This window comes from Notamacropus eugenii, chromosome 2, assembly GCF_028372415.1.
Source record: "Notamacropus eugenii isolate mMacEug1 chromosome 2, mMacEug1.pri_v2, whole genome shotgun sequence".
NCBI classification, from domain to species: domain Eukaryota; kingdom Metazoa; phylum Chordata; class Mammalia; order Diprotodontia; family Macropodidae; genus Notamacropus; species Notamacropus eugenii.
In genome coordinates this window covers 358,935,613-359,051,659 of record NC_092873.1, presented here as the reverse complement: position 1 = coordinate 359,051,659, position 116,047 = coordinate 358,935,613, and the positions used below count along the sequence as shown (strand labels likewise).

The window sequence follows — 116,047 nt, the reverse complement described above, 5'->3', positions numbered from 1 at the left end:
GCATTTGGAACTGTGCCCAAAGGGATACAAAATTGTGCATACCCTTTGACCCAGCAATATCGCTTCTAGGACATCCTAAAGAGATCAGAAAAATGGGAAAGGGTCCCACGTGTCCAAAGATATTTATAGCAGCTCCCTTGGTGGTGGCCAAAAACCGGAAAGCAAGGGGATGCCCATCAGTTGGGGAATGGGTGGACAAGTTGTAGTATATGAATGTAATGGAATACTATTGTGCTATAAGAAATGATGAACAGGCAGACTTCAGAGAGGCTGAGTGAAAGGAGCAGAACCAGGAGAATTTTGTACGCATAACAACCACAGTGTGTGAAGAATTTTTCTGGTAGACAACAATGCAAGGACCTAAAAAAATTCCCAGTGGACTCGAAGCAAAATGCCTTTCACATCCAGAGAAAGAACTATGGAATTGGATCGCAGAATGAAGCAGACCATTTTCTGTTGTATTATGTTTTGTTTTGTTTTCATGGTTTCTGTCATTCATTTTAATTCTTCTATGCAACATGACTAAAGTGAAAATATATTTAATAAAAATGTATGTGTAGAACCTATATAAGATTGCATGCTGTCTCAGGGAGGGAGAGGGGAGGGAGAGGGGAAGGTAGAGGAGGGAGGGGGAAAAAATCCAAGATATATGGAAGTGATTGTAGAAAACTGAAAACAAATAAAGTATTTTTTAAGTGACCCTTACAGATCCTTAGTGTACTATTTGTATCCATATCAGTTGGAGAATCACTTTGAAAGAATTCAAGGTGTCCTGGGGAGCAGAGACGCTCTCCAGAGAAATATAAAGTGAAGGGAGGGAGAAAGCAACTTGAAGGAGTGAGAACTTTGCCAACAAAGAGCTAGGTACAGACTCCCAAGCTCCTCTGCAGAGAGGAGCAGACCCACAAGCCCATTGAAGCAATTGCCTCCCCAACAGATGCTGCTACGCTCAAGGGGTAAGGTTCCCCAGTCTTCCATAATAATACCTACATGATGATACCTTCAGTATCACAGTTCTCAGTTTTGCCTCAGGTGTGTGCCTTACCACCATCATACTCTTAAGCCCATTCTTCCTACAGCTGTTGTGTGTGTTTGTAGGAGAGTGTGTCTCAGGATTTGCAGGGCTTGTTTTGTAACTTCTGTTCTTGCCAAGCCATCTTAGTGAATGTCTTTGCTTTGAGCTAATTATGTCTACTGGCTTTCTGTCAATAGGAGAAAAACCGGTGGAGGTTTGGGAACTCTAGTGTTAAAATCCTGGCCCCACAAGGTACCCTATAACCCTGTCAGTAGTAGTGGCCCTCTGAGGAGGTACGCAAAAGAGGATACATTTGGGAGAGAAGGTATATGTATATCTATATATGTATTCATATATACATGTGTATGTATACACACACATATATTCCATATTATATATGTCTCTGTCTCTGTCTCCCCCTAGAATGTAAGCTGAGTCCATCTTGTCTTTCTATCCTCAGGGCCTGCTGAGTCTTTTATAGATGTTTACTGAGCAGTTGCCTACTGGAACACAATCCAAGTCAGTGGCCCCTCTCCAAAGGTCTTCACAATCCATCACCCCAGGCCACAGGGATAAAGACCAGCCTTGGCCCTTCCATATGATTTCAGGGTCCTGGACTGCTTTATTGGAACAAATCTCAACCTGAGCAGGCCCCAGGAAGAGGCATAGGAGCAGCAGGATCCTGCAAAGAAGCGCAGCCGCTTTCTCTGCCCTCCAGCCACTGGAGGCTTTCCTTCTGTCCCTGTCTTCTTTCACTCTGCTTTTTAGTCCTCTGCTCAACCTTAATTCTGCTCTGCTTTCTCTATCCCGCTTTTCTCCTCCTTAAATCCATTCCTTGTGCCTCTCTTTCTCTGCCAGTCATTGGTTTGATACCTTATCCCTAACTAAGGGTCACAGCCCCCTATATCCTTTTAGTGATCCTTTCCCTGGGATCTCATCCTTTGTCTTCTGTCCTTTATGTGGCAGTGTCCACTTACCCTTCAGTAGTTCCCCTCAGACGTAGGCTCTGGTTGCAAGGGTCAAAGTCCATTACCGAATATAAATAGTCCTCCCCTATTCAGCCATCTGCCTTGAATGGAAGGGCACGTATCCAGAGAAAGTCCTGACCTTCCCTTCCACTTTGCTCTACAGAGTAGGGAGGCAGCCAGCCAGATAGATGCCTTCTTAAGGTTACATGTAGCTTCCCTCCCAAGCTTGCCCAAACAGCTTTTCTGGAAAGAAAGTTGTAGTAGGGGATTAGAGGGGCCCTCCTCTAGCAGCTGGGCAGGCAGTGGTGGGAGGGTGGAGAACGAGAACTGGATGGATTGGCTCTAGTCAGTGCTTGTCCCCACTCCTCTCCTGGTAATGATTGCTCCCATTTTCAGGGGCTCTGCACTTTTAATATCTTTTTACACCATTACCTCAATGATTGGCCACAAGAGCCAGTGAGAGAGGCAGGGCTGGTTTCTCTACTTTTCACATGAGAAAACTGAGACTCAAATAGATGCAATACCAAAGCTGACATTCTTAAGTGACTTAAAGCCAAGGACTGTTAGTGCTGGAAGGAATCATCTGTACCTGATGTCAGATTCAAAAAGTGGAGCCATTAAATTACACATAGGGATCCTTTTGGTTGCATATTGACTTAGAAAACTACATTAACATTACCTATGTTGTATTGTATTATTATTTATTAAAACATTTCCAAATTACATTTTAATCTAGGTTCAGGCCAAACAGTGAGCCCCCTTAATGCTGGACACTGCTAATCTCTACCACCCAATCTAATTTCCTAATTTTTGCCCAAGGACTTGGACATGATAGTTGCTTCAAAAATGCTTGTTTGATGAATTAGTTTTACACAGGAAAAATGGAGAAATAACTTGCCTCGAGTCACACGCTAAAAAAGTTAAGTAGCAAGACCTGATCTAACCTGCTACCCAGTCAAAAGTTTTTGTTTTCCCAATACCCCGCAAATTCTAATTTCTCAATGTTTGTTTGAAGAAGGCAAACAGCTCTCTCCTACCAGCCCCCACCTCTGCTTCCCTTTGGAAAACTTGTTTCGAAAAAAAGTAATCAGTGACCCGTTAAGATATACGAGGAAGGTCCTTTATTGAGGGTCCGTGTCAGGGTGAAAAGAAGGGCCCTTCTAACTCAGGGACTCTCGAGGCCTTCGGCCCCACTAGCTGCCTCCCCTTCCTCGGGCTCGGAGAAGACAGCTCGGTGCATGGCATCTACATATTGAGAGCCCCCAGGATCGGAGAGTCGGAGCCGGGCCAGTGGCAGGAAGCGCTCAGTGCTGAAATAGCGCAGGACAGGGCTGGAGGCACGGAGCGCTCGGAGGAACACCTGAGGTTGGGAAAGGAAAAAGAACCTGGGGCTGAAGTGCGGCCAGGACCCCAAACCCTGTCGCCTTTGCTCCACGCCCCAGATAACTGTTTCAGGGCCTCCTCAGATCCTCCCTGTGCCCCACCTCCGGAAAAGTGTCCCCACTACACCCCACCTCCACCACGTCCTCTGGGTCCTGTGCCTCCTCGCGGAAGACCCGCTCACAGTGGCGCTGGTAGCGGGAAAAGAGAGCCCGAGTTTCCAGGTCGGCGCTTCCCAGTACTCCGCCAGGACCCCCCTCCAGCTTCTCCTGGAAAGCGGTGCGTACAGGGCCGCACTCTATGAGGCTGATGCTGGGAGCGCAGAAACAGCGGCTGGGGAAGGGGGCCGTCATCCTTGCTCCACGCTCTGGCCTCCTATGCCCCAGAACCCTCCCCCTACCTTACTCTCCCCCTCCAGAATTAGACGATGACTAGGTGCCTAAGTGCGGTGCGTCCATGAATAACAGAACGTTTGTGCTGGAAGGGACCTTAGAGATGCAACTTGTTTGTTTTGTGTTTGAGGAAACCGAGCCCTGAGAAATTGTTGCATAGTTAGGAAGAGGCAGAGTTCAAGACCTCGGATACTGGAAACAGAGTTACTCCCACTCTACACTTTGTAGCAAGGGGAAATGGGACAAGGGGCTCAGTCTTAAGCAGAGCTTCTAGCGAGACAGGACTCCTGGGGCTGCCTCTGACGGGGAAGGAATTGGTGTGCCCCGGGGTATCCTGGTTACTCACTGGACTCCGAAGGGTAGCAGCAGCACAGCCAGACTCTCACATAGACCCTCCAGCGCAAACTTGCTAGCGCAGTAAACTGCGTTAAAGGGCATGCCTTTGGGGGCCACGAGAGAACAGGAGGGAAGGTAACTGAACTAAAACCTGAATGCCCCAATCCCCACGCCCGATCAGTGCCCACAGTAGTCTCGTGTGCCCCTATAGTCATCAACACCCAGCCTCCCCAACTCACCCATCAGCCCGCCAACGCTCCCAGTGACTAGCACCCGGCCGGCGCGACGCCGCTTCATATCCGGAAGGAAAGCCTGGAGCATACGGACTGTCCCCGCCACGTTCACGTCCAGCACGGAGCCCACAGACTCTGCTGCGTGGGCCTCCAGTGGTCCGAGCAGGCCACGGCCGGCATTACATACTGAAGAGAGGAGCCCGTGCCTCGTCCCGACCCTTCTGCTTCCCCTCCACCCCAGCTGCGTTACAATGCGTCAGAAACACCCCGCGTCAAACCTCCCCAATCCAACCAGGCTCCGGCATCCTCAGACTTCCAAGAGTTCCAGATCAGTTTCTTTCAGGCAGAAAACCACTCAGCAACAATGTTCAGAACACTTTTTTAAGTGTTTAGTGGTGGGACAGAACAAAGTGAAGATCAGACAAGATAAAGGAAACTCCAAAGCGTCCCCAGATCCCTAAGTACTTCCACCTTCTTAGTGGCTGAGAAAGAAGGTAAGGAATGAGGGGTGGGGGGGAGAGAAACCTACACCTCCCTACGTAGGGAAGACGACCCAAGCAAACCCTGCAATCTCACCCAGAATGTCCACGCGGCCCTCGGTCACGTGGTCTCTGGCAGCAGCCACTGAGTTGGAGTCGGTCACATCGAGCTGTAGCATCTCCAAGGAGCCTGGAGGGCAGCCTCGAGCCCGTGCGCCCTCCCACAGTGGGCCCTGAGACCTGAGGTCCCGAAGAGTGGCATACACTGAGTGGGAGGGTGGATTGCCTGGCATTAGGACCTGCCTCGAGGAAACAAATCTTCCCTTCCCTCCTCACCTGAAACCAGGGACCCGTCCCCCACCTCCACAGCTGGTCTTTGGCCCCTGCTCTCTTCCTACCTTTAAAGCTGCATGAAGGATCAGCTGCCAGGCGAAGTGCCAGATGCAGACCGATGCCTGAGGAACAGCCTGTAATGAGAACTACCTTCCGCTCCATAGAGAAAGGTAGGGCAAACAGACCAGGCAGAGACAGATTTGGGAGACAGGCAAAGGACTGGATGGAAGCAGAGGCAAAGGGCTAGCAGACAGAGGCTTAGCCCTTGAGCCCCAAGGGCACCTCCTTTTTCTCAAGCCCCTAGTCTCCTTTGTTGTGTCTACTTCATTATCTCAAGGCCAGTGAGCTTTCACTGCCCCTTTATTCATACTTTCCCCCCTCCCTCCCCAAGCCTAATCTGTTGGCAGGCATCAGAGGGAAAAGTTTCACCTTTTCTGAAAGCCGGGTGGGGGAAACTGAGGCAACAGACAGAAGCCTGGAGCCAAACCTAGCTACTTTCCATGCTGGGTGGAGGGAGTGGATGGACTTTGCCAGTCATATCCACTTCATTATTTTATCCATACACATTGCTGCTTGGCTCCTCTCGAGGACAGGCCTAGAGAGACATGCTCAAGTAGTGATTTACTGATTCATTGACACAGAAAACAATGGTTTAATTTCCAGTTCTGGAGTAGAGGAGACAATGGCATGGATAGCCCACTGCGTTACTCTCAATTCACAGGACCAACTTTCTATCCCAGATAAAAGGATCTCTTCAGTGAGCCCAGTCCTGATCTAGGAACCAGCCACAGCTCAGCCGTAAGCAAGGGAGAGAGACTAGCTCCAAAAACTATGCATGGTTTTATAACCTATCCCCTCCCAAGTTAGGCCACTGATAGGATTTAGGATCCTAGCAGGGAGCTTAAAAGTACAAGGAATTACTGGAGGTCCCAGGTGGTACAGGTGAGGGGGTGGGTCACATAGCTCCTGATTGATACCTTGGGTAATACTTGAGGAAAAATTTCTTGGCTAAGTCCACAGTGTCACCCTGAGGTTGGGTGGGGAACTTCTCCCTCCACCCATGCCCAAGACAAAAGTTCTGCCTCAACAGCAAGGCTTCATTCTCAAACTGGCTCTGGTGGAAGAGAGTGCCCTCAGCCAGGCTCTTCACCAGCATCTCTACAAAGAGGTTCCATCGTGGAGCATAGTAGCCAGTCACCAGTCCTGCCAGTTGCTTGTTGGCATAGTCAAGGATGATCCCTGTGGGCCCCTACAGGGTCATCTAGTAGAGGGCATTCTGCTCATAACACCAAGCCTAAGCCTCACTGACTGCCATCTATTGGACCTACTCCACCCAGCCACCTAGAAGGAATCTCTCATCACTGGCCAGCAGGTTATCTAAGGAAAGCTGCTGGTCAAAGACAAGCAGGTCACCAACAGTGAGCAAGACTGGCATTTCTCCTACTTCAAAGGCTACCAACTCCTGGGCCACCTGCCTCGTGACATCCAGCAGGTCATAGCGCAAGGCAGGGCTGGTTGCCAGCACTGGAGCTGCTTCCAGCAGCAACCTCCAGGCCTCAAAGACATCACTTTGGTTATACCAAACAGAGAAGTCCAGGGGAAGGGATGGGCGTTTCACCAGTGGGCTGCGGTTGTGGCCAGTGCACAAATCACCAAAACAGTTGTAGATACTTTATAGCAGCAGCCTCCAGGCAGCTTCTGCATGGGAGTGGGAAGTCCCATACCGCTGGGCTGCAAAGCCTGCTACCCAAGCCCCTAGGTCAGGCAAGGGGTCCTTCCGCCAGCCCAGCTCACCCATCAAGGAATAAACTACTTCATTCTGGTTGATGCCTTCTGGGACCATGCCTGTTCCCACAAGGGTGGAATTGGGAAAGAGACGAGCATTTGAGGGTCCCTTGTTCATGGCATCTAATGCCCCCAAAAGTCCATGGTTTCCCCCCAAAATTGTGCAGCATGCATCAGATGAATGGCTGGCCATAGAAGGAGTCAGTGCAGGAGTTAGACAGGCTGGTACTTGGCAGAGAGGTCCAGGATGAGAAGGCGGCCAAGGGGCACAGCCTTCAGCACAGCCTTCACCTGGGGGGGGTTTCCAGAAGTTTGGTTGGTGTTGAAAAAGCCAGCCCTGGAGAAGCCACACAGCATCAAAATCCACTGTAGAAATAAGGGGTGGTAGAAGGGATTGCTGGTGAGAGGAGGGAAACACCTGGGTCTCTCCCAAAGGGGACCCCAAGCCTAGAAAAGAAGTTACAGCCTCATGACCCCTGACCCTGGATCCTCTGGACCCATTCTACACGGGATCAACATACATCCAAGCCCCACTTCTGTCTCACCTCTGTTGGGGGTGTAAGCTCAGTTCCATGTGGACAGTCTCGGGGCGGGTAAAGGTGAGGACTTCTAAACCTTAGAGTTCTCATGAGGCCCCCCAGGGAACAGCAGGGAATTGAGGTGTGAGACCAAGCTATCTCGTGCATTTCCGCCTCTTCCCGTGAGAAAAGTGCTGGGAGAGAACATCCCCGCCCTCGAGATTGGCCCAGATCTGAGCACACCTATTGTTATCTAACAGGCACGGTATTCAGGTGCAAACTATGCGGCTGGAGAGCTTAAGTAGGGTCAGGAAAGCCTGAAGGCACTCTTAGCGCTGAGGGACCCTTACAGGACAGAAGGCCCCTCTCCCCTCTCTCCCCACTTCCACTTCTGCTTTCATTCTCTTACTGTAAGATCTTTACCTCCTTGGGAGATTTCTCTCTCTCCTAAGGAAGAGTTCCCCCTGCACATGTAACCAAGACCCTGAATAAAGCCTAACCCTTGTTCGACTCTGGAAAGTCTCTTCTCTCATACGTTTATCCGGTTTGGCCAGCCGAAGACCTGCGATAGGTAAGGTAAGACTCGGGTAGCCCTCAGGCCTCTAGGCCTGGCACACCTCCACTGATAGGGAATCCTGGGATCTCTGTACCTAGTCAGCCAGGTAGCAAGCCTTTATGAAACACCTACTGTGTGCAAGGTCTATGCTAAGTAGTAAAGACACACATAAAGGGAAAAAAAGAGTCTTTGTTCCCCAGGAGCTCACAGTCTATGTACAAACAAGACACAGACAGGATATACAGGAGATAATCAGCTGAGGGAAGGCACTGGTATGAAGGGAATTCAGGAGGACTTCCTGTAGGAGGTGAGATATCAGCTGGGAGTCAGGAAGGGCAGAACTGAGGAAGAACATGTCAGGCAGGAGTGACAGCACAGAGTCAGCAGAGGGAGGATCTTGTTAGAGAAGTAGCAGGAAGGTCAATGTCACTGGAACACAGAGTAAAGGGGATGAAAGGGCGTGTGATTAGGCTTGAAAGGTGCTGGAGGGGAGATATATGAGGCAAAGAGAGTACTTATATCAGTACCAATTATATTTGATTCTGGAGGTGATGAGCTCCACTGGCACTGGTGGTTATGGGAGGTTAACAGGGTCAGACTTGGATGTTAAGCAGATCAGTGTGGCAGCTGAAAGTAGGAGGGGAAGGCACTGAAGGCCAGCAGGCTACTGAAATAGTGCAAGTGTGGAGTGAAGAGGGCAGTGGCAGAGGGGAGAGACTGGTATGTGCAGATGTTATAAAGTGATAGGATTCTGACATTTGAAAGTAAGGAGTTGAGGATTACACTGAAGTTCTAAACCTAGGATGGTAATACTCTTAAAAGTAATAGGGAAATTAGGAAGATGGGAGGATTTGGGAATGAAAGACAAGGAGTTCAGCTTTGGACATAATGTGTTAAGACATTCATATGGCTGAAGATCTCCAACAGGCAGCTGGATGTGTAAAAATGGAGGTCAGCAGAGATGATAAGACAGGATACACAGATCTGAGAATGATCAACAGGGAACAGATGATAGTCCAATTCATGGGGGCTAATGAGATCACCCAAGTGAAATCAGTATAGGGGAGAAGAAAAGAGGGGCCAGGACAGAGGCTTGTGGGACACCCACGGTTAGTGGGTGGGCCTTGGACAAAGTCCCAGTAAAGGAGACTGAGGAGCAATCAGCTAGGTAAGTAAGAGGAGATCCACAGAAGAGCAGTGTTACAAAATCCTAGAGAGAGGGAGTGTCCAGAGAAAGGAGAGGATGAAAATGTAAAAGACTGCAGAGGGTTAGGGGGGAGGAGAATGGAGAAGAGACCATTGGATCTGGCTGTTATGAGATCACTGGTGAGGAGAAAGGAGCAATTTCAACTGAAGGTTAGAAGCCAGACTGCAGAGTGGAGAAGAGGCAAGCAGAGGCACTTACTGCAGGCAGCTTCTCACAGAGGTCAGCCAGGACAGACAAGAGAGACAGTAAAGTGACCAGGGGCTAGGGATGGTTTGTAGGCAGGAGGAAAGCAGCCATTAGCTGAAGAGGCTGATACCTCCCGAGTGAACAGAATGATGGAGAGTGGAGAGAAAATGGCTGTGTGGGAAGGAGCAAAGCAGTTCTGAATGATGGGGCTTGGAGTCCTAAAGAAGGGGCAAAGACCATGAGCAGAGGAAGTTAGGGAACTTGAGTTCCAAAGGAGCCACATCACTCATAGCTGTGGGACCTCAGCAGTCACCTCCCTATATACAAAATAAAAGGGTGAGATTAGGGAACCAGAGCTGGAGGGTCCTCACAGACCCTTAGTCTGACTCCTGTACTTGTGACGTGAGGAGACATACCTCTTGGGATTGCTATAGTGAAGAAAGTCTTTATGATTTAAATTGCTTTGTCATTTTAATCAGGCCCCAAACACTTCTTAAGCATCTGCTCTGTGACAGATAGTGGGATACAAAGTTCAATGAAACATGTCTGCCCCCAAGGAGCTTACATCCTAACAGATGAGACTGAGGGCACTTACATTCAGATGCAGATACCAGGACACCTTGGTGCGAAGGCACTAACAGCTGGCCATTTGGTATGGGGGCAACCAGGGAAGATCTCAAGCTGGAAAGGTAAGCTCAGAAGTCCCTCCCAGTTCCCAATCTATGAACATTGCTGGAAACGAGGCAGGTCTTATCTCCCACCATTTTGCAGATGACAAAATGAATGCTCAGAGAGAGGAAGTGACTTGTGACTTGCCAAGGTGACTAACAAATGTCTGATCTGAAAACCAAACCTAGGTTTCCTCCTTCTATCACATTACACTTTTTCTAGAAAAATACAGTCGGATGTGTTATCCTCTGAAGTGAGCTTTCTAAGGTCATGAGTTGAGGACTGGAAAGGATGGTCTTTAGAGCTGTCTGTCTAGTCTAACCCCCTGATTCTATAGATGAGGAAATGAGGGGTGGAAAAATTAATGGATCTGTCCAAGGTCACACAGATGAGCAGGATTCAAACCCAGGTTCTCTGACACCAGATTTAGCATGCTTTTTACTGCCTCTCCCAGATAGGGCCTTTGAATCATACAGAGGCTCGCCTTCTATGGTCCGGCCTTGTTCTGACTTAGTAAACTCACCTAGTAAATGCCTTGGGCACATGTCCAGCAAATGCAGGAAGCACTGGTTTCATCCCAAAGGATCTCATCCTGTCCAGAATCCGGTACTAGGGAGGAAAAGGGAGGGACAGCTGGGTCAGGATCATCAGGAACCCCTTCACTCAGCCTCTTCTCCACTCTCCACTGCCCTATTACCTGCAGGTAAGACTGCTTAAGATGCCAGGAGGAAGGTAGGGGCCCACCCCAGGTGTGCAGGTTGCCCATTCTCCCCCATGCCAGGAAGGCTGGACCAGTGAAGTAGTCATCTATCTCTGTCTCATTCAGGCCCAAAGTCAAGTACACCTGGGGAAAAAAGAGATAATAACAATAAGAACCCCTTGTTCACTTTATGAAGTCACCACAAAACATATTTTTTTCATTCCCATAGTTCCATGAGATTAAGACAGAGCAGGTAGTGTTATCCCCATCTGCCTGAAAACTGAGGTCTGGGTCTGGTGGGCAATCTTCTGATTCCGAGTCTCCTTCCTTTTCAAATATACCAGACTATCTCTCACTTGACCTCTCCCAAGGTAAATTTGGATAAGGGAGTAAGGCATCAACCAGGACAAGTTAGAATTACACTCATGGAATGACAGGGCTGGAAGGGATCATTCTTGTCCAACCCTTCCTTTTACAGAGAAAGAAACTGAGGCCCAGGGAAGGGAATTAATTTGTTTTCCTCCAAACAGAGAGAGGAGGAATAAAGGAAGAAAGGAAGGGGGAGAAAAAGAGTGGGAGAGGGACGAAGAGAAGAAGCGAAACTGGGAGGGAGGAGAAGAAAACAGAAGGAAAAGGAAATAGAGTGAGTGGAGGAAGGGGAGAGGGAAGGAAAGAGACACACAGAGAGACAGAGAGTTAGAGAGAGTAGGGGAGGGTTAAAAGAGGGAAAGGGAAAAGGGAGATAGAAGAAGAGGAATTAACAGAGGGAGAGAAAGGAAGAAGGACAGGTGGACGAGAAAGAGGAGAGGGAAGGAGGTACAGGAAGAAAGAGGAGAGAATGGAAGGAAGAGGAGGGGGGAGATGGGGAAGGAAAGAGGAAGGGAGTGTGAAGGAGAAAAGCAGGGAGAAGAAAAGAGTAGATAAAGAGCGAGGGGAAAAGGGAAGGAAGAAAATGAGGGAGGAGGACAAAGAGGAGAGATAAGAGAGGGAGGGAAGAGAAGGAAAAAGGGAAGGTTGAGATACAGGTAAAGAAGGGGGACAGCTGAGGGGGATGGAGGGAGGAGAGAGAGAAGGAAAGAGGGGAGGGTGAGGCACAGATAAAGGAGGGGGACAGGAGAGAGAGATGGATGGAGAGAGGAGGGAGAGAAGGAAAGAGGGAAGGTTGAGATACAGGTAAAGAAGCAGGGCAGTTGAGGGGGATGGAGGGAGGAGGGAGAGAAGGAAAGAGGGGAGGGTGAGGCACAGGTAGAGAAGGGGGACAGGTGAGGGGGATGGAGGGAGGAAGGAGAGAAGGAAAGAGGGGAGGGTGAGGCACAGGTAAAGAAGGGGGACACGTGAGGGGGATGGAGGGAGGAGGGAGAGAAGGAAAGAGGGGAGGGTGAGGCACAGATAAAGGAGGGGGACAGGAGAAGGGGATGGAGGGAGAGAAGGAAAGAGGGGAGGGTGAGGCACAGGTAAAGAAGGGGGACAGGTGAGGGGGATGGAGGGAGGAGGGAGAGAAGGAAGAGGGGAGGGTGAGGCACAGGTAAAGAAGGGGGACAGGTGAGGGGGATGGAGGGAGAGAAGGAAAGAGGGGAGGGTGCAGGTAAAGAAGGCGGACAGCTGAGTGGGATGGAGGGAGGAGGGAGAGGAGGAAAGAGGGGAGGGTGAGGCAGAGATAAAGGAGGGGGACAGGAGAAGGGGATGGAGGGAGAGAAGGAAAGAGGGGAGGGTGCAGGTAAAGAAGGCGGACAGCTGAGGGGGATGGAGGGAGGAGGGAGAGGAGGAAAGAGGGGAGGGTGAGGCACAGGTAAAGAAGGCGGACAGCTGAGGGGGATGGAGGGAGAGAAGGAAAGAGGGGAGGGTGCAGGTAAAGAAGGCGGACAGCTGAGGGGGATGGAGGGAGGAGGGAGAGGAGGAAAGAGGGGAGGGTGAAGCACAGATAAAGGAGGGGGACAGGAGAAGGGGATGGAGGGAGAGAAGGAAAGAGGGGAGGGTGCAGGTAAAGAAGGCGGACAGCTGAGGGGGATGGAGGGAGGAGGGAGAGGAGGAAAGAGGGGAGGGTGAGGCACAGGTAAAGAAGGCGGACAGCTGAGGCGGATGGAGGGAGAGAAGGAAAGAGGGGAGGGTGCAGGTAAAGAAGGCGGACAGCTGAGGGGGATGGAGGGAGGAGGGAGAGGAGGAAAGAGGGGAGGGTGAGGCACAGGTAAAGAAGGGGGACAGCTGAGGGGGATGGAGGGAGGAGGGAGAGGAGGAAAGAGGGGAGGGTGAGGCACAGGTAAAGAAGGGGGACAGGTGAGGGGGATGGAGGGAGGAGGGAGAGAAGGAAAGAGGGGAGGGTGAGGCACAGGTAAAGAAGGCGGACAGCTGAGGGGGATGGAGGGAGGAGGGAGAGGAGGAAAGAGGGGAGGGTGAGGCACAGGTAAAGAAGGCGGACAGCTGAGGGGGATGGAGGAGAGAAGAGAGGGACGGGAGGGGACAGAGGGGAGGGCGCGGAGCCCAGGGCCGACCCACCCTCCGCCAGACCGCCTCCTGCCCGACGGGGGCCAGCGCCAGGTTGATGCCGTTCAGCGCCATCCAGTCGATCTCTCGCTCCCAGCGCTCCCAGCCCCACCACACGAACGAGTAGCTCTGCGTGCACACGTTCTGGTAGAAGCGGTACCTGCACCGAGAGAGGGATGAGGCTCGGCCCGGGCTCTCCCTGCCCCCTCCCCCGCTGCCCGTTACCTGTTGGGCGTGGTCACGGTGAGCGGCTCGGGCACGGCGGGCAGCGGCTCGGGCAGGCGGAGCTGCGCGCCCGACCAGGCCACGTGGCAGCCGCAGAAGTCGCGCAGGTAGCGGTGCAGCCCGGCCGCCGCAGCCACGCCGCTGGAGCCGGCCACCCGCACGGGGCTCCCGCCGCCGCCGCCGCCGCCGCCGCTCAGGCGGAACGTGTCCGCGCCCGGGGCCGGCGCCAGGGAGCGCTCTACCGCCACCGAGAAGCCCGCGGCCGCCCGGGGCCCCAGCAGCCGCGACAGCAAACCCCGCACGGCCGCAGCCTCGCGGGCCTCGTCCCCCGCCGTGTCGGCCCCGGCTCCGGCCCCGCTCAGGAGCAGCCAGGCCAGGACGGCCGCCGCAGCCACCGCCATCGCTCTCGGCTCCCGCGCCCTGGAGCCCAACTTTTAAGTGCGTCATCCAATCGCCTGAGGCTCTGGAGGGGGCGGGACCGCTGCTGCCCAATCAGCGGCCGCTGGTGCGTGCACCTGTCCTCCAAGGTGTTCCATGACCCGCAGGTAAGTCAGGTGGGGCACTGGTTACTGGGTCTTAGGCTACTTTAACCTCGCGGCCGTCATCTCCGAGAGCTGCATCTCCCGGGCCCTTAGCAAGTTTTGTTCAGCCTAATGGATCTCTGTGGGAATGCGGTGAGGAGATGGAGTGGAGGATTTGAGGTCAGAAACACCTCTGACGTTTGCAACCCTGGTCAAGGAATTTCACCGCAATCAGCCTCAGTATCCCGTGACAAAATTGGCCTGAGGTACACGGTGATTCCGATAACCGCAGACCTCCATGCAGGAAGGAAACTGAAGTGTGATACATTGGCAGAAGTCGATGGATGTATGTCCTGTCATTATTCAGCTGGCAACGATTATGCCATAAAGAAAGAGGGATGCTTGGGTTGGACACAGAAAAATGGGATACTTATTAGTACCTAGTTACAAATGAAGAAATGTATCCCTATTTTCTGTACTTTCGCAATAGGTCAAAAGGGAATCCTCTTCCTTAAAAGGTAAGATTAAGAGGCAAGGCAAACTCCCTTGGGCTATCAAAGTCCTCTAGACTGCCTCCAGCGATTGCAAAGCTGCTAGAGGCAGAAGGCAGCCCCTGGAGGAAAGCAGCCCAGTGCAGACTGGCCTTGAGCTTAGTCACCCCAACAAAATGGCCAACAGAACACCAGTCAAATCCTAACTGAATCAGAAGTCAATAAACATTTATTAAGCGCCTAGTAGGTGGAAGGCACTGGGCTAAGCATAGGAGATACAAAGAAAAGTACAAGACAGTCTGTCTTCAAGGAGCTTACGATCTAATCGGGGGGCAGGAAATTGGGGGTAGGAGGGCAGGGTACATCAAACAAGGTACGTACTGGATAAATAGGAAACGACAGAGAGGAGGTACTGGAATTAAAAGGGATTGGGGAAGTCTTCGTATAGAAGCAGGGATTTTAGCTGGAGCTTAAAGGAAGTCAGGTAGGTCATAATTTGATTGGAGGAGGAGAGAAAATGTCCACAGCAGAGAGTGTCTTGTTCCTGGAACAGCTGTCACTGGATGGTTGAGTATGTGTCAGGAAAGTATAAGAAAACTAGATAGGGAGGGCTTTGAATTTCAAACAACATTTTGCATTTGCTCCTGGAGGGAGAAGGAGCCCCTGAAGTTTATTGGGAGACAGTGGACCTATGTTTTAGTAAAATCACTTTATTGCCTGAATGGAGAATAATTTGGAGTAGGGAAACTTGAGACAGGCAGAACCACCAGCAGGACATTGCAATAACCAAGGCATGAGGGGATGAGGGCCTGCACAAGAGTGGGGGCAGTGTCAGGAGGGAAGGGAGAGTATTTGAGAGGTGTTGCAAAGGTGAAATCAACAGACCTTGGCAACAGCTTGGATATGGGGAGGCAGGGGTCCAGGATGACTCCCTAGGTTTCTAGCCTGAGACACTTGGAGGATGGGATTGCCAGCTAGAGTAATAGGGAAGGTAGGGGGTGGTGGAGGGAGGGTTTAGGAAGGAAAGATTATAGTAAGTTTTCTTTTAGGCATATTGAATTTAAGATGTTTCCTGGATGTAGAGTTCAAGATACATGAAAGGCAGTTGAAGATGCAAGATTGGAGGTCAGCAGATTTGAGAATTATCAGCAGAGAGAAGGTAATTAAATCTATGGGAGCTGATGAAATTGCTGTGGGAAGTAATATAGAGGGAGAGGGCCTAGAACAGGACTCTGAGGGGCACCTATGCTTAGAGGCCAATCTGGGTGTTCTGGAAAGAGGATCCAGCAAAGAAAGCAGAAAAGGAGATAGGTAGGAGAGAGTGGTGTCTCCAAAACCTAGAGGAAAGAGATTATCAAGGAGGAGAGAATCAACAGTTTCAAAGGCCCCAGAGAGTTCAAGGAGAATAAGGATTGAGAAAAGACCATTAGATTTGCCAATTAGGAGATCATTGATAACTTTGGAAAGAGCAGTTTTGGTGGAATGATAAGGTCAGAAGCCAAATTGTAGGGGGGTTAAAAAGAGAGTGAGTAGAGAGAAAGTGGAGGTACCTATTTTGAGCCTTTTTGAGGAGTTTAGCCACGAAGGGCAGAAGAGATAAAGGACAGTAGCAGGGATGGAAAAGCCAAGTGAAGACTTTTTTCAGGATGGAGGAGATGAGGGCATATTTTTTGTTTAGTCATCTCAGTCATGTCTGACTCTTGGTGACCCCATTAGGAGTTTTCTTGGCAGAGATCCTGGAGAAGTGTGCCATTTCCTTCTCCAGCTCATTTTATTGACAAAGAAACTGAGGCAAACAGGGGTAAGTAATTGCTCAGGGTCACAGCACTAGTAAATGTCTGAGGATGGATCTGAGGTCTTTGTGACTTCAGACCTGGCACTCTATCCACTGCACTATCTAGCTGCCCAGACATATTTGTTGTCTGTAGGAAATGAGCCAGTAGAGAGGGAAAGATTGAAAACAAGTGAAGGAGTGGGGATGACAGGAGGAAGAGATGGAATAGGATCACTTGAACAAGGAGAGGGGTTAACCTTGGTAAGGAGTAAGACTATTCCATTATGTGAGACAGGGGTGAAGGAGGACATAGTGGCAGAAGACACCTGAATGATAGGAGATGAGGAAGAGGGAGTTCATGGCAAATGGCCTCAATTTTTTTTTTGTAAACTATGAGGCAAAGTTCTCAGCTGAGAGAGTAGGAAAAGGGAGATCCATGGGAGGTTTGAGGATGAATGAAATGGTTTGGAAAAACTTCTGTGAAGAGGAGGGCAATGTATTGATAAGGGAGGTATAGCAGGATTAGTAGCAACAGGGAGGGCCCAGTTGAGGTTGTATAACATAAATTTGTAGTGATACGGTCACAACAATTGTGTGATTTTCTCCACCATCATTCAGCAACTTGTTCGTTGGAGCAAAGGTGACAAATGGTGGGAATGATCCAAGGATGAGCATAATCAGCAACCAATCCTCAAACACTCTTTAAACATCTTCCATGTGTCAGTTACTGCCAAATGAGAATGCAAAAATTAAAAATAAAAATCTCTTTACTTGTTCTACCCCTGTAAGTGCTTTGAGACCAGAACGGAAGGCCTTCAACAAATGCTTGTTAAATGTTATTAGAGGGCCATACTTAGGGCTGTGCAGCAGCTTTGAGTAGGGGAGAAAACACTTCATGTGAGGCAGGGAGACCAGCCATGCCACTGATTTGCTTGTGTCCTTGAATAAGACCCTCAACCTCTCTGAGCTTTAGTGACCTCACCTCTGATATTGGAACTAACATTAACACTGAGAACTGGAAGAGCCTAGAGACCATGTAAGCCAACCCCATATTTTACAGAGGATGAAACTGAGAGTCAGAGAGTAAGGGACATTGCCCAAAGTCAGGCATGGAGCAAAGAGCAGGGCTAGATTTGAAACACACACTCACACCCACGAAATCTCAGAGTGGGAAGTTTCCTCTCACCATCTAGTCCAACCTGTATTGGAATAAGGATCCCCTCTAATGATAAGTAGTCATCCAGGACTCCTTTGAAGACCTGTGAGATTATTTCCAATTTATCCTGTGTACATCTTGTTGGTACATATTTGTTTGCATGTTGTCTCACCTTTTAGAATGGGAGCTCCTTGACACCAGGGACTGTTTTCTCCCTTTCTTTTTTTTTTAATTAGTTATTTTTAACACAGTTTATAACAGATAAAGCAATTCAAACTTTTGGTCAGGTGATACTTCTTTTTAAAGCATTTACAATATGGACCACAAAAGAATTTTTAAAAAAAAATATTAACCAACTGAGACACAGATAATATTTATGTTGCTAACTTCACAAGCTCTTGACCTAATTGTCTCCACAGTATTACTAAGAATTAAAGGACCCTAACTTAATGTTGTTGGTCTAAAGTCCTATGTCTAATAGCTTAATTTTAGACAACCTCGGCTGTTCCCCTACCCATAATCTATCATTGAATAGATCTGGTATTAAACTTACAAACCTTTTGACTGTAGGAAATTGCCACCAAGGGTAGGGACATTGCAGGGATACAATATCTCCCCATCTTCATGTCAGTTCCAGGCAGGATTAGATTATTCACTTGCATTCAGTCAGGCTTAAAGTCTACTAGGTGTCAGTGGGGAAACTGAGTCAGGAGAATCCCACCTCAGCCCATGCTGAACAGCCGCTCTCCCACCCTTCCCTTGAGATCACCTGTGCAGTTCATACCAGCATCTCATCAGCTTACTGGAATCGTGGATTGGAGGCTCAGATCGCCTTTCTTGCTACCCATACCTGGAGTTAGACTCAGAAGAACAGTCACTTAATAGTCCCATATCCCCCTTTCTTTATATATCATCAATGCCTAGCACAGTGCCTTCTTCATAGTAGATACTTAATAAATGCTTGTTGACTTTACTTGACTCTGGACTCATCAATTCACATGGGTTCATTAAGGAAGGAATCTGGGTCCTTCGGGTGGGTAGGTGAGGTCAAAGGTGAATTTTCCCAATATGTCCTGGCCAGGAGAAATAGATTGGAGGTCTCAGGCAGGAGAGCAGTGCAAAGGCCACTGTCCAGCTGAGCAAAGAGATTCTCTTGCAAATCAAGGACCCAGGTCTTCCATGGAAATCACTCTACCCTGACCTACTACTGTTTGCTGCTTCTACTAAACCACATGGTTCTGGAATGACTGGAGTAAACCAGGTTCTTTAGGCAAGTCCTGGATCCAGAATTCCCAAATCCCAAGATTCTCCCCCACCAAGATTCTTATAGGGCTCTGACCTGCCCTCCACAAAATAGCCCTCTGTCATATCTGCCCTGTGTGCCTTTCCATTGTATTAACCCCATTCACAAAACTGGAATGGAAAAACAGAGGCTTCAGGGAATAGAATAGAAACATAGGAGCCTAGAAGTGGTGGTGGATGTAAACAAAGAGTCTGTGCAGATTCCTCTCCACACCCCAATTCCTGGATCCTTAGCATTCCCCTGGGGACACTGAGCTGGTACTTTAGAACCGTCTCAATGGTACACATTAATGTACAGCAGTACATTGTCCCATTTGACCCTCCCAGCCCTACAAGTTGAAGTGTGCAAGCATTATTCCCATTCTACAGATGAGGAAACACGTTCAGACAAACCATGGTCACTCTGTTATTAAAAAACAAAGTTGATTGTTGAACTGAGGTCTTTTGATTACAAGTCTAAAGCTTTGCTCAAGATACCAACACCCCTCTCACTCACACAGTCCCCTGGTCTCTGAAAACAGATTCCACCGCCCCATTTCTTTCACTCCCTATTTTCAAACTCCCAATTCAGCTTCCATAGCCCCATCTTTCTTGAGGGAAACATTTCTTAGTTTGGCCACCAGAGAGCAGTGCAACCCTATTGTATAGATTCAATTAGGTAAGACCAGCAGAATCCAGAGGGCTCAGGGAACCAATGCTCCTCCCTGAAAGTCCACCAGCAGTGGGGAACCTGTGGCCTCAAGGCCACATGTGGCCCTCCAGGTCCTCAAGTACAGCCCTTTGATTGAATACAAACTTCACAGAACAAATCACCTTAATAAAAGGATTTGTTCTTTAAAACTTGGATTCAATCCAAAGGCCACACTTGAGGACCTAGAAGGCCACATGTGGCCCTGAGGCTGCAGATTCACCCACCCCCACCCCTGGTCCAGTCCCACCCTGAAAGGCAGAAGTGGCCAGTACAATCATTGGGGTTTTTCTTCCCTCCTGTGACACAGGGACTTATAGGGGCACTGAGTAGGGTACACTCTGCAGGTTTGTAAAAACTTAGTTGATAAGCACTGATTAAGCACTGGTTATGTGCCAGGCATTGTGCTAAGATTATATATTATACACACATGCACACACACACACGCACACACACACACATGAAAAGAGGCAAGATGGTTCTTGACGTCAAAGAGCTTAAACCTGACAGGGGAGAGTAAATGTTTATAGACAGTTTATATACAGGATAAATATGAAATAATGGAGAGGGAAGGTACTAGAATTATGAGTGGTTGGGAAAGTCAGCAGAAGAATAGTGTTCTGAGACAGAGGAACTTGAAGCAAGTGCCAGAGAAGCCTCGATCCTTATGAGAATCCACTCCCCAACCAATCAACCTGAACTTTCTATGTGCCAGGCACAGTGCTAAGTGCTGGGGATATAGAGGCAAAAGTAGGGGGGGCAGAGTACCCTGTGAACAGAGCACTGGCTTTGGAGTCAGGAGGACCTGAGTTCAAATCGAGCCTCAGACACTTATTAGCTGTGTGACCCTGGGCACTTAAGTCACTTAGCCCTGATTGCCTCCAAAAAAGGAGGGTGGGGCAAAAACAGCTCTCAAGGAGTTCACAGTCTGATGATGGAGACTTGTAAATAATTAGGGACATAAAAGTTAAAGGCAGGGTTGAGGGGAAGGCCCTAGTTAGCTGGAAGGACCAGAAAGAGGGGGATTTGATGTGTCTAGAAGGGAGCTTGGGAACCTAAGAGATGGAGGTAAGGAGGGAGATTCATTCTGGACACTGAGGACAGCCAATGGGGAGGTGCTGCAGTGTCACTGAGAGCACACAGAGGCCTAGTGAGAGACTACAAAAGTAACACTAGACCATGTTACAAAGAGCTTCAGGTGCCAACTGGAGGAATTCGTAGCTGACCCTGGTAGTGACAGGGGCCTGACTGGGTGTGCCTGTGCTTTAGGAGACTCCCCTGGGCAGCAGCTAGCCGGCGCTCCACTCCCACCTCCTTCTCAGAACCAGCCCGGCGCCTCAGGTTCCCAACTTTGGCTCAGTCTGCAAACAAGCCAAATCTTCTGTCTCAACCAGCTCCCTTGCTGTCAGGCTCTCCAAACAGGCCGAACTCCAGATCCTCTTCTTTGAGACAAGTGCAGAGCTGTCTTCTTAGTGGACCCCTGGGGGAGTGGTGGGTGGTCATCAGGGACCGGGGGACATGGAAAGGTCTGTTTTTCTCCCCTCCATGAATATAGGCTGCTTCAACCCTGCATTTCTTCTATTGATTGGCTTCTGGAAAGAGAAATGCAAGGGCAAGAACAGCAAGGAGTTTGAGGAAAAACATGATCTCCTTAAATCTCTCCCTTCTGCCTGCCTACCAGAGAGCCCCACGTATTGCCTAACTGCCTCAGAAATGGAACTGAACTTTTACTCCATCACAGAGGCTGGGGCAACAGAGCCAGAAATAGCCTGGCTGCCTAGTCCCTGGCCCCTGGAGAAGGGGGGAAAGGAGAGTGAGTGCCAAGTCCATAGACAAGACACTTCTCTTCCCACGACTGTTTGGGTGTGGGGAAGATGAGGGTTGGTCCTTGCCAGGCCCCTATGGGTGGAGTTTGCAATGCTGCCCTTGGCTGCCTAGAAAAGGAAGGTGCCAGGGAAATGAGAGATAAGGTGAGAATTTCACAAATAGCTCTGGCCAGGGTCACTCCAGCTGCAGCCTTTGGTCAGAATGAGAACAATAATAGAGCAATGGGTAGAACTGGTCATAAGCAGGGGAGAGGGAGCCAAGGTGATCTGACCTGAGGCGATGAGAAAGAGGACAGGGACAGAAGCAGCTTTCTGAGTGAAGCTAAACACACTTTATTCAGCACAGGCATGCTTGTAGAGGGCCCTTGCCCGGGGTTTCCTCTTAGGTGACTCATTTTAAACAAACTCTACTGTAAACACACAGCAAAGGTCACATAAACAAGGGCCAGGGTGGGCAAGGGGCACCATGCACAAGGAATCAAGGTAGGTCACAGCAGTCAATGCACAAGGAACCAAGCTTCCCCTGACCCTTATTCTCCAATACCAGCCTCTTTGGCTCATGCATTTTCCTTTGGGGAAGTAGAACCATCTTCCTTCAGAGGAGTTGTGCTCACATATCCCAGACAGATTTAAACACCCTCTCACTGCCTAAAAGGGTGTGATCAGAGGAATTCCTTTATATTGATTAATTTGTAAAGGCCAGTAGTGATAATAAGGATATGGCCGGCTAATTTAGGGAACGTGTGGGGACAGATGCCAATCTCGCTATAACTGTCATGGTTATTGGGGCTACTCTGCCAACACATGATTAAAGGGTGGGTCATGGTGAAGCATATCCTTCAGAAGTACAGTTCACTGATCTCCATTTAGCAACCTGTGTGGAGATGAAGCTGCTATTCCCTGCACTACTTCTTATGCCCAACTATATATTTCTGAAAACGAAGTTCGAGGGTGGGGACACGGAAGGGACACAAGAGCTCTCAAAAACAGGCTCACCAAGAGAATCACTATGGGTGGCCAGTCCATACCAAAACAGCATGATTGTGGAGGAGGGAAGGGCTCAGGATCTTTGGGACTCTCCTGTTCTGTTCCAAATAGGATGTCTCAGTGCAAAATAATGTTCAGCTGTCCTCACTTCCCCTCAAATCAGTAAAGAGATGGGGGACAGAGGAGTTGTGAATGCCTGGAGTGGGGAAGAGAGGATAAATGTCAGCTAAGAGAACAGGGAAATCCCAATGGGTTAAGGAGAAAGTAAGGACTCTTGTTCTGGGTAACTCCTCTGCACTTCTGATATATGGGAGGGATTAATGAGTCAGAAATCTCAAATAAAGAATCCTCTTTAGAACACATGGATTTTGAGGAGTAAAGAGGGAGAAGTTCCAGACCATTTCCACCTTCTTTCTGTTCCAACTGAGCTCCAGATTGCAACAAAACTCAGAGGTTCATGACTGACAGGCACAGAGAAGGAGGTACAAATCTCCACCCTCCAAGATCTGTTGTTGAGTTTAAGTGAAATTCCTCCTTACTGAGCAGAGAGATTTGGGAATTGTATAGGACACACACTTCAGGAGTGGGGAGATATTGTTTCCCTTGTCTAACAAGAGGAGAACTCCCCCAAACACCTGTTGCTGATTTGGTGGAAATGTGAGAAGGTTGGTGAACCGTAGACTGGGGAAAAGAGAGGGAGAGGTCTCCCCCTGGCCTCTATAATGTTCAATGGGCAGGCAGCTGGGAAGGTAACTTGGCTCTCTGGTCAGTGGCTACATCAGAATCATGGCTGTGCTGCTCAAGCTCAGCCACAAAGCTGTGGGGAACAGGGACAGAAGAGGGGAGCAATCACAGTCTACATCACTTCCACAGATGGCTAGACAGGCCTCAGGGATCACAACAGGCTGAAGAGAAGAGGAAATCATCACAGTAGGGGTATTGGGTGTATCGGGAGAGCCTGGACCACTGGTCATTCTTCAAACTTTCCTTCACGAATGTAGTCAAAGGAGAAGGGGAGGAACTGGAAGCCAGTCCCACTGTAGAACTTATTCTGGAACTCAACCCTGGGGAAAGGAGGATAGAGAACAAAATTTATCATTACATGGTAGTCCATACTTTGAGAGAAATGGGTTGCCTTGGGAGGTAGCGTAGCCCCATCACTGCGGGTTTTCAGACAGAGGCTAGATAACCATTTGTCAAAGATGCTATAGTTATGAGTTAGGCTGGGCCTCTAAGAACCCTTGCCACTCAAATTCTGCTAAACCCCAGCCCAAGAAACAGTCTCTTGGGATCAGTTTCACAGTCTTCTCCCCAAGGAATCCTTCCCAGCTTAATCAGTTAACATCTCACTTTCCTGGCCTTCGGACTCCCAGAACCACAGAATGTCCTGAGAGTTGGGAGGACCTCCAAGCCGTTGTTGAACTTCCTCATTTCACAGAGGAAGAAATTAAAGCCTACAGGGAAGAAAGCAACTTGTCCACGGTTGTACACTACCAACTATTAAAGCTACCACTTGTATCCAGTCTAGTGCTCTTTGTCCCACACCATGCTGTTTTTTCCTTTGGCTATGCCCTCCTCTCTCACCTTACTCAAGGACAGACTGTTACTTGTCCATATCCCACATACCCTGGCATACATTTGTGGTTAATATTTTATTTCTTAGCCTGATATTGCCTTGCCACTGGAGTCAGCCACTCTGGATCTTGGTTTCCTTATCTATAAAATGAGGGGGCGAGGGGGATTGGGCTGGATTACTTGTCAAACTCCAGGGCAGTCTGAACCAGATGAAAATGCAGCTGGAAATGTTTTACAAAATAAAAGAAACAACTAAGATAATGTGAATTTGTTGTTTTCTGCGTCAACATGCAGCCTCCAGGGATCAGTTTCTCCTTGAGTTTGATACAACTGGGCTAGATGCCTTCTCAGGTCTCTTTCTGACAGCAGTAGTGCACCTAATTTAGACCACACACTCCCTGAGGGCTGGATTTATGTCCATACAGTTCTCTTTGTATAGCTCCATATGTAAAAGATGCTTTATTAAAGGTTACTTTTTTTAAAAAGTGAAATGTTTCGGTTGAGGTTTTTTTAAAAGGTCCCATGGACACACCCTGTACCCTGGTCCCCCGAATTGGGCTTAACACTACAGCCAGGATCCAGGAGCCTCACTGACTGACACCTCATGGAGCCTTCTTGGGACAAATGGTGCTTGGGGGGAGAGAGAGGCTTCTGCCTTCCGGAATAAAGGCAGGGGCTTGCCAATAACACATTTGAGCCATCACAGGGGAGCACTCAACAAATGCCACTGAGTAGTGGTGGTTTTTTTGGTAGAGCGACAATGGAGATTTTCTATTGAAATATGACTATTCCCAGGAAATGGGGGAGGTGAGGAGGGGAAGTATTCTTAAAGCAATGGCAAAAACATTCTCAGCCCACAAAAACATCTTGTGAGTAGGAATTCTTCTCTTGGGGACTGAGGGGAAAAACAGAACTTCAAGTCCCTTCCCAAGCTGCTTGGTATCTCTGTTCGTGGTGGTGTCCCTGAAGCTAGTTGGAAACTCAAAGGGAGGTGAAGAGGGAGGCCCTTCGCTTTTCTTCTGTAGCCAGAGTGATGTTTGGCTGTTCCTGCTCCTTATAAACTCTATCTTAAGAGTATGACCCTGGACAACTGCCCAGCCACCAAACAATAGCCAAATATGGAGAGAAAAATCTGTGATTCAGAGTGAAAAAAAAGAGCAAGGCATGTGCAGCTTCTGAGGAATATTTTCCATCTGGGAATTCAAGACCCAGGGGCTCAGGAACCCATGGGTTGGGGTTTGGGAATGACTCTGAGGAGATGAATTCCTTTATAGGAACTCATTTGAGACCCTGTCAAACACAGGGGTTCCTTTGCTCCACCATCCTCCAACCCTAACTCAGGGATTCTCCCACTGAAATCCCAGAAAAGCTGTGAGAAAATGAGGCTGGGTGAAGAGATGGAGAGAGGTTTTTCTTTGGTTGTACTTTCTTTGTACCTTATGAGGCTCCTGGGGTTGCTGGGCAACGAGGCCAGGCCTCCCGGGTGGAAGAGTAGAATTTTCCATGTGAGAGAGTATGTGTGTGTGTTGCCTTCCCCCCACATTCCACAAAGGCTCTGCCAGGGTCCCAGATACTCCCAGGAAGCTAGAATTTTCCTATAAGCAGCTTGAACTGAGTGTCTCTTCACTTGATTAGGCATTGGACTAGTCATATCACTGCCTTTGAAGGCAAACATCCATCTTCAGGAGGTGCCACTATCCCCAGTGAACTAACATGAAGTTTGACTTAATCAATACAAATACTTCTAAAGCTGTAATACATAAGTGAAGGAAGGGCTTGGCTGTAGCATATCTTCCTTCCTCCCTATCCTGGTACCTCTTCCGTATGCCACCCTCCAAAGGCCTTCATGTTGTTCTTTCACCCACAAACCAAGGTAAAATCTTTCTTTTTGACTCAGCAAAGATAAAGAATAGGAGGGAAAGGGTCAGAAGCTAAAAGGCCTGGACTACATAGAAAGTATTCATATATACACACAATAGTGAGAGATGATGGACGAGTAGCCATACTGGTGGTACAGAAGAACCCCAATTCACCCACCAGCCCCCAACCCAACACTGGTCCAACCCCACAAACTGCTCCAGGCTACAAACAAGGTGGGAAGCAGCCTAAAGGCAGCTTGGTGTCTGCAGTGCCACCTTCCAATGCCAAGAGAAAAGGTAGGCTGGACACCCAGTTTACATGTATGCATTAGTGGTTGATTGGAATAAAGGAGCCCCCAGACCAAGGGCCTAATTCTGGCCTCAGGAAGCTGGGAGAATATTTCCCTTAGCCCAGAAATCATAATGAAGATCTTAAAGGGAATCAGCTGGGCCTGGGGCCAGCCTGACTTCACCCTCCTGCCCACCACCCTGTGCTCCACAGCACAGAGCTGGAAAGCTCTCTCCTTCTGCTGTGAGGGAAACGTGCACTTCCTGAGAAAGAACAAACACAAAGTCCTCTGGGACTGGGTGGGGTAAGGCTATGGCTTGCTGCCGAGTCAGTTTTTCCACCAGCCAGGGACATGCTACAAATTGCTCTGTGGGGGCCTACTTTGACCACTCCCACCCCTCTAAATTTCTACCAGGAATTCTGAATGTGTTACAAGAGGACCTGAGGAAGTTCAACATGTCTCTCTACAGACAGTTCCCAGGCTTCAGCCCTCAATGGAGGGCTCAGAAGGACCAACTGTACTCATACTCAGAGGTCATATCTAGGATAGCACAGGAAACAGCATGTTCTTAAATAGGAGAAAAGTGGGTCCCACCTGAGGCCCCAGGTAAGATGAGTGAAAGTATTAGTTTTAGCAAGTCCTCCAATACTGTACTACTCTTTCTGGGTGTGGAACATGGGTTTTCTGTGTTTATGACCCGTATGTTCAGAAAATATCCTTCCCAGGTTAAGCTTCAATATAGTTTCCCTCTTTTTAACCCTATTCCACCCCCAACATCATGTTGGAAAACTGTTCCCACATCTATTCAACAGTCTCTTGGAGCCCAAGGGCCATCACTGACTGACAGAATAAATCAGTCTCAAACTATTCCTCTTACCCATCAACCAGAGGGGATGTGAAAGGGATAAGGGAGAAGAAAGGGGAAAAGGAGGGAGAAGGAAATGCCCGAGATGAAAAGGGCCATATATAATAACCTTTCTGGGGGAAAAAATGTCAGTTTAAGTCTCAGTACTCAGGTTTCTGAATCATATTTCAGTTTTCTCTAAGGAAACACCATCTTCACAGCAAAGAATTATTATGAATTTTGGTTAATAAGGTCACATCATTCCAAATGTTTGCTAAGAGATGTGATAACAGGCATGGGAGGCAAGGAGAAGGAAAGAGAAAAAGTACCAACTGTAGTTCAAGGGGAAGGGGCATTCATGAAATAGGAGAATAGATGGCTCTCAGAAATAGCCCCTTGAGCATCTCAGATACTGTTCCATACCAGTGCTGGCTTCTACTGCCTAGCACAGGCCTTCCTGCAACCTTCCAATTCCTGGCTTCCACTCCTCAGACCATGAACTTCACAGGACAGGGAATCAAAAGTTATCCTTTTTCCTGCTGTCACTGAACAAGCCCAGAAATTGCATAATAGGATTGTCCTGTGAGCCAAAACTGGGACATATGATCTGAACTGCAAGTGGTACAAACCCTACCCTGTAAGATGTCAGGAAACATAGCAGAAATATCTCTACAGCCGTACCCAGCAGAAGCAGCTGTTCTTTGGCCCTTCCAAGATGGCCACAAGTCAGAATTCTTCCAGCAACCCTGTCTCAACTTGGGGGATCCCAGGAATACAATGAAGTTGTTGAAACACATCCAAGCTGGGGGGAGGGAAGAGGAAAAGGGCGTGGGACCCACAACACCTATTCTTGTGGAGGGGATAGGAAGAGGATTCTCCAACCCAATCAAAGGAAATTTCCTGAAGATGGTACTAAGTGACTGGACAAAAGGAAAGAAGGGGCAGTAACTGGATTCTTAAGAAAGGTTGCAAAGGGAAGCTTTGGTTTTGCTTTCCTCTTCCCCTTATGTATGGGCTAGCCCTTTTGAAAGGCACTGAGGGGAAATCTAGGTGCTAACACCAGACCAGGGACTAGGATAGGCAAGGGAAGGGAACATATAGAGAAAGAACAAAGAAAGAGTGCCTCTGAGGACCTGGGTTCAAATTTCAGCCAATTACTAGCTTGTTCAACATTGAGCAGAATCATGAACCAATCTGAGTCTTAAGTTTCCTCAGCTGTATCCAGCTCTAATCTGGGAACCTATAACCTGGATTTGAGTCCTGACTTTCTCACTAGCTCTGTGATCATGAGCAAGTCTTTTCAAACTGATGATCTCTGTTTCAGAGCTAGCTGGTAACTATCAAAGGCTATATAATTGTGAATTACTAAAAATATCATAAATATACATCTTTAATGTCAGAAAATTCTGCTCATCATATCAGTTAGGGGTTTATGTTGGTTACAGAGAAAATGCAACACTTCCAGGAGACAGAAACAGAGAGAGAAGGCAATTTTCACATTGAGCCTGGAGGTCACAAAATACCATGTCTTGTTTTTGACTAATGAGATCTGTTTTCTCAATGAGTTGAAAATACCTGACTCCATCAATCAGGGCTTGCAACTTTTCTCAGGTTTGTTCATAAGAGAGTAAGAGAAAACCTGAAATCAAATCCCTTAGCTGGGCACAGAATAGGCACAATCATTCTGGCCAGGAAAGTCAACAACCCATCTAAAACTCAGCTCTACCCAGAGTCAGTTCTAACATACCAAAACAAAAGAATAATAATGCTACTAAAGCCAGTAAGTGTGGGCAAAGGAGCTCCTTGGCTTCACCAAGCAGAGGTTGTTTTGGCCCTGTGATGACTGAAGCAAAGGAAGCAGCCAGACGTTTAAGCTAGAATATGAAGAGAGGAGGTCTCTGAGTCCAGGAGTGGAATGAATAGGAGGGAAGGAAGCCGGGGAGGGTGAGAAAATGTGACTCATTCTGCTGTGAGTCACCACATGCTGGTTACTCAGATGTTCCTTTTACATCAAGTGCCTGAGGAAGTGTGATGGGGCAGAGCTGAGGAGCCAAGAATGGATGATGTGCCTTTAAAAAATAATTTCCCACTCTTGAACACTGTAGTTTCATTCCAAATGGAAGAGTGGTGGGATGGCAACTGGGGAGGGATAGGAGAATGAGGGAGGAGAAAGGAAAAAAATGAAGCCAAAGCAGAAAAGGGTGGGAGTCTTCTAGAGACAGCAGACCAAACTTTCTTAAAGGAATGAGTTGGCAAACCAAATCTGAGTGAGTTTCACATTTCATGCTTCATTCTCACAGCAGACAAATAAATATAGCACAACAGCTTCACCTAGGGCCAAACCAGATTAAACACACCTACCTAGAAGGGAAAAGGTCTCAGGCTAAGATTTTAAATTTTACTTCAAGTACAGAAATAGCCAGAGTCCTCTGGGGAGAGTCAGAGCCCAGATCTGGGACTCCAGGGAATGGGAGTGTCAAGAGACCGGAGAGGCCATTAAGCCCTGCAATCTCATTTCCAATAGTAGAAAGCTGTGGCCCAGGGAAGGGAAATGACAGGTCTAATCAGGGTCACTCCAAGTGGCAGAGATGAGACTAGATCTCCTAACTGACTCGTGACTTTGAACCAGCAAACATGGGACCTCCCATGCTCTGGTAGAAGTTGGACCATTCTGCCAAACAGTATTCTTTTTTGCTACACAAAGGAGGAAAGGCTAGGCTAGCAAAATCTACCAAGAGTCAGAATGTTACAAGCTCCATTCTACAAAAATAAAAGAAAACAAAACACAAAACCCTTTTTTCTTCCTAAAACCACAATAAAGCACACATACCAAACCAAGCTGCAGAGACCAAGTGAAGGCCTAGTTTCTGACAGCCATTTTTGCAACGTTTTCTCTCAATTTAACTCGGAGCTACTCCTTGGAAAGGCAACTTCTTATATTTGCAGAAGAATATATTAACAGAAAAAAAAAAGTTGGTTTATAGGGTGAAAGCTAGAGAGCCAGTCACCTACAAAATGTGAAATACTTAAAAAATCATTTATACTATGGCTTGCATTTTCTTAGGATGATAATAGCAAACACCTGAGCAAAAATCAGGCAAAATTCTTTCAAGTGAGAATTTTGAGGTACTGGAAAAACACAAAGACAAGAATGGGCAACATGGTAATCTCCACCAAAGACATTTCACTGGGAAGGCTGAGATATTTTTCCAAAGTGGGCTCAGGATTTTCTGGTTTTGGGGTAGTTTTCCTGCCAAGCCTTTCTAAATCACCTGTGAAGAGGTGAAAATTAGTCAGTTTCCCCAGGACAGACTAAGATCCCACCCTGAAGGAAGGAGAAAAGTGCTTGAAATTTCCGATGGGAAAAGGCTTTCCTTTCTCAAGGGGGTTTGAATTTTCATCTCAATGATTTCTCCCCACCTTCTCTGCCACCTTCCCAGCCTCTTACCAGTGCAGCCTCAGTGCATGGAGGAAGGCAGAAAGGCCCTCCATCACCAGGAGAATGGCAACAGTGAGCGTGGCAAATCCTGCAAAGATGAAGAATAGGCCCAGACTTCCTTCAAGACCCTTCACCTTCAGACCGATATGGATCACCATGGTCCAGAGCACCTCAGATAGCTCTGGGAGAGGAGGGAAAGAGTGAACGGTCAGTGCACCAACAGGCTCAGAGATACAGGCCTCACTCTCTTGCTTTAGGGTCCCATGTTTTACTATTACAGCCTTCCCTCTATCCTAGTTCCCATAGACTTGAGGACGTATGAGTACTGCAAAACTGTGCTGAAAACAGGAGTTGCTGATCTCCCCCTGCATTTTGCCTCAGATTCGTTTTTTTGTTTGCCCAAGCCTAAGCCTTATAACCCCCACCTAGGGTTCTGCCCAGGAATCAGGGTTGGCCAGTAGCATCTCATTGTAGGAGAACAATACTCACGTGCATGAGCAAGGCTGAGGGCCCAGAGCCGAAGGTAGGAGGCTGTGTTAGAGATGCAGCCCAGGCAATATTCAATAGTGTGGATGGCTTGATGTACCATGGTGTCACCAAAATTGAACTGTCACGGGGAAAGGAATCAGGGAGAGTATATGAGACCATACATTGCACCAAGAAGCAGCACGCATTAGAGGAATCCTTGGCAATGTGACCCTGAGCAAAGTCACTAAGTGTTGGCTGCAGTTCTCATAGCTGGACACTCACCTCTGGAGCGGATATGAGCATGTAACGTTATACCTATCTCTGAATTTCTGTTGTGGTTCCTCCTAGAAGCTACCTGGATTAACCTAGTTCCTCTCTCTAACTTAATCTGAGCCTTATTCTTTCAACACTATATATAGTACACTATAGTAATTACACATTTTTTCATCCTAAGGGAATATAGGCATAATCAAGAATTGTATTGGCTTTGAGTTGGGGATGTTCAATAAATGAAACCCTGTTGACAGACCCCTTTGTCCCAGACATTTCATGCTACTAAGATTCCAGAAAAGGAACTTGAATTGTTTAAAGTACTGACATTTATTGCTTTACCTTTGATATGCCACCAGAAGACTGACTGTTTCTATACTTAGATGATTAAAATCCTAGGCTGTTTCTGCTCAGGGGAAAGAAGACAAAAACCTAATTGGAGAGAGAGAGCCCTGCATCGATTCTAGGGCAAGGCAACCTCTCCTTTCTTTGTGACCTTTGAAAGAACACAGAGAATTTATTTTGCACAATTTTATCTGAGTACTCAGTTGAGGCCAAACATGACACTCCCTTTTACCCCTTCCACTGTCATTTTTTCCCCAGTCAATTTCCTTGCAATCAACGAAAGTCATTTTCAAAACAATGGGAAGGGAGTCAGGACTCAGAAGTTGACTCTGGCCTGCTCCCAGAGAGGTCATTAGACTGGGACTTTGAGTGAAAGCATATAATGGCCTCCAGAAGACCAGAGTGCTTATCACTCACTTCCCACTAATACAAAGCAGTGACAAAGGGGTGACAAAGCAGTACTGTAAAAAAATCACCAGAGCCCTAGATCTCTATCCTCCTAGAACAACCACTTTCCCCCAGACCAAGAGACCAGGAAAGAAAACTTCCCGTAATTCACAGGTTAAAATTTCACAAACACAACAAACACTCAGATCAGCAGCACTGGGCAAGGCAGGACCACATAGGCCTCCAAGAGAGCGCTTACCATTTCCCCCCACCCCCTGCTCAAAGTCAGAGCCTCAGGAAAGAGTTTGGGGAGAAGTGCAGCTTATTTCTTTCAATGTGAATGTGGCTGCACCCCAAGGGGCACCATTCATGCATGTGCGAAGAAGACATGTGAGGCCTGTCCATACATATGGGGATGGCTCAATCAGTTAATTCTGTGAAGGCAAAAACAGTCCTGTTATATCCCAAGAGGGACAGGCCCTGCCCTGACAGAACTCTGGACAAAGTTCATCTAATGAAAGCATGCTTCACTTTGGCCTTGGGCTATAATCATTCTGGTGTGTTTCAGTGCCTTTCCTTAGGATAGTGTTCTTAAGTCTTTTTAGCTACCTCTGAAAAAAACAACAAACAAAATAACTAACAGCTCCAATGAGTGGTAAGGAACTCAAAACAGTTTTCTAGCTCCCCCAAAACCGCAACAGAAGGGAATCATGTCCCAGCTCTGTGGAGTTAAACATTTTTAAACAGATTCACTGGTGAAGTTGATTCCTCTGCCTTGGCCCTTTGTGAACTGCCTCTTCTGTTATTTACAATCACTCTTGAAAGGGAGGAGGAAGTAACTAACAACTGGCTTCTCTATTGCAGATTAAATGGGCCATGCTCATGGCTGAGAGAACAGTATGCTACACCTTCAAGTATTTCTTCCAACAGTCAATTGTTCACATCTATTCCTAAAACACTTAATTGCCACAAATATTCCCAGTGACCAGGGAATATTGAACAGTGCCAGACAGTGTAACTCGGTTTTTATCAAAGTGAAATAGGGAAATTCAGGCAGAAGTAGATTTTTTTTTTTGACTTGGCCAGATAATTGTCCCAATTATCTGGATTTGGCTTTAGAGACCCAATTCATGGGTGCTTAATAAGTAGTAAATGTTATAACTTTTTAACCATCTCATGGAAGCTGGCCCTGAATATAAGCCAGGAGGTTAAAGATTTTGTAAAATGTAATTGGTGGTCCTCCTGAGATGGTAAATCCCAATGTAACAGTGACAAATGAAGAAATCTATACATGGAATTTTTATGCTCTTAGTGACTGGGGGAGTTATAGCCCAATTAGGAAGAATCCCAGAAGATGGGACTGAAGTTGCTAGTATTACATGAGAAAGGGTGGCCAACACACACACACACACACACACACACACACACACACACACTTCCCACATAGATGTTAGGAAATATCTGTAGAAGACTGATCAAGATATGACACAAAAACTGCTTGATGCTAGAAATAAGACCATGCAGTCTCAGGAAGAGAGAATACTTCCTGGTCTCACTCCTACTTCACTACTCATTCAGGGAAAACTGGGAAGTGATGGTAAAGGGAAACAGGGAATACAAAGTTTTTGGATTTTGCTATTTTAAGGAGAACTTCTGGGGAAAAGGCAAATGGAAGAACTTTGAAGTCCTTAAAACACACACACACACACACACACACACTCACTCATGTACATACAATATTTCTTCATCATTAAAGTTAAAGTACTGTTAAGCTACTAATTCATGGGCTACTTCAGAATTTTGCCAATTTTCTCCTCCTTCTACCACAAAAATCTGAGTATATTTGGTATAATAGTGGGCCCCTCTTCTATGAAGAATATAGTTACAGGGAATGTGGAGTAAGTCAATCTGAGGGGAGAAGCCTCCTCTCAAAAGTTTTGCTCTTTCAGCTTGCATCACAGAGGACAAAGCTGAACTTCAGGCTGAGTGAGATTCAGGAACATTAATTATGAGCAGATTGGGATTTTACCAAGCTGATGAGAGCAGCAAAAGGCTGGCTGTATCTAAGATCAGGGGGAAATGGTAGACATGGCTCGTAAGCGCTTGGTGGCAAGGAGAAAACAGTTATTCCTATTGGCATAGGAACTGCAACATCACAAGAGAGGAAGACAGAAGTCACTGTGATTCAGCCCCCAACGCAGTAACCTCAAGAATGCCAACACAGACATCACTTGCAGTTTTTTTCAAAAGCCATTCTCAGTTGACCTGTAGAGGTATTGGATCAGCAAAGTCAAAGGAAACAGAAACACAGAGGTGAATGACATGAGATGCAGTTAATGCAGATGAGCTAACTGTTCAGAACACATTTCATGAAGTGTTAGACATGGTCACGAGATGCAGGCTGCAAGGATATGTGTATGCGGCATGATCACAAGAATGGGAAGAGAAGCTCCAGATAAACATGAATGCAAAGCCAGTTTTAGTCTTACCACTTCATCCTCGGTAGGCTTGAAAACATAAATTTACACTTAGTGTGAGGCCATACCAAACACATGATTACAAGAATTGAGCACATGGTTAATGAATCTTCTCTCAGTTAGACAAACAATGCTAAATGTTGTTCATGTACTAAAGGCCTCTCCTTAGAATACAGAGAATGTATAAACAGCAGATTTTTGAAACAATAAAGAGATGTTTTTTCTAAAATGAGCCTTGATTCTTTCAAAATATTTCTTTTAAAAAATCCAACACTCAGATACATCATAAAAGTGGCTGGGTAGGCTAAAAACCTGAGATTCAGCCAGGTGATGGTTACTCTCATCACTTATCAACTTTAATAAGGACAATAAAAACAGATGAGCCATTGTCGTTAACAATTCTGATGCATTTTACTATCAGGTGTTTGGAGAGTGGTAGACTAACAATGACTATGTAAGTAGTTCCTAGCCTGATCAAATGACTTTTCAGTTTCTCTACAGGAAGGAGGAAAATCACTTCCACAAAAGCTTGCAGCCAGAGTATCTGAAATAAGAACAATGATGCCAGGACGAGGGTTGCAGAGGCTAGTTTAAAAGAATGCCACCATTTTCTGAGTGGGTGGTCTTTTTTCCCCCAAATATAAAAGGAACAGGATCATTAAAGTCAACAGGAACAGTATAAAACAGAATAATAGCTTTGATTTTACTGATACCAAATAATTATGACACTCCTTGGAATGACAGAGGCAGGAAGAAATGCATGATCCTTGGACCAGTAGCAGCACTCACGCCTAGTATCAAGAGTTCAGGAGGTAGGCTACACTCTGTCTTTGGTGTAGAGAGCATAGGGCATGCATGGAGTAGACTACCATACATATAGTGTCAAGATAGGACCCAGACTGCCAGAGGCTCTATAAGGAGCACTTGATATCTGGGTGCAAGCAGCCCATTAGAAAATGTTATGGAACTCTAAGAGTTCAGAAGGCAGGCTGAAAATTTAGAAGACCAAGAGAGAACAAGGCCTTTTGGGTGTCCAAAGTGGAGGAAGAAAAATCTCACACCACTGTCTTGCTGGTCCTAAAGGCCAAGATTCATGATCTTACCTCATCTGCGTCCTCTGAATGGGTGGAGAGTTGGTCATGCTGAATAATCTCAGCATCCTCCTCAGTCGGTCCGTTGCCCACCCTGATCCCACCAAAGTTGTGAGTTCCCTACACAGATGAACAGAAAGAGTAGAATTGCCTGGACTTTAATGTGACATTCATCGAGTGGGGAGAGGGTCTTGGTTAGTTCATACAAACCTCAGAAAAACATCACATTCTTACAACACACACAAAAAAATCCCACTTTTTTTAAAAAGCAAAGTGAAAATATAGAATATCCAACAAACCCCACTACCATTTCCAACCCAACCTAAATTTACAGCTCCATCCTGTTCTTGAAGAAATGTGTAATTCTGCCTGCTGCATCTGAAAAAAACAAACCTCATCACAATCAACACCCATCAAGAACCCTGTTTGAACGAAGTGCTTAATATAAACAGATTAGAGTTACAAATTAACCTTCAAGGTGTCAAGTTTTGCAGCACTGAAGATGATGTCTCATACAAGTTAGGTAGGCTAAGTAACAAGAGACTGTATCAATCTGATAAACTTCTGACAGGTAAATATTAAAGCCCTAGTGTTCTTTCACAGATATTTAGCTGTTCTCTGAATGGACACTCCAGAGCAAAGAGAAAAGGTCAACCTTTATCAGAGAAGAAGACACGCTCATTCCATATATAACTTTTGCTAGGAGGATATACAGTAGTTGAAAATAAATAAATAATTCTTCTTCCTTAAATGGAGGATTCTGGAGTGTTAGAACAGCTCCTTTTATAGGCATTTGGTCAGATCCTGGGCTCCTCCACATACAACGACAGCACAGAAATATCTCTAGGCTAACAATTCTTAAATTAATTTGATTAAAAGGTACTCAGGTTTAGAGAGGCAGCAGATGACCCTTGAGCACAACAAAGCAGGGGCAAAATTAGAATTATGCCTAACTACAGGTCCCCAACATTCAGCCTCAATGTGCTGTAAAGTTAAAGAGGCTGAGCTTGACTATTCTTCCAGCAAACACTTCCAGCTCTTGTATCCAGAGGACAGTTAAGAGGGACTGTTCAGCAACTACCTCAACAGCATTAACCATAATGCAGGCAGGCTGGGTTACTTATATCCTCAGATTCCCTCTCTGGGCTGCACCTTTCAGTATGTAGCTCAGAATACAGCCTACTGACCAGGATTTAGAGTAATCCTCAGCTCTGGTACCGTTTCGGGCTCTAGGCTGTGCTACTGAAAAGGTACACATCCTAGAGGGTAGCAGTGGAACAACGGTGAAAGGAGAAAATGTGATTTCATCTGGCATACAACTTTAGTTTCTGACTGGGGGGGGAGAAGGTTGTGGGATAGAGGCAGCAGAGGAGAGGAACATGTGGAAAGGGTGGGGCTCATTAAAGTGGAATGCAGAGTCTGAAGGTTTCCATGAACCAGCAGATAAAAGCAGAATCAAGACAGATGGGACATCCCAGAACAGGAACTGATAGACCTCTTTAGAACAGAGGAGAAAAAACACTGTGAGAGAGATATGGGGGACACACACACACCACTGATAAATACAAAATAACTTGTTACACAAAATACACAACGAAGATAAAACATAACAAAATCATGTTAGTGTTTGGATCTGTAGCCCATCTGTTTTCTTAACCTAGGGTTCCTAATGTATAAAACTATCATAGTTTTAAAGACCTCTCCAGCTTTCCTCCTGGAATGGATGTTTTGTCAAAAGCATCTGTTGAGAAAAGCCAGTCAATAAACAGGCTTCCAGATTCAGAGGTAAAACAACATAGTAAAAGTCACAGAAGAGGAGGCCAGACTAAAAGCATCAAGATATTCTCAAAAGTTAACCTTAATTTTACTAAGAAAAGTAAAAAGAAGAGTTTATGGAAAGAACAGACACATCAAGGCAATGTGCCTGACATTTTCTGCTTACAGGGAAGAAAAATCTCTATGCCATAATCAACAAGCATTAGTCACTGACTATGTGGCACGCACTATTCAGTACTACTGTAACATCAGCATTAAAATGACCCCTCCGAGGTAAATAATCAGCACTTTTTAGTTTAGTGCTAGGATGTTTAAGAGAAACTTAAATGTTATCAGAAACACCTGATGTAAATAACATCAAGGATATAAATAACATTTCATTTTCTTTTAAGGCTGTCCATACTACTGGTGTACAGAAATATGTTTATGAGTTATTTTTTGCACTATGTGTAATAAATATAGGTGTATATGTGTATTACCTTCCTAGAAGCATGTTAATTTGAAAATTGCCATAGGACAAGATCCTATTAAGAGATTTGTTTTAAACAAATATTTAACATTTTTATTTCAAATAACTATTGCTGAATAGGTAGGCAATGGTAGAGAATGGGGATTAAGACAGACAGCAAACTGATTTATTTTACCAGATATACAGTACACACAAAATGGCACGTGTAATACTGAAAATCTCACAGGAAAGGCTGGGAACACAGGGGCTCCCCAAATTTTCACAAAGTAGAAGAAGCATACAAAACTCTCCTCTGGAGAGAAGTTATATCATCACTTGAAGTAATGAATGACTCAACATCACTGAAAGTATAAGAAAAAGTAAATTCAAAAGTCATATAAATGTTGCCAATTCCCTATTACGTAACCAAACATGGGGACATGAAAGTGGATTAGCCCACTGCTATCATCTTGATTTAGGATCATAGGGCTATATTTAGAGTACAACTAGATCCATAGAAGTTACTTTCCTTGCATCCTGGCATATGAACTAAGCATGTCATAATTATACTGATGGCATCAGAATTTGTTTTCAAGAAGTAGAAATCTCTTCTGCCTTGGCCCCAGTAAGCAACCAGGATGTATTTCCCATATGTGCCCCACGCCCTCAGTATAGTTATTCCACATTCTAGTACACGACTAGGAAACTCTTTAAAAATACATAAAGTGAATGTTTGTTGGTTTCCAATCCACTCACTGTTGCAGCCGCTGCTGCCTCTAGTCCCTGCTCGTTCTGGGTTGGGCTGACTGGGGCCTCCACAGGCTGCCCTTCCTGATAGTAAATGGAAGAGAAAGGAGGTGGAAAGAAAAAAAAAGGGGAAGAGGGACAGATTGGTGGTGGTGAGGAAGAGAGTGATGGGAGACGAATGGAGGGTACATGAGAAGATGAAAGATGGTCAGAGAAGGGAGAGGGAGTGTCTTGTAACTGCACGGCTCTTCAACAGAGCAAAACAATCCAAAAGCTGTTTGAGAGTCATGCAATAAAAGCATTCCTGTTTCCCCAGGCACACATCCTGAGTTAAACATCGTTATATAGCCAGAAATGTAAAACAATCAGATGTACATTAGCAGTAAGTATACAAAGGTATGTATGCTGCTTTAAAAATTGAAAAAAAAAAGCTCTGCTTCAAATAAAATCTTTTTCCCGGATGTTTTGATCAGTGAAAGTATTACTGACTCATTTTAACAGACAGTGGTGCCTCAGTATTAGCCCTGTGGTTTCCCAGGCAAACCACAAAACTAAATTCACCCATTCGCCATACCGATAGCCTCACTCTAGCTGATGCTTTTAGTTTTCGTTGGCTACAAGCTGATAAGAGTAAATATAAAACAAATACTTTTTTTGAGGGGGGATAAGGGTGGTAGGGGGGTAGGAGAGAAATGGAGAGAAGATTTGGTTTCTCTATTCCAGTCATTTAAAGCTGAATACAGAGCTCTGAGAAGGAGACACATATGCTGTTGTTTTACAAGGTCATTTAGACATATCAGGACATGTTCTACAGAAGGAATTCTAAGCAATAGCCTTGAATATAATTAAACTGTTCAGTTGCTGATCTTAAAAAAACAAAAACCTAGTAGCTTTGAGAAGTACATTAAAATCAGTCACCCACCAAACGCTTCCTTCTTAGGTACTGATGTCGAAGGATGAGTGGCTTAAACAGCAGCATCCATGGAACACACAGCATTGCAACCACCACCAGAAAGCACTGAACTCCTTGCTGCAGGACGAAGGAAGAACAAAGCACATCACATGTAAATCCATGAGGTCAAACACTCAAATGTTCTCTAAGACAAATGCTACGTTTTCTCATAGAGCCACAGACAACACAGTTCAATCTCTTCGAATAACTGGAAGATGTGAAATGTGTTTTCAGTCAGCATTCAGACCTTTCCCTAGGAAAATTTAAACAAGTCCTGCGCTCTTCAGCATCTGGAGCCACCAGGACCTTCACAGACTCAGAAGACTGTCTGGATTTAGACCTGGATGAACAATCCTGGCTGGGCAGCAGCCAGCTGGTGCCACTAGTGCACACAGCACCAGGCCTGGAATCAGGAAGGCTCATTTCCCTAAGTTCGAATCTGGCCTCAGACACCCTGGGCAAGTCACTTAACCCTGTTTGTCTCTATCTCCTCATCTGTAAAATCATCTGGAGAAGCAAATGCAAACCTCTCCAATATCTCTGCCAAGAAAACATGGGGTCACAGAGTCAAACACGAATGAAACGAATGAACAACAATCACAAAGAAGAGCCAAAGACCCCAAGTCAAAACCACAGAAATTCTAGGAGCAAATTGCTACACAGGTTGAAAGTCTTTTGAACATTTCATTTGTGGGCCTGACTTATTAGGCCATTTGTGGAACAATTTGAGTTTCAGTACATAGCTAAAGTCCTAGGAGGGTAACTACTCTGAGGGGCTACTCTGAAATGCCCCAAAAACTTAATTCTTAGTATCTTTTAAAAAAAATAATCAACTTAGAGATGCTGCATCATATTTTTCTTCCACTGCACTTTAATTTTTCACTTGAAATAGACAGTGTCCTCCATAGTGAAAGAATTAATTTTTGCAAAGTATAAGGTATGGTCTCTAACTGGAAGATACAGGAAAAGGGAAAGGAAAAGAGAAGGGAATAAGCATTTATATAGCACCTACTATATACTAAGCACTTCTACTAATATTATCTCATTTACAAATATTATCTCGACCTTGTGAGATAGGTGCTATTATTAGCCCCATTTTTCAATTGAGGGAATTGATACAAACAGAGATTAAGTGACTTGTGAAGGTCACATAACCAGTAAGTGTCTGAAGCAGGATTTGAAATCAGATATTTCTGACTCCAGGTCTAGCACTCTATCCACTGTATCATCTAGCTCCCTAGCTCTGAATAATGACAACTAATGCACAAATGCTTATATCTAAAACACCAGATTTATTTACTGAATAACTGAGTATGTCAGAGTGACCTAGGTGCATCCTTGGGATGACTCACCTGCCCAGAATAAAGCATCTTATTACTGGAGTCCGAGTAGGAGAAAAGGAACATGTTTATAAAATGGATCAGGAGGCTTGGTGCATCCTTAGAAGTATGAGCATCATAGGCTGTCCATTTATAAAAAATGAGAATAACCAAGTAGCCAAACAATGAGGTCATGAAGATAATTTCAGGAATAAACTCAAGGTAGATATTCAGAGGCTTCTTGAAATAGCTGCAGAAGGACAGACAAAGGACCAAGCTGAATAGATTATCTTAAGGCAGCGTTATGCTTCTCTGGACAAAAGTACCTGTGAGGTATAACCCTGGCTCTTCCCCAATTTTGTCTTCACTACTATTAAGAAGCAGCAAAAAAAACTTTGGTATTATAAGAACATTCAGAATCAAACTTTAGCCCCATTTTCAAGGATCTTGAAAGGAATTCTAAATTATGCTCCTCTCCCCACTCCCTCATTCACATCACACAAAGGAGAAAAGGATTTTGGAGTATATACCACTGAGTCATATGAAATAATTATAATGTGTAAACACATACCATCTGCACATTAGGCAAACTAAAAGACTAATTTTTTAAAAAAGATTTAAAAATTACTACAAGTTGTAAATTCCTAGAGAAATGTAAGCTAATCTCATTCTGAAAAATGAAATCAAAGGAATAGGAAATCTGAAGAACAAATTCTCCCTAAATTCTCCCTAAAATGCTGACGTTTTTCTTATCAAGTATGCCCCTATATCAGAATCAGTAACTCACGTATGGTTGAGAAGGCTGAGAGTAACACCAAATATCATGTGGATTATTCCAAGGATGACAGACATTTTCATCTTAAAAGAGTTAAGGAAGGTCAGTTTATTGGTAGCAATGTTCCAAATCTGTCATATAAGGAAAAATTAAGAAAAAAAAAGGTCAGAGACATTAGGCACATACAAGTTTCACCAAAAAAAAGTATTGCAGATTTTTCTCTCTCTCATTCACACACACACACACCCTTAAGCCCTCATTCATGTTACTCTCTTGCTAAAAATCTTCAATGGTTTCTTTATAATATACCAATTAAGTTCAAACTTAATCTCAAATGAATTCTACAGTCCAAGGACACTCCTTTCTGGACTGTTTATGCCATTTCCTTCATCTAAAATATTCTATCTACCCTCATCTGTACCAGACTAAATTATATCCATCCACCAAAATCTAAGTCAAAATGCTACCTTCCTTATGAAGCTTCTCCAATCAACCCATCCAGAAATGACCTCTTCTTCCCCTTGACATATACTAACTTTAGTGCCATTCATACAGAACTAAAGACATTTTTTAAAACTGTAGCTATTGGGTACAGATCTTTTTTCCAATAAGCTCATTGAAAGTAGGTAGGACTGTGACTTGCAAATCCTTTTTTTTCCCCACAAAGTAAAAACAAATAGGTAGATACCCAAGAAATATCTACTGAATTAATTAAAACAACAACAAAAAAAACTCTCTCTGCAAAGGTACTCTACTTAGAACTAGAAATAAAAAGATGAAAAATGGCATGATTTCTGCCCATGAGAAGCAAAAAAATCTAGAGCGATGGTGAGAAGGGTAAGACATGTACATAAATAACGTCAGTTAAAACATAAGTGCCTGGGAGACATCAGACTAGGATAACAGAAGAGGAAGGGAAAGTTCAATTCTAGGTGAGAATGGGCTGTGTGGAGGAGGTGTCAATTAAATGGGGCTTGAAGGAAGGGAAGAATTTCAAACAGGCAAAGACATAGGGAAAATCCATTTGAGGTATAGGACAAAAGATTAAAAATGCACCAAGGTAGGCAAAGACAGGCTAAGGTCTGGCAACAGCAAGAAGTGTGATTCTCTTGGAACATGGAGAGCCTGAAGGAGAAGGATGGAAACTGAGCCTAAGAAGGTAACTTGGAGCCAGACTGACCAAGACCTTGCATGTCAGCCAAGCTATGGTATTTGTACTTTATTATTCACATAGTAGGAAGTCACTGAAAAGGTTTCTCAATGCAGTGAAGCAATTCTTTATTCCTCCCTAATTACTGTTCCACCCCATTCGTGGTTCCTGCACACCTCCCCAACCCTTCCCAGTTGAAAGCCTTCCCTTGAACATACGTAATTTTATGTTTCCTTGAACATGAATACAGAGTATTTTATGAAGAACTTACTCTTCTCCCCTTTCTACATCTCCCCTTAGAGGAAGAGGTAGCACTTCTCACCAGGGCCAACGCCTATGTGAAATGTGAATCCTATCCCCTCCTGTCTTCTCTAGCAAATTGCCCATGCCATCATCCCTTCTATCTCTCTATTAGATTCCTCCTGTGTTGCCTACAAACACCAAGTTTCCCTAATATTTAAAAAGGTCAAGCTAACCCCTATTATCCTTTCAAGCTACAGTCCTCCTATGTTCATCCAAACTCTTAAAAAGGATGTCACTTTCATTGCCTTCACATCCTTTCCTCTCACTGTTCTCAACTGTTTGTAATATGGCTTCTGATCTTACTGTTCAAATGAAACTTTGATTTGCAAAATTATCAATGATTTCTTAATTACCACATCTAATGTCCTTTTCTTAATTCTCTCCTTCATGACCTTTTGGTAGCATCTGACAATCACCCTCTCCTTGTGGATATTCTCTCATTCTCATTCTCCCCATCCCTTCTCCACCTTACCCCCAGAACAATACTCTGTATTCAGGAGGTATCTGTGTTTGATTTTTGATAAATTAAAAATAAAAAAGGATGCTCAATTCAACAAAACTAGAAAGAAGAGATCACTTTAAATTCTTTATGACAAAAGGTTTTCAATAACACATTAAATGAGTTTCTTTTCAGTCAATTATTCTTAAAAAGAAACTCTCCTTATCTAGATTATGATCTAGTAGATCATTCAGTTCATTCACCAACCATTTAGTAAGCACCTACTATATGTCAAGCATTGGAAATACAAACGTGAAAAACTAAACAGTTCCTGAGCTCAATGAGCCTTTTATTGGGGGGAAATGGCACAGAGAAGTAAACATAAAATATACACCAAGTTCACGCAAAATAATATTGGGGAGGAGAACATGAGCCACTTTGGACCTAGTGGGGGTTCAGGAGGGAGTCTCGAGGAGAAAATGGTACCTGGCCTGAACCTTGAAGAAAGCCAGCGAATGTAAGAGATAAAGGTGAGGAAGGAGTACATTCTAGGTACAAAGGACAGAATGTGCAATGCCACAAAGGGCAAGAATGGAATGGCAAGTTAACAAAACAACAAGTGGGACAGTATAAATGGAACAATGTTGTGAAGCACTGCATTATTATGTGCAATAAATCTGGAAAGGTAGGCTGGAGAGAGGCTGTAAAAGGATTTAAATGATAAGTTGAGGAATTTCTATTTAAACTTAGAGACAATAGGGAGTCACTAGAGCCACATGAGCAGGGGAGTTATGTGATCAGACTTGTGCTTTAAGAGTATTAACTTAACAGTTGCGTGAAGGATGAACTGGAGAACAGAGAAACTAAATGTAGGATGGCCAACGAGGGTAGGCGTTACTGTAATAGTCCAGGTGAGAGACAGTAAGTGCCCAAACTACAGTAGTAGCTATGTGAGGGGAGAGATGGGAATGAACACAAAAGAGATTAGAAGTAGAATCATTTGAAAGGTTAAGAATGGAAATCCCAGTTCCTCCAGAAAAGAGGCATTTTTACCCTAATTAAATTAGTTCAAAGAAGATTAAAACTTGACCATGGCTTAAGAAATGAGTTTTAAGACCTAGGCTGTGATTTCGATACCAGTTTTCCCTAGGTCACCACTGAGCCACCTCCACTAAGGGGGAAAGGATACTTCTAGGAAGAAAATTTGAGACCTTCTAGCTATATTCATTTATGGCTTTGACTACTACCAACTGAACCTCCCTGGAAAAGTTCCAGGTCTCTGAAGATTTCACAATTAATTTCACAATTAATTAACCCTTTTAACAAGGGTTCAAGTAAAACCAAAAAAGGGACAAACATATAGGAAGAAAGAGCTCTCACCGGATCAATGCCAAAAGGGTAGGGTCCCTCGAATACACCTTTGATGGCAGGGTCTAACTGGAGAACAGGATTCCCTCGAAGTGTGTCTTCTCTAATGATGTTAAAAAAAAAAACAACACATTTACTAGTTTGGCTAAGAAAAGAAGACCTGGGCTAGAAACCGGCTTTGCAACAAACAACAGAAACTTTGATTTGTTAGAAGAAAGAAAATGGTTATAGTTGGGGTGAGTAAAGAAAGAGGCAAACAGTTTAAATGAGCTGATAGGAAAAAAAAAGGAGGAAAAATACCTTCAATGAATCAAAAATAACCCAAAGGGAGAAATTTAAGAGTTCTTTTGTTGACATTTTATTACTTTATGAAAAAAAAACAGTGTTTCTGTTCCCTATTTTTGAGTCCTACCAAAATAAATTAGTTTGTTGTATATAAGAGGACACCGCATCTTTTTGCCAACTTAGTCAATTCCTAAAGAAACACTCGCTCTGGGTTTTCTGTGGTACTCTTAATCAGTGGTGTCAAACTCAAATAGAAAAGGGGTCACTAAACCATGTATACCATATACCCCTTGTGGGTAGCATGTTGACTTAGAAAACCTTATATTAACATAATCTACATTCTACTGAATGTTTATTTTGCCAAATATTTCTTAATCACATTTTGATCTGGTTTGGGCTGCACTCAGGAGTTCTAGGTCACCACCACTCTTGAAAAGCAAAGTTGAGCATAGGAAAAGAAATACTTTGATCTTTGGTTTCTCTAATCACTTACGTCCAATTAGACGTGAACATTGGCCTGACACTCCAGGATGACCCAAATATGTTAAGTGCCTTGGAAAAGCAGTCATTGTAGATAAGTCCAGTATAGATGGAGAACACGCCCATAAGCAGAATGATGTACCGGCCATTAAACACAGTGCTAAACATCTGGCATACGGAAAAAAAACAGAGTACAAGTACATATTCACAAGATTGAGTCTTGGCACAATGTTGACAAATGTCTCTGAGAATGTAGTATCTCAATCATCCCATGTGTTCCATGATTCATTTTGGGTCAAGCAACTCACAGGAAAGATCAATGCTAGCTACATGTTTACTTTCTCAAGGAGAAGCCAGTAGTGTTAATATCAACTTCTCTCTTCTTGTTTATTTTCCTGACAAAGTCTATAAGATGACCAAGAGGATTATATTACTGAAGAAAATTTAAGCATTCCCCCTCCCCCCTATCAGTGCAACTCCTGGTCTAATGAAAGGGTGACTTGGTTTTACCTCATTCTCATTCTTCTGGGAGAGGATTCGACTCTCTCGAGTCACCATCCAGATAGCAAAGAGAGTCATCAAAATCCCATGACCAAAGTCTCCAAACATGACAGCAAACAGGAAAGGGAAAGTGATGATGGTATAAGGAGCTACATAGGAACCAAAAGACAGAAAGTGAGGGAGAACAGACTAAGTGTAGAAATAGGTAACAAAGTTGATCTGTTGAATCCACCCTGATCCTCTCTATATTTTGTTAATAACATAAAAAGACCTACTACTCTAAGAAGTCTGAAATCAATTGTCAGACTAGATAGTTTTTGGGGAAAAACCCTCCTGGTGGGGTCTATAATCACAAAGTCACAAAGCATCTTTAACTGTAAATGAAGATGAAAAGTAACAGCTCAGTTTAACCCCTTTTTCTAACTTCAATGCCATCATTCCTAAGACAGGTCTGTTTTTTCTTTTTTCCCTATGGTACTGTTATTATTTTTCAATAAATGATTCTGCTAGTAAGTGAGAGATATCCCACATCCAAGACAAGGCTGGTTCTATTTTCAGGCTTGTGATTTAAGAATTTGAGGCTCTGAGAAATTCTTTCTCGAACAATTACAAGTACATCAAGTTATTTGAACAGTAAGCCATATTTTGCCTAAAATATTATCCGTTGATTTTCTACAATCTGATTTGACTAAAATTTGCTGCCATACCTAAAAAAAAGAAGAAACAGTAAGATTATCTTCAAAATATAGAATAATCATAACCAGAAATCAATATTTTACTTAGAGCTGCCTCTGCTCGTACTTTGCCAAAAGAAGGTTAAGTATTTTACAGCCATGAGTAAACATGTTAACAGTTCAATACCATAAGTTGTTCTAATTTCCTTGTAAGATGCAAACAGTCCTTTGTATGAAGTCCAAGCTTTCATACAAAAATCTAGGGGTGATAGTAGTTCCATGTGAACCAAAATGGACAAAAGCACCAGTTCAACTGCCAACAGGGATATTATCTATTATCAAGAGACTCTGTCAGTTCATCTTGGCCGCTCAACAGTGACTGAGATTTTTGTCCAGAAGTAGCTCTCAAGAAATTACCTGGAATGATTACCTCAAGGATATTACCTGGATTGATCTCCCGGTATGTTCCAATGCCATAAGCATCTACCAAGTTCTGAAAGCCAGATGTAAACTTGTTGGTTTTGTTATAAGTTGGGGGAGTCTGGTTTGTCTGCATCCTGTTGAGAATGGAAGGCACTGTAGAGCCACTGTGCTCCTGTGAAATGGCAGGCATACAATGTTAAACTACTTTTCCAAGGCTTTGGGGAAAAATGAGACTAAATGCAAAACTAACAAGGAGAGATTTAAACTAGTTATCAGATAGAATTTCTTTAAAATAAGTTACTTAATTCTAGTACTGGTGACTAAAGAAAGCTGTGGAATCAATTTCCCTGGGAAACATTCAAGTCTGACTATCTTTTCCACTCTCCCCTTGTTACTACATCCCCACCACCTCAAAATTTCTTTGATTCTTTCCTTCCTTTCCTTCAACTCTAAAGGTATTTTTCCTTTCCAAGATTAAATCTTCTACTTTTACTCTTTCTCCCATTTCCGCTTACTTCTTTTTTAAGATCTCAATCTCCTTCTCTCTATGGTATCTTCAATCTCTCCCTCTTCATCTGGTTGTTTCCCTCTCTGCTCTCTCTCCCCTGACCCTCAGATATACTTGAACTACCGCATTCTATTTCTCCTTTTACCATAAAATTTCTTAAATGAATAATTTATATTTGTTGTTTCTACTTCTTCATCATCACTCATTTTTTAATGCAGAATCACAGAATTTCAGAGTTGGAAAGGGATATTGGTGGACAACTAGTCTCACATATAAACAAAACAAATTCCCACTATAGTATACCTGATAAGTCATCATCCAGTCTCTGTCTGAAGACTTCCAAGAAGAGGCAATGCCACAACCAGCCAAGGCAGCCCATTTTACTTTCTGATAATGCTTAATTCTTAGGAAGCTTTTCCTGACACCAAGCCTAAATTTTTCTCTCTAACTTCCTCCTGGTTCAGACCTCTGGAGCCAAACAAAACAAATATGATCCTTAAACACAACTATCATGTCCTCTCCTCCTCCCCTACCCTCCAAATCTTCTCCAGATAAAACATATCCATTTCCTTCAACCAGTTTTCATATGACATGGCCTCAAGGTCCTTCATCACGCTCTCACTTAACAACTGTCTCCTTAAATTACCCAGATGGAACATGAAATGCTTTGTAATCTGGCTTCTCTTCTTACACCCATCAAATGTATATCCTTTCAAAGGTCAAAGAAATGACCAACAAATCATCAAACCCTTTTCTGTTCATGCATGTCCCTTGACTTCTCTACTCATTCTGACACCCTTCAATTGGCTTCTGTGGTGCTATACTATCCTGGTTCCTCTCCTACCTCTGTAATCACTGCTTTTCTCTCCTACTGGATGGTTTCTCTTCCATTTTTGACATCTGAAATGTAGGTTTCCTCCAAGTTTCTACCCTCAACCTTCTTCCCTTCCTATACGTTTTCCCTAGGAAACCTTTGTTGTCTCAGATTCTACTATGATCTCTATAGTATTAAGCCCCAAATGTATAGCTCTAGCTCACATCTTTTCCTGAGATTCAGCAACCTGCAGATTATTATTTTTTTTAATTTTTGGAGGTAATGGATATTAAGTGACTTGTCCAGGATCACACAGCTACTAAGTGTCTGAGGCCTCTCCTGACTCCAGGTGCTCCCAGATTATTGACTACTGTATCTTGTGTACCTAACCTATTCCACTGATCCACCACTCTATTTCTTAGCCAATACCAAATAGTTTTGATGATTGTTGCTTTATAACGCAGTTTTAAATCTGGTATAGCTAGGCTACCTTTCAATTTCTTTTCATTAATTCCACTGATATTCTGGACCTTCTGTTCTTCCAGATGAATTTTGTTATTATTTTTTCTAGCTCTATAAAATAATTTTTTTGGTAGTTTGACTGGCATGGCACTGAATAAGTAAATTAATTTAGGTATTAATTAATAAAATTAATTTATTATATTAGTTCAGCCTACCCATGAGCAACTGATATTTTTCCAATTACTTATACCTGACTTTATTTCTGTGAAAAGTATTTTGTAATTGTGTTCCTATAGTTCCTGGGATTGTCTTGGCATGTAGATTCCCAAATATTTTATATTGTCTATTTCTCTTTCTATCTATTGAAGCTGCGCTTTATTAGTAATATACAGAAATGTTGGTGATTTATTTTATATCCTTCAAGTTTGCTAAAGTTGTTAATTATTTTAAGTAGTTTTTCACATGATTCTCTAAGTATACCATCATATCATGTGCAGAGAGTGACAGTTTTGTTTCTTCATTGCCTATTCTAATTCTTTCAATTTCTGTTTCTTCTCTTAATGCTAAAGCTAACATTTCTAGTACAATATTGAATAACAATGGTGATAATGGACATCCTTGTTTCACCTCTGACCTTACTGGAAATGCTTCTAGATTATCCCTATTTTATATAATGCTTATTGATGGTTTTAGATAGATGCTACTTATCATTTTAAGGAAAACTCCATTGATTCCTATGCTTTTTAGGGCTTTTTAATAGGAATGGATGTTGTATTTTGTCAAAAGCTTTTTCTGCATCTATTGAGATAATCATATGATTTCTGTTAATTTTGTTACCAATATGGTCAGTTATGCTGATAGTTTTATTAATATTGAACCAGCCCTGCACTCCTGGTATAAATCCCACCTGGTCATAGTGTATTATCCTCATGATAAGTTGCTGTAATCTCCTTGCTAATACTTTATTTAAAATTTTTGTATCTATATTCACATATTCATTAGGGAAACTGGTCCATAATTTTTTTCTTTGTTTTGCCTCTTCCCAGTTTAGGTGTCAGTACCATATTTATATCATAAGAGGAATTCAACAGGACTCCTTCTTTGCCTGTTTTTTCAAATAGTTTATATAGTATTGGAGTTAATTGTTCTTTAAATGTTTGGTGGAATTCACTTGTGAATCCATCTAGCCCTGGAGATTTTTTCTTAGGGAGTCCACTGATGTCTTGTTCAATTTCTTTTTCTGAATTGGGGCTATTTTTATTTCCTCTTCTGTTAATCTGGGCAATTTCTATTTTTGCAAATATTCATCCATTTAACTTAGATTGTCAAATTTATTGGCATACAGGTGGGCAAAAGAGCTTCTAATTAGTGTTTTAATTTCTTTTTCATTGGTGGCGAATTCACCCTTATCATTTTTGATACTGAAAATCTGATTTTCTTTTTTCTAAATTAAATTAACCAAAGATTTATCCATTTTATTGGCTTATTACTTATTAGTTTAATAGTTCTCTTAATTTCAATTTTATTAATCTCTTCTTTGATTTTCAGAATTTCTAATTTGGTATTTAATTGAGGATTTTTAATTTGTTCTTTTTCTAGCTTTTTTAGATTCACTGATCTCTTCTTTCGCTATTTTGTTCATGCAAGCATTTAGAGATATAAAATTTCCCCTAAGAACCACTTTAGCTGCATCCTATAAGTTTTGGTATGTGGTGTCATGATTGTAATTCTCTTGGATGAAGTCATTGGTTGTTTCTATGATTTGTTGTTTGACCCACTCATTCTTTATGATCAGATTATTTAGTTTCCAATTTTTAGTCTATCTTTCCATGGCTCTTAATACATGTAATTTTTATTGCATCATGATCTGAAAAGGATGTATTTAATATTTCTGACTTTCTGCATTGGATTATGAGGTTTTTAATGCCCTAGTACATGGTCAATTTTTGTGTAGGTGCCATGTACCACTGAGAAAAAGGTATATTCCTTTCTATCCCCATTCAATTATCTCCAGAGGTCTACCACATCTTACTTTTTCTAAAATTATATTCACCTCTTTAACTTACTATTCATTTTGTGGTTAGATTTATCTAGTTATGAGAGGGGGAGCTTGAGGTCCCCTACTAGTATAGTTTTGCTGTTTATTTCTTCCTGTAACTCACTTAACTTCTCTAAGAAATTGGATGCTATACCATTTGGTACATATATGTTTAGTATTGATATTACTTCATTATCTATGGTACCTTTTAGCCCAATGTAGTTTCCTTCTTTATCTCTTTTAATTAGATCAATTTTTGCTTTTACTTTGTCTGAGATCAGGATTTCTACCCTAGCTTTTTTTACTTCAGCTGTCTCATAGCCTGCTCCAGCCTCTGACACATAACATATTCTGCTCTAGCCTCAGATTATTTTTAGTAAATTTTTATTGATATCTTTCATTTTTATTTCACCAACATTTCCCAATACCTCTCTCTCCTCTCCTTTCCTTGATAGACATCTCCTATAATGAAAATAAGATTTTTAGAAAATAGTCCAGCAAAAATCAAAACATCAAGAGTCCTGAATTTTCAATTATCAGCAAGACAAATTCTTACTGCCCCATCAGTACCTTAAACATACCTAAAAACACATCTCCTCCTAACAACCCTGCTTCTAGAAATTGTACCCTCCATTCTCCCAATAAAACAGGTTCAAATTTTCAGAACTGCCTTTGATTTCTTCATTAACTATATTCAGTCCCCAAGGAATAGATTTTTCCTTCTCAGTCCACTGTTCCTTCCTTTCTCTTCTTGCCTTCACCACACTATTTCAGGACTTTATCACTTCATGCCTGGACTACTGCAATCACTTCCAGTCCTCTTCTTGCCTTTGACCTTTCCTCCTCCACTCTGCCCTGCCCTATATACGATATCATTATGTAATCTTTCTCAAGCACCCCGTTCTGCTCTGTAAATTTTTTTATTCTGAATTTAAATACCAAAAAAAAAAAAGATTATTTCCATCTACACAGCCAAATGTAAAAAGAAGATTCTATATAAAACTATATATCACCATTTCATACCACTTGCTTTTTTAAAAAGCATATAATAAACTCTACATTTTACTTTCAAAACTGCCTTTCTTGTCTGTGCTTCCTTCTGGACTTGCTTCTGTTTTCAGCTGTGCATTTTAAAAAATGTTTCAGTGAACCTTTTTTTTTTTTGTGCATCACTATTGCAATCTTCTTCTCCCCTTACCTCTCCTAATTAAAAATTGAGAGAAAAAAATTACTCTTGTAACAATTACACTAATAACTCATAATAGCTCTCTACTGTTTATTAAACGGTCTAAAATTCTAACTTAGCATTCAACTCTCTCCATAATCTAGGCTGAACCCACTTTTCCAGCCTCTACGATTCCCCTACACAAAGCCTAGATCTCTGTTCTTCTGTATTACCTGATATTCCCTCAACACCCATTGAACTTTTCTTCCATGAACTTTGCCTTCATGGCTTTGCTCATGTTGTTCTCTTTGCCTGGAATGTTCATACCACTTATCAGACTCCTATCCTTCAAGACCCTGCTCAAATGCTATCTCCTTTCCAGCTTTGCCTAGAGCAGTTAGCTTGGAACACTCATAGTATTTATCACTTTCCACACTGTGTTGTTATTTACATATGTCTAAACTGTAAGCTCCTTGGCAACAGGTATTATGTTTTGTGGCTCTCTGTATCCTTTGCAGAATCAAGTTAAGTGCTGTGGATATGATAATTAAATTATTTTTAATTTGTGGCAGATTAAGGAAGGTCGAATTTTAGGTATATCTTAGATTGGGCATGGCAAAGCAGGAGGTTTGGAATTTTTTTAAAGAATTTTGATAAAAAAGCTAGGAGCTAATGGCAAAAGAATTTAAAAGGGAAGTAAATCCAAGAGGGATGTGGATGCTGTTGAAATTGAAGTTCTGAAGATGATTCCAGTGAAAAAAAGAAGCAGGATGTGGCTGAACAGGGAGTTCACCAAGTTCAGATTTTAAAAGGGTATTTACAAAAGATGAAAGCAAGAACAGAAAACTGAGGACACACAAAAGAAGAAGAAGATTATGTTAGAACAGTGTCAGGAAGGTTAAAGATCAATATAAACTAAGGATTATGTTAAATACTGAATATAACACAAAAGGTTTTTTTTTAATTATATTGAGGGAAGGAAGAAGAGCGACGGTGTAATATGATCATTGCTTCTGGAGGGAAGGACAGGATGATGACTGAGGCAGAATATTACCTAATACCTCCATTCCTTTTGTCTTCTCTACCAAAGAAGTAATTCACAAACAAGAGAACAAAAACTATTATTAGGAAGTTGAAACCTTAGAAAAGTGATGAGATGCTATAAGCACCTAGCTGTCCTCAGTATGTTCAAGCCACCTGGTGTGGGTAAATAATATCCTAGAGCAGAGGTCAGCAAAGTCCAGGGCCAAATCCGGCCCACTGCCTACTTTTGTACATTTGTAGAGCTAAGAATGGTTTTTACTTTCTTTTTCCTTTCTTTATTTTGAGTTCAACATTCATCTCGATAAGATTTTGAGTTTTAAAATTCCCACACATACACACTCCCTCTTCCCCATGATAGCATGCAATCTGATATAGGCTATACATGTATTAAACATATTTCCATGTTAGTCATGTTATGACTAGCCACGTTGTGAAAGAACAATCAGAGCAAAAGGGAAACACCATGAGAAAGAAAAAGCAAAAAACAACAAAAGAGAAAATAGCATGCTTCGGTCTGCATTCAGATTCTACAGTTCTTTCTCTGGATATGGATAACATTTTTCATCATGAGTCTTTTAGAACTGTTTTAGATCACTGCACTACTCAGAAGAGCTAACAAAGTCAGTCATTGCACAATGTTGCTGCTACTTTGTACAGTGTTCTGGTTCTGCTCATTTCATTCAGCATCAGCTCATGCAAGTCTTTCCAGGTTTTTCTGAAGTCTGCCTACTCACCATTTCTTGTGGAACAATGTATTCCATTACATTCATACACCACAACTTGTTCAGCCATTCCCCAATTGATGGGCATCCCCTCATTTTAATGGCTTTTATTTTCTTAGCAAAAAACAAAACTTTATTTAAAAATGTAAAAAACATTCTCAGCTCTAAGAATAATGTAGTTTGCTAACCCTTCTCCTAGAAAAAATAAACTCAGATGTAACTGATCTGTCATCAGTGATCCCTGAGAAATTCTGGAGAATTTAGAAAGATGCCATAGAACTAGAGATGAACAAATGTCCAAATGCTTTTTAAAAGTCCACCTAGAAGATGGACTCTTCATAGGTTGGTGACTTTGATTCCTGAAAAACACATCAAAATGGAATACTAGAAGAGTGGTTTGAAAGTAGATGCCCATTGATGGTGGGATGGCTAAACAAACTGTGGTACATGAACACAATGGAATTTACTGGGCTATAAGAAATGATGACCATGATGATGAATAAAAAGAAACAAAGGTTAAAACTTGGATGGAATGAAACAGTGAAATAAAGAGAATTAGGAAATCAATATACAGAATATTACAACAATGTAAATGGAAAAAACTGCAACAAAACTACTTCTTCATAGAGGTGGTGGACTATGGATGTTGAACACTGCATATGATGCCAAATTTTTTTTTACATGTTAGTTTTGCTAAATTTTTCCCCTCTCCTTTTATATTTTTTTAATAAGTGCTTTGTAAGCACTTATAAAGAGAATAAAGAAACAATATAGGTCCATTAAGAACAAGCCAGGCTAGACTAGCCCCAAACTTCACTTTTTTTTTAATTTGCTTTAAAAAATTTTTCCTTTTAATTATTATGACCTTGAATAACATCAACATGAATGAACATTTTTCTTTACAAAGCAGAAAAAAAAAGATGTGTATGAAACTGCGAATGTCCACTATGCACAGCTTGTTTTTCAGTCTATTTCAAATTTAACAAGGTAATCCCAAAATTGCCTTGCTAATTTGTGTCCCTTTTGGAACTTGCTTCTGTTCTATTCTCTTTTTTTTAATGATTCAATGAATGTCTTTTTAGTTTAATTATCATGAGCCCTCTCTTGTGCGCACTCCCCCCTTCCAATTTGTCACCTCACAGACACTCTGATGATGAGCTTAGCTTACCTGGTTTTCAGACAAGTGACATGTGCATACATACATACACACACACACAAGGTACATTGCCAGTTGGTATTTAAATACTTGAGTTTTGTATGATATGCAGGAGATAACACATTTCCTTCACTGGTGTAATCTTTGAGAACCCAAGGTCTTCTCCACTCCATGAAGATAAGATTTTAATGGAGTTGATCATTGGCTGAATTCCATTAATAGAAGTATAATGAAGAGAAGGGCAGTTTCACTGTACTCTTGTCTTGACTGACCCATATCTGGAGTAGTGTGAACCAGTTCTTGACAGTTTATTTTAGGAAAAATATAGGCAAACTGAAATGGGCTCCAAAAGAGGGCCCTGTGATGCTGAGAGAACTCTGAAATTAGTAAAAAGGAATTGGGAATGTTTAAAATGGAAAAAGAATTGAGGGGGTGAGAAAAAGCATCTGTCTTCAAATATGTGGTGAGTTATCATATAAAAGAGAAGTTGTTTATTCTGTAAGGCTCTAGAGGGCAGAACTAGACAGAAGCAAGAGATGGAAGTTACAGAAAGATGTCAGTTCAATATAAGGAAAAAAAAAATTTCCTAACAATCAGAGCTGTTTCAAAATAGAATGGGCCCTGGCTGGAGGTAACGATTCAACCCAATAAGCATTTAGTATGACACCAAAGACAAAAGCAAAAAAAATAATCGCTTCTCTCAAGGAGTTTATACTCTACTGGTGGGCTATAACATCCAATTAGACAAACATACATATGACAATCAAGGAAGAGAAAACTAACAGTTTGGGGCAGAGGGGTGGGAGAAGAGAGAAATCAGGATAGCTATCATATGAACTGTACTTTGAAATATGCTAGGAATTCCAAGAGGCTGGGGTGAGAGTGGGCACACTCCAGACTCCCTCTCTAGAGATAGGGAGTTTCTTATACCCAGACATCTTTAAGAATAGGGTGGATAGTCACTTGTCAGGGATGTGTGTAAAGAGGATTCATGTCTCAGGAGAGAGGACCAGAATTTCCTCTCTTAGGAGATAGGGCCTTCTCTGAAACCCTTCCAACTTTAAAATTCTATGATTCTAGCTTTATCTTTAAAGGGTATTTAGGGGGCAAAGATAAAATAAAAGATATTAAAATGCTTTGGAAGATCATCATGGAAAAGCAAAGAATCAGAATCACTGCCTTTATGGAGTTTGCAGAAGCGTCTCAGCCCCACAACACTCACCGTGCCTCTCCTCAGAGCAAACTGGATGGAATCTAGGTCAGCAACAGGGCACCAGACTTCAGCAATCAGACACTTCTGGGTCACATCAATGTTGCACAGGTTCAGGGTATGGTAGATAGCCTTCATCTTCCGAACTTTGATGAACCAGACACGGATGTTTTTAGCAGCTGCCTGGAGGACCCTCTGTCGGTGATCCTCTGTTTGGTTTAGAACCTTGCATGAAAAGAAAGAACAAATAAGCTTTGCAGACAAAATGCTGGTTTATATTTCATAAAGCAACTGACAGATAAACACAGCTCTGGATTTTCTTAAGGGTTGCCTAGTTTCTTTTCCTCTGACTGAAATGGTCTTCCTTACCCAAAGTGACAGATAATTATTCCCCAATTAGGCACCAGTCTATTGATTTTCATTTAATGGATTTTTTCCTCTGTGATTAAGTTGAAAATAAAATAAACTGTTCATTGATTTCCTGGGATTGACTCACATGGATTTTTAATTTGTCATCTAGGGTTTGTAACTCGGGGTTACAAAATGCCATTAAAAGTACCATAACAGTGGCACAATGACTTGAAAAATGGACAAAACCATACTTTTGAGTAGAGAATCAAAAAATTCCATGAAAAAACCTACCTATCTCACACCATTTTCAGAACATAGTAGGAAGAAGGCCTATTATGACTGTTCTACATTATAAGATCTACCTGTAAAAATCAGAGGGCTCATAGGGAGTATGTCTGGAATGCCCCACACCACTATAATCATGGGTTTATTTATAGTCATGTGTTTGCCCTGTTGTCTGGTATCATTGAAAAAAGTTCCAAATGTTACCCTTTATGAGCCAGTACAGATTTCCCTCTAAGGAATTCCATTACAAAGATAAAAGTGTGATGGGAAAGATGGCAGTTACCATTCCACCTTCCACTGCTCACCATTAAATGTTTAAAATTTCAAATAGGATCATCAAAGCCCTAACACCACTTACATGACCTTGGGCCAGTAGCTTAACTTCCCTGGGTCACCTAAAGGACTAGGTGGTCTTTAAATTCTCTTCCATCTCTGGATCTATGACAGGATGATTACCACATTTTTGCAGAATCTGAATTCCCATGTGTTTTTGGAGTAGGGAAAGACATAAAGAGGCACAGACATGCAGGCTGTCTGACCCTGATCAAGAACCTTTCACAGAGAAGCAAAATTATTCCCTAACAGATTATATATCCCAAGGAAGCCAATGATAAAAAAGGAGGGTCTCATATATACCCAAATATTTATAGCAACACTTTTTGTGTTAGCAAGATGCTATTGATTGGGGAATGGCTAAACAAACTGTGGAACACATATATAACAGATTATTATAAGAAAAAATGAATATGATGACTACAGAGAAGTAGGGAAAGACTTATACAAACCAATGCTAAGTGAAATAAGCAGAATCAGAAAAACAACATACATAATAAGTACATCAATATAAATGGAAGTAACAACAATAAAATATGTGAAATTGAATACTGTGAAATTACAATGACCAAGCTTGGCCTGAAAGATAATGGAGAATGTATCCCATTCTTTGCAGAAGTAGAGGGCACAGAAATGGAGAAGTGGAGAAAACCACATACGAATTTGTATTTGGCTGATGTGATTAGTTTTGCTAAACTGTTTTTGTTTTTATTTTTCAATTCTTTGTTATAAGGGATGGTTGGGGGGGAACATATTGGGAAACGTAGGTGATATGAAGATAAAAAATATTAACACAAAATTTTTTTTAAATTAAAAAAAAAAGAATGTCTTGGACTGGGATGGGTAACTTTTAGGGAAAACCAAAGCTTAGAAAACCTTTAGAATTCAAGAGAGTTAATTGTGATCCTTCACACTGAAGTTTGATCAAAATTATTCAACTTTTCAAGGACCCACAAAGCCCATTTTTCTAATGCATTCTTTAAACTATGGTCTCTGCATCAGAAAATGTCTCCAGTAGTGAATGACACCTGTGACCAAGTTGTAGGTTATCACCCAATTAGCATATCTGCCCACTACTTTTCCTATATAATCTTTAGCATCATTCCTGTTTGATGGCAAGTTCCTTAAGGAGCTCTGCCCGCCATATTGGCATAACAGTAAATCTTTGCCAACTTGACTTAAAGAATGCTTGAGCCCATGAATTCATTCCAGACAACCCTCTCCTGTACTTCAGTTCTTGAAAGGTCCCTGAACCTCTCAAACCGCATCAGAAAGAAGGTGATCAGTGGTCTCCAAAACTTTTATGACTCTTAGTAAAAAATTTCTGAGTCTAAAATTGCTCTTTTCCTTCCCTAACATTTCTGTAACATTCTGAACCAAAATGCAGCTCCCTGACCCACCATTCTCTATAGGTAATGTTCCCTCAATAGAGTGAAAGCTCCTTAGGGGAAGTGGCTGTTTTTATTTTTGTATTTGTATATCCAGTGTTCATCTCAGTGCTTGGCACGTAGTAAAGGCTTAACACTTCCTCTCTCCTTCCTTCCTATATTCAATGAAATAGTGGCTCCATTTTCTATATGAAGCCTTTCCTGATTTTTTGCCTATTTGCCAGTGCCTTTCTCTAAAACGTATCATGTATTTTGTACACATTTTTGTAAACACAAATTGACTCCCTTAATTCAGATTATAAACTCCTTGAAGGGAAATGTCCTTTTATCCACAGGCATGTTGCTACCTTTCACCAGCCCACTGATCACCTCACTAGAGCCTCTTTGTTCCCAGCAGTGGTCTCCTTGGCCCCTGCTATCCATTCTTTTACTGTTACTTTCCCTACTGTTGACTTTCACAGTCATCACAGCTGCCATCCTTGGAGTGGTGAGAATGCCACTCTTTACCACCACCAAAGCTTGCCTGCACAGTCCTTAGAAGAAATCAGGGAGAGAAACAGAAACCCATGGGTTCAGCCACCTCCTCTGTCACCCCTACAGCAGCTGCTACCCACTGAACCTGATGTGAGAAGTCCCCATGTTAATCTGGTCACTGTCATTCTGGCTGCCCCAGGTCTTTCACTCAGCCTGCATTAATTCCCAGTACCACTTGGATACTCTGGGCTTCTTACTTGGGCTGTATCTGTCCCTATTGCTGTCACTGGCACAGTTTAGTAAGTCATGAACTGTGGCAGTGGTAGGATGGAAGAAGGTAGTGAGAAAGGAATTAATACCCATGCCATTGCTGCACCAGCCACTCAGAATGAAGAGTCCTCTGCCAGAAACCAGCTGTGTCAAAGGTGGAGGCTTAGACCCTTAGTTTTTTTTTTTCATATGTCCTCTCCAATCCTCTTAACGGACTTTGGAGACCACTGTTTTAGGCAAAAACAAAAACAAACAAAACCCCACAGATGCCTAGTCAATGCAGTCTCTTTTGAGGGTGGCTATTTTTTTTCTGGTCCATCCCTGAAACCCTTATCCAGTTGGGAAACCATAAACATAACAGAAAGAGTTCACCCAGTAACATTTGTTAATGGGAATTTTGGATGCCAAAGGTATTCAATGAATTATTAGCATTACAAGAAGAATAATTATAGACTACTACAAACTCTGCGTTATTATACCATTTGGAGGTCATCAATCCTGGTGTTAACTCCAGAAGCCATTTCCTTCCTTTCCTGTGGTGTTTCAGGGCAGGGATAGAGTGAAGCTCGAAACCTGGAATACACAGGGACTGGATAAATAACAGTGATGTAATCAAGCTAAATCATCTGGGGATATGACTTAAGCTACTCAAAGCACCAAAAAAGGCTCAGTTTAGGTGCAAGTGGTGGATTCAGTTCAATTAGTCTGAGGTCAGAGACAGAGTTAATAAATATGTCATGGGATTCCAACTCAGGTCTCTCTGACTCTAAGGCAGGCCTCCTTCAATTCTAACATAATCCTTCTTTATCACTGTCTCTATTTTTATTTGGTGAGCAAAAAGGAATTTAATTGTAACAAAGTTATAAGAAGGAAGTCTAGATTTTAGCCTGAGTTGTCATCACTATTATGCTTTTGCAACTATAAAATTCTCTTTTGGTCAAGAAAAGAAAAAAAAAGGAAAATATGATTTAAAAAATGACAGAGTTTGGTAAATTTGAAAGAGTCTTGGTTTTGAAGTCAGAAAGATCTGAGTTCAAATCTCAATGCCAATACTTACTAGTATGAACCTGGGCAAATAATTTAACACTCCTTAGGCTCAATTTCTGTATTTGTAAAACTGAAATGGTATTTCTCTTATTTAACTTCATAGAGTTGTAAGGAAGAAAATCATACATTTTAAAGCACTATAAAATTCCAAGTTATGATTAAGTCATTTGGATGACTGAAGCAAGAATGTTATTTCAGAAAATATAAAGAAATGACACATACAGATAACTTTTGGCACATGTATATAGACTCTATTATTTCAAAACATTTATCATTTATAAAAAACTAGATGTGAAAGATTTCATTTCTTCAATAAAAGAGATTTATGACCTTGAAGTTCATTTCTAAATGAGCTTATATCAATTTATCCAATAATTAGACCAACAGTAATTTAAAACATCTCTATAGCAATACATAGTCTTATCCAAAGGAATACTCTTCGGTCCAGGCAAGTCAGAAGAATTACTACTTTACTCATCTTCAAGCTAACACTAAAGAAGTTTTAACATTTTCTCTAGGTGAGTACATTTCTCTTACCCTTCACAAATTTTCTTGACTCTGTTTTTCAGCTGATCACCTTGGAAAAAAATGATAAATACTGACTTGTGCACGTAGTCTCCCTAGAACCCAGAAACAAATCGAGATTTCACAGCTCTAAATGCTGAAGAAAACTTCTAGATAAATTAGTTTCTTTGATAGATAAGAAGCAATAAATTTCCTAGTTCCTTCATACACTATACAAGGGTAGCTACCATGTTTTTAGTCATCTCTTGCACCCTTAACTTTACTGAAAAAACATCATTCCTTCAATTTTTATTTCAGGTGAGTCCTTTTTATCTTCCTAATGGGCAAGAGGGTAGGTCCTTAGGGCAGCCTAGCCCAGAGGCTAGGATAATTACTAATCAGATCATTTACCAGTTCAGTTCGAACAATTTACCTGTCTGCATGGTGAAAAGGAAGAGAAGTTAATTTCTGTTCATGAGTTTAAACAGTCTCAGATAAGAGATATAAAGCCACTGAAAAGTTATTAAATGAATAGCCATAAAACACTCAAACTTGACTTCACAAATAAGGCACAAATAAAGCTTAAATAGTTAGGTTATACTAATTATGAATACTAGAGAAAAATCAGGAAATAAGGTGAGCAGAAGCTGAGGAAGGCCCAGGAGTGTTTTAAATCTCTGAGTTCTCCAGGGATATTGAGAGTACATTCTTTGTACAGCTGCTCTTGTATAGATATCCAGACCCTCTTCCTGTATTTGTTGATAAAATATTGTTCTTCCCTGCCAGAGGAAACTTGGCTTAATGTTCCTGAGTATAGTTATACACTAGGTGTGACCTTAAACTCAGTATGAAATGTTTCCAAAACTCTGTGGCTAGGATTGCCTTTGTGGGCCATCTATGTCACCATAACCATAACTATGATACAGAAAATAAGTTGCATAAACATCTGAGTCATTTTCAGCTCAGTGATACAGCCTGAAACCTCACTAGAGCCAACATTTCTTCTTCAGAAGAACAAAGATCAATGATTTAATAAATGTCATACTAAGTAAGAGCAGAAAAGTAACCATTTTCTCAGTCAAGTCATGGGTGTTATAAGTAGCAGCCAATTCTAGGCTATTCATCTATCTCTGATTAATGATGTAATTTTTTTTTTATGGATTTAACTTGTTTCACTTATAATACCAGAAGCACATAGTTCTGACCATCCTGAGATTTGTACTTTGAACTTATTGTTTTATCGAATGCAAAATGAAAACTATCTCAAATTAATGAAAATCACTCAAATTCCCAACCAACTTATTTGTTGAAGTGAGAGACAAAAAAAGAAGTCTTCATCAACTGAACAAAAACTTGAACTTTAAACTGCTGAAATTACTAACTTTGTCAGTTTAGAGTCATAACGGTACCCCTTTCTTTTCTTTTGTAGTTTTTTATAAAAATCAACTGAGTAGAAATAGAAGCACTTGCTTTTTGCTGATTTTTACAAAAAGGCAAATCATTTCAGGTCCCAGATCAGTAACAGAAGATGTGTGGAACTACATCTGAAGTTTCCAATAACTAGAAAAACATTTCCAATTAAAATATCTCTGTAGTCATATCCAAGCCACATAAATACCAAATACGTGATGGAAATTATAGGGAAATAGGCTGTCCTGTAGCTCATATTGAAAACAAAGAAATAAAGATCTTTTCTTTGAGATGGTCCAAGTGTTCTGTTACCATTCTGGGCCCCCTTTACAGAATCCTACTCCACAGGATACAATTTCCTTGTCTTACAGTCACAGGATCCTCCAGGGGGTTTTCAATTTCAGCTTGACGCAGGAATACATTCCCCCTGCACACTCTCCACAGCATGCGCTCAAATGTAGGGATGCGCTCCCGGCTAATCACACCAGCCACAAAACTGTGAAAAGAGGGGAAAAAAAACCCCAAACAGATTAAGGATACTATTCCATTTTATAGGATGGGTAGCTCTTATATGATTCAGCAGCTGGGATCAGAGAAGACTGGCTATGGATAGGTAAGAAAGGTGCCAAGGTCATATTCCTGGCCTTACCCACTACAGGAACCAAGAGAAGGCTGCCAATGTAGCAAATACATAAAATGGGCTACGGGCTGATTCAGGAATAATTCTCAATAGATTCATGATGGAGTACCATTCTTGCAACAAACAGACTCCCTACAATGTAAGTTTTCTAAGAAAAAAGGGGAAGAACACATCTTAAATGCAGAGCAGACAGGTGAGAATGATAATTACCCAAGCCGTAGGGGTGTGCCTCTTCCGATCTCACTTGGGTCCAAGAGGGTTGATGACTCCTCCAACAGGTCTGGATCCGCCATCTGCTGATGATGCAATTCAGCCTGAATTCACAAATCAATTAATATCTAATGAAAATAGTTAGTGGCATGCAGGGAACGAGGAACCAGGAGATGAATGTGTGAAAAGAAATATGAAAAAAAGAGAAGATACACAAAAAAAGATAAACACAACACACAGAAAAGAAGGGAAGAGAACAAAGGGAAAAACAAGAAGTAACAGCAAGGCATCTGGGGAAATGATTATAGAGATAAGGAAAGAAGAAAAAAATATCACATGATGGTGACATGTAAAAATCTTTTATTCGGCAGAAGCCATTTTCCCTCTTTTTCTATTTCCACCAAATAAATCATAAAAGCACCAGAGAACACCTTTGCAGTCTATGAAGCAGTGAAGGTACTTTTGGGGAGTGATCGGGAGTGATGTGGGAATGCTCTCAAGCTGCAGAGGTATTTCCTGCTGCTCCCATGCCTACAATTTTACCTATGGCAAGCATGGGTTACAGGGAAGCACTGCCCTTTGGAAGCATCTATTACTCTCTCAAACACTGTTATGTTAACAGAAGAAACATCACCAGTTAGTTAAACAGAGTCCAAGAGCTTCAGGACCAGTGAAGTCCTCTGCACTTGTTAGAGGGAGCTTTAGGAAGAGTCAATGAACACTGTGCTTATGCTTTTTAAAGTGTCTTTCTTCCATAGACAGCGATAGAATACAAAACAGTAAGGCAGTCCTGAAATACAGTAATAACCTTTTACTGTTAGAACATCTGCCCTAGGAGAGAAATAAGAACTAAAAACTTATAATGAAGTTTCCTACCTTATACTAAGGTATCAAGTTTTTGATACCATGATATGTTCAGAGGCTGATGGACATTTTGTAGCTTTGAAGATCCTTGGGCACACAACTTGAGAGAGGACCACTGATTCAAATCAAGTACGTGAAAGTTAAGTACGGAAGGAACCACAACATCCAGCTAACAGATTGGTACAATCAATCTCAAAATGAATTCTGTTATTACAATTTGTACAACAAAATGGAAAGATAGATGAAGACTCCCTAGACTTAGACATTCTTTCCATACAGTTGATCTTGTAGCTCTTCATTCCTATCACATAGAAGAACCTGACCTTAAAATAAAATTATGTATCTGTCTTGACTGCTCATAGTACCAAATACTAATACACATACCCACTCAAATTGTTTGACCCAAAGGCTGGCAGAGGAGAGTGAGAAGAAGGGGGTATGAGTTAAAAAAATTCACAATAGTTTGGGTTTGTTTGTTTTTTTTTTTTTAAAGAGATTTGGTTTTTCCTTTTACAATTAGCTTTATCACAAGTTTGTTGATTTTCACTCAAATTCACTAAATAAGCAGCATGGAAGCCTCAATTTTTAAATCTTATGACTATACCATAGAAAATGGATTTGACATTCTAAGAAGGAAAAAATCAAAGTCCACAAGATGATAATATTAGATGGACTAAAAGCAAAGGAAATCTTTTGAGAACTACACAGTTAAAATTAATTGGTAGGCAGAATTAATGTCTTGAGACTTAGAAAGTTAGGGCAATATAATGGTTATATAATTTGTCATTTGTACTCAAATGATAAATCTGTGAACTTTTGTGTTTTTAATTCTGATCAACTGAAGGCTATAAAATAGAAAATTTTCTTTAAAATAATTTTAAAATGAAAAAAGAATAAGAGACCTGTAATACTAGGTACTGATATTTTTTTATTTTGAAGTATCTTGTTTTTTAAACTTAAAAGTTCAACATTGTAACCATGCCTTGCAAAAGACTGTCAGCAACACCCCTTGGTCAAATCCAGTGAAACTGAATGTTGCTCATACTATTTCTACTACCACTCTCTCCGCTTCTCCACTCCCTTCAGAGAGGACCCATCCAGATCTAATCTTCTCTAGTTGAAGAAATAGAAAACATTACTCAGCAACTGTACTAATCCAACACACTATGTAGGTTGAGGAATAAAAACAACCTATCGTGGATCTAAAATGGGACAAAAAAAATCTGATTATGTTCTAGTCACTGTTTTCACCATCTCTCACTTAATAATCACAAATCTCCAAATGGCTATAAAAGTTAAAATAAAACACCATGTCCAGAAAAAAATTTGGTTGACCAATACCACTAACTGTGAGTCTTTAAATCTACATCTAAGACAATCTAAGATCTTTAATCTGGAGCCTATCTGGTTCCTTTAATTACATCTCTAATGCCATACTCATATTTGGAGGCTGAATCACCTGATTTACCACTATTCTCAAAGCCAGAAAAAGAACACAGAGACATCTGAGAATGGTAAGAGTTCAGCAGCAATGGGATGGCAGCACTTGATAATATAAGCAGCACATTCAGTTAAATTTCCTTCAATTTCCAACAACATATGCTTCCTTTGCCACCAACATTGAGAAAGAAATGAATTACATTTTATCATCTAACTTATTCACCCCATGTGATGATAGATGGGAAAGAAAAAGAAAGAAAGCAGATGGAAAGAAAAGTTAGAGGGGAAGGAAGACAGAGATCTGCATGCCATTAACCATTACTTTTCCAGTCTTCTTTAAGCTTTCATGTGCTATGGTGCTTATGGGAAAAGATTCAGAGAAATCTCTTCAGCTCTAACTCTTCTTCATAAGCAAGAAGACTGAGAAAAGGATATTATCATTAACTGATCATTTTAAATGTTCTAGACAAGAAATGGCTAAATCAAATTTGCAATCACCATAAAGCATAAAGATATTTAATATATGCTCATTCTCCCTCTTCCACAGCAACCATTGCCTACAGCAGAATAATCATTTCCTGATTTAGCCATTTCTCTTTAGCTCATTAAGGTAAAATATTGTTATACCACAAATAATTGGGAAACCAATCTGCTAGTGCTGTTGCCCATTTGCAAATATGGAGGCAATCTCAAGGTTCACTCAAAGCCCATCAACTTTTCAAGGACCCATAAAGCCCCTTTTTCTAATGCATTCTTTAAACTATGGTCTCTGCATTAGAAAATGTCTTCTCTTCAGCGAGTCTTTGTTTTTCATTAGTGTGGGATAATAGCAGGCAAAGGACCTTACTGAAAGCTTTGACTGAGCCACTACAGACCAGGTGCCACAATGGAGTTGGTTACAAATACTGGTGAGGTACTATCTGCCCAATCAGTGTGGCTTCTCACCAAAAGGATGCCTTTCATTACTCTGAAAATACTAAGAACCAAGGAGAGATTATCAAAGTGTTTGGAGAATTTTCACCATAATTAAGACATCATGCTAAATAGCACTTTCCACAAAGGACAGTTTTTTGTTTATTTTTGCTAGTTTAAGAAAAAAAAAGGGGGTCACTTTTGATAATTTATTAAGAAGACTTAAGAATCCCCTATTTCCCATGATTTATGTTTAATGCTTAGAACTCAAATCACTTAATTAAAATGATTTAATGACCTTTTTTTGCAGTGTTTCAAAGCTTTTGCCCTTATTTTATAGTGTTGGTAAGGCAGTGACCATACACTGGAAAAGCCGATGAATATTTAAGTGCTTACTATTTGCCAGGCATTAGGTAAGTCAGATTAAATGAACTAAGCATACCTGTTGCAAAAGGACTTAAACAATAGGAGAGAGGTTTGCTCACTATTCCTCACCCTTTTAAAAATGCAATGATTTGTGGGACTGGTGAGAGAAATTATCATCAACCTCAAAGGTTCATAAGTCCATGAGCAAGCTGCATGATCAAACCAAACCTTAATTAATATAAAACCAGGCTCTGCCTCACAGAAACAAGAGGCACTTAAGTTTCAGAGTCTTTTCCATGATATTAAGAAGACCCGATTTGAGCCAAAACCCTCTGCTATGCTGAGGAATGTATCACATCTTGAGCAAACTTTCTGTGCTGGAAAGGCAGTTTCTCTCTCCAAGAGAGAAGTGAAAAGCAGAACTCAAAATACATGAGCTCAAAACATGTCAGTTGCTGATGTTAAAATTCTAAATTTAAATACTTTGCCAAGTTCCTTACAGGGCACAGGTGGTCCAAAAGAGAAACATCACCTAAAGAAACTCTTTGATAAGACAAACAAACAGGGTGACTAAAATAGTTTATGTCAGGAAGACCTGCAGGGTAAGGTCAGTAAGCATGTTTCAGGTTACCAGAGAAACAGTATACATACTGGATGTGAAGACTACCCAAAGGGCAGATTAGGAGGCTAGTAATTCTTTCAAAAATTCTTATTCTGAATTCTTTCCAATTTTTTCTTCAGCAAGTTGTCACCTGGTAACCCAGTTACCTACATTTTTAACATAGGGTTTTTTCCATCTCTCCCTTAAGTTAATAAAGTTTTTGGGAGATTCTGGAGTCAGTAAATCATCAACTGAAGTTGTCACGTTAACTACAAACACACCCTTTTCAAAACTTTCAGACATTCCAAGTTCTCACACACCCTAAAGAAAAACACTTGTGAAATTCAACATATGAGTGTAATCATTGTACACTTTCCAAGGCAGCACAAAATTTAATAATTGAAGTTTTGGTGGAAGAGAGACAAGTAAAGGGTAAAAAGTTATGGATTAAGAAAAATTAACCTGTTTTACATACAAGTTGTAGCCAATCTTTCCCTATTTTCTGGTCCTAACTTTAACTGAATACTTACCTTAAAAAATATGTATGTGCATTTTTCAGGGAACAGCACCCACTACTATGCTAAATATCCCCATCCCAATTTGATATGAAAAACTGCAAAAAATTTTTTAAAAAAATCCAAAACACATGGTTGGCTATGTACTGCATGAAAAATGGAACATAATTTGAAGTTTCTCCAACTAAAAAGAGGTGTAAGAAATGGCACTGCTTTCAAGACAGCAACTGAAAATAATCATTAGAATAAAATATGGCCCACTTGTGGCAGGTAAAACATCAGCTGCTCAAAGAAACAAACAATAGTCTGACCTCATCAAAAAACTGCTGAGTTTTGCGTAGTATAAATTTTAATTCCGTCAGTTCCAGGAAGTTTCTCTTCAAAGCTTCCTGGTTTGTGTTGATTTCTTTCAGTTCATTTTCAATCTTCTCAAAGTTTGCCTAGGAAGAAAAGGGACATCTTATCACCAAAGTAAGTATGTTTGCCCTGTGTGTTCAATGGGATTCAGTCCTATATAATAATTGTCTCCATTGTCAGTTCAAAGACGTCCTACATCTACTCTCAAAATAGTAACATTTCAAATTATGTAATTCTCTCTAACTGAAGACTGATGTATAAAATCCTTTCACTTGGCCTGTATATCTTACTACAGAAAGTTCTCAATAAACATAAATGAACCTTTCCACAGACCTTCCCCTTTCCCATCCCCTCTTGGGGCTTTGTGTGGCCCTGCCCCCTCAGAAGCTCTTTGGACTCTCCTCACTGAGCAAAGGACCCCTGGGGCCTGGAGCCGCATTGTTGCCACTTCCACTGTGCTCCTGCTGAGGAGTTGGATTTTTATAATGTGAATTTATGTAAAGCAAGAACTGTGTATCTACTTAGTAAGCTACACATGTACATCATTAACACTAACTGACATTGTGGCTGTTTGTTCACAGGAAATGAGAGTTATTTAACAGGAATAAGTATTTTATACATCATTACTTCAATCAATCAATGGATATCTATTTAGCTATACCTAGATTCTGCATCAGATACCATATAGATCAAGTTAAACAGCTCAGGCCCTGGCCTCAAGGAGATTACTATCTAAATACCACACAGACAAGGAAAGACTGAGATTTCCTTTGCCCTATCCCCAATAATACCTGTGGACAGCCAAAAGAAACTTAACTAACCTTCCCAAAAGATTGTTTACCTCTAGGTCAATCATGTCCCGGGGGAAAGGCACCTCTGGGTTTTCACCTGTGTCCATGATAGGGATATTAGCTTTCCTTATCTCCTTCTCAACAAACCCTAAAATGACAAAATCAGAACATTTGTTGCCCATCTGCATATGACTGGCATAGGTAATATTTATGCACAAATCAAAAAGACTGTAAGAAGTTTCTAATGATGCTTTGACTCAGGAGAAGTAGGAAATGAAAATCAGTTTCTTCTTCACATTCTTCTCCTGCTACAAAAGCTCCACTGCAGCACAGCCAATTTTCTTTAACCACTACAGGTATTTAATCCACATGCTATAGCCTCAGATGCATTTTCTACCTATTGTGGAACAGAATCCATATAAAATACAAAATATCATAACCATCAAAAGAATCAATAAGACTGAACCTCTAAGTAGAATAAAAAGAACACTGAACATGGTGTTAGTAAACCTGTTCCCAAGTACTGTACACTTTATTGGTGGTGTAACTATAGGCAAGCCAAAGCCTCTGAATTTCAGTTTCTTCACTATAAATGAAAATAATAATACTTGTATGAACTAATTCTAAGGGCTGATATGAGGAAAGTGCTTTCCAGTGGTAAATGTAAGCTATTACTGACTTGTGTGAATCTCACCTAAATGTAAGATGTTTCCTGCAATATAGTACTTAATATATATGGCAGTAAAACAGATCCCTATGGAAAGAGTATCAATCAATTTGAAAATTAAGTTGGTCAGTTATATACATTTAAACAGCAGACCAAAAGAAAAAAAAGACTGTTAAAAAAAAACACAATTAAAAAATCAAAATAAAAGCAATGTTCATTCAGTTTTGAGAGATGCTACTGAAATTTAAGGATGGAGCATGAATAGACAGAGTAGCAGACAAGAAAAGCAATAAACTAATACTAAAACGATACCCTACTAAATTAATGGTAAACTTTGTCCAATAAATGACTGTAGAATATGGGGTTAAATTTATAGAATTCCTGACAATCTTAGACTTATCTGATACTTCTATATCATCCTCTGCACAATGGCAAAGTAGCTTAGCAGTATTTAAGTTCAGTGTTATACTCTAAGAAGCATGGTTTCTATTAAAGAACACACATACTTTCCATATATAATGGAACACAAATATATTCTAAATATGATACTCAAGAAAGTAGATAAGAATTTCTTTTTTGAGGTGGGAGGGGCTAATGTCTTCTTCTGTTATACCAAACTATTTTTTAAAGATAAAATAATTCATTTAAAGAATTGTTAAGACAAGCTAAGATGACACATACGGAGTTTACGATCCATTTCTTCACATCTCCGAACTTCATTGACAAATTTTCGTTGGAATACATTCACATCTGGATTTAACTAAAAACAAGAATATAAAACAAGAGAAGTAAACTGTCAAATATTTCACATGTTGCCCCCAACTTTTCAAGTGGTACATATCCTGGAAAAATGAAAACCTCATTTTGAGCCATGATAGTACATTTACCAATTAAGATCTTCTACTAAAACATATGAAACACTGGGGCCAGTCATAATAATTAAAGATAAAAATCATCTTTCCTCACTGCAGCAATGTGGGGAAAAAAAAACCTGATGCCATGTAATGTTTTACCTAGCCTACCATCTTCCAATTCAAAGGTCACAATGACCATAAAAATGTAGTCCACTAATTTAAACTAGGTTTCTTTTCCTTTCCTTTATTTCCTCTTGTGTAGAAACAATGGGAGGAAACCACTGATATAAAGAGAAATGCAAATGAGATTTCTCTTCACACTTATGAAATCGGCAAAGATGATTAAAGGCAGAAGGAGTCAGTTGGAGATGCAGTGGGAAGATAAGACACACTCATATACTATTAGTGGAGGTGTGAATTGGTCTAATTACTCTGGAAAATTATTTGGAATTATTTGAGAAAAATCATTAAAATGTTCATATTTTTTCAGTTTTTGTGGTAGCAAAAACCCAAAAATAAAGTAGGTACCATGGGAGATATAAGGAGAGGAAAAAAGGTTGGGAAGCAATGCTGTGCTAAGTGGGAATTCCAGTTAATTAGGGAGGTATCAGAGGATTTCCTGGCAGCAGTGAGAGCCCAGGTGAGGTTTTGTAACAAATCTGCAGGGGACCTAGTCAGCAGTTTCATGATTTTCTCCTCTCTCCTACACACTGCTGCTAAATGTGTGTAGGAGTGAAAGTGGAGGGATGGTGAGAGTGATCCAAGACTAAGGCTTAGGAGAATAAGACTGGAAATATGATAAGGAGGCAAGGGACTTAACAAGAAAAAAGGACAATGTAGAGTTGAACTGGTTCAACAAGGGGTCAAGATAGAAAAGAGAGGTGACACCCCAGGAAAACTGAGGGGTAGAGGGATTGGAGGTCATGGTATGGACAAAGAACTGGCTTTGGTTTGGAAAGGCAAAAAGAGAGGTGGTATGCCAATAGATCATGATCATATAAGGGAATTTCCAAGTTAATAAACATGGAGTAGTGCACTTGTGGGTAACAGCAAGATCAAGGGTATGATCATTTTTGTGTGTAGCTGACGTGGGGGTGGAGGGAAATGAGTAAGTTGAGGAATTTCGAAGTTAAATTATTGAAGAAATATCAGTATACATGCTGAAAACTCCTTATGTGAGGGAAGAAGTTGGTGAGGAGAGAAAGACTGTGAGTCAGGCACTAAATTCATTGAGGAAAGAAGGGAAGCATCCTGGAGGTTGACAGACAACAGGTACCAGGAGGAAAAGTTACTGTGTAATGGTAGTAGGAGGACCTGGGAATGGCAACAGGGAGCAAAGATTATTCTAACTCTCCCAACCTCAACCAATGGGGAAGAGGAGTAAAAGTGCAGCCAGTGTTGGGAAGGCATCTAGGGAGGAAATGAAACTTTAAATAGTGGGGTACCAGACTTGAAAAGCCCATTTTCTTATCCCAGTGGCTTAAAAACTTCCAAGTGGAGAGGTTATTTCATCTGACAAACATTTAAGTATCAGAAAAATTCAATCCTACAAACATGTAAGTCCTTACTATGTACTAGATACTGGGGATACTAAGATGAAAAAAAGGATAGTTTTTCCTGCCTTCAAGAAGCTTACAGTCTGAAAGGGTGAAGAGGGGATAAGACATAAATTCAAATAATTCTAAAAAAAATAGTGAAAAAAATCAGTGAAAAGGATAGGTGTAGATAATGTGCTATATAAAGAGAGGAGAGTCTGGATGGAAAACAATCTGGGGAGGTTTCATGGAAAAGTTAGCACCTAAGTTTGCCTTATAGAAGGTCAGGGATTTCAAAAGGCAGAAATTTAGTTTAATGAGGTGGAGTTAATTTTAGCCATGAACAAAGGCACATCAGTGAGAAAGAAGAGAAAGATAAGAATGGAGGATGATAATTAGTTTTGCAACAAAATGGTTTATATGAAAAGGGATAATAATGTAGCTTGTGAGAACAGGGATGTTGGAACCTTGTGGTCAGGACTGGTAACTGATTGGCCCTAGGGACTTAAGAAGTAGAAGAGTCAAAGTCAAATGACCTTCAAGTTTTTAAGTAGTTACTGGGAATTCACTGTAGAAATGGTTCAGTCAACAACTATAGGACACTAAGGTTAAGAAGCTGAAGTGGGGAGGCTCTGGGAGGGAAGATGAGTTAGTTCAGTTTTAGATAGGTTAAGTTTAAGATATTACCTGGACATCTTGAAGGAGTTAAAGATCCATGGGAGTTGGAGGTCTGAGGAAAGGTCTGAGCTGCATTTATAGATTTGGAAGTCATAGGGCTGATAATTGGAGCTATGGAAATGGATGAGATAGCCAAGGAAGAGTGTTACAAAAAAAGACAGCTAAGGAGAGAACCCCAGGAGGCCATCTATGTTATACGGGGGTGGGATGAAGAACTAGCAAAGGAGAAAGGGATGTAGGAGAAACTATGAGTATAATATCAAAGCCAAGGGAGGAAAGAATCAAAGATGAGGTCATGGTCAACGTGGTCAAATGCTGTAGAGAGGAAAAAACTGATAAATTGTTACCTGGTAGCATATAAGCTTTTCAAAAGCAAGGACTGTTTGTTTCTTTTTCCTATTTGTATCCAAAGTGAGTTTAACACAGTAATAAGTACTTAATAAATTTGTTTACTGAATTCAAATGAAAACTAAAAAAAGATCATTTCAATTATTGAGTGCTTATTATACATGCTATACTGTGTACACTAAGATAATCAGATATGAAGATATAAATAAAACATTGTCTTCCTTAGACTTTACTATGGTAAAGAAGAAAAAGACTTTTATAAAAATAACTACAATAAAAGGTAAGGAGGAAAGTGCACAATGAGAATGTGCTAAATCACTAATAATAAGAGAAATGCAAATCAAAACAACCCTAAGGTTTTCCCCCAGATCCAGAAAATTGTTCAAAGTGGCAAAAGATAAGAATAATAAAAAACAGAGGAGTTGTGCAAAGACAAGCATGCTAATGCATTATTGGTGAAGCTGCAAATTAGAACAACCTTACTGAAAGCAATTTGGATTTATACAAATAAAGGAATTAAAATGTTCGTATCCTTTGGCCCAAATATTCCACTGTCAGGCATATATGCCCAGGAAGTTAACGACAAAAAGAAAGTTTCCACGTACACCTAAATATCTATAGCAGCACTTTAGGCGGTAGCAAAGAACTGAAAACAAAGCGGATGCCCATCAACTGGAGAATGACTAAACAAACTGTGGTAGATGGATATAATAGAAAGTTACTGTACTGTAAGAAACAACAAACATGATGAATACAAAAAAGAATGGGAACACATATGAACTGATGAAAAATGAAGTAATTAGAGCCAGGAAAACAACAATGGCTACAACAATACACAAGGAAAGAACAACCACTACAGCATAAATAAATGTTGTGAAAGTAGAAAGTATAAACTTCAGCCCGAGGAAGAGCTAGAAGAAAATATCTCTTTATAGAAGTGGAGGGATTTCATGGATGTAGAACACTGAGTATGACTTCAGATTTTTTTGACACATGAATCAGTGTTGCCTGACTTTTTTCCTCTTATCTTTCTTTAATCTTTATGATAAAGGATGGCTGTCTGGGAGAGAAGGGGATATATAGAGAGAAATCTGATGTGAAAACAAAAGATATTAATAAAATTCTCTTCAAGAAAAGGAATGATACAAAGGAGTGCTAAATGTAGAGGAAGAAGAGATTTTTCTTTGATCGCAGTTATCAGGGAAGGCCTCATGTAAAATGTTACTGGCAGGCTGATTTAGGCACTTAAGGATATGTAGAATTTTGACAGGTAAAAGATGGGGTGGGGGAAGAAGAATGAGAATATTCTTGGTAGAGGGGATAGAAAAGACACAGAGATAGAAAAGCATAAGATTTAGGCAGAGAAGAGTAAATAATCTGATTTGATTGGACAGTAAGATAAATGTAGGCATGTAGGTGAAAATAATGGCTAGAGAAATTGCCATCCACATCCAGAGAAAGAACTATAGAGTCTGAATGCAGACCGAAGCAGACTATTTGCTCTCTCTCTCTTTTGTTGTTGTTGTTTTGTTTTTTTCTTTCTCATGGTTTCTCTCATGCATCTAATAACTTCTTTACAACATGACATATATGTGAAAATATGTTTGATGGGAATGCAGATGTAGAGTCTTTATCAGTACTTGGGAAGGGGGGAGAGGAGGGAAATGGAGAAAATTTTAAACTCAAAAGCTTAGGGAAGTGAATGTTGAAAACCAAAATTAAATAAATGAAATTTTTTTAAAAAGAGAAAAAAAAAATAATGACTAGAAAGGTAGATTGGAGTGAGACTGTTAAAGACTTTGAATGCCAGGACTTCTTTTGGTAGGCAAAGGGGAGTCATTCAAGATTTATGTACAAGGGAGTAACATGATCAAAGCAGTAACGCAGAAATATTAAGGATGAACTGGTAAGGGAAGAGATTGGAGGTAGACAGAGCAGTTAAGAGGCTACTGTAATCTCTCAGAGGAGGGTTAATAGTGAGAAACAAAGCTGTGATTAGGAAAGAATATGAAAGACAACTCCACAGGACCAGGAATGATGATAGGTGAGGAAATCACAGAGAGGGTGGGGCTGAAAATGGTTTGAACCTAGGTAACTGGGAGAATGGTAGCATTGTTAGCATCTATTAGAGAAGTAAGGACTATAAACTTGTTTGAGAAGGAGAAAATAGTTCAGTTTTAGATAGGCTGAGTATGAATGAGGTAAGGTGGCACTGGGACATCCAAGTAGAAATGACAATCAAACAAAAATGTAAGAATGGAACTTGGGAGTCAACCATAAATAGAAGATAGCTAAAGCCATGGGTGTCAATAAGATCACTGAGAGTATGTATAGGAAAATGAGAAAACCTGGGAAAAGTCCCCATTTAGCCTGGGAAAGAAAGGAAAAGAGTTAGTAATAGATATAGAAATACAGCCAGAGAGGTGAAAAGAAAACTTCCTGTTGTAAAAACCAAATAGAATTTTCAAATGCTATTGACAAGTCAAGAAAGATTTTACTAAATGCTATTGGCAGGTCAAAAAAAACAAAAATGAAGAGTTAAAAAAAGTGACAAGATTTACTTATTGGTTATTTAGCTCAGGTGGAATATGGGAGACTTCTTATAGCTTAAAGTCTATCATGATTAACCTTACTTCATTTTGATTATTCTTATATGCTAATGTAGCCCCAGTATTTAGCTAAATAGGTCTGTATTGTTTTGCACTGTGTAATTTTAGGTGTGTATTTCCTTTCTTTGTGACTAGGTTATAAACTTATTGGGGCATGATTTCTTGCTCTTGAGGGCATAATCATCCAATTTCTCTTATATTCTCTTGTGGCACCTACTGTAGCACTTCTAAGTGCTCAATAGTACTTACATATATCCTCTATAGCTAGCTGCCTCACCTACAAAACTGAAGTGAAAAAACATCTTGTATGGAAGAATTAAAATAATTATGGCTTGATACTTTGTTGGAGTCTGTGTCAGGTAGAAAAATAGTTAATTCTTACTTTTAATGAAGCTAAGATCAACCCTATTTGGGTCAGTTTCATTCCACAACCACAAAATATAACCTTAATACTGGGGTTTTTTTTTTTAAAAATCTATAAATGTTCATGGGGAAACCGATCAAGACTGTGGATAGATCTGGTTCTATAGGCAGTATTATTATTTTTTTTTTTTTACCCTTTGAATCTTTTCTCAACTCTGCAGACAGAGTACAAAAGTAAATGACTTGGATAGAGTTCAGGTAGTAACTGAAGAGAAAAGTTTGGATATGACAATAGCCTTGAGCACCATACCAAAGCAAAAAGGACAGTGCTTTTCTAGATACCTAGAAGGTCACAGAATCTTATAGCTAGCATGGACCTGAGAGATCATTAGGTTTAACCTCCCATTCAAATCAAGTATTTTCTCTACATTATCACTCTCAGGTTGAAGATTTCTAGAGAAAGGAGTTCACTAATTGTGTGAGTTCCAATCTGCCAAGTCTAGCAAACCTTTGAGACTTCTGCTCTACAGCATATTTTTTTTATACTTTTTATCGAGGTATCCATCCTCCCATCCTCTTAAATTTCAGTTTGAAATCCTCTTGGTAAAGTTTTCTGCCAAATATTACTCCTAGTTTTAGTAATATATCCTCTACATTCTATCTTTGATTAATTTTTTATTTATTCTGTATATATACATATATATGTATGTAAATGCATACATACAGATGTGTATATATACATACACTTCTCCCTCAAAAGAAGGGAGCAGTATTCCTTGAGAGTAGTGATTACTTCATTTTCTGTCTTTGTAATCTTAACATTTAGCACGATGGACACGTAGTTAAGTACTTAATATAACAATGTGTTGAATGATCGAAAGACCTTACATTCACTATATAAGATAAACAACAATAATCAGTCAGTTGACTGGCTATGAAATGACAAGATTGGACTACATGATCCCTGGGTTCTAGCTCAAAGGTTTGATTTAGTAAATACAGGACTTTAGTGAATACAGGACTTCAATAAACAGACTTAGTAAGCCCAGAAGTACTTACATCCCGGAACTGAACCTTCCCAAGTTCTCCCAATTCACTGACACAACAATAAGCAGCTTCAGATTGTAGGAAAAGCTGTGCCAATGTCATCTCTTCACTTCGGAAAAGCTCCCCCATATTGGCAGGGAAGTTTCAGCAACTAAGTAACTGAGTTTTGTTGACCTGAAAGAGAAAAACAGAACATTGTCCTGGAAATTACTAAAGCAAGGAGCACAAACTAGCCCAGCACAATTACTATTGCTTTGTTCCCTTCTTTCCTCCTCACTCTGTTACAACATCTGTTTTTATATCCTGTCTCAAAAGCCAGAAAAGAAGAAGGAACAGAGACAGTTATAGAAACCTGTGCTGTACAAATGTCACTTCCTGTATAGCCAACATCAGGATCAAATGGCAAAGTCTTGTGAATAATAATATAACACCAGAAGGATGCATCTAGCTTAGAGCTACTGAATGCTACCTCTACAAACTGTTCTTTAAGTACATCAATAGAAATATTATACTCTCAATCATATTGTGTCACAGTACCTAAATCTCATTTCAACTGTGGATTATAACCAAAGCAGAAAGACATCTTCATTCCAATGACCAAACGAAATTGGTAGTTTTTCCCCTATACTTTGCTAATAATGCCTACCTTGATTAACAAAGATCTTTATGTTTCCCAAAACAATGGTTGTGTTGAAGTAGAGGTTAAAGGTTCTACTCTAATAAACTCTCAAAAAAAAAAAAGAAAATTATCATCTGTACCCTCAGACATAGGGACACCTAGATAAGGCACACCTTTTTCTTTTTTTAAGGAGGTCATGTGCTTAAATCACTAACTACAAAAAAGAACCAACTTGCAGGTTCGAGAGAATCACTTTGAAGAGCCATGCCTAAACTGGAGCAGACAGATTAATGAAAATGCATCTTTATTGGAACAAATGGTTCAAGTTCCCCATACTCCCAATGGAGCAGTCTAAAGTCGTTTTATTTCTCTTTACATATTCTGCCATCTGTCAGACTACCTTACAATTCAAGGAAGGTTTTGGTTTTTTATGCAGGTTTCAGATTAGGAGGTATCAAAGACAACTGGAGCTATCAGTGGTCCTGAAATAGCTATTTTTAAAATTTCCTAACAATGACTGTAGCCACATAGTGTGGGGGTACTTCAGCCTAATATGCAACATTTTAAAATCTCATGATTACTTCCCTATTCTATTTTGAAAATAGTACTGAAGGGAGTTATACTTTCTTGAAGAAACCATTAAGAACATACCTGAATATCTTATCAGAAAAATATTTCCAGGTGTTTTGTCATTTTGATGTTGGAGACACTCTGAAATAGCCTAGACATACATTTTCTGTAAGAGTTCTCAAGAAAGTTCTTCACATTTGTCATCCCATCTCCCATTTCTGTAACTTTAGTCTGACTTATCCTCCAAGGAGAACTGGTTGTTGGTCATTTTCTCTCCTCTCTGTGCCTCCTCCCCTTCCCATACACTCTAAAGGGTCCTGGATTCTTAAACCTCTAAACACACCCGGTTGTAAAACTATCTCCGCGGCCTACCTGAAGCGGGATTGAGCTCACCAGAGGAATTGAGTCCAGGTGCCTCCCTCTCCCATTTTGACAAGTACTAGTCACCCCAGGTCGGCCCTTTCCCAATGCAGTCAGTCAGTCAACCAGACTCCAAGAAGAGTCTTGGGCGGGGACGGGGAGGGGGAGGGGAGGGAAGGAAGGTGCTAGAGGGGTGTCTCCTGAATCCATCAAGCACCTGTCAACAGGGCTTCGTTTCTCTGGGTTCTTCCCCTAGCTATTTGGAGGTTGAGAGGAAGAGGACAAGGGATTTTGTGTGAATATAGTTCGGAAAATTAATTTGCCTGCCTCGTCTTCTGTCCTTAAGGGTGGGAACAGAAATGACGTTCCCTATGACACCATCTCGGTCTCCTTAGGTTGGGGAGGGGGGGGAGGGAACCAAGGAATAAGGAGAGAGAGGGGGGAGAAAAGGGTGAAAGGGCAGAGAATGGGAAACATAGTGGGGAGAGGTTGGCAAGGTGGGGCGGCCAGTCAGAGCCCCACCATCATTCCTCGGCCTCTCCAAGCCCCTTCCGCCCTCTCGTTAGCCCTGGACCCCGAAAGACCGCAGTGGGTCCGAGGGGGTTCTCAGCCTCACTTCCTCGACCCCTCCCCCCACCCCACGGCCTGTCAGCCCCATCCCCCCGGCTGCCGAGGCGGCGAGAGGAGGGCCCCCCACTCAGCCTCACTCGGAGGCCGCCTTTCCACCGCCATTTTACCTGCAGCCACCGCTGTCCCCCGCGGTCGCTTCCTTCCAGACGCCGCAACCGCGGCCCCCGTTGCCGCAGCTACCGCAGAATCACCTAGCCGATTCAGCAGCTCTGGTTAGACAGCCCTCCCCCCTCCGCCTCCCCCGTGCGTGCGTGGGCGTGCTGCGTCACCACAGCAGACCCCGCCCCTCTCCTCGCCTCCGCCGCAGTGTCTCCTTTCCGCTGGCCAATAGGACGCGGCGAGGCTGAGGCCGAGGCTGCCGCAGTGCAGGGTCATGTGCCCGCGCTTTGCCGCAGCCCCTCGAGGCTTGCAACCATTTTGTTTACTCGCTTGAGGAGAAGGAGGAGGATGGGATAAGGGGGTCCTTGAAGGGAAAGGCTGGGTTGGGCTTTGAAGGAGCCATTGTCGAAGTCACTTCACGTGCCCCACCTCCATCTGTCTACACAGTCACGAGGCTTCCACCCGCCAGGACACAGCCTCGAGGGTCAAGCGGTCAGCTAGCACCTTGGCCCTAAGTCACCTGCCTGGGCAGGAGGGTGGCCTCTTGCGCTGGGATGGGCGCTGGAGCTGGCCTAAGGACTATGAGGCCTTGGAGGCCTTCCAGCCCAGGCCCGGGAAAACCAGGAAGCCTGGAGACGGAAGTAATCAGCCCAAGACAGGATTAGAACTCGGGTCTTCCCCTCCTGGTGAGAACAGACCCGCGCCAGGTACCTGCCTCACTTCTCTCATCCACCTCCTGGATAGTTGCTTCAGAGCAGAATCTGCTTACCTTGGGTCACAGAGAATGAAAAAGGAAAGGCCACAATATTATAAGCCGCATACAGTCAGTCATTTTCCATTTTTGAGGCGGCTGCTTACGGGACCATTTCACCGTGGATGTTGGAAAGCCTTCCAGGGTGGTTTGTCAAAACCAGAGCCACATGTGGAAAAGCGAGCAGAACTGGTTTCTTCCATCTCAGTGGGTGGCTGAAAGCAGGTGACATTTAGGTGCGGGGAGGGAGTTGTTTTCTCCCCCAGGTAGCAGCAGGATGCCTTTGAGGAACTGGAAAGCTATAAATCTCCAGTTACCCCCACAGAATAACCTTGCTTTAGTTGTCCTGACTCAAAACACCATGTCATGTGCTTCTCTGTTTCCTCAAAAATCTTCAATGGCTCCCTTTTTCCTCTAGGATAAAAGAAAAGATCCTCAGTGTGGCGTTTCAGGCTAAATTTATAATCTGGATTCCATTCCCTTAAGCCTAGCTTTCTACTTTTATTATAATATTTCCCCTTCATGTGCTCATTATTCCAGTCAAACTGGCCTGCTTGATTTTCCCTTATAGGATATTCAATCCTTCTGTACCTTTAAAGTTCAAGTGATAGTATTCTGGCTTTCCTCAGATATCACTTACTCTGAAGCCTTCCCTGATCCTATCAATTATCAATTTCTCCTTGAAATTACTTGGTATATAGTTTATGTTGTTTAACTTGTACATGTTTGAGTCCACCCAGTTAAATGTAGACTTATGAGAGGAAGGGACTATTTTTGCCTTTGTTTCCCCAGCATAGTGCCATTAAATAAGGACTTGAAACATCTTTGATCCCCAGATACAGTTATTCCACCCTTTTAGATGGCAAATCATCCATACTTTCTCATTCTTTGCAATTCTTGTTCATGGAGGAGTCCATAAACCTTTAGGAGAGAATCAATCCAATGACCTAGGTAGAGGCCATCTACTGCTTTAACTATTTCATAAAATGCCAGTGCAACCCTTGGCCTGGCCATAATTATCCTTTGTTCATTTTATATAACCAGCCTATGCCCTTCTTTAGTTACACATGTATCCTTGATAATTCAGTTCAACAAACATTAATGTTCTACTATGTTACAGGCATTCTGCTAGGTGCTAGAGTTACTAAGATAAACACAAAACCATCCCTGCCTTCAAGGAGATTATAGGATACCTGGAGTAAAACACCCTGTAGACAGACAGATAAAATAGAAAGTCATTGTATTTGCTGGTTGAGTGGAAGTTTGTTGCCTGAATGCTGTGGAGGGTGGTATAGTAAAAAGAACCTTGTATAAGGAGTAGTATCTGGTAGCAGTTGACATGGGACACTGATTGAGCAGTAAGAAACAGAGGAATCAGGAAAGGCCTCAGGAGGTGGCACCTGAATGATTCTTAAAAGGGGAGAGGGAACAGCTTATGCACAGAAGAACAGAGGTAGGAAATGTCATATTGTGTCCTGGTGTGAGAGATGATCTCTCAAAAGTCAAGCCTTCTCAAGAGGTTAATTGTTTCTTGTACTGTTGAAACATAGTCCCTTGAAAAACTACATCTGCAGCTAGCCTTGTAGAGAAGCGTGCTTTGTAATATATCTTGTACTGTGCCTGACTCTCCCTTCAACCTTACCTTGTTTCAGGCAGGTAGTAGAAAAAAAGAATAACATATGCCCTATCCCCCCAGCCTAAACTGCTTACCCCTGCAAAAGTTCCCATCAGATTTGTGTGTTCTTTGTTGCTGGGGAAGATTTCCGTGAATAGATTGTTCTCCTTAAAGCCCAGCCAAAGGGGAAGAGAATTAGGGAGGGGAGCTCCCGTTAGGGTATAAGAGACCTTGCTTTCTGTACTTCCTTGTATTCCCTGGCCGACGCTATTAGAGTGATGGGGGGGTTACCCTTTCTCATGAGAAAGCAATAAACTCCTTTTTATCTTTCTTAAGTCTCTGATCAGTTATTTTCGGGGATCTCAAGACCCGTATCACACACCGGGAAGAGTAAAAAGGGTAGTGCAGCTCTAACGTAGAACAGACTTTTCAAACTCAAAAAGAAAGGCCGTGTAGATTTAGAAAACTATGAATTAATCTGTGTACGTTGTATTTTTTATTTATTTCGTTAAACACTTCCCAATTAAATTTAATCCCTATACTTGGGAGTTTTGCCTTAAATGTTCTTTAAGTGACAAACAGAAATTGTATTTTTTCCTGAAGGCAATAGGCAATTGAAACTTCTTGAACAGAGGAATGACAAGGGTGGACCTTTGCTTTAGGAATAATGAAAGGAGAGTGTTGAGGATAGATTAGAGACCAGAGAGATGAATCAGCATCACCAAGGAGGAGAGATGTCTTTTCTCCTGTTTCTAGTATGCAGTAGCAGTTACTTGCAGTAAGAACAGTTTCAGAGCTGGAAGGGCCTCCAGAAACCACTGTGTCCAGCCCCCTCATTTTACAGAAAAACTATGGTACAGAAAGGTTAATACTCTCTAAGGTGAAGTTTGAATCCAAGTCTTTCTTAACTTCCGGTCCAGTGCCCCATTCACTACAGTTGTCTACCCTTCAATAATTGGTTTCCATTCTCATAATTTTTCAATGGAGGCAGTTTTTCTTTCTGTCCCTGATAAAATTTTCTTGAATATGTCTTCTTCCTCTGTTTTCAGACAATATTACCTTCCCCATCCTGTATACTTTTGTCTCTCTTCTCTCCCCCTCAGTTTAGAGCTTTAAATGTCTTAGAAAATTCTCTATTGCAAAATAAATGTCACTTCCTTCCTGTTTGTGTAAAACAGCTCTGCCTCAGCTAATTTGCCACAAAGTTTTAGATTATCATGTAGTTTGACCATTATGAAACAGCATCAGAAATAAGCATTGTCTCACTTTCCAAGAACCTAGACTACATCCGAACCAACCTGAGTCAGGCATAAATTTAAGAATATGATGACTGATCAAAATATTGGTATACTTCTTTCTTCCCTTTTTTTTGAGTTTCTATGAAACTCATTGTTGGACTCAATATAAACTTACATTCCCTTCTTAACAGATATGGTTAATGAGTAGGAATACCTTAGAGGAGAGAGAATTAGAATATTGGTTGGGCCGTACAAGCTTTACAAAATGACAAATTTAATTATAACTAATATTTGTTGGTGCTTTGAAAACTGTAAAGCCCTTTAACTTGCATTAGTCCTTTTTTTAAACTAATGATAAAGATTAAATTTGTTGTTTACAGAGAAGAGAGTTTATTATATAAAGTTTAATTGGTATTTCCTTTTTCTCCCCTCAAAAATGTATATCTAATTCTGCACCTCTAGTTTATTACCTCTCTTTCAGAAATGGATAGCATTTTTATCATCAGTCCCCTAGAACCATACTTGGTTATTGAATTGATCATAGATTTTCTTTACTGTATTGTCTTTGTATAAACTGTTCTGTTCCTATTCAATTCTGCATCAGTTCATATAAGTCTCTCCATGTTTCTCTGATCCCATCCCTTTCATCATTTGTTATAATACAATAATATTCCATTACATTCATATATCAAAATTTGCTTTGCTTTCTCCTATTGATGAGCATTTCTTTAATTTCTAGTTCTCTGCCATCACAAAAAGAGCTGCCATTAATGTTCTTATACATATGTACACATTCTTTCTTTCTTTGATCTATTTGGGAAACATGCCAGTGTTATCGTTGATTCAAAGGATTTAATGACACTTTTTGGTACACTCTTTGGGTATAGTTCCAAATGGCTAGACCAATTCACTACTTTACTAGTAGTCCATTAATGTGTACTTATCCTCCCACATCCCTTCCATTAATTGTCATCTGTTTTTGGTCATCTTTACTAGGCTGATGGATATGAGGTAGAACCTCAGAGTTGTTTTAATTGTTTTTTTCCCTATTGTTAGTGATTTGTAGCTTTTTTCCTATGGTTGCTGAGAGCTTGGATTTCTTCCTTTGAGAATTAGCTGTTCATATCCTTTGATCATCTAGCTGTTGGGAATAGCTGTTGTTCCTATACGTTTGAATCACTTTCCTGTAACAGTAATAAGAATACTAATAACTAGCATTTCTATAGCAGCTGTTATTTGCCTGGCATTCTGCTAAGTGCTTCATAAATATTATTTAGTTTTATCCTTACAACAACCCTGGAAGGTCAATACCATCATTATCCCCATTTTACAGTTGAGGAAACTGAGGCAAGAGAAGGTAAGTACTTACCCAAGGTCTCACAGCTAGTTAGTGGCTGAAACCTTATTTGAACTCATATTTTCCTGATCACTAATTACTAATTAATTAGAGTATTACCCATTACTCTATTCATTGTATCATCTAAGTGCCCTTATATCTTTATCAGAGAAACTTGCTGCAAAGATTCTTCTCTCTCCACCCCAGGTGACTTTCCCTTCTAATGCTTTTTTTTTCACTAATTAATTTATTTTTAGTTTTCAACATTCACTTCCATAAGATTTTGAGTTTTAAATTTTCTCCCTCTCCTCTCTTCTCACCCTCTCCCCAAGATGGCATGCAGTCTGATATACACTCTATATATACATTCATATTACACATATTTTCACATTAGTCATGTTGTAAAGAAGAATTAAAACCAGTAGAAGGAATCATGAGAAAGAACAAACAAAAAGATCAAATAGCATGCTTCAATCTGCAATCAGATACCATAATTCTTTTTCTGGATGTGGGTAGCATTTTCCATCATGAGTCTTTTGCAGTTGCCTTAGATCCTTGCATTGCTGAGAACTAAGTCTAGACTCTCTCAAGTTCTCTTCAGGTGGAGAACATATTTTATTCCTGCTGCCTTCATATAATACCCACAATCTACAGGGCAGTAAGCAGTATCTTCTACAGACCATAATTCAGGGCTTTTTATAGAGCAGTCACATAATATATGTCTTTTGAATTTGCTGTATCTTTGTGGTTACAGACTATTTTTATAGAATTTGTTATTCCATTCCATGTTCAAAATTGTCCACTTTTCATTTTTTTAAAAAAATTAATTTGGGGGAGGAGCCAAGATGGCAGAGTAGAAAGATTCACATATGCTAGCTCCGAACCCACAGCCCGTAAAATAAATGTAAAAAAGAACTCCCAACAATTCTGGAGCAGCAGAAGCCACAGAACAACAGAGTAGACGAGATTTCTGTTCCAGAGAACCCTGAAAACCTGACGCGAAAGGTCTGTCGCGCCCCAGACCTGGAGCCGAGCCCAGCCCTGCCTTGGCCGCGGGGCACCAAGAGGAGCAGATCCGAGCAGGCTACAGGGACAGAATCTCCAGCGGCTGTGTGGTCCCTCCACCCACAGGCCCCAAAGGTTGGTGAGAGGGTCTTCTCGGCTTGCCAAGAGGGGAGTGGGGTCCCCCTATAACTCAGGCCACCTCAGGAGGCAGCAGCAGGGCGGCAGCTGACAGGGGCTCCCAAAGCAGGCAGGAGCTCGGATCCGTTGCTGAAGGTCTCTGCATAAACCCCCTGAGGGAACTGAGCCCTGTGAGGCGGCCCTGCCCCCACCTGAGCACCTGAACATAATCTCACACTGAATAGCAGCCCCGCCCCTGCCGAAAGCCCTGAGGCTGGGAAGCAGCATTTGAATCTCAGACCCCAAGCGCTGGCTGGGCAGACCTGGAGGCAAAGTGGGTGTGAAGAGGACACTCAGAAAGTCAAGTCACTGGCTGGGAAAATGCCCAGAAAAGGAAAAAAAAATAAAACTATAGAAGGTTACTTTCTTGGTGAACAGGTATTTCCTCCCTTCCTTTCTGATGAGGAAGAACAATGCTTACCATCAGGGAAAGACACAGAAGTCAAGGCTTCTGTATCCCAGCCCACCCAATGGGCTCAGGCCATGGAAGAGCTCAAAAAGGATTTTGAAAATCAAATTAGAGAGGTGGAGGAAAAACTGGGAAGAGAGGTGAGAGAGATGCAAGTAAAGCATGAAAAGCAGGTCAACACCCTGCTAAAGGAGACCCAAAAAAATGCTGAAGAAAATAACACCTTGAAAAATAGGCTAACTCAATTGGCAAAAGAGGTTCAAAAAGCCAGTGAGGAGAAGAATGCTTTCAAAAGCAGAATTAGCCAAATGGAAAAGGAGGTTCAAAAGCTCACTGAAGAAAATAGTTCTTTCAAAATTAGAATGGAAGAGATGGAGGCTAATGACTTTATGAGAAATCAGGAAATCACTAAACAAAACTAAAAGAATGAAAAAATGGAAGATAATGTAAAATATCTCATTGGAAAAACAACAGACCTGGAAAATAGATCCAGGAGAGACAATTTAAAAATTATGGGACTGTCTGAAAGCCATGATCAAAAAAAGAGCCTAGACATCATCCTTCATGAAATTATCAAGGAAAACTGCCCTTAGATTTTAGAACCAGAGGGCAAAATAAGTATTCAGGGAATCCACAGATCACTGCCTGAAAGAGATCCAAAAAGAGAAACTCCTAGGAACATTGTGGCCAAATTCCAGAGTTCCCTGGTCAAGGAGAAAATATTGCAAGCAGCTAGAAAGAAACAATTCAAGTATTATGGAAATACAATCAGGATAACACAAGATCTAGCAGCTTCTACATTAAGGGATCGAAGGGCGTGGAACATGAAATTCCAGAAGTCAAAGGAACTAGGACTAAAACCAAGAATCACCTACCCAGCAAAACTGAGTATAATACTTCAGGGGGAAAAATGGTCTTTTAATGAAATAAAGGACTTTCAAGCATTCTTGATGAAAAGACCAGAGCTGAAAAGAAAATTTGACTTTCAAACACAAGAATCAAGAGAAGCATGAAAAGGTAAACAGCAAAGAGAAGTCATAAGGGACTTACTAAAGTTGAACTGTTTACATTCCTACATGGAAAGACAATATTTGTAACTCTTGAAACTTTTCAGTATCTGGGTAGTGGGTGGGATTACACGCACACGCACACACACACACACACACACACACATAGAGACAGAGTGCACAGAGTGAATTGAAGAGGATGGGATCATATCTTAAAAAAAGAAATTAAGCAGTGAGAGAGAAATATATTGGGAGCAGAAAGGGAGAAATGGAATGGGGCAAATTATCTCTCATAAAAGAGGCAAGCAAAAGACTTTTTAGTGGAGGGAGAAAAGGGGGAGGTGAGAGAAAAACATGAAGTTTACTCTCATCACATTCCACTAAAGGAAGGAATAAAATGCACACTCATTTTGGTATGAAAACCTATCTTGCAATACAGGAAAGTGGGGGAGAAGGGGATAAGCAGGGTGGGGGGGATGATGGAAGGGAGGGCATGGGGAGGAGGGAGCAATTTGAGGTCAACACTCATGGGGAGGGACAGGATCAAAAGAGAGAATAGAAGCAATGGAGGGCAGGATAGGATGGAGGGAATTATAGTTAGTCTTACACAACACGACTATTATGGAAGTTATTTGCAAAACTACACAGATATGGCCTATATTGAATTGCTTGCCTTCCAAAGGGAAGGGGTGGGGAGGGAGGAATGAAGAGAAGTTGGAACTCAAAGTTTTAGGAACAACTGTCGAGTACTGTTCTTGCTACTAGGAAATAAGAAATATAGGTAAAGGGGTATAGAAAGTTATTTGGCCCTACAGGACAAAAGAGAAGATGGAGACAAGGGCAGAGAGGGATGATAGAAGAAAGGTCAGATTGGTGATAGGGGCAATTAGAATGCTCGGTGTTTTGGGATAGGGGGAGGGGACAAATGGGGAGAAAATTTGGAACCCAAAATTTTGTGAAAAATGAATGTCAAAAGTTAAATCAATAAATTAAATTTAAAAAAAAAAGAAATTAATTTGCCTTTACAAATTGGCTTAGCTTCAAACCTAGCCAAATTCTATAAGAATCCCCAAAAGAGATGATGGGAAAGGCTTTCATTCACTACAGCCTGCCACTCACAGCTTAACATACCCATGAAGCAAAGTAACCAAGAAAGCAATCAATTCTAACAGTGTTACATAGAAGACTTGCAGCAGATACTGCGTCCCATTCCTCCCTGTGGAAGAACTTGCCATATACACTGTCCTTTACGCAGTCTTTCACTTAACATGACTTCTTTCCATATATCTTCCTCATGAAAGCACCAGAAAGTCAACCTTTCACCTGGGAAAGTCAGTCACTACCTGGGAAACATGGAAACATTACCTATAATGGAAATTTAATCCTTTCAGTGAGTAGTAGAATAAAACATGGTAGCACATGATAGAACCAGTGAAGAGTAAAGGCTATATTAGGAGAACCTGGAGATGTAGACCTGGCTAGAACCATATACTCAATAGATATTTAGGTTCATTCTCCATCTTGTGTTCAATCCTGTTACCTTTAAGCTATGACTGACATATAAACTTAAAAGTTTCACCTAGTCTTTCATGCCTTATAACTCAAACTTGTATGTTTCATATGGAATACCATATGAAAATGGAGAAATGGAGAAAATGGAGAAATGACCAGCATCTGTTTGAGTTATTTCCTAAGAGGACTAATACAGGATGTCTGGGAATGTAAACAGAATCTGAGGATAGAACTGTATTGCATAATAGATTAGAAAAGGATTCAGAGGATGGCACCTGGCCATTAGCAGAGGATGTTCATATCCTGAATTTGGGAGTCATGAGGTTCTAAATCCAAATCCTGCCTTAAGGACTTACTGATTATGGGTCCCTGGGCAAGTCACTTAAACCTCTGTCAGATTCAATTTCCTCATCTGTAAAATGGAGATAATAATAATAATACCTACCTCATGGGGTTGTTATAAGGTATGTAAAAGAACTTTGTAAACCTTAAGTTTGTTCTACTTACTGGCAGTGATAATTACATTTCACAAGTGGTATCAAGAGTGGCCTTGACCAACCTTTTCAGAATATAAAGGGATAAAAGTACCCTTGCAAGATGTTATTAGCATAGGATTTTGTACAGTATGACTAAATTGTGGGTGTGGACTGGATCAGCTAGGGCCTTTTTATTCCTTTATACTAGCGTTTCCAGTGCGTTTCACTAATGTTTAAGGAGAGGAAGGTGTACTTATACTTGGTGCTATATTTTGAGACTGCCCACAGAACCTTCTTTAATGAGAATTAACGTTTAACATAGTGCTTTAAGGTTTGCAAAGAACTGCACATATGTTATTTCATTTGATCCACACAACAGCCTGTGAGCTAGGTGCTATATATTAGCATTTCACAGAGGAGAAAATAGAAACTAAAAGAAGTTAAGTGCTTACAAGAATTAGAAGCAGGATTTGATCTTAAGTCCACCTGACTCTGGAGCCAGTGCCCTTTCCACTATACTATGCTGCCTTCTGGGAATTTAAAAAAAAAAAAAGGTGATGATTCCAATTTGTAGCAGAGAAGCATGGTTGTAGTTGTCCCAATGACCTGAGTGATGTTTTTCTTGCCCATAAAAAGTATGTGTGTACTCCACTGGGGACACTGAACATCTGGGAAGAAAGCCAGAAGGCAGGGTAATGATTGTGCTATGTATGTATGTGTTCTTTATTCCCTTTGCAGCATTGTGGTCATTTGGTGTAGCACTAACCTATAACTTACACAAGAGTGTGTTGGGATATGTAGCACTGGAATGAGGGCATAGCCACTTTACAGGTGTAATGAATTCTATAACTCAGATTCAGTGACCAGCTATTTATCTGGTTAAATATTCTGAGCCTCCTTTCCCCTCCCTAAAAGGCATTGCTTGATTGGACCTCAGAAGTGGCACTCAGGAGTAGCTCTCTAGATTTGAGAGTTTTCTGTAAAATAGAATGCTATAAAAGTACTCCCTCTTTTCTTTTTCTTTTTTTTAACTACGCTACCTCATTCCCCATTCTCCTCATATACTCTTCCCCCCACACTGGAAAGAAATTAAAAAGCCTAACTTTATAACAAATATGCATAGTCAAGTCAAATAAATTCCCACACTGGATATGTACCAAAACAAAACACATGCCTCCGTCTACCTCTCTCTGCAAGTGGGTACCATGTTTCATCCTGAGTCCTCTGGAGTTGTGGTTGGTCACAGTACAAATACAATCCAATGGTCTCACTGTACTAATCCTATAATATGTGGTGGAAGTTGCTTTTTTGAATCAATCTCTGGTAATTATTTGTCTCTTTTTCATAAAAGTAGATTTTCTTATACAAATAAGAAGGAAGAATGTGCAAAGAAAAAGAAATCCCATTATTTGGCTTTCTGATTGCATTCTGGATAAACAGCCATTACTGTATCATAAACTTCAAACTAAATGATCTTTTATCATATTTTTAAAAAAATATTTTTAAAATAGAACAAACTGAAAGTAAACATTTATGCTATATAAATAGGGCTAAGTGACTAGTTGTGAAAGGCTTGTAAGGAAGAGCCAATGCAGTGTAGAAAGAGTGGACTTGTAGAAAGCTATCAGTCTCCTTTTGATTATCCTGAAAAGGCTTAATACACAGAAGGTAGATTTCTTCCCACTTGAACAACATATTGTGTTGCAGAAACCTCTTGTTACACCAGAAATTACTGGTCAAGAAATGATATTTAGAAGGAATAGCAAGGAGAGAATATTGTTTACATGAGACATACTTTGCTGCACATAAAAAAAAAACCCTTACTTCAACTTTCTAAAAACCAAGATCAGATATTTAACCTCAAGCACTAAATAAGTAGAATTAAGTATTTAGCAGCTGCCTGTATTTTAGCTAAATTAGTTTCAGTTGTGGAGTTTGGCATTTTCCCCAGGAAACCATGTTGCCATTTCACAATGCAGCATCAGGGGAAAACTATGAGCTTTTGTTTTAATGGAGATTCCTTCTGCTCTTTGCAGATTTCTATCATTTAGTAAGGCTCTGGGTACGTGGGAGTTCATCTATGAAATAGTGGACTGACTCATCTTTCCATAAGACATACTTCTCTGAGCTGCTGAGACCATTCATGGGTGTCAAAGAGCAGTCAGTATAGAATTGGTTCCTGTATTCAAAAAGGCCAAACAAGTCTGATTAAGCTTTGTTTTTGTGGATAATATGAAATGGCCTTTTGAATTATTCAGAAATTCAAGCCCCAAACTACTTCTTCATTCACAGTCATTGATTGAATACTTGGTGGCTCATAGTGTTTGCTACATGATTTTAAATAGTGTTATATGACTTGGTGGTTCATAGTGTTATATGATTTTAATAGTGTTATATGACTATAAAAAAGAGATAACATTTTCTTGGGGCTTACCAAGAAAGTCTGTGAGATTAAAAATGAACACAAGAAAAGGAAAACAATTATAAATTATATAAAGTATTAAAGAGACCAAAAGTAGGAAAGTGATTGTTGCGTACTGCTAATCAGAGATTTCTGAGGATCATGGATCTAATAATAATTTTGTTGTTCACTCATGTCCAACTCTTCTTGACTCCTTTTGGGACTTCCTTGGAAAAAATACTGGAGTGGTTTGCCATTCCCTTCTCCAGCTCACTTTACAAAAGAGGAAACTGAGGCCAGCAGAATTAAGTGACTTGTGCAGGATCACACAGTATCTGACGACAGATTTGAACTCAGAAAGATGAGTCTTCTGACTCCAGGCCCAACACTCTATTCACTATACCACCTAGCTGCCCCAAATAATAATAATAATAATAATAACCAATAATAAATACTTATTAACTACCTCCTATGTGCTAAGCACTGTGCTAAGTGTTAGGGATGCATTGACTGCCCTCAGTGAAGACAGTACAAAAGGAAACTGAAAAGGAGCAGGGACAGAGGTATGATGTTCATGGAGTTCATATGTTCATATAAAACAACTGCATTCTTAGAATAATTCCAACCTGGTTATAAGGCATAATCTTTTTCACAAGTTATTATAGCCTTTTTGCAAATATTTTATTCAATATTTTAAATCACTTTTCCTTAAGAAATATTGTCCTATAATTTTCTTTCTCTGCTTTCTGTGTCTATGTCTCTTTGATTTAAGGTTTTAGGACCATATTTGTCTAATAGAAGGAGTAGTTTAGTAGGATCTTTTCTTTCCCTACTTTTCCCAAATAATTTATGTAATATTCTTTGAATTCACTTTTAAGACCATCTGGTCCTGGTATTTTTCCCCCATGGGAGTTCCTTGATATTTTGTTTCTTTTTCTGAGATTGAGTTATTTAACTTCTCTTGTTTTGTTAATCTGTCTTTTATATTTTTGTAAATATTCATCCATTTCATTTGTCATCAGTTTCATTATCATGTAATTGGACAAAATAGTTTCTAATAATTTCTTTTATTTCTTCTCCATTTGTTATGGATTTTCCTTCATTTTTAGATGAAGGAAAATTGCTTTTTCTCTTTTATCAGGTTATCCAATGGTTTATTTTAATAGTTGTTTAAAAAAAAAAAAGCAGCTCCTGATAGGTCAGGCATAGTGGCTCTCACCTATAATCCCTGTTACTGGTGGATCATTGGAGCCTGGGAGTTCTGAACTGCAGTGTGCTAAACTGATCAGGAGTCCACACCAAGTTTGGCACCAGTATGGTGATCCCTGGGGAGCAGGGAACTACTAAGCTACCTAAAGAAAAGCAAACTGGTCCAGATCAGAATGGAGCATAAAAATCTTCTGTGCCAATCAGCAGTAAATTCCATTCCATGAGCTGGCAGCTGCATTTCTAGCCTGAGTGAGATGAGGAGACCCAGCATCCAATCAATGAATAAATCAACCAATGATTGAAGGAATGTATGAATGAATAGCTTCTGATTTTATCTGTTAATTCAATGAGGTATTTTTTCTTTGTTTTGTTAACATCTTTTTGAATTTAAAGAATTTCTAGTTTGGTGTTTAGTTGGGTTTTTAAAAATTTGTCACTTTTCTAGGTTTTTTTTTGGCTAGATGCCTATCTGATTGATCTGGTTTTTGTTGCTGTTGATTAAAGTGTTTAGAAATATAATTTTTCCCTAAGCGCAACTTTGCATCCTAAAAGTTTTGGTCTGTTGTGTCACTGTAATTTTCTTTGGTAAAAGTATCAGTTATTTGAGGTGGAGCCAAGATGGTGGAGTAAAGGTAGAGACTCACCTGAGCTCTCCCCCAAACCCCTCAGAATACCTTTAAATAATGACTAACTAAATTCTAAAGCAGCAGATCCGACAAAAAGATAAAGTGAAACAATTTTCCAGCCCAAGACAACTTGGAAGGTTGATAGGAAAGGTTTGCTGCATAACGGTGAGAGAGGAACACAAGATTGTGCCGGCACAGCCCAAGCCCCAGCAAACCAGGAGCAGGCCTTGGGAGCCACTCAATCAGCAGTAGCAGGGGCAGCAGCAGTGGCAGTGGCTGCTTCCAGAGTTCTCAGCCCACAGATGGTAAGGGGATTGAACAACTGCTCAGAAGGAGATTACAGGGGTCCCTTTGCTAGCACTGAGACAAGACTGTTGCTTTGCCCATACTCACATCTGGGTTGCAGTCCTAACTGACAGTCCCAGTGCGAGGAGGAATACTAGCATACCAGACCTTGTGGTCACAGTGGAGCAGGGACCCTCATCACAGTTCCAGAGCAGAAAAGAGTGCTTGTGGTTACTCAAAGACCAGAGCATAAGCCAGGAGAGTAGTAAAACTTCTCCTTAAATCACACCATCTTGGAAGAACTGAAAACTTACAGGTCCCTAGAAGTATCTCTGAAAACAGCTGCACAAAACCCCCAAAGCTTGGGACAGTGCACTCTCCACTCTAGAAGCAGAGCCCAACTTTAACAAAGAGTTAAAAATCAAGTAATAGACTGGGAATATGAGCAAACAAAAAAAAAATTCTGACTATAGAAAGTTACTATGATGACAAGGAAGATCAAAACACACACTCAGAAGAAGATAACAGAGTCAAAGCTTCTATATCCAAAGTTTCCAAGAAAAATATGAATTGTTCTTAGACCATGGAAGAGCTCAAAAAGGACTTTGAAAGTCAAGTAAGAGAGGTAGAGGAAAAACTGGGAAGAGAAATGAGAGTAATGCAAAAAAGTCATGAAAAACATATCAACAACTTGGTAAAAGAGACACAAAATATACTAAAGAAAATAACACCTTAAAAAACAAGACAAGGCCAAATGGTAAAAGAGGTACAAACAAAATATCATTCTTCTATATTTTGTTCTTTGACCCCCTAGTCTTTAAATTTAAATTATTTTGTCTTCATTTAAATTCAAATATTTTTTCAAATGCCCATTATTGATGATAATTATTATATTATGGTCAGTAAAGGATATGTTTAGTGTTTTTGTTTTCTGCATTTGTCTCAGTTCTTAGATTAGAGCTTTGTTCCAGAGCCTGCCTTATGTCATCATGTACTCTTAACTGGGTTAGGTAGGGCCTTTTGGTCCTGTGCTCTCTGTAGTTTTCATATTGCTGTCAATGCTGCTCTGGAGTGGGTGACTAGTACTAGGTCTCTCCCTCTACCTCAATCCCTAATCAGAAGTTAGTTTTGTCTCATAATGTAGCCCTGCAAGGCCCCAACTGAATGTGTGTTGAAGATGTTCTGGTCTTAAGCCCCGTGGTATGGACTTCCAGGTGCTGAATTGGTCCTGTCTTTTATTGTCGCTTCCAGTGCTCAAACGAATGCAGAGGTAGACCCTTTCTCCTTGTATATTGACCTGTATGGCTTCACTGTGTTCCCCACTTCTTTTCTGACAGGCCAAGTCCATGATCTGATTTTAATTCCTAATTACAGGAGTTTGTGCTGACTTGCTACTCCTCAAGAACATCCTCATTCAGAGCTCCTCTGGCTTCAGGTCCATTTACAGGGGCTTTCCCTGGTTTCCCAGTCACAACCCTTTTCCTAACCTCTGCTGATTTCTGGTCATCTTTTTGTGGTTCTGGACTATGTGGAATTTACTTGTTTCTCTTCCATTTTTCTTTATCATTACTCTTTTTTCTCCAGATATTTGATGGGGAGTATTTAGGAGAACCAAGGTTCCCTACCACCCTTCTGGTTACTCTTCTTAACCTGAAATCCTCATCTTCTTACCCAGAAGGCCCATCTTTTCAATATTAATACCAATATTCTTATATGGCAGCAAGATATGGAATACGGTTGCCCCCAAAGAATTAAAAATGAGTATCACGAAGAGGACAATAGAGAAGTGTATGGTGAGTTTGAGCAAGCTACTACTCAATAGCCAGTGAGGAACTCTGAAGAACAGGAGTAAACAGTATCATCACTGAATTGTATGAAGACAGAGAAAATGGGCTCATTACATGGCAAGATCAATGGATGACAGGCATATAGACAGAATGAACATTTGGTACCCTTGTGCCATCTGAAGAAAGAGATGACGGTTTCTACCCCCTGTGGTGAATTTATGGGAATAACACAGGATGAAGGGGCATGGGTACTTTGTTGGAGGGAACTCCAGTGAGGTCCTTTAAGCATTTATACATCAATATTCTCTCTTCCTAATCCCTTCCTCATTGTCTTGATCAGCACCTTTTTTGTTCAATTCTTATCTGCCTCTTTAAGGACCATGTTGCTGTAAATGTACTCTCCTTTGCACATAAAATTTATCTCTCCGTTTTATTCTCATCTGCCTACAAACATGCTGTAGTCTTCCCAAACTAGTCTTGGAGAGGAGATGGAAATACTCCTTGTTCTTTCTTGCCACTTCCAGATTCTCCCTTTGTCACCTTTGTTTAACAACCTCTCTTCCTTTGAGGTTCATTCCATTCAAATTTACCATTCAACCCAAATCCTAGTAGAAGTTATCTATCAGTCTCCAGGTCAGTTTGTCTCTTTTCTTAAGGAGTTTAGCATCTGACTCAGTGCCTTCCTTTTCATCTCAACTCTTGCCTTTATAGTAGGCAACTTCAACATAAATGCTGATGCCCTTTTAAACACTGGCCTCCCAATTCCCTCCTCTCCTTAATCTTCTATGACCTCCATTCAACATTAGCCACATTCTGACAGTCACATTTTAGAGCTCACTATCACCTACAAAGGCTCCATTTCAATGATCAAAAACTGCTCAATTCCTTTATCAGATCATAACCTCCATCCTCATCAGGATTTCCAGTTCCCTCCTGATGTCCAAGATATCATTTCTGTTTTAATCTCCAACACATCACTTCCAATTACCTGCAAGATATTTCCACATCAAAATCCCACCAACTCTCTCAAACCCAACAAGCTCCAAGCCAAGCTTATCATTTTCTTCACAAACCTGCCTTCTCCTTCCAATTTCATTATTTCTCCCTTAAAACTCCATCACCTATATGTGAAACTTGTATCTTTGATTCTTCCTTCTCCTTTATCTCTTACATCCCATCAAATCCCCTTCTCTCTGTTGCCACTGCTGCCACTACTCCTTACCACCCTTCTGGATAACTCTATAGCCTCCCACCCCTATTCTTCATAAACTGTTAATGATAATGATAATATCACACTTATATAGGGCTTTAATGTTTACAAAGCACTTTACTATGTAATTCATCCTTTTAATGCCACCAGAATATTTTATGCATAGATCTGACCATGTCGGCCCTCTGGTAAAAAAAAAAATCATTGGCTCCCTATGAGCCAGAATAAAGTTCAAACTTTTTTTCCTGGTGTTCTGGATCTTTCACAGTCTGCCATGACCTCTTCTCATCGTATATTACTCCTCCCTTTGGACTCTGTACTCCAGCAAAATAGGATTGTCTTCCTCTTACTCCCACATATAGGCACTATGTACTCCTGACTTTGTGCCTTTGCTCATGCTGTTCCCTAAGCCTGGAATGTCTGCTTTGCTCTTCCCCCTTTGCTGCTGAATTCCTAGCCATGTTTAGTTGTTATTCATTTATTTTCAGTCATGTCTGACTCTGTGACCCTATCTGAGATTTTTTCAGCAAAGACAATGGAGTGACTTGTCATTTATTTCTCCAGCTCATTTTACAGATGAGAAACTGAGACAAATAGGGTTAAGTGACTTGCCAGAGGTCACCTATCTAGGAAGTCTCTAAGGGCAGACCCTGGGCAAGTCACTTAACCTCAATTGCCTCATCCTGGGTCATCTCCAGTCATCCTGATGAATATCTGGTCACTGGATTCACATGACTCTGGAGGAGAAGTGAGGCAGGTGACCTGCATAGCCCTCCCTCACTCAAAGTCAAGTGCAAGTCATGTTATCATTTCTCTGATTGCATGGTCTTCTTTGGCAACGAAGGACAAACACAAAAGGGCAGATCTGCAGTCAGGAAGACGAGTTTTCCTCACAGTTGAGGTTTGGGGTGGTGGGGACCCCAAAATACTGACACGCTGGGTCCTGCTCGAATGAATTCAACACAAGCATTCTTAAAGCCAAAGAAAAACAAAGTTTATTAAAGATTCATCATACTGGGTTGACTCTTAAGGAGCCTAAGCATTTGTAACAAGCAGGCCAGATAGAATCTCAGGTAGACAGAGTCTGAGCTGGATTGAATCTGAGTGCCTTCACAGAGGCAAGGTGGAACTTAAATACAAAAAAAGGCTGAGGGAAGCATCCAAGTGTCTCCAAGCAATCTTGGGTCCCAGAGATGGTCTTGATAGGGGAGATAGAGCAAACCCAGGGAGGATCCTGATGGCAGTGGCCAGTAGTCCAAACAATCCACAATCCCAACTGGGACCTCAAGAGAATGCTAAGAAGTGGCTGGTAATAGGATCAAAGGGAGAAATATCAAAAGAATGCTAAATTAAGTAAGGGGAATCCAAGGAGCCCCCAAGATCAGGCTTTCTGGGGCCCTTCAGACAAATGGGACCAAAACCCTCCAAGTCCAAGGGACAAAGGTATCTGCTTGGGCTCATACCCCATCATCTCCAGGCCAGACACTCTATCCATTGTGCCACCTAGTTGCCCTACACAGCTCTTAAAACCCAACTCAAATGCCACATCTTCCACCAAACCTCCCCAAATTTTCCTTTCTATCCCCCCATCCCCACCTAATAATAGCCACCTTCTTTGTCTGACCTTACACAGCTGTCAACTGTCTAACACACTTAACAGAAAATGTTGTGCATTAGTTATCTGTGTTTGTGTCTTATTCCCTTTATAGGTAGCTGCTGACTCACTATTTCAGAGGTATTGAGGCAGTTAATTATGGATCTAACCATAACAATAGAGTCTGAACAGACAGACCAGACTCAGAATCATCATTAAGGATGTTATCTTGGAAAGAGATCCCCAGTAGAGTGCCCCAGAGATCTGTGCATGGCCTTCTGCTATTTAACATTTTTATCAGTGACTTATCAAATATCCAGAAGACACTACCACTACCATCAGTTCCCCTTAGATTCCAGAGAAGGCAGCATAGGGCCCCACATGCAAGTGTTCAAGAATTGCAGCATACACACCCTTTCTAAGGCTATGGATCCCATTTCTAGGGAAGGAACTCTCATTTACATGCAAACCAGCAACTGTGGCACCCCCTTTGTTCTCAGCAGCCACAGCCACTAACGACTCAGAAAATAAAGTTCTCACCAGCAAAACCCAAAATGATTCAACATCAGAAATGTGTATGGTTTTAACAGAAATTACAATAAAGAAGATGTATTGCCCCCTGCCATATCATAGATACCCATTGGGCCTTTCTATTAGCCACACGGCTGAAATCTCCTAGATGTCTTCCCATTAGAATGGGAGCTCCTTGATGGTAGGGACTGACTTGCTTTTCTTCTTGTATTTCCTTTGCTTTGTGTAATGCTTTGCACATACCAAGCGCTATATAAATGTTTTTTCATTCATTCATTCATTTGTTGCTAACACACTGGATGATAATTAAATTCTAAAAAGATCTCATTAGTCTAGAACACTGGGCTAAACTGGATAAGGTGAAATTTCAGAGGCAGCTAGGTAGTTCAGTAGATAGAGTACTAGGCTTAGAGTCAGGAAGACATAAGTTCACATTTGACTTCAGACACTTACTAGCTGTGTGACCCTGGGCAAGTCACATAACTACTGTCTGCCTCAGCTTCCTCATCTGTAAAATAAGGGTGATAATAATATAACCTTCCAGGGTTGTTGTAAAGACCAGATGAGATATTTGTAAAGCACTAAGCACAGTTCCTGGCACATAGGTACTTAAATGCTTATTTCCTTCCTTCTTCCTTTCATAGGTATAAATAGAAAGTCTTACATTTGAGTTCACAGTTACAAGATATCATTAGCAATTTTTCTGGGCAAAGATAAGAAAGTTTGAGGGAACTTCAAACTCTATATAAATTAATAATGTGATCTTGTAGCCAAAAAGACTCATACAGTCTTGGGCTGCATGAAGAGAAGTATAACTTTTAGGAGTAAGGAGGTGGCATTCTACTGTACTTGGCAGACTACATCTTGCATGTTGTATTTAGCTTTGGAAACCATATTTAAGAGGACCTTGATTGAACTATTCAGCATCCAGAGCAGGGAAATCAGGAGAAGAACATGAGAGTCCATGCTATCTTGGAAATTAGTTGCCAAAATCAGGATGTTTATCCTGGAGAAGAAAGGCTAGAGGGGTAGGGGAAGGGCAAGAGGTAAAGAATGGTTCGCAAGTGGAGAGAGTGGAAGGAGTCATTGGAAAGTGATAGTAAGGGCATTTTTGTTTTTTAAAGGAGATGATACTTGAGGGGATATAATAAAGGTCCAAGCATTTGAAAGACTATCATTTGAAAAAGGGATCAGACTGTAAAAAACCAGGAACAACAGGGAGAAGTTAAAAAGCAGCAAATTTAGTCTTGATGGAAGAGTGGGATGCCTTGAGAAAGAGGGAGGTCCCTCTCCTTGGAGGTCTTTAAGCAAAGGCTAGATGATGATTTATTGGATATGTGGTAGTGTGATTCACTGTGAGTGAAATCAGATTAAGTGAAGACCCCTCAGGCATGAATTCCCCAAAACCCCTTCCTTCAAAAGCCCACCCTTGCTGCCAAAGCTAAAATAACTAAGTATCCCCCTTAGGCAAATAAAATGCTCCAGGATGGAGGAGAACCACCAAAGTTCCAGTTACATGACCTGGTTTACCCTTCCCCTTCACCACCCTTTATGCCATTTTTCCCTTAATTTCCATATTTGGTAACAAAACTCTCATTGGTGAGGAACAATCCTTTCCGTGTTCTTTGTCTCTGGGGTAGATTCCTGCGCTTAGACTATACACCTGGATTCTCAGTCAGTGGGAAGAGAGGCTAGTGTGCTTCCGTGTTAGGGACTATATAATGCTATACTCCACTCTGCTCAGGTGCACTCCCTTGCTGATACCACCCATGGTCTCACAGGAGGTGCCTCTTCTCATGAGATTGTAATAAATTCCTTTTTGCCTTCTACCTTGAGAAGCTTCTGAGTTTAATTTGAGTAAGGGTTGCTGTATCCCACACAACTTTAAGGTTTGGGTTGGACCAGATGGCTGCTAAGATTCTATCCCCCTCTGAAATGTTGTGATTTCTGGTACTTCTGGTGATTCATATAGATCCAAATGACACTAACACAAAGAATCTAGAAAACACTGTTAAGAATCATGAAGTCTTAGGCAAGAAATCTAAGAGTTACTGATTGAAGAAAAGCGAACAGTAGTTTGAAGAAGTAAAAAGTTAGAGGGGTAGTATGGTATAGTGAACAAAGCACTGGACTTGGAGTCAAGAAGACCTGGTTCAAATCTTGCCTCCCACATTTACAGTAGACAAGTCATTTATTTTCTCTAAGCCTCAGTTTTCTCATCTATAAAATGAGGATGATAAAACTTAGTAACTGTGTTTCTCTAGCTCCATGTGCCTTCTATCCACTCAGTCAAGAGCTAAATTCCTCTTGAAGTCTGTCTTTTGGTCTCACAGAACTGACTTTTGATGTTCACCCAGAGGTCTGTCATTCTTCATCCTCTAGTAATTGTTTCCTTTCTGATTCATTCTGGGGACTTCTTCATACCTCATAAAAGGGGTATCACCTAGAGTTTTGTCATATTTAGTTAAAACGCTTTTGTTATCTGGCCCTGGATTAGGTCTGAGAAAGACCAACTCCCCTCTAAGTAACAGAACAATAAGGAGGCCATTTTGGCAGAATTAAAGAATGTAAGAAAGTAAACAATGTATAATAAGGTTTTGAGTTGAAAGTTATCTCAGTGGCCATCTAGCCCAACCCATACATAAAAGGAATCTCCACTTTAATAGCCCCAGCTGGTTATCTAGCATCTGCATGAAGATCTCCAAGCCAGGAAGAACTCACCACCTCTTGAAGCAGCCCATTCCACTTTCAAGTAGCCCTAATTTGGGGGAAGCTTTTCCTGACATCAAACCTAAGTTGACCTCTTTGAAACTTCTATACATTGCTTCTGGTTCTGCACTCTGTGGCTCAAATGGAGCAAATTTAATCCCTCCCTCCTCTACAACAGTCATTCAAACACTTGAAGAAAGCTTACTTTCCACCTGAGTCTTCTCTTCTTCAGGCTAAACATAGCCAGTTCCTTCAGCTAATATTTATATGCCATTGACTCATGGCCCTTCACCATCATGATTGCCTTCCATTAGACATGCAATAGCTTATCCATATCTTTCTTAAACGGTGATGCCCAGAAATGATGAGGCCTGAGAAGTGGGACTACAGGGCATACAGTGGGACTATCACCTCCCTATTTCTAAAAGCTATGGCTCTCTTAACAAACTCCAAGATTGCATTCATGTTCTTAGCTGCCATGTCACACTACTGCCTCGATGAACATGCAGTCTGCTAAGATCCCCAGATCTTTTTCAGAACAAATGAAATCTATGTCTCTCACATATTACACTTGTAAAAAATTTTTAATCCAGTGTGACTTTTATTTATCTCTATTGAATTTCATTTTATTACAGTTAGCCTGATCCTAGCCTAAAAAAATCCTTTTGGATCCTGACTCTGTCCTCTGCTGTTAGCTGTTCCTCTCTATATGTAACTGTAAATCTGATCAGCATGTCATCTATGACTTTATCCAATTCACTAATCAAGGTAGTTTGGAAACAGATTTAAGGAATGGCCTTAAAAACCAGAGGAGCTTATATGTCATCCTAGAAGCAATAGAGAGCCATTGAAATTTATTGAGTAAGGGAATAATATAGTCAAACCTGCACTTTAGGAAAATCACTTTAGCAGCTTTTGGAAGGATGAATTGGACTGAATTGGGGAGAGGTCTGAGGCAGGGAGACCAATTGAGAAGATACTATAAGAGTCCAGGAAAGAAGTGACAAGGACCTGAACTAAGGTGGTGGCTGAGCAGACAGAAGGAAATGGATGCCAGAGATGTTACAGAAGCAGAAGTGACAAGATTTAAAATATATGGATTGAAGGAGTCATAGTATCCCTCGATCAAAGAATATATACAGTTTATTCCAGGATAATGCAAAGGTTGTAAACCTGGGTAGGTAAAAGGATAGTGGTACCCTTAACAGAAATAAGGAAGTTCAGAAGAGGAGTGGGTTCAGGTGGAAAAGATGAATTCTGTTTTAAACATGTTGAGTTTGAGATGCCTATGAAACATCCTTTTCTCTAGCTTGCAGTATAAAACATGGTAGAGAAGCCATTTTAATATCTTCTAAGCCAACACTAAAAGTTCATGGCCATGCTAAAAGAAAACGAGGTTGCTGTCTACACAGGCAAGAACAGATTAGTTGGTGAGGTCTTGGCCTAATTTTCCTTTTTTAAAGCATTTTTCTCCTTGGCTTTTTGGACCTCTTTTGCCATTTGGGTTAGTCTATTTTTAAAAGTGTTCTTTACTTCAGCATTTTTTTGGGTCTCCTTTAGCAAGCTGTTGATTCACTTTTCATGATTTTTTTGCATTACTCTCATTTCTCCTCCCAATTTTTCCTCCATCTCTCTTACTTGATTTTCAAAAACCTTTTTGAGATTTTCTGTGACTGGAGACCACTGCATATTTTTGGTGGGGTTTTGGATGTAGAAGCCTTGACTTTTATGTCTTCCTCTGATGGTATGCTTTGTTCTTCCTCATCCAAAAGGATGGAAGAAAATACCTATTTACCAAGAAAGTAACCTTCTATAGTCTTATTTTTTTCCCTTTTTTGGGCATCCTCCCAGCCAGTTACTTGACCTTTGAGTACTTTGGACTAGGGACCTGTAAGTTCTCAGTTCCTCCAAGGTGGCACAATCAAGGCCTGTGCTCTGGTCAGTAAGCAATCACAAGCAATCCTCTACCTTGGAATTGTGAGTAGGATTCCCTCTCCCAGAGCCTCCACCAGCTTCACCATGCCAGTACTCCTCCTCACCCCCGAACAGCCATTCAGAACTGAGACCCAGACCAGTTCCTCAGTTCCCCCAGAGTCTTTAGACTAAGGGCTCCAAAAGAGGATGCTGCTGCTGCAGTGGCTGCTGCTGCCAGCTAGCAACCCCTTCTCACCCAGGTGAAAGAGCTTTCTTACTGACCTTTGAAGCTGTCTTTAGCATTTGTGGCTTGAGAAATCTGGGAACCACAGCTGTTACCCGTGATTCCACACCCTGAAGCCTGCTCTAGTCTTGTCCATGCCAGGCTGCTTGGCCAAGGCTGGGCTGCACTCTGCTCCAAGTCTGATGCGACAGACCTTTCCTGTCAGCTGTCCAGGCTGTCTTGGGCTGGAAATCTCTTTTACTCTGTCGTTTTGTGGTTTCTGCTGCTCTAGAATTTATTTAGAGTAATTTTTTACAGATATTTTATGGGCTATGGGGGGAGAACCAGAGTAGGTCCATGTTTCTATTCCATCATCTTGGCTCCACACCCTAATTTTCCTTTTTTAAAATTAAAAAAAAATTATTGTTATAAATTTGACAAACATTAATATTTCCACGTAAAAAGAACAGGAAAATAAGATTGTACATAAAACCATAAATGCCAATTACATACATATTGTATTTCTTTTCAAAATTAATAATAAACAGTTTCAAAACTGTTTTGCTTGTCTTTGTCTCCCACCAAAACTTCTTCTGTTTTTTTCTGTGTATTTTTTTAGAATGCTGCAATTGACTCTTTTCTTTCCTCTCTTTGGCATCACCATCACTAGACTCCCCCTCCTCAAAATTCTTTGTTAATTCAAAAAAAGTAGAAAATAAATACAATTAAGCAAAATAAATCCAAAAGTTGGTTAGGTCTGAAAACATATGTATTAATCTGTCACTTGAGTCTGAAAACATATGTCTTACTCTGTCACTTAAACCCTCTGCTTTTCAGGCAAGCAATGGGGAGCATCCTTCATCATAGGTCCCCTGGAGCCATGATTAGTCACTGCATTAATCATAGCTTTTAAATCTTTCAAATAAGTTTTTTACAAAACATATAAATTGTTCTCTATGATAATTTTTATTCTTTTATTTTATTCTCATTTTGCATTGGTTCTCTAAATCCATCATACTCATCGTTTATGGTCCAACAATATTCCATTCATGTATCATCATTTGTTCTGCCATTCCCAGTTCTTTGTTACAACATAAAGCATTGCTTATAAATATTTTTGTACATAGGAACTATTTCCTTTTTCTTTTATTTCTTTGAGGGTATATGCTTAATAATGGTATTGCTAGAGAAGAAGGTATATACACAGTTTAGTAACTATTTGGGTATAGTTCCAAACTGCATTCCATAAGGACTAGACCAACTCATAGCTCCACTAGAAGTGTACATTTCCTTCTATAGGTCATTAGCCTTGTCATTTTCTATTTTTGCCATCTTTCCTAATATGATGGGTATGAGGTAGAACCTAAGTTTTGCTTTAATTTGCATTTCTTTAATTATTAATGAACCTTTTTCATATGGTTGTTGATAACTCAGGTTTCTTCCTTTGAGAACAGCCTGTTCATTATCCTTTGACCACTTAGCTACTGACAAACAGTTCTTGTTCACATATATATATATATATATATATATATATATATATATACACATATATATACATACACATATAGATATAGTGTGTATATGTGTATTATATTTTATACGTAATATCAAATATACAATTTAACATTCAATTTTATTTTCAATTCTGAAATTTTTTCCTCCCACCTGCTCATCTCCTTCTCCACTGAGGAAGCAAGAAAAACAAAATCTATTATAATATGCGTAGTCAAGCAAAACAAATTCTCACCTTAGTCATGTCCAAAACAAAAAAAAATATGCCTCAGTCTGCATTCTGGGTCCATCACCTCTGTATTTAGGGGTGGAGAGTATGTTTCTTCCGTAATTGTGTCCTTTGAAATTGTGACTGCTCATTACACTGATGAGAGTTCCTAAGTCTTTCATAGTTGGTTTTGTTTTGTTTTGTTTTTTGTTGTTCTCCTTGTTCTGCTCACTTCACTTTGTATCACTTCATACAGATTTTTCACAAGTCCTCACCAGTATGCTTCCTACCATGAATTTCAGTTTATAACAATTAGCCAGATTTAAGTAGTTTTTAGAAAGTGATATTTACTAAGTTGGCATAGTAATAGTTGGGCAGCTAGATGGTAAAGTGGATAGAACACCAAACCTAGAGTCAGGAGGACCCAAGTTAAAATCTGGCCTCAGATACTTCCTAGCTGGGTGACCCTGGACAAGTCACTTGACCCGGTTTGCCGCAGTTCCTCATCTGTAAAATGAGCTGGAGAAGGAAATGGCAGATTACTCTAGTAATCTGATGGGGTCACGAAGAGTCAGACAAGACTGGAAAGACTAAACAACCACAGTAGTAAAAGCTGTTATAAAACAAAAGTCTGTGACATACCCTTCCATAAATATGTAAATAGTCCCAGGGGAAATAAGCTCAAGCTTAGGCAGTAATTGGTACCAGTTGAAGCTTTAACTCACAGCTCTTGGAAGTCCTTTTGCTAGAGTTCTCAAGATGCCTTCACCCTTTTCTCACATGAGGAAGTGGCTCTTCTGCTCACCAAGGCAAACCCCTTCACTTATCTCCAATCTCTCCTTGTCTACTGCTTCCCTATTGCCTGCCAAAGTGCCTATGTCTTCTCTAACCTCAAAAAAACCTCACTTGATCCATCAGTTCCCACTAGCTATTGTTCCATATCTTGTCTACCTTTTGTGGCTAAACTTCTTGAGAAAGCCTTCCACAATAGCTGCTGCTACTCCCTTTCCTCACTCTTAATTCTCTACAATCTGTCTCCTGACCTCATCATTCATCTCATTAACACTGAGAGGTGAGCTTAACTGGTGTGTCAGAGGCAGGTCAGGAGCCAAGGTCTCCTGCAAGGATAAGGTCATTTATCTTTAAAGCCAGCACTCTCTCCATTATACTATATCAACATCTAGACAGTACTTTAAAGTTTTCAAAGTGCTTTACAATTCATTGTCCTGGTACTTGGCGTTTCTTTGTTTTAATTTCCTAAAGAAATTTGTACACCATTATAGGAATGCTTTTTTGTTTGCTTGCTTTTTTCTAAAATGGTGGAATCTTCTAACATTTTTCAGACATCCTTTCCTTATTAGTCAGACAATTTTATTTTCATTGTCCTTTGTTAGATAGGATCTTTCATACTCATAAGATGTCATCCCATTAATATGATCTAGAAAGGTGGAACTGAAGCCAAAGGACCAAGACAAAAAGTCATCCCAGCATTTTCAGTTAATTTACCACTGAATAAATTAAAAAACATTTATTAAGTACTTACTTAATTAGTAGTAGCTAAGTAGGCAAAATTATACCATTATAGAACTATTCAGATAGATGGTGCTAAGAATAGAGCTCTGGACCTGGAGTCAGGAAAACCTGAGTTCAAATGTGGCCTGAAAACACTGACTAGCTGTGTGATTCTACACCTCACTTAACTGTCTTCCTCAGTTTTCTTATCTGTAAAATAAGGATTGTAACAGCACTAACCTTCCCAAGTTATTTTCAGGGCAAAAATAAGATAATATTTGCAAACCTTATAGTACTATATACATAGTACTATATAAATGCTAGCTATAATTACCGTTACTGCTTTGTGGTACGCAAAGATAAAAAAAATGTACACTCAATGTTTTAGATTTACTTTCCTTGGGTCAGCTGCTTCTGGCTCTGAAACCTTTCATATTTGGAGGCCCAACAGATACTACAGATTTGGCCTTGCCACTATGCTTTACCATGTTTTCCAGGTTGCCCAGAATTAAGATAGCTATAGATCACTGAGCTGGAGGTGAGAGAACATGAGAAGTAGAGTTCATTTATTTGAGGGGGGAAATGTATATTAAGTGGTAATATTTTTTTAAATTCTTGGTATTTTTCTGTTTATTAAAAATTCGTGATTTTTGGATTCTTAAAAAAACCTCATGTCATGAAAGCCTTACAATGACCTTAGGATTCAGAAGCATTATTCCCAAACTATGAGTGCAAGCTGGGCATTGATAACCCAAAGGGGCCCTACAGAAATGAAATAGACAGGACTTGAAAAGAGGAGGTAAGGTGTGAGAGGAGGGGCCAACAAGGATTCTAGAGTTTTAGGTCTAGGTAACTGAGAGATTGAAGGTATCATTGATAGATATAGGAAAGTCAGTAGAGAGAAGGTTGTTCTGGGGGGCAATTTTTTGTTTTGGGTTTTTTTTTTTTTTGTGAGGGAGGAAAATTATGAGTTTGGTTTTGTGGGGAGGAATAGGAGGAAGAGGAGAAGACAGCCAAAGAAACAGAAGGAGTAATTAAAGAAGTTTTTAATTTATTTAAATTTATTTAAATTGTTATTATAAATTATATATAATTAAATTAAATATAATATTATCAATCATATTATATTATATTTATTTAAATTTATTAATTTAATTTAATTAAAGGAGTAAAAAAGAGAACAAAGATTCTTCCTATTCCTTAACTTAAGACATTCATCCTAACTCTGGCTGTTTTCACTGGCTATCTCCCATGCCTGGAATGGCTCTCCTTCCTCTTCTTTTCTGATGACTTCCTTCAAGTCCCAGCTAAAATTCTACCTTCTAGGACTTATATGACCTGATGCTGAGTGAAAGGAGCAGAACCAGGAGAACTTTATGCACAGCAACAACCACAGTATGTGAGAGTTTTTTCTGGTAGACTTAGATTTTTGTAATAACACAAGAACTTCTTACCAAAAAAAAAAAATCCCAATGGAGGATCTCAAGGCAAAATGCCTGCCACACTCAGAGAGAGAAATATGGAAGTCACTCACATATTGTAGCAGATCATGTTTGTGTATGTGTATGTGTTTGTGTATCATGTTCTGATTTGTTATACGATTTCTTTCATTTATCTTAGTCTGACTACATAGCATGACTATAGTGAAAATATACTCAATAGGAAAGTATATGTAGAATCTATACAGAATTGTATGCAGTCGTGGGGAGGGAGGGGGGGAGTGGGGGGTAGGTGGGGGGGATAAAATCACAATTGTATGGCAGTGACTGTTAAACATTACAAAATAAAAAAATAAAATAAAATAAAATAAAATTCTACCTTCTAAAGGTAGGATCCCTCTTCTAGTGCCTTCCCTCTGGTGATTATTTCCCATTAATCCTGTTTCACTTGTTTGTACATAGTTGTTAACCTGTTATTTCCCTCATCAGACTGAGCTCCTTGAGATCTGGGACCAACTCTTACTTTTCTTTGTATCTTCAACCCTTAGTACAGTGCTTGGCATATAGTAGGTATTTAATAACTATTTATATTGATTTACTATCATTATAGAGGCCAAAGGAGAAAAGAATTTCAAACAAGAAGGGATGGCCAATAGTGTAAAATATTACAGAAGCCAAGGAGAACGAGAAGTGAGGAAGAAGACATTGGATTTTGATCATTGGTAACTTTTGAGAGAGCAGTTGAAGGAGAGTTAATGAGTGGAATCAAGATTGCAGAGGGTGAAGGAGCAATTGGGTGGTGGGAAATGGAGGCAGCAGGTATAATCTACATTTCTGAAATGTTTGGCATAGAAGGGAAAAGAATTAGGATGGTGGCCTGAGGGGGCAACAAGATCCAGAAAAGGTGAAGTTTAAGATTTTTTTTCCTCTCCCATAAAGAAGATATAACTATGCATTATATATGTAAAGGTAAAGGACCGAAAGGAAGATTTTGCTGCATTTAGCTTGTATTCATTCATTACTTTATGCTATCTGAATGTTACCCCTCATCATTGAAATTTTAGATTCCAGAAACAAGAAACTTCTAGAAACAAGGATCACATCTGGGTACTTTTCTTTGTATAGAGTCTAGCACAATATATCAACCTTAGTACTTCGAGGATCTATGATTTTTGTCATTATGAGTACTCCACTGATAAAACGTCTCTACATCTTGGCAGATGATCTTTAAGAGCTTCTGTAGCAAAAAAAAAAAAAAAAGAGCTTCTGTGGCTAAGCTGATCCTTGGACAACCAATATACTGTCCTTCACTGGGCCCAGTACTCAAAGCCTTTCTAGCTTGGTAGGATTTGCTAGAGGTTGTAGGGTCACCTCCTTGTAATGACAAGGCATTGAAATGACAGTGAGTTAGAGATTATGGCATAGCACTGTTTTTTAATATTTAATGATTGATTTTATTCATTAAATTTATTAAATTAATTAAAATGAAATTAAATTAATTAAATTTAATTAAATTTAAAATATTTAATATGATTGGTTAATATTTAGGCTTTGTATATTATTGCTCAGAATAAAGATCTTTAACAGAAATATGTAAATATTATAGATACATATAATATTCATCTTAATTCAGCAGACATATAGTGTACCTACTAGGCAGCTAAGTGGTGCAGTGGATAGAGCACCAGGGCAGGAGTCAGGAGGACCTGAGTTCAAATCTCACCTCAGACACTTGACACTCACTAGCTGTGTGACCTTGGGCAAGTCACTTAATTCCAACTGCCTCATCCTGGGTCATCTCCAGTCATCCTGATGAATATCTGGTCACTGGATTCAGATGGTTCTGGAGAAGTGAGGCTGGTGACCTTGCACAGTCCTCTCTCACTCAAAACAAAGTCAAGTGCAAGTCATGTCATCATTTCTCTGATGGCATGGTATTCTTCGGCAATGAAGGATGAACACACACACACACCTACCACGTATATGGCAGAATAGGTAAAAAGAATAAATACTGTATATGAAGCCTGAGGTAGCCATAGACAATGACAGATGGTATTCAGCTGCTGCTCTTTGGTTTTCCACACTGGTCAGTTTCTCAGGGTGTGAAAATCAAGCACTTAGTCTAATAATTTACTAAAAAAAACCACAAACCCAATTTCCACTAGATCTTGCTGATGTAGATCCAGAAGTTACACATAGAACTCTTCATTCTGCTGGTGGTCCACAAATGTAAAGTAAGATATGTTCCAAAACCTTGATTCCAGGAAACGTGAGAGGAGGAAAAGAGGAATGAATGTCTTATAAGATGCTGGCTGCTGAAGGAAGTGATAAGTGCACTGGTACAGTTTTCTAATTCAAAACTATTAAGGGGTTTTTCACTCCTCTGTGGAGGGGTAAGGGATTAGAAACGATGTTTAGCAATCTGACAGATGCTCAGGAAAAAAATCAGGGTGGGCATTGAGCGGTGTACATTCAGTAAAAGGAGTTCACAATGAGGAATGCAGAGTGAGAATTGACTGGAAAACAACAGACCCATCAAAAATCATTTGTTTTTGTTTTGAGAGAATGGTCTGCTGCTACCATCTTAGATTTTCAACCTTAGAAAAGTTAATGAGCCATGGTTCAGCATGCCCCCTATTGGTCTCCACTGGTATGTGCAAGATAAGGGAGGGAAACAAAAACTTACCAGGAATATATTTTTCAAGTGGGTAGGAGCAAGGCTCTTTAGAGGCCAGAGCCTGGAATGTGTCCTTATGTCCTTATGAAACGCTAGGCTCAGGAGATGTTGAATGAGTCAGGGATTAGCCACTGAACCAGATCTGGGACATGTCTGGCTCATCCATGAAAGCTGTAAGTGACTTTTTAAAGCACCTGGAGAAGAGTTACCTGACAGTCACTAAACCTCCCTCAACCTCAGTTTTTCTCATCTGTACCATGGAAATATTAATAGAGCCTACCTCACAAGGTTTTGTGAAGATCAAATGAGATAGGTATAAAGAACTTTGTAAAGATTTTTGTAAAAGAAATGTTTACTACTACTATTGCTACTATTATTGTTATGGAAAGCCACAGTAGGACAGATTTAAGCTTAATTTTCCTTAATAAGTATGAAAAATTATTCACTGAATTCTTGTTTCAATGCATGAAGGCCCTAGTTTCTCAAAGGATGTGTCAGTAGAATAGCTCTGTCAGGTCCTACCAAGTTACTTTAATTATAAGCCCAAGGAGTTGTGGCTATTGCCTGAGGCCTTACCTAGCTTAATTTAGAAAGATTCTTGGCCATGTTGGCTGCATGATGAAAAATTCTTTGGTCATAACAACTCTCAAAGATCATCTACAAAAGTCATAGATTTAGAACTAGAAAGGACCTGAGAAGTCATCAAGGCCAACCACCTTACTTTACAGATGAGGAAACGGAAGTGACCTGTCCAAGGTCACAGAAGTAATGGAGTCAGGATTTGAATTGAGGTTCTCTGATTATCATTATGGAGTTTTGATCTCCATAGTGATCCTAGAAGTATGGAAGAAGAATGCAAAAAGGAAAACAATATCCCTTTAAACAGTTCTAATTCCCTACCTCAACTCGAACCCCATCCAAACCCTCCTCCCACAAAAAAGTTTAAATTGCAATGTAGCATAATGAAAAGAGGGCTAGGTTTAGAGTTGAGGAAAGCCTGAGGGCCAAATTCTGGCTTTTATACTTCTTAGTTATGTGAGCTTGGGTAGATCTCTCTGAATTCCTATTTTCTGTGAGTCTCAACTTCTTTGTCTATAAAATGGGAATTGTAACGTCATTATTTGACACAGATGTTGAGAGAAAGTACTTTGCAAACCTCACAGTGCTATATAAATATAAGAAGATATTAATTTGCTACTTCTGTTATTTTTACATGCTTTGAAATAATAGCTCACTTTCTTCACAATAACCCCATAAGATTGTTCGTGCACATGTTATTATCCCCATTTTACAGAGGACCTTGAGGGTCATAGATAGGAAACTTGTCCAGGATCAAACAGACTAACTAACTAGTAAGCATATGAGCCAAGACTTAAACCCAGATTTTCTGATTCTGAGATCAATATTCTTTCCACTATTTCTTGATTGTGTCTCCAAGATCTAGTTCATCAGCAGAACACTTCTTTAACCAACACAGACCAGAATTCCATACTGAAAAAACAACATTTGGTGACAAATTTCTTCGTTCTTACCTAAGTTGGTTTTTAAAGTTGGGTCTTAACAGTTCATCACCGGGCTACATTTTTCAGTTTGGTAAGACTTTTCAACTTTCAGTCTGCCTTGGAATCACAAATATCAATTGTTATCATAGGATTTTAGAGGAGGATATACACATGTAATTATTTATACCTATTCTCAGATTTTGTCCATCCATGTGACCCAAAATGTCACCACAGGGGGCCTTCCTACTGGAAGCCTTTCTAATTATTGTCAAACTGTTTATTCTTGCCACTTAATCAACTTATCTTTTCTTCTCATACAATTAATTTTTAAAATAAATTCACACTATTAAAAACAGCAGTCTAAATTATCTTAACCAAGGTAATTCATGAACTTGTATGGGGGGAAAATTACATCTTTATTTTCATTAATGCCTAACAGAAATTCAGCATTTCCTTCAATTATTTAAAATGTTATTCTGAGAAAGTATCCCTAGGCTTCACTGCCTAAGTAGTACATGGCACACAAAAAAGCCCCTGCCTTAGACAGACCCCAATGAAAGTGAAATTCTAATCATTGTAGGCGGCAGGGGAAGTGCCACTGTCATATTAGGTTACTGGAATACTGGGGGTAGAGGGATGTTGTAGGTTCTGGGTCCCTCAGTTTGTTTTGGGGATTCTGCAGACGTTTTTTATCTAATACTCCTTGACAGGAGGTGTCAGACTGGTTATACAGAGTAGAAATGACCTTTTGCTAGCACCCTAGTCCATCCAACTGAGGTGCTCCAGATTTGAACCAAAAGGTCTGCAGGGTTGGTTGGGTTTGTGTATGTATGAATTTTTTTTTTGTTTGGAAAGGGAAGGAAAGGGAGTTGACTAAGCTCCCTACAACTCACCATCATAGTGATAAATTATTAATAATACTATTTATATACAAAATATATACAATAACAAAACTATTTACATAGGAGGCAGCCAGGTGGATAAGAGCCCTGAGCCTGGAGTCAGGAAGTTGTTGTTCACTCGTGCCTTGGACTCTTCATGACTTCGTTTGGAGTTATCTTGGCAAAGATACTGGAGTAGTTTGCCATTTTTTTCAGTTCATTTTACTGATGAGGAAACTGAGGCAAACAGGGTTAAGTGACTTTTCACCACTTGGACAACTAACTGTCCTAGAGTCAGGAAGACCTAAATTCAAATCCAGCCTCAGACACTTACTAGTTGTGTGACCCAGGGCAAGTCACTTAATCTGTCTGCCTTAATCCACAGGAGATGGAAATGGCAAACCATTCCAGTATCTTTGCCAAGAAAACTCCAGGGACAGTATGTATGACCCGTTGGTCTCACTGACACCCGACTGAACAATAACTGACATTTATGTAGCCCCTTTAAGGTTTGCAGATCTCGATAAATGTTATCTCATTTGATCTTCAGAACAATCCTGTGAAATAGGTGCTAATTAGAACCTCACACACTACAAGTGGGAGCTTCCTGTACCCTGAGGGCTCTCCTTGGCTCTACCTGCCCAGCCGATACCCTCTATCCAGGTAGAGAATCCTCCAACTGACAGGTACACATACACACATTTAAAGGCCGTGCTGGCTTCACGTTCCTCCCCCATGAATTTGGAGACTAACCCTAACCCTCTAAAATCTACTTATCAAGTTTATGAAGTATAGGAGTACATGTTGGGGGAGGGAGAGACTAGAGCATGCATTGCAATGGAGAGAGGAGATTACAAGCGTCTTCTGTCCCACTGTGTATAAACAACCTTTCTCTTCTTTGGGGAAGAAACTCGACTTGGGCGGGGGGGTGCTTCCTACAGGACCTCCCCAGCTGGGCACCCTAGCATGAATTCTCTACTTTTTCCCACAACCAAAAGCTCAAACTTTCTGGACCTAAAGTTGCCGCTTTCATCCTTTTTGAAGGGGGTGTGGTCGCGGCGGGATGAGGTGGTGGTGACTGGCACAGGGTTTGGGGAGAGGTGAGAAAAGTACGGGAGGGTAATACCCATCCACCACCCCGCCCAGCCCTGCATTCCTCCGCCCCCGTTCCAGCCCCACTCCCTGCCGCCCCTGCTGCCCGCCCAGGAGGCCCTAACCTCCTGCTCCAAATATTCCAACCATCCCAGGGAGGGTGGGGCGCTGTGCTCCCGCCCCCCAACAGCCCACCACAGTCGCTGCCCCCCCTTTTTCGCGCGGTCCCCACCTTTTCTGGGGTAGGGCCAACCAATGGGCGGTTAGTCTCTGAGCTTGGGCTTGGGAGTTTACCGAGCCCCCGCCCCACTGCCCTGGCGGCTGGCCGCTTGCACTCGGACTCAGCTCAGATTTCCTCTCCTTTCCTCTCCACTCCTTTCCCTCTCTCTTTCCTTCTGCCCCTTCTTCCTCTTCGTCCTCGCAGCTTTCCACGTCCACTTCTCAGGGCCCCACGCGGCTGCGGGTAGCCATGGAAAACACACCGCTTCATATCATCGAGCAGCCCCTCGAGGAGTACCCTGAAGCTGGGGTCCCGGAGTCGTCCCCGTCCGGGGCGCCCGCGGAGGAGCTGTCTGGGGGCTCCGAGGAACTGATCAAACCGGACCAAGTGAATGGAGTGCTGGTCCTGAGCCTGCTGGACAAGATCATTGGAGCTGTCGACCACATCCAGCTGACCCAGACCCACCTGGAGGAAAGGCAGAGGGAGATGGAGGGGGCCGTGCAGAGCATCCAGGGCGAGCTGAGCAAGCTAGGCAAGGAACACGCCTACACGAACACCACGGTGAGCAACCTTCTCTTGAAGGTGCGCAAGGTCAACGACCACGTGAAGACCGTGAGGCGCAGCCTGGAGCGGCAGGCCGGCCAGATCAAGAAGCTCGAGGTCAACGAAGCGGAGCTGCTGCGGCGCCGGAACTTTAAGGTCCTGATCTACCAGGTGAGCGCGAGCCCGCGGACCCTTCCACCTCGTCCCCGCCATGCCCAGACCCCTGGGCCTTCCCAGACCCTGCCGCTGCAGACCCGAGAGCCCGGGAAAGGGAGAGGGAGTCCAGGGCTCCTCTCTGGCCGTCCCGAACCCCCTCTGCCCCGGAGCTCAGGTCATCCCTTCTTCCGGGTGTGTTCAGTCTGGGGAACGGCGTGTGTTGTTCCCAGCTCCCTGGGGGACCTAGCTCTCAGCGTTCTCCCCGCACGACCCTGACCACTCCAGACCGCAGGCGGCCGAATCGCCTCTATGTTGGGGGGGTCGGGAAAAGGGTGGGGTGGAGGGTCACCACTCCACACCTCCTGCTCCCCTCCTGGATACGAGGAGGAGGAGCCTCTGTTCCTTCCCGAAGGAAATTCCCAACTTCTGTCAAAAGATGAAGGTAGAAAACTTTTCAGGAAAACAAATGAGAGGGTGGCCGAGGGGAAGCCGCCCTGCTTAGGCTGGAGGGGTTTTGGGGAGGAAGGGCTGGGCCAAAGGGCTGGAGTGGCAGTGCCTGTAAGCAGACACTGGTTGGCCATTCCCTGAGACGGGGCCTCCAGCGGGCCTGGCCAGATATAGCTTGGTGATTCAGAGCTAAGGCATGCACCCGTGGGGCTCTTGCCAGAAGGCTGGCCCTCCTCATTCCCAGCCCGTTATTTTGCACCCCAATCTGATAGAATGGAGTCTCCCTCGAATCAGCACTCCCCTTCAATGACTCAGATGGGACAAGTGGCAGTGGCAAAAGATGGAGGACCCCTGGGGATCCTGGATTCTTAGTCTGGTATATCAGATTTTGAGAAACTTGGTAGCTTGCTGCTACACCCATTTGATTAGATAGGGTGAAGGACAGAGAACCATGGAACTGACTCCTGCAGGATCAGGAAAAGTTATTACAGAACTAATGGCGTTAGGGAAGGTGAAATTACCTGGGATCCCTGCAGTTTCTAGTGAATTATACCTATATTAAAACAAGGGGTTTGGGTGGGAAGGCATAATAGAAGCAGCTAAGCAGGCTCTTAGGTTTGGGGTCTTCTTTAATATCCCACTGGAGATCTCTGCCTCATTTTTTCCTTACTTAAGGGAGTAGAGAAAAGAGGAG

At 41.3% G+C, this 116,047-nt stretch overlaps 4 protein-coding genes across 12 annotated transcripts in view; 1 reads left to right on the top strand and 3 right to left on the bottom strand.

The window, feature by feature from the left end:
* Nucleotides 1-3,089: 3,089 nt before the first annotated feature.
* On the bottom strand, nt 3,090-5,451 carry HSD17B1 (hydroxysteroid 17-beta dehydrogenase 1). Of its 4 annotated transcripts, none has more exons than XM_072646540.1 (6): nt 5,202-5,451; nt 4,901-5,068; nt 4,331-4,510; nt 4,102-4,195; nt 3,498-3,675; nt 3,090-3,343 (listed from the first exon to the last, which is right to left on the bottom strand). In XM_072646540.1, exons 1-6 carry the CDS (start codon nt 5,296-5,298, stop codon nt 3,149-3,151), a joined length of 912 nt encoding a protein of 303 aa, XP_072502641.1. In that variant the 5' UTR covers nt 5,299-5,451; the 3' UTR covers nt 3,090-3,148. The 4 variants fall into 4 exon arrangements, with proteins under 4 accessions (XP_072502641.1, XP_072502640.1, XP_072502642.1 ...); XM_072646539.1 differs by having other exon boundaries at nt 3,498-3,696; nt 5,202-5,428; XM_072646541.1 differs by having other exon boundaries at nt 3,498-3,632; nt 5,202-5,400.
* Nucleotides 5,452-5,768: 317 nt separating this feature from the next.
* On the bottom strand, nt 5,769-13,975 carry LOC140528587 (alpha-N-acetylglucosaminidase-like). Of its 2 annotated transcripts, XM_072646544.1 has the most exons (5): nt 13,464-13,958; nt 13,251-13,398; nt 10,755-10,901; nt 10,581-10,666; nt 5,769-7,287 (listed from the first exon to the last, which is right to left on the bottom strand). In XM_072646544.1, the coding sequence occupies exons 1-5, from the start codon at nt 13,862-13,864 to the stop codon at nt 7,278-7,280; spliced, it is 792 nt and encodes a 263-aa protein (XP_072502645.1). In that variant the 5' UTR covers nt 13,865-13,958; the 3' UTR covers nt 5,769-7,277. The 2 variants fall into 2 exon arrangements, with proteins under 2 accessions (XP_072502645.1, XP_072502644.1); XM_072646543.1 differs by having other exon boundaries at nt 13,251-13,975.
* A 7,555-nt stretch (nt 13,976-21,530) lies between these two features.
* ATP6V0A1 (ATPase H+ transporting V0 subunit a1) lies at nt 21,531-79,369 on the bottom strand. 5 transcript variants are annotated; one of them, XM_072646531.1, is made up of 22 exons: nt 79,158-79,357; nt 76,884-77,045; nt 70,119-70,197; nt 68,821-68,918; nt 67,934-68,062; nt 62,925-63,028; nt 62,444-62,570; nt 60,698-60,780; nt 59,593-59,686; nt 56,025-56,237; nt 46,915-47,065; nt 45,806-45,945; nt 45,309-45,463; nt 44,543-44,633; nt 41,283-41,401; nt 40,529-40,745; nt 39,147-39,254; nt 38,234-38,308; nt 35,266-35,373; nt 30,705-30,822; nt 30,225-30,396; nt 21,531-23,272 (listed from the first exon to the last, which is right to left on the bottom strand). In XM_072646531.1, the coding sequence occupies exons 2-22, from the start codon at nt 76,998-77,000 to the stop codon at nt 23,179-23,181; spliced, it is 2,592 nt and encodes an 863-aa protein (XP_072502632.1). In that variant the 5' UTR covers nt 77,001-77,045; nt 79,158-79,357; the 3' UTR covers nt 21,531-23,178. The 5 variants fall into 5 exon arrangements, with proteins under 5 accessions (XP_072502632.1, XP_072502629.1, XP_072502628.1 ...); XM_072646528.1 differs by lacking the exon at nt 38,234-38,308 and having other exon boundaries at nt 62,925-63,007; nt 79,158-79,369; XM_072646527.1 differs by lacking the exon at nt 38,234-38,308.
* A 34,790-nt stretch (nt 79,370-114,159) lies between these two features.
* CAVIN1 (caveolae associated protein 1) overlaps nt 114,160-116,047 on the top strand; it is a 15,354-nt gene continuing 13,466 nt past the window's right edge. Inside the window, exon 1 of the mRNA XM_072646526.1 lies at nt 114,160-114,921. Coding sequence (XP_072502627.1) covers nt 114,457-114,921 — 465 coding nt within the window. The 5' untranslated portion in view covers nt 114,160-114,456. The remainder of the gene's footprint in view (nt 114,922-116,047) is intronic.

Bases quoted from the DNA above. Each gene is read 5' to 3' on its own strand.
- HSD17B1 (XM_072646539.1), bottom strand. From the start codon at position 5,298: ATGGAGCGGAAGGTAGTTCTCATTACAGGCTGTTCCTCAGGCATCGGT. The intron at 3,697-4,101 runs GTGAGTAACCAG...CCCCTTCCCCAG, and splicing joins CTGCTACCCTTCGGAGTCCA to CCGCTGTTTCTGCGCTCCCA. The intron at 3,344-3,497 runs GTGGGGTGTAGT...TCCCAACCTCAG, and splicing joins ACCCAGAGGACGTGGTGGAG to GTGTTCCTCCGAGCGCTCCG.
- LOC140528587 (XM_072646543.1), bottom strand. From the start codon at position 13,910: ATGACGCACTTAAAAGTTGGGCTCCAGGGCGCGGGAGCCGAGAGCGAT. The intron at 10,902-13,250 runs GTGGGTCGGCCC...TTTTTTCCCCAG, and splicing joins AGGAGGCGGTCTGGCGGAGG to GTGTACTTGACTTTGGGCCT. The intron at 10,667-10,754 runs GTAATAGGGCAG...TTTCCTCCCTAG, and splicing joins TTAAGCAGTCTTACCTGCAG to TACCGGATTCTGGACAGGAT.
- ATP6V0A1 (XM_072646531.1), bottom strand. From the start codon at position 77,000: ATGGGGGAGCTTTTCCGAAGTGAAGAGATGACATTGGCACAGCTTTTC. The intron at 70,198-76,883 runs GTAAGTACTTCT...TCTTGTTTTTAG, and splicing joins GGAAGGTTCAGTTCCGGGAT to TTAAATCCAGATGTGAATGT. The intron at 56,238-59,592 runs GTATAATAACGC...TTTTCATGCAAG, and splicing joins GGATTGATGACCTCCAAATG to GTTCTAAACCAAACAGAGGA.